Source organism: Microtus oregoni, unplaced genomic scaffold (genome assembly GCF_018167655.1).
Source record: "Microtus oregoni isolate MIOR12 unplaced genomic scaffold, Mior012 000002F_ref0000024, whole genome shotgun sequence".
NCBI lineage: Eukaryota > Metazoa > Chordata > Mammalia > Rodentia > Cricetidae > Microtus > Microtus oregoni.
Window position 1 is genome coordinate 981894 of NW_024543061.1, and position 144179 is coordinate 1126072.

A 144179-nucleotide genomic window follows, 5' to 3' on the forward strand; every position below is an offset into this window, starting at 1 on the left:
CCACTGCTCACATACTCATACACACGGGCATGCACATGCAGATACACATGAACACATCTTTGTACATACATGCTTGCACACAATTCTCACTTATCGCATTCGTGCTGACCAGTGCTTAAAGTGTTGGAGTCATATTTTGTTTCTGACATACACAAACATGCAATGAGAGGGTGATGGGCCTGGGATGGAGTATGGTCTTCAGAAATACAATGCCTGTTTTGGAAGACTTCAGAATGTGTTTCTGTGCAGCAAGAATACTCTTTATTTCTATGCTGACACAGCATCGAGCCTACAACAACCTATAAAGCAAGTAGTACTGCAATCATTTACACTTTTTCATATGAAGAAAGAGTCTCTGGGAGGATAAATGCTTGGCCCACATCATACCGTGGGCCCTTCAAGAGCCTGCATGGTGTTGACTCTGGGGGTTGGACCAGTGGGCCCTGGCTTGTAATGTAGGAGGCTGGATTAGCTGTGGACCTGCTCGTTTCTGTAGATGCACAGCAATGAAGTCTGCACGCTCCTTAAGGTTGAAGAAGTAGTGGCAGCAGCAGGCAGAAACGTGCTAATATACACAACTCCTCCAGAGAACCCGAATTCTGAGGCCCTTTCTGTGCTGCAGCCCTCACCCCAAAGCCCTCCCCAAGCTGGCATCCCCGTCATCCAGCTACATGTTTGTTCAGGTGTGAGAAGCATTCTCCTGCCTGCCACCGCTCTCCCTGCCCTCACCATGCCCAATAATATATAGTGATCGTCAGTGCCGTTAAAGAGAAATATCAGGGTCTCGAAATGTCTTGCCAAGTCATACTCAGAGTTGCAAGTCCAGAAGGATGGTCTAAGGATCGGTGCACATCTTTGAATGACTTTTGGGAAATTAAATCCAAGCATGGTAAAGAGCCTGCATTTCAGAATTCACAGCAACGTATGATTTAAACACACATGGGCTCCGCGGGGAGTCAGAGTGGTCCAAGGGATTTGCTTCTCACCATGTTTCATGCCATGCTGCCCTCGTGATAAACCTTGTTGCTGGAGAAGAAAGTGAGAACCAAGCTGTCAGCACCTCCAGGTCCTGCCAAATCCCTCCCCCCCCCCCCCCCCGCTCTCTTCCACATGCCAGCACTCTGAAACGCACTGGGGAATTGTGACTTGGCTTAGTGGGTATACGATTCTACTAAGCTCAGCCTCAGCAAGCTGACTTAGCTTAGATATTACACTGGTAAATTTTGTCTTACAAGATGCTGAATCCATTCCGGAGAGGCAGTGGTGAAGGCTCTGAGGTCTTTCATCCCTTCCGCAGTGTGCCCTCCCACCACGTGTAGGTCTCAATGCAGCATTCTGTTCAGGCTGCCAGCTCTCCACCCTCCTATAGGACTCAGAAAAAGCACTACATGGCTGGGGCAGAAGACAGGGGACACAGGAATGCATCCCAGCACTTGACCAAGTTGAAGACCTGTGAGAATTTGAGCTCACTTATCTGTCTATCCCCTCAAAAGAAGCAGCATCACCTCTACAGGCACAGTGCCTGCTCTGTAATTCTGAGGGTCTGAGTTTGGACCTTCATCTCCCACATAAACAGCTGGGAATGGCTAGGATCCCATCACTGAGAAGTGGAGACAGGCAGATCCCAAAAGGTCCCTGACCAATTGAGTTTGCAGTTCATCTAGAGAAGTGGTTCTCAACCTTCCTAATGTTGCAACCCTTTTATATAGCTCCTCCTGTTGTGGTGACCTCTCAAACATAAAATTATTTTTTGTTGCTACTTCATAACTGCTATCTTGTTACTGTTATGAGTTTTTGTGTAAATATCTATGTTTCTGATAGTCTTGGGTGATCCCTGTGAAAGGGTCAGGTTCTTTACTCCGCCCCCAAAAGGGGTCACGACGTATAGGCTGAGAACTACTGACCCTGTGTGAAGACAATAAGGCAGAGAATGCTAGGAAGCTTCCAATGTCCTCTCCTGCTCTGGCCTCTGTTCGTGTGAACACAACATCCTTCATCCTTACACTTACTTGTGTGTACCACATATGACACATGCATACACACACCAAAGCAACATCCAAATATTGAAGGAAGCAGGGTCACTAAATTCCACCTGCCAGTTCTTCCAAATTGATTACTTTGGACTCATTGTCAGAAAAATTAAAGTATTCCAGGTGGGCTTCAGTTTGGGAAAGATGAACGAAATCTCATCTCTGTGCCTGAAGTCACTCACATCTCAGCTGCAGGGCATGGTACTAAATAATTTCAGTCACTTGGAGTACATACAATATGAACAGTTTGAAGGTCACAGGTATGCCTTCTACCCCTCAGCCATAGGGGCATGGAGTCCTGTGCCAACACTTGAGGCTACCCTTCAGGGAGCAGGTGCTGTGGGGCACCTAACCTGACAGGTGACCCTGGAGGCGAGCTACTCACTTCACACAGCTGCAGAGTCTTTTCTCCAAACATTTCCTGTCCTTTTTTACTTTTGGAATAGTAAATGCCTAAAACACGTACCTATGGTGGCCTCGTAGACTTTGGAAATGTACTTGACTAAAGAGACTCCTCCTTGAGGTCTCTGCTTCTGCACCCCTTCTGCTCTGTTACGAATAACTTCGAGGCAGCTGGTAGAAAGTACAACGGGCTTTTCTAGTTTCTCCTCTGTCTAGCACATGCGTGCACAGTTTGTTTCACCTTGCAGTGCCCTCCATCTCTGGAGACAGAACAAACCCTAATCCTCATGAGGCTTTCCATGGGCTCAAGTGAGCCAAGAAGGGAAAGGTCACACCCCATCTGCAGCTCAGTCACATGACCCTGACAACACTTCAGAGCCTCTGCCGTTAAAAAGTTGATTTTTTTATTACAAGATGCACTCGTAAAAACTGTACATAATGGTTTGCTTTCAGGTTTTATTTTCTTCAAGGACATTGATAATAAAATATTTTCTGCTTATATTTCATATAACTATTGCTTCTAGGCCCAAAAAGTGGTAACATTTTACCCATTTCTGGTTATTTTTATGCTTTCAAATGGAGAATGAGATTTGTCAACAAACTGATTTTTCGGGCCATGCACTTAACCATGGCTGGCACCAGTCTGGGACAAAGGAGGTCTTTTAGAGGTATGAACCTTCAAAATAATACGAAATTGTAAATGTGTATAGACTCTGCCCCTTCACATATACATCCACATGCACCTGCAGTTCTGGCCTTGGTCTGTATCCATACGTGTGCTGTGGTTGTGGGGCCCTGGCCAGTGGCATGCAGTGCTGGGTATGTCCTTATTATTCTTGTTTGGAACATGCCACAGTGCACAGAGTGTAAAGATAGCAGTTTAGAAACATGTTGACTTGCTTTTGAGAAAATGGTCTTTTTAGTACATTTTAGGTTCAATCGGACAAAGTTATGTTATGAGGGAAACTAAAACATGTTCTAGATTCTGCTAAACATACATGCACTTTAGGGAGAATATGCCTCCGACCTTCGGGGTCCAGTTTTACTCCTCCCTGCTGCTTTACCAAGTGGACAGAGAAGTTCCCACTTGTGCACTGATCTCAGCAGAGTCCACTTTGCACTGGGGGAGGGGAATTGAGGATGCGATGGAGTGTTGGGAAAAAAAAACATCCATGGAGGCAAAACAAACCTTAGACTGCAATTAGCTTTCCACAGAGCGGTCTGTGGTACACATACGGTCAGCAGCAGAAAAACACCATCTTACTGAAGTTTAAATCTCTTTCGAAACTTGTGGTGGCTGCTGCACCCTGTTTTCTCGACTGAAAACCAGGAAGGCCCCCAGAGAGACTAAAGGGTATTGTGGCCATTTTGTATTCTTTCATTCTGAGCCTTTACCCCACAAAGAATTCCAAACTCAGTCCGGTTCAGTTTGGCCAGCCCTCAGGGCTCTGAGATTGATGACCCCAGAACCTTTTGGAAATAGGCACAAACTGGCTGGACTGGTCCTGGTCTAGACAGGCTAGGTGAGGAGAGCAGACCCAGCCTACAAGCGGCTTCTCTGTAAGTGTTGCGTCAGAAAGAGACAAGGTGAAAATTGCTCTCTGCTGCAGACCGCCGCAACCTGTCGATAGCAGCTCTGTAGCCAATAATAATCCTTCGACTTGAACCAAGGGTGAGAAGCCTAATATTCACAGTCAAGTCTGGTAATAAAAAAAAAAAACACCCTGGCTTTTAAATTGGAAATCTGACTTGGTCTTTCGTGGCGAGCACTAAGCTCATGCAAAAACCTGGACAAAATTTTTAGAATGTCAAAGCAGGCCTTTATCTGAAACACTGTAGCACCATGTTTTAAAAAGTGAAGACTAAATGATGGAAAGGTGAAAGGCTGGAATGACAGCATACTTCATTATAAGAGCTCATTTCAATGTTTACTCCAGACTGTACACAGTAAAAGCATGGATTTACCCACATTACATGCCTTTGACACCGTTAGTCCTCATAATCACACAGTCAAGCTTATTTTTACGTAACCTTTGATATTTCTGTTGCCATGTGCTCATATACATGCCAGTTCTCAGGAGAGAAAGAGAGAATCCCTAGCCGACAGCATTCTGTTTGTGTGAAGGCAATTAAGATGCTGCCTCTTGTGCTTGGAGCCACAGAGCCACAGAGACAGTTGCCATGGAAACCAATTTCCCCCGCACTTCCAGCAGAGCCAGAAACCGCTGAGTAATGTGCCTGCGGAGAAGGCCTGGCATAAACACAGCTTCCGCCTGCGTTTGGGCTCCATTTTATGAGAAAAACAGACAGAAATTATGAGGGAGACCATGACAGTATATACATGATTTATTTCCAATAACTTGGTATTTTATCTATCACATAAAACGGACTGAGGGTCCTGATAAGTCTTTTAGTTCATTTGACTTTGGTGCAAACAATGGATTCCAAAACATTGAGTAGCTTCTCATTTATATTCAGCTTAAGAAAAATCTCTAGTGTATTTTTTCAAAACAATGCTCCCAAGTCCATGTGCTTTATACGTTAACTGGTCCTGATTTGAGTTATTCCACAGTTTACTTAGGAGAATAAGTACTGAAAAATTACGGACTAGATATGGATTTCTTTTTAAAAATACCATTTTTGGTCATGTGAGTGATTGACGTTCAGGCTTCAAAGATAGAAAACAATCCTGCATTACGTAATTTTATTTATAACATAGCTTCTTGAAAAATCAGCAAATGGAAACGGCAGAGCAAAGAACATCAAACTACATTTTCACGTATATTGAAATGTGTAGGATTATGTACCGTCTTTAAGTGTGTCGATAAAAACAATATTTCCATGGCTCATGCTTCTACGTGATTATTTATAAAAGCAAAACTGAAGGAGTTCTCCATCCCCACCCCCATTACCGAAAGAGCCTCCCGATGACAGAGCTGTAGCAAAGAGAGCAGTGCTGAAAATTGTCTGACATCTTTGCAACTGGGGATACAATTTCCCATTCTCCTCCGTAACACGGTACCCTGTAGGAGGCGACTCTCAAAACAGAAGCGGTCTCCCTGCTGCCTGCCCAGCCTCTGCTGCTGTCTTCCAGAGGCAAGGCCGTCACACACCTCATGCCAAGCCAAGCCGGCATCCCTCAGAGAGACCATAGATGAAAAGCATCATCACATCATCGAGTGACAGCAAGAACACGGGAGAGATGAATGATTGGGTGGCTTAAATTCCCTGGTCCCTCTAAAATGTCTAATATAGACAGCTTTGTGACACAGACTTCTGGGGGGAAAAGAGCATCACGATGGGCCACATACCATTTTGTCTCTGTATCGTCTTGAAAACTGTGATCTAGATTCTGCCATGAAAATGAACTGAGCTCCGAAGGGCTACGTCTTCTTCTTACCCATCCGTGTGGGGATTTTAGTGCAGGTTGACTTTCGTAGAAAAATTAAACTCTGGTAAGTTCAGGAGCCTGATACAGACTCCTCTCTCCCATGATATTCTATACCTAGTCTAAAACTAAGCAAGACCCCTTCGTTTGGCTAGTGCAACAACGAAATTGAGCCCCAAACAGGTTATCACAGGAACACTGGCCTCTTCTGTGTTCGGCATCAATGTCTGAGACGGGAAAGTGCAGTCAGTGTCTTGAAGAGCATTTAGGCTCCTCAGCTGTCACCTGATTTTAAGATAGCATCTACATAGCTACATCTGTAGTCGCTCTGTCCTCAGCATATGCAAGTATGAGGCAGGGACTTAAAGACTGTCAGCTGAGAGAGCACATCAACGAAAGGACTGCCCTGCCAAGATGAGCAGGTACAGCCTCCATCTACCTGAGAGCTAACGGGAAATGCATCGATGGGAGTGAACAAGTACAGCTTGGGAAACAGCCAAGGCAGCAAATGGTATGCCAATGCACGGTCACCATGTGGTGGGGGCCAGGGAGAGCACAGACCTCCATGGCAAGCAGGCTCTGCGAGCGAAGTCCTGAGCTTGTGTTTGTCACAGTTTTACAATGGCCTCGTGTTTCTCAGATGTTGGGGAAGAACAGCAAGTTATCTGTAGATGGATGGATGTGTCTGACGGCGTGTCTGCTCACTGCTCATGGCAGTGAAGTTCCTACTGCAGTGTGCATTGATATGGGTAGGAGTCCTGACTCTCCCATTATAACATTTCTAAGTCAGGTCACTCTGTTGCCTTCCACGCAGGCAGTTTCTAAGGCGGGCAATGGAAGCAGGAACCAGTCTGAAGGCTCAGAGGCAGGAGACTGCCTGCTTCCTAGGTCCAGCTCCAAGGCTGCCTTCCGGAGCTGATCTTTCCTGGGAAAGCTGTCATCCGCACCAGCAGTCCTCACATGGACTTGGAATCAGCGTCTCTTTTGCTGATAAGCACCTCCAGCAGCCGTAGCTTGGCCTTTATGTGCTTGTATTCGCTGTATTCCTCAGCCATCGGAGTGCGGTCTTCCTTTTGGACATTTCTAGAGGAAGCAAAAGGAAGAGGAGCTGAGACTCACTTTCTTTCTGTTCTAGAGGACAGCATGCATCGGGAATTACTATCTGGACACTACGTGTTTTATCAACCTGCAGAATCAGTGTTGGTAATTGGGTCTTGGTATCTAGATGGGCTGGATTTAGACAAATGAAAAGTGGTTTTTCTCTGGAGATACCATGATTCTTCAGTGACTATAAAGTTAATCTAGGATCTAATAGATCATAAACAATTAAGGAAGCAGGAGGATTTTTTTTTTTACTGATTGGTAAGTATCATATCACAGTAAGAGTTTCTCCAAAATAAACAGATTTTTTTTGTTTGCTTTTTGTAATTTTTGTTTTTCAAGACAGGGTTTCTCTGTGTAACATCCCTAGCTGTCCTGGAACTTTCTCTGTAGAACAGGCTGGCCTCAAACTCACAGAGTTCCACCTGCCTCTGCCTTCCAGGTGCTGGGATTAAAGGCGTGTACTACCAAGCCAGGCAAACAAATATTTTATTCATTCTTGACTTTTTTGGGGTTTCTATTGCTGTGATAAAACATCATGACCCAAAGCAACTTGAAGAGGAAAGATTTTATTTCAGCCCATCATAAAGGGAAGTCAGGTAAGAACTAAAGGCAGGAGTCCAGAGGCAGGAACTAAAGAAGAGGCCACTATGGGGGATTGCTGCTTAGTGGCTTGCTCCTTTTGACTTGCTTCTTTTTGCTCATTTCTTATAACACCCAGGACAACCAGCCCAGGGGCAGCATGCCTATATTGGGTCAGTCCCTCCCACACCAATAATTAATTAATCAAAAAAAATGAACTATAGGCCCAGTGAAGGGAGGGCATTTCTCAACTGAGGTTCTCTCTTTTCAAATGACTCTAGCTTGTATCAAGTTGATATAATACTAAACCGCACAGTTGTTAATATTTTCTCATTTTATATTTTTTACCTAATCAACCACTAAATTTCTCTTTTTAAGGTTTATTTAATTTTATATGCATGAGTGTTTTTGCATGTGTATATATTCTTCCATCCAAACTCAGAACAGTAGGTGAGTTGTGTGTGTGTGTGTGTGTGTGTGTGTGAATCATAGGTTGAAAGCAAAACTTAAGGAAAACAAGTATCTACCATAAATGTTGGCCCCAATCTGCAGATATAGACTGATAACATTTGTTTGTGGATTAGAATGCTGTTCTGGGCCATTATGGTTCATAAAGTAAATTATTCCCTTGTAAACTCTGGCAAAAAATTAAGAGCAGTGATTCCTCATCCCCTTCCTAAGCCATATTTTCTGTGATGTCCAGTAAATGTAGAGGAAAGAGCTTTATTAGGGACAGAAGGAAGACACAAGGGAGAAAGTGGAGGATTTACAGTTGGGCTAACTCTTGGTTTAAGCTCCTCTAAGACAGTCTTTTTTTTCCCCTTCAATGTGGCACCAATGCAATTTATAGCTTTTTCAACCTTCTGTGGGCTCCACGATATATAGTTCATGTATAGAATTCTGTGCACAACATGTGAGAAGGAAAATATAAAAACAAAAGGCATACAGACTGATACATCAAATTAACACTTTAACAATGAATAGTAAATTGACTTATGTTGGCTATTATTATTATTTTAGGAATTACTTCTCTTGTCTGCATATCCATATTCTAAATAGTCTGCAATGTGTATGGGGAAAGATACAAGCATTTAGGTATGAAAATGTAGAAGTCTTGAGACAAATCATTATACAGTAGATCCAAATTAGAGATCCTAAGAACAAATTTACATAATGTTTAAACCACACTGTTATAGCACAGTCCCGATGTCAAAGTTAATTGCTAGAATTCTTTTATTTCTTCACACTCTAGGACATGAAAGTACCCTGAAAAAACTTCCTAAAGTTTACCCAATCTGGAGGAATGTAAAACCACTTTAGGAAGGTGAAACCTGATTCCACGGGAGGGACTTGTCCCTGAGCTCCCAATGGGATGTGAGGAGACTCTGTGACAAACACTTCCCTTGCAAGTTTAATAAACAGACAATTCAATTACACCTTACAACTCACTGGCTAGAACAGGCAGATCCATCCCTAACTGCTTCTCACACACCGCCTTCTCTCAGCCCTGGCAGCTATGGTCTTAGTTCTCCCAGTTCTGTAGTGCCCTGAGCAAACCCAGGATTTTGTACATACTGAGCCATATCCCCAGTCTATCTTTGGGTTTTAAACTGTGGTTAACTCCCCCGTTACCTTTCTTCCGCCTCTAGTCTCCTGAGGAAAAACTCAATGCTGACAATCTGAAATTCAGTTCCAAGCTACTCGTTTTCGCTGAGAAGCAAATGTGACAGACTAGTTGTGTATCAGCAGATCCTGTTCAGGTCCTGCGCTCTGTATGAGAAGCATTTCATCTCAAATACACATATAAATCTCATAGTCTCACTGAAAATCTCTGAGGGTTGCTGGGCATCATAAACCTGAGGACCTGGTTACAGGGAGAATGTAGCAAAGTTCCCGCTTTGGAAAGACTTCCCAGATGGGACAGAAACAGAGGGAGGGCCTGGAATGTGGAACAACAGGTGAAGGGAACAGGAGGAACAGAGAGACACACATACCTCCCATTCTGTCTGAAAAAATTGTCCTCAAAATCATGAAGTTTCTTTCGAATCATTTTCTTTTCTTCTCTCATTTCCTGAAGGTATTCCAAGAGCTCAGGTCTAAGAAGAAAAATAAATTACAAAAAACTTAAATATAAATTGTTATACCTGTAATGAGTATGTGACTGGGTGGGAGCTGAGAAGAAAAGGAAACAACTTAAAAGTCATGGTGGCTGCTTCTCTTGAATGCCGCGTTCTGAAAGGAGGCGAGGCTCCAGGGGTCCTAGGGGATCTTGCTACTCCTGAGTTATTAGATTTTATGAAACCCTACAGCACTTTGTCATATATATATTAAAGAACAAAATGACGTCTGTACTCAGGGCTAAATGAATTGTGGTGGACAGAGCCACAGTGTCATTCAGAGACCTTCTGCTCGTTCAAGCAAGATCTCAAAACTTCCTCAAATAATCTGCAATAAAATATTTGAGAAAACCGATAAATTGATAACAGTGAGCTTTTTCTTTCCCTCTCTCCCTCCTCTGCTCCCTCTCCATTTCTCCCATCCTGCCTTCTGTTATCTCTCCCCCTCTTTCTCTTTCTCTCTCCCCCCTCCCTTCCGCACTCCTCTCTCACCCTCTCCTCCCTCTTTCTAGATAAGGTTGTACTCTGCAGCTCAATTGACTCTGTAGCCCAGGCTGGCCTCAAACCCACATATTCTTCTGCTTTAGCCCCAGGCCCATCTCTCTGGTTTATTTTATTTATTTATTTATTTTGCATTGTCTTTTCTATTTAAACATACTGTAGGTAAGTCCTTTGTGATTTTTTTTTTTTTGGCCGAACTAACATTTATATTGTTATTTTCACTGAGTCACTTTAATGCCACTGCCCAAACAACATACATTGAAGCAGAGTGGAGATTTGAAAGGCCTGAGTCCTGGCTGCATTTTGATGGCATTTTGTCATCCATGGGTGAGATAAATCCATCAGCATCATCTTCAAGCTGCTCCAGAAAACAGTGTGCACCGCAGTCTGTTTTCAGCGTGACAGTGAAGTCTGGCTTGGCGGAGCTGTCATCTTCTGACGCATCCTCTTGTTCCTAGAGATAAATGGCAATCCAAAAAAACTCTGAACGTTTTGGAAGAGTATGCTTCCATTACAAGTGTCATTCAAAAATCACCTAATTAACAATATTCGCATGGTTTCTTCTCTATTTTATTAAAACGGTGACACCAAGACTAAGTATGGAAGGCAAAGCTGGATAAAGCCAGGAGGCATTTTCTACCTCAGCAGGGCTTTATGTCTTTAATCTCTGCTTGGCCCAATGAAACAACGCTTCCGCATTCTTTACAATATAAATTGCTTTAAAATGTCAGACAAAACTCGATTTTTAGGTAAACAATTTTAACATTTCTTTTTGTAAGTAGAAGTTAACAGTTCCCACCTATGCTAGTTTTACAAAACACAACTGAGGCAGCATTTGCCCAGAACCTAGGGAGATACAGCTGGCAGGCAACACCTACCAGCTTCCCTCTCCCCTTCTACCTCCCCTGGATGAAGAAGATGAAGGAGAACAGACCCAGAAGCCCAGGCAGAGCTGGGTCTGAATATACTGCTTCAGAGCTTGATCAAAACCTATGTAGAACAAATGTCTGGTGAATGGTCTAGCAGTTCAGATTTTCAAGGAAAGCTGTTAGCAAACATTTTACAGCTGGAAAGGGACACCAAGGAAAGCAACAATAAGAACTTAAGATTTCATTTCTCAAAAGTTCTACTAACAGGCTGGAGAGCTGGTCTCCAGAGACACTACACACACACACACACACACACACACACACACACACACACACACGCACACTGTGCACAGACATAGTAAATAAAATCTGAATAAAAAAATAAAGTCCTCCTAATTATATTCCAAGTCTGGAGAGAACTTGAAACACCCTGATGATTTTTTCAGATGAACCTAACAAAACTACTCTTGGTGGTCTTGGAAAACCATGGGGAAAATTACATACCAAAAAATAGACATTGAAACAAGCTCATAATGGTAGATATTTAGTATAGCCCCCAAATAATGCATATTTGGGAATGAGTCAGTTACCCTAGTACTGGCTCCTTTAAACCAGTGATCCTTTTTTTTTTTTTTTGATAGGACTGATGTATTATCTGGATTTTGATAAAGAACAAAGTGCCCAGAGACCCACCAAAAGCAAAGGTGACTATTAAAATTTCAGCCAAGATTGTGGCATGAACCTGAAGGGAACAGTCCAGAGCAGGCTCTTTGCCCAAAAGCACCAGTCAACAGCGATTAGTTACGTAGATGGTGATAGGAAGGGAGCAACCCCATGTGCATCAGTGACAGAGTGGACATGAGATCCAGGTTTCTGGAATGCAGAATCTCTATTTAGGTTACTATTATAGCTTGATAATGGTATAAAAAGAAGCTGGAAAGTTCAAGGTTCTCTAAGTAGGTTAGGAAAAGGAAAATCTGGATGCGTAGTCAATAAGAAATCCACAACAAGCATTATGGGATCACAGGATCCCTCAGCACAATGGGAATCACATAGAGATGAGTCACGGACAGTAAGTCTCAATGGTGTGATTTTATCCCCTATGTATTTGCAATATCTAGAGACATTGTTGGTTGTCAGATCTAGAGAGGGGGTGGTAGCAGCTTGTGGGAGTCCTAGAAAACATCCCACAGCAGTTACCCTGACCCAATGCTGAGAATTTGACCAGCGAATGTCCAAAATGAGCTGTTGACAGTGACAGTTATGCAAGAGACAGGGTTTTGAGACTGGACAGGGTCTCTGCCAGCAGGAAAAATAAGGCCTGGCTCTTGCTCTGCTGTCCTGGCTAAAACTAGATCTGGGGAGACACAAATAAACTGACTTGTGTGTGTGCCCCAGAGCCAGGGACTGCTCAAGGGCCACATTCCACGGAGAGCAGTAAGAGCTTAGAGAAAAGCTTCTAAGGCCAGGAGCAGGGTGGGAGGAAGTGGCATGTGACTATAAATGTGTAAAGAACTATAAAGAGAGGCAGCCATGTGTGTCTTCCCTGGCCTTCCAGAGTGGGACAAAGTGTGTGTGTAGAATGTAAGGGGCTATACCAGCTACAAAACATTAGTGTTCACTGTGGATTATTTTACACTTATCAAAATAACACATTCTAAAATTGTATGATATATAATTGTATTCTATTTTGTCATTAAAGCTGGTTAAAAAGCGAAAAAGGTGTTCTCTGCTTTTGTTACTCAGTTCATGTAACACGCAGCCTCATCCTCCCACTGTTCTGAAAGTGTCTGCCTTGAGAACAGAATCCTATTCCATCTTGTTTTAGAGGGTTCCTGGAGTGGACAGGAAAATTCTCCGGGCTTTTTGCGGGTTGAAGGCCTTCAGAACTTTCAGAACTGGAGCTGGCTCTATTTCACACAAGCTGGTTTCTTCCCAAAAGCAAGTATAACCAGGGACAAGTTTTAAAGAAACCACTTAGACTTGGTCTTTTCACCTCCAAACACAGTAAATTGTAAATTCTATTAGATCTCCGATGTGTTATCAAAAACACGCTAGTGGCTATGTCTGATTAGAAGAAATGAACCAAAGACAGCTGTATTTACAAAAGCAATGTAATCACTGCAAAATTATGTATAATTTTGAGCACGATGGGAGCCAGTGGGCAATAAGCCACAGCCAAAATATTCTCCTTTAAAAAGTTTTGCAAAGGAATAAGCAGGGGTAGATTGTCATTGTCCAGAGGAGCATCATCAGGGCACCTAGCAGTTACTTAATGAGCTGATCATTAGCTGTCACATCTCACACGTATTCACGAGCATGTTTTTACCTGGTAATAAGCCCATTATAAGCTGCTGAGAGAAGCACGCTAATTTTCGTATACAAACTGTCCAAATTTGCCCAATTACCAAGATTCAGATCATCTGCGAAACTACCAGATGGACAAAGCGTGTTGCCTTTCACTGATATCAAAGCATATTGTAAGAAAATAGCTGTAATTTTGGAGATCTGATACAGCACACCAGCCCTGATGTTCCAGGGCTGCACTCATAATTTTGGTTCTATTTAGTAATGCCATTAACAGGCTCTGTCTGTCTCATACCTTAAAATTGGGTATTGTCTTGAGGGTTACCTTATTTCAGGCAAGGAAATGAAGCTTCCTATTGATCATCCTCAATAGATTATTCTGAGATAATCATTCCTAACCACCGGTAATAAATCACGACTCTCGCCTTAGAATGTCACAAAAATATGACAGGCTCTAAAATCTCACTTCTGTCTTCTTTGGCCCTAACTAACTTCGAAATTGTAAACATTATTTTTAAAAAACAAGAACAACAAAACAAGGGGAGAAACAAAACATTCTCTGTGATCAAAGTAAAAGCAAAACAGAAGAAGTTAACAAAGAAGAGAACGGTAGGAAACTTCGGGAATTGGCAAGGTCATAATAATATAAGTAGGCCACGCATCTCCACAGCTGTCTCGGGAAGCTACTGCTTTGTAGGGAATGCCTACTAGAACCACTGCCCAGGGACTGTCACTCCAGGTGAGGTTAGCAGGGTAGTGCTAGCACCAAGCTCTTCACCTTTATCTCCTTGAAGAAGGAAGCAGTTTCGCCCTCGATAATCGGCTGCAGCAAAGGGCTTCTCCGTTTGCTGGAGGGGGACCCCTGTGACAAGCATTAACAAATAGGGTATATTATGAACTGCTTTTCCTTGCCGTATGGCTCTCAGACCATTCAACACACCAGTATTTACTACATCTTATAACCATTTCCCACCCCCAATAACACCCCCTCCCAAAAGCTAATACAAAGTTCTTCAGTGCCCACACATACTAAAGAGAGGACAGAGTAGGATGTAATAGGATGCAAATCTGCTTTACAAACCAAACTCTCAGGAATCCCCCCAAAAAAGCACTTCCCCACACCCTCTGCTCCCTAGCTCCAGCGACTACGCCTAACTGTAATTGGCAAAGGACAGGAGCTCAAGGTCACACAAGCCTGTGACATTCATTGAACCTCTCTGTTGTACATTCACCTTATTTAGGAGCCCTAAGTGTTCTTAACTGGCGAGAGGCAATGGCTCCTTACATTAGTCATCTTATCAATCAGTTTATTCTGCAGGAAGTTTGCAGAAGAGTAACACTTTTTAATTGCACCTGCCTACAGTCGCTGGATTCTCCCTCTCCCATAAAAATAGGTGCACTACTAAAATAAATGTGAGAGACGACTCTAGGCTTAGAAACGAAGAAACGAATAACACGATTTAATGAAGCTCTAGATAACAGTAGCAGCTAACGAGAACAAGCCTTTTAGTTGTGATATCAAGCCAAGGCTGTGACATCAGACAAGGGAACCTACTGAATCAGGCAATGCTGCTCTCCGAGATGGACAGGCATTACCAGCCCCGCAATATCTAGCTTGGGGAGGGGATTCTCAGGTAAAAGACTTCTCACAGCCAGAGAGGAGCTGTCATTCTCCCTTGATCGGATCAAATCCAGGTGCTAACAGCAGTTATATCTCAAGACGCCGACCATGGTAGGCAGCTTGCCAAACACTGGGGCTCCCACTCTCTCCTTCCACTCCCTTTCTACCCCCATCAGCTGCAAAACAAGGACCTTCTCACTGGAGCTCTCTAGAGGGTCCTCCTCCGGCCAAGTTCTTAGGGAGTCATCCCTCAGTGAATGGGGGATAGGCTGTAACAGAAATCAGAAGGCACTCTTGGGAATGAAGAGCCTGGAGAAGGTTCAGCCTTACCTCTTGTGCTGTGTCTCTAAGGAATGGGTTTAGGTGCTGGCCCCATGAGTGCCAGAGGAATGTATATATGATCAAGTCATTCCTCAGGCGGTAAGACATGATATACATGGCTGGTTCAATTACCACAGACTGACCTTTAATGAGAATGACAGGTAGGGTCCTACACGCATAAGTGGGGCTCCTCCAATAGAAAGGGGGGCTACACTCACAAAGATAGCATGGTCAGAGCCCTGTGTTGGTGAGTTTTTGTCAATTTGGCACCATCTACAGTCATCTGAGAGGAGGGAGCCTCAGTTGAGAAAACGCCCCCATTAGATTACTCTGAAGCATATCCGTGAGGCATTTTCTTGACTGATAGGGGAGAGTCAGCCCACTGTGGGAAGCACTACCCTGGGCAGTTGGTTCTGGATTCTATGAGAAGGCAGGCCGAGTAAGCCAGGGAAAACAAGCCAATAAGCGGTGTTCCACTGTAGCCTCTGTATCAATTCCTGCCCCTGGGTCCCTGCTTCTGGGTTCCTTCCCTGACTTTCTTTTATGATGGACTATATTACTATAAGCTGTACTAAACCCTTTCTTCCCCAAGTTGTTTTTCTAGGCATGTGCTCATCACAGCAGTAGTTGAAACCCAACAAAACCAGGTGTTCTTAGAGTAGCCAGGGGCTGCCAAAGGAAAGAGAAAGAATGCACTCACCATGATAGGGACAGCACTGGCCCGGGACAGGATCTGTTTGACCAGTCGGTACCTATCATACAGAGGTTTCATAATCTGACGCTCAGTCTTTGTTACCTGAAAAGTAAGACCAGGACAAGTGAGAAGCCAGCTCCCAGGTTATGCTGTCCCTTGTCCCAGCATGCTCTGGACTTTTGTGGTCCTAAGATGATACAATTTACAAAACTTAGTCAAACATATTAGTCAATAATATTTAGCCAATAATAAAAATACTACAGGTTTACCCTGCCAATCATTGGAAACCACCCCATTGGTATACTTTTTTCTATGTCTGAATAATGTGCTATGTTCTTAGCCTACTATGTTAAGTCTAAAACTGCTACTTAAAACTCAAGGTGGGTGGTTGTCGAGATGGCTCAGTGGTTAAAAAGCATTAACTGCTTTTCCAGAGGACCTAGGTACATACAGCAGTCTGCAATCATCTGTAACCAGTTCCAGGGGACCCAATGCCTTCTTTGGGCTTCCGTGGGCTCCAGGTATGCATTCACATGGTGCACAAACATATATGCAGGCAAATTACCCACACATGTAAAAGTAAGTAAATAAAATTTAAAACACCGGCACCCCCCAAAAAACTAAACCCAGAACTCCCTAAGTGGTGATGATATGAGAGGACTCAGCAGGTCAAGTTGCATATTTGCCAAGCCTGATGACCTGAGCTTGACATCCAGAACCCAAATGGTAGGAGAATTGACTCCCACGAGTTGTCTTCTAACCTGTGTATGCTGTGTTGTGCCTCCTCCCAATAAATAAGAAAATGTAAAAAAGAATCCAAGAAACTCAAGGTTCAAAATCTCAGAATGGTTCATTATCTCTCTCCTCTCTCTCTCTCTCTCTCTCTCTCTCTCTCTCTCTGTCTTTCTCTCTCTCTGTGTGTGTGTGTGCAAATGTTTCTATTATAATGCTTGTCATATGGTACTTTAATCAACTCATTCAGCTGCAATTCTTCCACATGAAACTGTTCCCTCTTAAAAGTATGGTTCTGGCAAACAGAGAGTATTCAAGGAACTTCTGTTGCTGGGATCCATTGGATGATTCATGCTCATTTCCTTCATCTGGCACGCAGCTCAAAATCTCTACGCAGCAAGAAAGAATCCAATCCAGTTTCCTTGTAGAGGATTTGAAACCCTTCATCATTTACGGCTTCTCTCCTCTCCACTGTGCTTCAAACTCCAGAAAAAGACTAGATTATCTCATGCCTAATTATGTGTGATTCCCTTTACAAGGAAGGGGCTTTCTCTCTTCTTTATTTGGAAGTTGCAGATCATAAACCAACTCGGTGCAGCCCTCTTTCCTTGTGCCCCATCCTGAAGAGTGATTCTGTCCTCCATGCCACCACTGGTGCTGGCTGCTTTTCTGTCAGCTTAACACAAACCACAGTCATTTTGGAAGGGAGACCCTCAATTGAGGAAATGCCCTGAACAGATTGGCCTGTGGTGCATTTTCTGGACTGATGATTGAGGTGCGAGAGTCAATTCATTGTGGGCAATACCACCCCTGGGTAAGTGGTCCCTCTCCCGTACCATAAAAAACAGGCTGAGCAAGCCAGTAAACAGCATCCTCCACGGCCTTTGCATCCACTCCTGCTCCAGGTTCCTGCCCTGCTTGAGTTCCTTCCCTAACTTCCCTTCACAGTAGATTATATGCTGTAAAATGAAATAAAACCTTTCCTCCCTAAGTTGCTTTTGGTCCTGGTGTTTATCACAACAATAGAAACCTTAATTAAGACAGCCCACCCTGTTCTTCTGATGCCTTGTAATTTCAAACCCTTTTCTATTTTCTTGTGGGATTTCCCACTGTATGCTGTGAATATGTTTTATTACCATTGGTTAATAAAGAAGCTGCTTTAGCCTATGGCAGGGCAGAATATAGGTAGGCAGGAAAACTAAACTAAATGCAGGGAGAAAGAAGGCGGAGTCAGATAGATGCCTTGAAGTTGCCCAAAAAACAAGATGTGAGGTAACAAACCATGAGCCTCCTATTTATAATAGAAATGGGTTAATTTAAGATGTAAGAGCTAGCTAGGAATATGCCTGAACCATTGACCAAACAGTGTTGTAATTAGATTATTCGGGTGATTACAGTGGCTGGGAAATGAAAGCACAGTCTCCATTTCACATAACGGTGCCCAATGTGGGGCATGAAAGAGTCTCACAGGGAGTGTTAGATAACCTTTCCCTGTGCCAGTATTTTATAAGTCAGCCATTGGAAATTACATACGAATCACATTTTTGTTTTGTTTTTATTTTGTAAAGACAGGGTTTTTCTGTGTAACAGCCTTGGCTGTGCTGGAACTCACTTTGTAGACCAGACTGGTCTCAAACTCAAAGAGATCCACCAGTGCAGGGCGGTGGTGGCGCACGCCTTTAATCCCAGCACTCGGGAGGCAGAGGCAGGCGGATCTCTGTGAGTTCGAGGCCAGCCTGGTCTACAAGAGCTAGTTCCAGGACAGGAACCAAAAGCTACGGAGAAACCCTGTCTCGAAAAATCAAAAAAAAAAAAAAAAAAAAAAAAAAAAAGAGATCCACCAGCCTCTGCTTCCCCAGTGCTGGGATTAAAGGTGTGCACCACCAAGTCCCACTCACTTTTACATTCTATCATAATTGTTCACACATTTATCTCCTGGCTCACAATCTAGCTTGTTGAATGTAGGAGCTTATGCTTTCATATCCTGAGTAGGTACTTTAGTACTTCATCTAATGGAAACATTCTATAAATACTTGCAATGTTAGTGAATGAACCTATCTAGGTATGCCAACACATAGATTATACATGTATTCCCTTTGGTTCCTCAATCTCAATGTACTATGAGGCAAAATCTATTTTTAGATTTGGTTGCTGGGTTTCTACATTCTATTATTATTATTATTATTATTATTATTATTTTGGTTTTTCAAGACAGGGTTTCTCTGTGGCTTTGGAGCCTGTCCTGGAACTAGCTCTGTAGACCAGGCTGGTCTCAAACTCACAGAGATCCACCTGCCTCTGCCTCCCGAGTGCTGGGATTAAAGGCGTGCGCCACCATCGCCTGTCTCTATTATTATTAAAAGCTTGAGAAAGTAAGAGTTTCTCAGGTAGGAAATCATATAAGACAAGTGGCTTTACCATTTTTCTCAGTCTTTAGAAGATTCAACTTCAAAGACAGTCTGGATTATGGCAATATGTTGTCTTGTATGGTTTTTGTATGTCTTTCTCAGCATGATCAATAGTAAATCACTTCGGATAAATTGCACCAGCTAGCAGGGTACTGCAAAACATTGTTGGTTTCCGGCTCTTAGTAATAGTAGTAGTAGTAGTAGTAGTAGTAGTAGTAGTAGTAGTAGTAATTTATCCAATAATTGTCCACACTTAACTAGAGACAAGCCCAGGGTAGAAATCACAAAGTTTGGACAGCCCAGTGTGCCTGCCTTTATGTTGTGAGGGTTTTCTCTTATCCTCAAACAAAACTTTTCTACAACATTTGGCTGGTGTTACCTGGATATACAGATGAATGACAAAAAAGTGACATATTTACTGTGATGAAAAAGACAAAATTAGAGCCATGGAATCTTAGAGCTAGGCAAGCCTTGTTCTTTGAGGCTAAAATTGATCACGGCAGAGGGGAATGTATCCCCAAGGCAAGAGAGCTTAGAAAACAACTGGGTGTACTGACTCCAGCCCAGGTTTCTCTCTACTCACAGATACATCATCCCTGAATGAAGCAGGATCTAGCAGGGGGATCATGGGCTCTTCTAAGTGCTGAAGTTTGAACCCATAAATTTAAAAAAAGCAAATCTTTTATAAGTTAAGAATAGTAGGGCATTTGTATAAAGACTGGAATATCCAAAACAACAGCTAATCAGAGGTTAGTGTTTATATATGGACTCATAATTTAAATGTTAACTTGACTATTCTTAATGTTGTATTAGTCAACATGGTTCTGAAACACAGAGTTAAAATATACCGGTGAGGGAAGGAATTAAGAAGAAGCCAGAAGCACTGGTCAAACAACCCATTCTCTCCCCAGCACATTTGTTATGAATGGTGATATGGGGGAAGGGACTTCAATTATTTCTTATATTTTTCTGTGACATCATTTTTGAAGACTTTCAACACTCTTTGTTGAAAAGGACACGCTTTAATAATAGCTCACAGGAAATGAGAAGCTCACTTGTTTTTGAATGTCACACACGCCCATCTGCAGCGCGCTCAGCTAAAGCAAACAGCTTTGCCAAGAGATGTGTAGCTCATGACTGTTTGACTATGATCCTGAGGGCCAATGGCCTGTTAAATTGGAATCTGCACACTCAGAAAAAGCCACGAGTTCTGAACGTCTACTTTATGAGATAAGGGGACTAGAAATGGCAGCTTAGCATTGGAAATACGTGCACCTTTTGTGTACTGGTGTTTGTTTAGGTTTAGGGTTAACTATAGCACATATCTAAGAAATAAAAGTCTACTTTGATTTTCAGATTGGCCATCTATCAAGGTAAGTTTGCTTTCTTTCTGAGGAAGTTAGAGCATTGTGACCCCAAGAGAGGCAGACAGACCCGAGATCAGAGATAAATGACATTAATATTTGTTCTACAATTTGTTCTCTACCTTGGGAGATGATTGAATCTTGATCTATCTGACAGGCAAGATAAAGAACTAATAATTTGTATTCTTAATAACAGGCAGGTAAACAGAGTACACTCTTCCCCCACTGCGATCATCTAATGTCAAGCAAGCAGGAGAGAGGAGAACACGTGGTTGTAGTGGCAATGAGAACCGTTGCATTTACTATGCAACCCCAAAGCTGCGATTTCACGTTATCTGTTTTGAGCTTACAGGTCAGTATATGTGTAAATGTCTCCGTGTGTCTATAATTTCTTTTTCCTGCCGTGACAACCTGTAATACGTAGCTATCAACCAAGAGTTCAAAGGCTTACTTAAGCAGCCCCAGGTTTCTGCCAAGCTAAGTTCCTACAATTCTGAGGCTCAATATCTGCACTGTGGAATGCGGTACAAACCGAAAAAAAATCTTCCCAACTGAAAGCCGTGTCCACAGCATAAACAACAGCAGCAGCCGCAAAAATCCCTCCGCCACACAAACCCGTGCACCAGCAATGAGGTTTGATCCACTTAGAATGCAGCTGTGTGCTCTCTCAGGTGGGGGGCACGGGCCAGGAAGCCCTTGAAGGACTCTGTCAATATTCCAGCTAGAATCATCCTTGCAAGGGAAAGAACTACGCCAAGGGAAAAACAGTGTCACAGAAGCCCCCTGGTGGCCACAAGCGCCACACTTGCGGTCCTGAGCTTCCATGGCAAAGAGGCTCTCTTCCTGCTCACAGCAGTTCAGTTCTGCTTCTCTGGTCCTGAATACTCCAGGACAGAAGGACACAATTTCACAATCTATGAACTCTGGAACACTCGCTATTTGGTTAAGTGCCTTAAAAAAATCTGAAACCAAACTTGGCTGAAACATGAACGTTATCCCAGAGTTCTAGTATCTTTCTACTTCAGGAACAGTCCTGAAATGAATCAGCACGAGTGCCAGCACTAACAAAACACAACATAAAACAAAACAACAACAACAAAACCCTGATATTCTGAGAACTAAAATGCCATGGAGCTTGCCTGGAGGCCTTCTGTGGATATTCCCACATTGTGTGACAAGTTTTGTACCAGTCACTGGGGATTAGTTAATTATTAGGTAAGCCCAGAGTCCTCACCCCTCCCCCAAAGCCTGTGATTGGAGGGATAGTTCTGTGGTAGAGGGTTTGCCCAGCCTCTGAAGAACATGGTTTAATAGTATGCCTTGTTTAAAATAGAGTTTAATATATTATTCTGGAAGCTTCTGTATTGAAAAGAGAAGATCATTTAGAAGAAATGATTAATTTCATTAATTCATTAAATTAGTAGTTACGACAGAGTGGAGGAAGAGTCCTGTATTTGTGGGCTTCATAAAAATCCATGAATCTAAACTTCATGCTTCCTCAGACCTGCCTGAAGGAATTGCTGTTGTTGCATTTTTTTCTTGTCAACTCTCTGAAAAGAAGACTATGAAAAGTAGTAGACAAGAAGCCCGAGTTCCCCAAGGAGGGGAGCAGAAGCCTGTCTAAGTTCCCCAAGGAGGAGAGCACAAGCCTGTCTAAGTTCCCCAAGGAGGAGAGCAGAAGCCTGCCTTACTAAAAGCTTCCCTAGAGTTAGCAAGAAACACCTAACACACACTTGCTAAATACCCAACAACCTCAGATGCTTCCTGATCTGATAAAAAAAGGTGAAGCTACAGTTGAACTTCCCACTTTGGGTTCTACACACTGACAGAAATCCTTTTTACATGGGGTCTGTGCCCTGCAGTGCGGAGAAACTGACACATCGTTCAGGTTTAACCCCTTTATAATATGGCTGTGGAAGCCTCGAGTCTCCTTCAGCTTACAGGGGCTGACTTCCCCTTACTTCAGAATTTCATGCACTCTGTACTCTCCCCTCCATCCTTTACCTCCCTTCCTTTTCAATAGAATATTAGCAATTTAAGTTTAGTTGTAGACTAACTTGTTGGAATTCAATTAAGTTTAAGATCTAATACTTAACAGAAAGAACTCTATTGGCCAAGCCTTCGGAACACTTAGAAAAAGAAAAGGCATCTATTAGGGGCACTATTTCCTGGATGGCACTAGAATATAGAGACTTTCCAAAACCAGACAAGCGACCCTCGTGAGGAGGTTTGGTCCATCACATACCGGCCTCCCGTGGATGCTCTCATAGTACAGAAGGGCTTTCTGCAGAGCCACTTTCTCATTAGCAATCTGGTCCTTGGTCATATCCTGTGTAAACACAGAGGGAAGAAATGAAACGTGAGGAAAACGTTTCGGCACATTCTCGTTTCTTTATTTTGTGAAGCTCATCTAACGGAAGGGTTAAAATGCTCTGTCCAAAGCTTACACGGGAATGAGAACCTCTTGACCTACCACTGGAACACACAGCACACAACACCATTGTCAACAGCTACCTGGATGTCATCAACACCTACGTGGTAGGAGAGACCCACTGAAGACATGGACTGAGCTGAATGCATTCAGCAATAACCTCTGTTCCAGACTATACACTCCGAAAGGTTTGCGTATAATCCCTCTACTCAGAGTCAAGCCACCTATTAACCTCAATAAATTCATTCTGTCATAGAGTCAACAGAGTGATCTGCTCTCAATCAGTAGTCAGAAACCAAAGCACTCACAGGTGAAACACAACAGCTTCCACCTGCTTCTGTACATGTGTGGGAAGTTTTAAAACGTATCTTTGTGCTCATAGGGATTTGTGTGACCTGCCCTGTCCCTTGTCCTCTTCCCTCCTTTCACTGAACTTGAAACTTTAACGCCAGGAGACAGCAGAGGAGAGGATCTCCTGGCTAGAAAGCGAGCTGACCAGGAGGTAAGTGTGCAAAGGTTTCAGCACCAGTCTGCATGACCTGTGTTCTCACTGCATTGGCTGCACTGGGTGAGGATGGGCCATTCCCCCAGGCTCTCTAAGAGCATCACACCTTAATGTCCTCAGGACGGCTGGACTCTGTTCGCTTCTCCTGGAGCTTTCTCTGAATACATTCCAGGGTAGCTTCAACGCTGGGCCTCATGGCTTTATCCACCAGTTCTTGCTTCTTTTCATCTTCTTTCTCTAGCTGGGAACCAAAGCTCTTGGGGAGCGTGTTGCTTCGTTGCCGTGTCCTGGGGGTGAGGTCCTCTTCCGAGATCTTTAATTTTGACTCTAGGCAGACAGATTTGGAAACAGAGATACATGACAGTGAGGTTTGCTTCACCCAGGTTGCCTCAACTGTCAAGTCAATAACAGCTTAGCTATGATTCCTTTTTCTAGAGAGTACTGGATTATAGTGTAAGAGAAAATAAACCAAACTAGTGGGCTCTCTCTTCCTGAATCTTCAGAAGTGTTTCCCAAACTCTAATTCCTGGAAAGTGTTAGCTTTTAGCACCTGAGTTTTGGCTACTGGGGCTTGGGCTCTGATTTTGGAACTGGACAGCTTCATTGCAGTTCCTTAGTGCACGTAGATGTGCTGATTTAAAACCACTGACTACTGTTTTCCATCCAACCTACACACCCCATTTTATTTATTCCAAGTAGTTGTTTCTGGGACTAGCTGCTAACTACAGCAAGCTGTCTGAGGAAACGGGCCCCCACCCTTTTGAGATTCGTCTCTGATGACGAGCCGCTTTCTAGCACTCCAGCAAGTACCCCTTTAGATTATACAAGTGCTTCCAAAGCACTGATGCGAAACCATCCTTCAAAGAGAAGTGTGTGCCGATGAAGACATGTTGGGGAATTCATATCTTATCCAATCTGGTTTTGGGAGACTATGAAAAGTCTTGGGATGGTGTCCCATAAAGATCTGGGAGAACAGGGAAGGGTTCAGGCCTGGGACACCCCAGAGCTGGCACTCAGCAGGGCCAAGGGGTTTGTCTCCTGGTTTATTGCACACCAGGCTTTGCCAGAAGGTCCACACTTCACTTACCTTTCAGCTGTTTCCGGAATTTGGCCAAGTCGTTTGTCCACTTCAGAACCTCTGGGTTGGCCGCTTTATCACTGTGGGAGGGCTGGGAAGGGAAATGTAGAGTAAACATTTTACTGCTTATTTCTGATATTTCCCCAGATTTCCTTAAGGGCAAACGAACGAATCTTTATGATCATGGATTCCTGTGACGTCCATATCCCCTTTTCTATTATTTGTGTGTTTCAGCTTATGAGGCCAATGGAACAGAAAGTGAAGGAGTTTGTGGGCTTACATATACTGGCACTGCCATGGAAAACGCTCTCTTGCCACTGGCTTGGGAAAATGAGACAGAGCCAATAGTGGAAGGAGCCCGCAAGGAGGAAACTGTAGAAGATAATCTTGAATCAAATTTTAGCTCAACAAATAAAATTCCCTTCTTTTATCAGCTTCTGGTATCCTCTGCATCAGTGGTTCGCAACCTTCCTAATGCTGTGACCCTTTAATACAGTTACTCACATGTGATGACTCCAACCATAAAATTATTTCATTGCTAGTTCATCACTGTAATTTTTCTACTGTTAGGACTCATAATGTAAATAAATACCGGCTATACACACTAACTGATATGTTACCCCCAAGGGGGTTGTGACCCACGGGTTTGGAGTCACCGCTTGACGTGCTGAAGGATGTGTTGGTGGGAGGAGACCCCATGGAGAACTCACTCTGTACTTCCTTTCCTCTTCAAACCTGTCCTCAAACTTGCGGATCTTCTTTTTAAGGGTCTGGATCCTTCGTGTGAGCTGCACAGGTGTCAGGTCCTCTTGCTCATCATCGTAGGACCCAAGGGAAGAGCTTCTCCGCCTGCAAAGAGCATGGCCTGGGTTAGCAGCCCCATGAACGACCAGTAGTTATGGGGAGTGGCTTGGGGTCTGAGAGTGTAAGGCACAGAGGAGTGACCCATCTTCTCCCCTTTGTAGAAACCAGGTGGATGGGTGCATTTCTGATTTGACGCCCCACATACGCCAACTATTAAACAGGCCTGTGTGTCTTTCATTTCCACTTTCATTATCAGGGCAATCTGAAATGGGTTATCAGCTTGCAGGTTACATTTGACAGAGCTTTGGAAAGGAGGTGCTAATTGGAATTCACAATGAGATCTGCAGTTGGGTCACAGCTCAAGTATGAATAAGCAGGAATTCCAGTTCAGCTTGTGTATTAGGACGGAGAGCTTCAGGTGTGTCTCTCCACAAGTTCCCAACTTAACTGTTACAAAAGGGCTGGCTGTCAGTGGGCTAGTCATTCCAACTGGTCCAGTGTGGTGTGACTGGGGAAGTTGCCCATCAACAGCATAGAACATACCTCATGAAAGGATGGGAATTGGGGGGAGAAGGAGGCACTTCTGTGTCATCCAGGTACTGCCTGCTCTGCCCATAGGCATAGAACCTGGGGGACAGCATGGGGTCACTATCCTCATCCAGAAGCTGGTGAATCAGGCGCCCAGCCTGTGGGGAGAGGCGGGCTTCATCAGAGTCCACATTCTCTTGCTGCCAGGAAGGGATGGGCTCTGGAAAATACATGTGGGTTAAGAGGTGAGCATTGCTCTTGAGAGCATTGTTACCCAGTTTCCCTGAATGCTTTGCGTGACTGCCCTCCGAGTGGTTTCTCATTCAGACCCGAGGTCCAGAGTAGGCACTATATCTAATTGACATCACCACTGTACCTCATGCCCACCTCTGTCTTTATCTTCATGCTTACTTCCTTTTAAAACAGAATTTCCTAGGGCTACCCCAAGGAACAACCTTCAAGGTGTATATCCAATTGTGTATAATTCCAATTTCCCCAACAGATGAGTGAAACCTTCCCAATCAGGAGCACCACCGAAAGAGGAATGAATGTCAGGGAGAGTGTACGTGCCCTCTGACTCTTCTGATGACTAAGGAGCCATGTCAGACTTGTGAGATCTTATTTATCAAGACTTTACAGTCTCTGTGTGGGTCATTTAGTAAGCCATCTCCCAGGGCCTCTCTGCCCAGGACATGGGATCTGCTGCTTCTTCCTGTACCTCTGCCTAGTATACAGGATTAACATGCTTTTCCCTGTGTCTCTCTTCATGGTACACAAGATTAGCATGCATCTCCTCATGCCTCTCTGCATAGTACGTAGGATTAGTATACTTCTCTTTGGGTCTCTCTACATGGTACATAGGATTAGCATGCATCTCCCTGCATCTCTCCACATAGTACATAGGATTAGCATGCTTCTCTTTGTGCCTCCTTGCACAAAACACAGGATTAGCATGCTTCTCCCTGTGTCTCTCTGCATAGCACACAGGATTAGCATGCTTCTCTTTGTGCCTCTCTTCATGGTACACAGGATTAGCATGCTTCTTCCTGTGTCTCTCTGCATAGCATACAGGATTAGCATGCTTCTCTTTGTGCTTCTCTGCATGGTACTCAGGATTAGCATGCTTCTCCCTGTGCTTTGCCCTTGTCGTTTTAGAATTTGATCCTGGAACCATGGTGGAAGGAGAGAATCAACTTCTCAAGTTGTTCTCTGAGTTCCACATGTTCACTGTGGCCAGGTGCAACACACCCCCTGCCCTGTACAAAACAGATAAATATTAAGAAATGCTTTAAAACTATATTCCAAAGATTTTAAAGCAGATCTTGTATGGCATGCCATTTTCCACTTGTAATACTCTGCATAAAAACTTCAAATGCACTTGCCACTTAGTGATCCCCGTAAAGCTAGTTAGTACTTGCTATGACCTTAGATTCTGGGAGTCCTAGAGTTTGAACCAGAGAACACTTAGTTGCTCCTTCAACTATGAAGCTTGAAAATGTATGCAGCTATGTGGAATAAATGTGCTTAAGCTTTGTATCTAGAAAGACAAGATTATGATCCCAGAATGTCAGAACCAGATTAGCCACATTCTTAAACCTCGCACCTTTGTTACATGCTTACCCAGGGAAGCAGGTAACAGGCATCAAGATACAGATCCTTAACTCAACCCAAATACAGTGTATATAAGTGAAGGTCTAGGCACGACTGACAAGCAGACTGACAAACACATACACACATGTACATCTATACACACACACACACGTAAGTGTGCGCATACTTAAAAACTGCCCCAACGAGTCAAGTGCCCCCATGGTTGTCAAGTCTGAGAAGTACTGATTCCAGGCTGTTGAGAGATAAGGCTACCGGATCTGAAGAAGTTAAGTACAAGTCCCCAGTGAGTGAGAAGAGTGGGCCTGCCCTCTTGACTTCTAACTTCTAAGTCAGGGTTTTGTTTTAGAATGTGTCAGAGCTACAAACATCAGTAATGACTGCTTGAAACTCAGGAAGACTTCACAGCAAAAAGAGGAAAGATTAGCAGGTCCATCTAAAATATTAAGTCATAAAGAACAAGGTTTGAAAAGTTTAAAGAAACTCAAGCTATCTGGGAACAGAGATAAATATTTTTTAAAAATAAAAATGTTCAAGTAAAAAAAGGCTTTTTTATTGAGGCTCAAAACATCAGGCAATGCATGTGGGTGGCTAAGCCAGGAGACAAACATCTCATTCTTTGGACTAATGGTATCAGCTAACTAGCAGGTTTAGGACTGAGTAGCTTTACCAGCATAAAAGCATGAAAACCTCCAGGAGAGGAGAGAGCCAGGGCAAAGGAATCTCTGCGGGAAACATAAACTTTAGTGTTAAGTTGCAGAAGATGAGACTGTTAAACTGTCCAGACCACATCTTCTATTTCCTAAGATAAAAATCAAGTCAGTCCAGATTGGAAGAGGCTTAAGTCAGCCAAAGAAGCCCTGCAGCTGACCACAGCCGCTCCACAAGGGATAAACAACCGAGGGAAGGGAGAGCTGCTTTGGGGGGGGGGGGGCATGGAGCTTTGATATCACAAAGTATGGTGTTGATATTGGCGTGAGAGCATGCTAGTTACTTTGACATTTCTATTCCTCAAGAAAAACGAAATACAGCTTGAAAAGAAGGATCTTACTCTTGATCCTGACACCCTCAATTTGAATTTTCATCCAGCAGAATACATTTTCTAAAATGAAAACATCTTTTGCGTTTTCAAGCATTTGTTCTCTATGGTCATGAGTTCATCATAAACCGACTGAATAAAGAGTGGTGCTTGGGAGCTAACCTGAAGCTGTCTGTCCGTTCTCTTGTTTAATGTAGCTTCATTTCGTGTCTCTGTCCTGACGTAGTCATTTCAATGACAAACAAAACAAACAAATAAAAACAAGCAAACAGAAAATCCAAATACATCCTTTCCTAGAATTACCAGTGTTGAATAGGAAATAAGACAGCTGAGGAATTTTTTGCACTTTCCTACTAAAGCACATAGGTAGGGCAGCTGAACCCATTGTTGAGAGATTAGAGATGTAAAGTCATTGTGAATTTCCACTTTAACAAAGAGGAATGTGACATCGTTGGTCTGCAGATGGAACAGAAGTGGAAAGTTCCCCACTTCTGCAACATGGAACACTTAGGTGAGTGTCCTCCATTTCTCCCTTCCATAGAGCCTCACATTTAAAGCACCTCATTTAAGAAAGTCACACAGTGACATGTAGTATGTATCTCCTATACTAAGGCATCGATACAGCCAGTTCCCCATGTTAGTCTGAAATATTCTAGCTTACATTTGCTAGTGTTCACTCAACCAGGAAGCCAGAAAACTGCCCTGAAGAAGAGTATGTGCTTTACATTGCCTTACAGAGAGCCAGTTACGAAGATGCGTCGGCAGCCATTTCTAATGGCTGCTGGACAAGGGTTTTATATTTAGTCAGTAGCTCCAGAACATTGAAACAAGGGTATTGCCAGAAAAGTATTCAAAGGGACAACAGAGAAGATGCAAGGCGTTACACTGGATTCTCCTCCCACAGCAGGATCTAAAATGAGCACATTTTCATTTTCAAATAAAACTCCCTTCAGCGCCCTCACAGTGAACTCTAGACAGAATCATGCCATTTTTTAATTAAAAATTAATTCATTCAGGTCATTGGCACCATAGCAGGTCATCAGAAATAACAAATAGAAAAGCTGTGGTCCTGCTATCTCAGGGATAGGAATAGGTTCTGAGGCGTCCTAATTCAGACACCACAATTCACAGGGGCATAACGGGAAATGAACTCATCACAGGAAGGCCTTCACCTCGGAGCAATGTTGGTGCAGGGTTTCGAGACAGCTGCCCTCTTATCTGGCTGGAGCCCTTGGCTATATAGAAGAAACTGGTTATTGGAATGACTTATTTATAAGACATCTGAACAAAATTAAAGGAGATGATATTTTCCATATTTCTTTTCCATGTTATTTAGAGTCATCACTGTTGTTACAACATCATAACTTTCTTCTCAGCTGTTCAAAGTGGTGCTCGTCCATCTCAGACTTGGAAAGATGGAGGCCACAATGGGGGGAAGGGATTGCTTTCATAAATTCCTTTTAGTGCTCCAAAATTCAACCTTAGAACAATGGCAGTCTTACTAAATTGTTCAAAAACTCTTGCAATTATCAGATTAATAGAAACCTTAGAAGTCAGCTGTATCAGGCCCAGGTTTAATTTTGAAGGCTCATGCATATGTTTTACCTCTATCTGCAAAGTTATGAAGCAGGGCCTCAATAGGTCTGCTTAAATTGTTGAACAGTACAGGGATGACAACTTGAAGCAATAAGAACAATGCTCTTTGGGGTGACTGACCCTGGGGTTTGCCCATTTATGCATACTTTCTTTTGTTTGCTTTTTCCAGACAGGGTTTGTCTGTGTAGCTTTGGCTGTCTTAGATCTTGCTCTGCAGACCAGAACTCACAGAAATCTCTGAAGGTTGGTCTCGAACTCAAAGAAATCTGCCTGCCTCTGCCTCCCAAGTGCTGGGATTAAAGGAGTGTGCCACCACTACCCGGCTACACATAGTTTCTTAATCAGTTACTAATGTACCGCCCTACCTGTCTTCTATTCCTCGTGTGCCTCAGGGAAAGCTGTCAGCACGACCCTGCCAGGGCCCAGCTGCTCCCTCTTCAAGGGCAGCACTTCCCAATCCAGGATCTAGCTTATTACAAAGAACCGAACTGAGCTTTGTGTGATGGGCAGCACTTAGCGATATGTGGAGGGCCTGCCTCGTTATTATTGATTTTGCTTCTTTAAAAAATTATTAAGTTTTTGAAAATTTCATACAAAGTATTTGTTGAATTTTCCCCAAAAGTAGAGATATTTGTGCAAGAGAAAAGCAGTAATATTTACACGGTGCCCATAGGATGTGGAGGACAGCAGATACTAGCTCATTTAATCCATGCAAAACAATGATTATTTTATAATTATAAATATTATTTATTATGCATTATGATTTGCTGTTGTTGTTACGTCCATTTAAGGACAATGGCATCAAGGTAAAATGGAGACAGAGGCCCACAGAGCTGATCAAGTAGCAGAGCCAGGATTTAAACACAAAGTTTGGTTTTCATCTACCTTATTTGATGGGATGCCTGATTAGTATCCCTTGGGCATGAGCTAGAAGTTAGGAGATGCTTAACTTTTCTTAATTGGATTCAAGGCCAGCCTGGGCTATAGGATCTCACTTTATAGCTCAGGCTGGCCCCGAAGTTGTGATTCTGCTGCCTCTGTCTTCCCACACTGGATTGACAAGTGTGAGCTACCATTCTCATGTCTAAGTGCTCTTTAATTTCAGGGCAAAAAAGGATAGCTGTGTGTTTACAAATCAGCATGCATGGGACTTAATAACATTTTTAATTACACAATTTTAATTACCTTTCAGTATCAGAGCAGTGCCTTTAATTTGTGTAGCCATTTAACTTTGGAGTGTTGAAACCCTACACCAAAAAGAATAACTCTTTGACTGATTTTAGTCTTAAAATGTGAAGGCATGGTTGATGATATGCCAACAAGCAAGCTGAGTTGGGACTTCTGTTCACTTTGCAAGGATTCCACTCCATAGACTATGGGATCTACTTACTGTTTCAATCTCCTTCATTGTTCCCTTGATCCTAAGCTTAAGAACTCAGAGAACATTATTTCCCAGGCACAGGGTGCAGGGCTCCGGCCACAGCCATGCATGCCACCCGAAATCAGCTGACTCTTCCTGGCTCCACCTCAGACTGTGACCAATGACACAGGCCAGGGAGCAGGCACGCAAACCCAGAGTGTCCCTCCACAGAGTGGGTGTGGGGGTGTTGAAGGCCGAGTGTGGATATTGGTCTGTACACTTTGGTGATTATTGCTTCCATCTTTATATTTTGTTGCTTTTCTTTTGTGTGCACAACTTAAACGAGTGTGAAGTTATTTGCTACTAGAAAAACACCTTTTTGTTTCCACTGAAGCTTTAAATAAGATGATTTTCTAGCCATCAAATTTGTTGTTGTCAATTACTCTAGCTTCACAAATTGGCTTCTTTATTTTGACTGTTCTTCTGGCTATGTTCCCGTCACAAAGCAATTTGGAAATCAGAATATGTAATTGCAAAACGGTTGCTGAGAGCAATAACCAAACAGTCAAAATGACCTTGAGAATGAATCCCTGTAGATTTTAAAGGTGCAGAAGTTCAACAACAATCGCATGTGCAAGGGAGAACAGAACGGCAGCGGCAGTTTGCCCACACAGGTCTCGGGCCTGAGGCAGCCTGTAAAGTGTATTTTCACAAGTGACCTTTTAGCAAACATCCTGCCCAGCCTTCTAAAGAAGATGCTGGTCTCTCCTCACTTTTATTCTCTGCAGAAAAATGCTTTAAAAGTAACGGGATAATTTCTAAGAAACTCCAAAGTGGCTTTCAACCACTCTGGAGAACATGTTCAGCTTTATTTTAGGTTATGTGTTTTTTTTTTTAAATTTTTTTTCTTTTCTTTTTTTTTTTTTTAGGTTATGTGTTTTGAGAGAAAATTTTAAATTTGTGATTAACCAAGAGAAATCATAAAAGAAAGTGTGATCCATTTCAGGGGAGGAGCAGAATGTGACTGCACCTCATTTGAATTCTAGCTCCGATTTCTCCTTTTTATTTAAAAGCTAGAAGGTCGACTATATCACGTAAGTGCAAATATATTATTTATTTTCCTTTTGTTCTTATTTAGACATCAGTGACCATCCTGAGACTCTTTGGGGGTAGGGAAGGCAGGTTGTTGTGAATTTATAGATTAAAAAGACATGCGATTATTTCAAAGTGGGCAAAAATGAACGACAAACTAGTTGATAGCCAGAAACAGATCAGTTAAGTTTAACATGAAGCAAGCCAACCATGGCCTCTTTTGTTCTCCGAATATCTTGAGCTGGGGTGATGTGACAAAATTTTGGATCTGCTGCCTAATTATATGAAAATAAGCAGAACGGGTTTCTCAGATTACAGGAGGCAAAATGGAAATAAAACAGTCTTTCTCACAAAGCCCTGCATGCCAAGACAGTAACTAGGTCAACCTTTCACCATGTGGGCTTTTCCGAGGGACTTTGGCCATTAGATAAAAGAGGAGTGGGTCTGGATAGGGGACAGGGAATGCACGCACCAGCAGGGCTGATTCTCATAGCTCTGACTCTCCATTAAGGCCTTATGTTAAGTTATGCGGCTGTTCTGAAGCCAGGAGCCCATTTCTCCCTGGCTGGGGCCTTTAGAAACACACTATGTAAGGTGCTGACCTGGCTTTGAGTGTAGGCAGAGGGATAAAGAAGGTGGTTTGATTTAACTGCTGGAGGGCCCCCTTTGACACAGTTTTGATAAAGCTAACTTCTTCCTCAAAGTAAATTTCTGATGTTTTCACTAGCCATCTCTGGACAAAAAAAAAAAAAAAAAAAAAATTCTAAAACCGTGTCTTTTCAGCAAAGATGTGCTTTCGTTCAGTGTTCTCGTTAGTGTGTCAACCTGGATTTTTTAAATGCATACTTTGAAAGAAGTAAAGCAGATGAAAACATCTTCCTTGAAAACTTGGAAGGTGTACTGCAGGAAGGGAGTGATGTGGGGTGACTGGTAGGGGGCAGCTGAAGATGAGGGACAGTGGATGAGGTCGTGCTATGGCCGGCTTCCCATAGCATACTACAAGCAGGGGCAGCACTCTTGGTGGGTTAAAAACATACTGCAAGGGGACACTAGGATAAAGCAATCCTATTTTCCTTGCTTGTACTGCAATTACTCTTAGCAACACTGAACACAGCATGTTCCTATGCTGCCTGGTAAAGGATGTTCGGTCTTTTTTAATTTTTTAATAGAAACCCAGATTCTTCTGCATGCGTAGCTCTTACTCTCACCCACACAGGCATGCAGCCACACACCTTGAATATACTTATGCATGGTGTTTTTTCAATGCAAGACCACCCCAGAGGCAGAGGATCACCTACCTTCCCAGTTCTTCTCATCGCATAAGGCTGTCAGGTCCAACCGGGGCATTTCAGGGACAAAGCTCTCCTGCTGATCTTCGGCATCTTGATTCCTCTGTTGTTTGGTGTCAGATATACTGGGATGCTCCTGAATCTTCATTGTGGGGCTCTGCAAGAACAGCCCAGTGTCCCCTAAGAGCTACTGTTCACCAAAATGCAAAACCATTTGCAGCGATTCCACGCCTTCTGAATGCAACCTCCCAAATCCCAGCTGCTAACACTTCCATTGCAGAAATAAAAACCAGGGCTTGATGCCCCCTGGGCACTATCTGGCTACTCTCATGCAAAAAGCCTCTGTCCATCTGCCAGCCTTTAACTTTTCTTCTTAGGATTTCCTTGGGCTGCTTCTCTGGACGACTTCAGGCAGCTGACAGGTCTTGCGTGATTACAGACTGAGGCCCGTGAGGAGGAGAAGGAGTTTATGTTTCTTAAAGGAGCATGGCCCACCAGATGGTAAACAACAACAAAAAGCTGGCTACGGTTGCTAAGGCTGCGGCAGCAACATGGTGTGTCTGGCAAGCAGTGTTTTTGCCGCTTAGGTAAACATTCCTGCAAGGGCAGGGGCAGAAGCAGGGGACACCACACTCCTCTGAGCCCTCAGGCTTAGATCAATTAAATGGGGCTGTTTTCTCCAGAGAGAAAATGGGGAGAACAGACTATTCATGGAGGCGCTCTGGGTATTAAAGCATTGTTGCGCAAATTCAAACGACATGGGTTTGGTGTTTCATCTGGGCTAGCAGTGAGAAATAGACCCTGAAAACAAGCCAAGATTACAGGGAGAACAGTCTTCCCCGCCTAGTAAAAAGTAAGAGCCAGCAAGTAGGCGATTTGGAATTTATACCTTACAAATATGCAATCGTCAGTTGTTTTGCTATTTATTGTTCATCTACCTTGAATACTAAAGCTGCATCTGGCTCTGCCATTGGCAGCACCTACACTTGGCTAGGACATCTGATGGGAAGGAAAACCTTCCCTGAAAGGCCGATATTTAAGCTAAATGCTTCTGTGTGTGCGTTAAAAGTAGCACTTAAATTAACTCTTTTGTATCAAACTGTCCTTTGCCTTGTTCTCCTGGCATGCTGGAAATGAAGCGGCTCTGGATCTTCCCACTTTCATGAAATCAGAAATGACTGCACTTGAACAGTTTTACTCAAAAGTGTACTTTTCAAGTAGCACAGATCTGCACAAAGTATTTTCTTTGGGATAAATTAACACTTATTTTTAGTTACCCCATTATCAAAATAAAAAGCCAAGAACATTTGGAAACCGTAAGCACATTCACTAATGTAGGAGATGTTTTTATACTTAAACTAAAGTGCTGTTTAAGGCCTTTGGCTCCTTTTAATAGCTGTCCGACCCACTTTGAGATCACCAGGGGAATATGCAATGATTTCTAATTTTTTTATTATTCTGTTTCTACTGAGTGAATCCTGAAGACTGGCATTTTCTTCACATTGGGAACAAAACCAAACTCCAATAAGGTCGTGCATCACGTGAGAACGTCATGGCAACCTTACACTCTAGAACATTCTAAGCATGTTGTCTTTCTCTTGGGACATGGTCGTATTACAGAAATCACTTGTTCCTTGAGATTAGCCTCAGTGAACCAGGTATTTTAGGGACAATCAGTCAAAAGTCATAGGTGAACATGTGTAGGACCAAGAAAAGGGACGTGTACATAGTAGAGAAGTATTTCTCAGGAATCTTGTAAAGCTCTGTGGAGATTTAAGAGATGATAATCAGAGCCTACAACAGAAAAAGGGACAGCCGGACAGAAGCTAGCATTCTTTTTGTTGCTATAAGACACCATGTAAAGACCAATGAGTAAAATGCCAGGCTCTCAAACTGCTAGTGAGGGACTAGGAGACACAGCATGTATGACTGAATATTAGGTAAAGCACGCTACATCAAAAGATGGGACACACTTCCACATCATGAAAAAAATTCAGCACACGAAGTTACCAATGTGTTTGCCATTAATCAGTAGCAGCAGGCGACTCGGGCAAGAGGTGTGGGTGGAAAGGCTGTAGAGGAGGGCCGGTCACAGAGGAGGAAGGAGTGGATAAGTATGAAGTCAAATAAAGCACAGAACACCACGGCCACAGTGAGAGAAGGGGTTCTGAGGTGGACAGCCCTGAGGCTGGAAAGTGTGATGGCAGAAGCCTAAAGGGCCAGAAGCAGGGCATGGCTGGCAGCCTCCATATGCTGAGCTAAGCACAGCATAATGAAGTACACCATGGTGCTGCCCGACTCAGTGGTTAAGGGCACTGCTGCGCTTGCCGAGGACCCAGGTTCCATTGTCAGCATCTACGTGGTAGCTCCCACTGTCTGTAACTCCAGATCAAGGGGGTCTGACTCTGGCTTCTACAGATGCTTCACACACAGTGCACAGACGTATGTGTGGGCCCAAACACCCTGGCACATAAAATAGAAACAAACAAGTCATAAACGTTTTAAAAATTAAAACAGCATTAGGTCTACGGTGATAAAACAAGGAAAGATGGGTGTTAGCGACAGTGGATGAGGTGTCTTACTTTATCTGTGTGGACAGGGATGGCCCCTTTCCCATAATAACACGCACATAGAGGTGTGAAGGAAGTGAGGGAATGGGCTGTCATTGGGAACAGCATTTCAGGAAGGTGGAAACAAGCATGTGACACTTTGTTTAATGAGGTCTTGCCATTTTTATGTGATTCAGGGATAACAAGTGGACACTTTGAAATAGGGCAAGGACAGGCTACCAGGGTGGGCACCATTCAGTGTGATGTGGGACATCTGCTTCGTGAAACCTAGGTTAACTGAAGTTGATTCTTGGAACAACAGTGGACAAACCCCTCTTCCCGACACCTGTCCCAGCTTGCAACATGATGGACAGATTTGCAGAGCAAGCATGCTCTGTCTCAGGGGAACTCATGCACAGCTTGGCTCTGACTTGCTGGGCTGTGCCCCATCCCTAAGGTTGCTGTTTTACCTGTCCTCTAGTCTGAGCAGCCTGAGTCCTAATTTCTGGCACAAGTGGTCTATGAAGCTCATGTGCTCTCCTGGCCTAAGGTTGCCCAATTGGCTGCTGCACAAGAGTGGGCAGTGATGGTGGTTGCTACTCAGTGGCTACTCAGGCTCTGTAGCCATGTGCAAGAAGACAAACTCCTCTTCCTTCCTGCAGATATCTTGGTGGAGGCACCTTGCCGGGGAAGCAATACTCTCTAGGAATGCTTATCATAGACACAGCAAATACTGCCTATTTCCTTATCTGTTTCTCTTATCCCTTTGGCCACTCAGGTTAACCATGTCAAGGGCACTCTCAAACACCAAAATATTTTTGGTTTAAACTTTTGTTATTTACACATCCAATATCTTAAACGAAATCAAAAATAAATTTAATTGCACAATATTCAATTCAGAAATCCTTCATGCTATGATACAGAGCACAGTGAACCTCCAAATGCTGCCTCACATACAAAACAATGAATCTTTGCTTGATGGAATAATGAGTGGTTTATAAAGGATCCAATACAGCAGGGAGATAAAGATGGGTTCTGGAGGCGGAGACCTGAGGTTAAACAGCAGCTTAGCTTTGTTAAGACCTGTGAGCCAGCCTCTCTGAGCCTTGGCTTCCCTTTGTCTAACCCTGGACTGAGCATCTTAAGTTTGTTGTGAGTGGCAAATGTTTATGGAATGGTAGCATGTTCTGGGCAACAGAATTCACAAGTGAGTAAGGTAGAGAATTGCACGTGGAAGAGAAACATTGAACGTCCGAGTGCCAGTGTCATAGAAGTTATAAAGGGAAAGGGAAGGCTGGCATAGAGCTCATACAGACTGCCTGTCTCACCTGGGTCTCAGGTGACATTCCACATGCAGATCCAGGCCATTAACCAAAGTCCCCCAGTCTCCTCATTGTCAGGACTGCAGCTGGCCTGTTTTCTCTGCTCTGCCCCCTTCCTCAGCTTCTGGTGATAGGAGAATTTATGTGACCTTCCTTCTCTGTTGGGTACATGGACAAGACCTGGTTATGTGGCTGAGGGCTTAGTAGAATGAAGAACAACACTAGAGGCTGCTGGACAAGGCAGCTTTCCCAGGAAAACCTGGTATTAACTGGACACAGGAAACCACCAGCACTTACTGTTTGGGCGATAATAAAGGACTATAGACATAACACATCCCCAAGGTTTGTGAGTGTCACAAGCTCCAGGGGCTTGTGGTGAGCACTGAGTGTCCTGTTTCTCAGGGTCAGTGAGAGCTTGGATTTGAGATGGTGAGACAATCAACTCTCAGTCTTGCATGGCAAGACTTAAATTCTTCCCTTCTCCTCTTTTTCTCTTCCTACTTTTATTTACTTACTTTTCTGAAGGAGGAATAAAAGGGAAATAGGCTTTTATGATGAATGTCCTGTTTGTTATCAAAGGTATGCTTCTAATCACTCTTAATCAGTGGGCTTAGAAGGCATAAAAATGTCTTGAAAGAATTCAACATTTCATTGACCTAGAATTCTGAAATAAAATTATATCTTTCAGATAATGCACTGCTCTTCATACAGTCAATAATCCTTGATTCTCATTCTTCCACAGCAAAAGATTCATTATGAGCTTATTGTTTGAATATTTCAGACTTTTATATGAAGTGTAGTGTTTTCACAATAGAAAATTGCTCAGCTGGGGGCTGGAGAGATGGCTCTGATTAAGAGTGTTTGCAATTCTTATAGAGACCCCCAAGTTCACTTCCCAACATCCCCATCGGGCAGTTAAAAACTGCCTATAACTCCAGCTTTTAGGGAGATCCAATGCCTCGGACCTCCATGGACATCCTCACTCATAGGCATATATATCCAAAGATAGACGTATACTTAAAACAAAACAAAGCAAAAAACCAACTAAACCTTTAAAGAGAAAATGCTTAGCTTACAGAAGACTCCAAACTGTAGGGCACCTCTATAGTAAGCACAAGTCAGAAAATGTATCTCAGTTATATGTTTTAGAAGGTGGACCTAAGAGTGGTAAGGATGCCTTCTTTTCCAGATACCTGTGGTTGTCAATGGGTTTCAGAAAGAAAGAGCAAGCACTATAGGCTCTGTGTCATAGAAATAGAACACTTGCCACCTCTTCCTTAAGTTACCCCCATTCAAACAGCCCAAGGAAGATAGTTTATTAAAGTGCCAATCTCTCCAAGGCCTGCCCAAAGAAACCCTACTTTCATTTGTAGCGTTTTGAAGTGATTCAATTTTTTAATGTCACTATGTAAATTTTAATTCAAACCTCAGGAGAAAGGAACGTGTAACTCTTGGTGACTGGTGCTGCATATGCATGGCACATGTAAGAAGAAGGGCTGGCACTCAGGAGAGTTTAAGATCTGTCCCAGTGATTGTGCTATGACCCAAAGAGATAAGGAAGCCACTGTAAGCCACATGTCATTTGGAGTTATGATTTATAATCATGAAGTTCATTGACAAGACTGTTCTGCTCCACTTTATCCCAGAACAGTTAAGAAGACATCTCCAGGAGACTGGCACGCTTTAGGTTCAATGTCAAAGGGCTTTCTGTGAGCCAAGGAAGATGGCAGGGAAAAGAAGAAATGTGTTCTTTGACACAATCCCTAGAGACAAGGAAAGCACACCACCCTCTTGCTTTTGTCCTGTGGATACTTGAGTTGAAAATAAGCTAGCTATGAAGGAATTATCTAAGAAGCTGAAACTTGAATTCGAAAAAGAAGATGACAGTCTCTACCTAGGTTAGTTTTAAGGAGACAGTCTTGCTATGTAGCCCAACTGCCATTCTTCCTGCCTTAGACTCTTGGGCGCTGGGATTACAAGCATGAAGAACTATGACCAGCTTTCTAGGTAGGTTGATGAAGAAGCATACATTGCAAGAATTGAGTAGAAGAAATATAAGAAGTCTATAGCATTAATGGGGAGATTTTCATTAATTTATAATGGCTTCATGTGAATGTGCAGTTTTCCAAGGAGAAAGATGCTAAATTTTTAGATTCCATTTTTAAATAATTTTTTTTACTGGTAGAGATCAAACCTAGGACATTGTACATGGTAGGTGAATGCTCTACCCTCCATTCTAACCACAGTCCTGTCAATTACTTCATTGGCTCTTACCAACAGGCTAGGGACATTCCCAAGCACACTCAAGAACAAGGGCCATGCCCTACCAGTTCCTCTTTCTTTAGCTACTCACCTCACAATGCTGAGGGTCTCCACTACCACTCCCATTTTCTTTGCTATGAACAACAACAAAAACACATAAATTGTCCATTTATTTTATAACCACTTTTATCTACTCATACTATAATTTTCTTTTAGAAGTGGCCAGAGTATCTCTAAACCAAATTCTTATAAAACTCAAAAATAAAATAGAAGAGAAAGTTAAGATTTAGGCAGCCTAGAGATGCACTAATCTATGAGTAGAACAACACATGGGGACTCATGGCAGCTTCATGACTGCATGCTCAAGATCTGTAGATGCTCAAGACAAAGTTTCGGCATTGGTGGGCTTGTGGGGAGTGGAGGGTAGGGGGTGGCCCTAGTCCCAACACTAGCATTTGATAGATGCTAGGAGAGGAAGGGTCAGTTTTATTTCAGGGTGTGACCCCACACATCAGTGCAGTTCTCACATCCAAGAATATTTAGACAACACACTTGGGTTTGTCTGTCTGTTTTTAAAAACATCAACATGATGTTGGATGGGTCAGGGAGAAGGATTGATTTGGGGAAGTTGGATGAGAGAGGTTGAATATGATCAAAATAGATTTTATGAAAATTTCAAATAATTAATAAAAATATTATATCTTGTTTCTTCAAGACGGTGTCTCTCTGTGTAGCCCTGGCTGTGCTGGAACTCACTCTACAGACCAGGCTGGCCTCGAACTCAGAGATTTGCCTGCCTCTGCCTTCTGAGTGCTGGAATTAAAGGTATATACCACCATTCCCTGGAAAAATATTATATCCTAAAAATAATGCACAAAGAGAAAGAAAACCTATATAAAAACTACACACAGATGTGATTATTAGCCATAATAATAGAGTCTGTATGCCAAGTACTTTGCAATAAATAGTGCTGGCCACACACAAACCTTTCTATCTACTCTTTTTTCCCCCCAGATCTTATAACTCACATTGTATTTAGTGAAAGAAATCTTTTCATGCCATTGTAAACAGGGTAAGAAGAAAATTCTAAAATTACCTTTCATTGGATCTCAGTTCAACAGCTTCCGGTCCTGGTCTTCCATGGGACGGCACAGAACTAAGACTGTCTACGTTCTGTAACAGAACAAACATGGTTTGCTATGAGGGAAGGAAAGAAAATTCACTTTCAGATAGAAAAGCCAGAAAAAATTAGATAGGAAACACTGTATTAAAATGATGATTATTGGCACAAAGGTTTATGGAGTCCTGTCATCCCTTTAGCATAGAAAACTGACACCATTGTGGAAATGGCTTACAGTAACATCCACATTAGGTAAAAAAGCCTTTACGGATAAAGTGTAAGAATCAGATTGCTAGAAAATCAGGATGGTTTGCAATGCAATGGAGGATCGATCTTGAATCTAGTCAGAACTTATATAACCATCACTGTTCATTTAATATCCTTTTCTTCTTAGTCTGTGTCATTGTCGTTTGAGACAAAGTCTCATGTGATGTAGGATGCTCTCGAGGTGATCCTCATGCCTCCATCTTGAAAGTCCCAGGGCACAGTTATGTACCCTCATGCCCAGTTTAATTTATTCCCGTTGTGGAATGTAATACTAATATATCCTTGTGTAAACAATAGGCAGTGATGAATAGAATGGTCTGGTTATAAATGAGTTTGGTCCAAAGGCCTCTCTTGGGCTTGGCATGTAGCTCAGCAGCAGAGCAAGGTCATGGTTTCGACTGTGCGCATAACAAAGAAGTGCATTTCTTATCTGCTAATGGGGAAGTGTAAACTAGTGCAACTACAATGGAAGTCAGTCTAGATGTTTCACAAAGGATTAAAAATAGAACGATCACATGACCCAGCACTACCACGACAGGGCACATACCCAAAGCACTCCGTATCTTACCACAGAGACACCTACGCATCCAGGTTTAGTGATGCATTATTCAGTGCTAAAAGGGCATGAAGCCCGCATAGATGTCCATCAACAGAAGAATACATAATGAGAATGTGGTATACACAATAAAATAAAACCATGAAATTTGCAGCAAAATGGATAGAACGGAAAACATGATGTTAAACAACGTGACCCAGTCTCAGAAATACACAGACACATCTTCCCTTTCATATGAGGACCCTAGCTTTTAATGTTTGTGAGTCGAACAAGTAAGAAGTTCAGGGAGCAGGTACAGAGTTTGAAACTAGATAGAAAGAGGAGGACAAGGAGTGTGAGGAAAGTGGGGGGAAGGGGTGAAACGTCTCATGTGACATTGAAGTGGAAAGGAGGCTATAGGGGTGGGAGGGCAAAAACGAAGGAAGGAGATGGAGAAAAAAATGCAATACAACCCAATTCTTTACAAGTCAATACTTTTTTTTTTTTTTTTTTTTTTTTTTTTTTTTTTTTTTAAAGAAAAGCACATCACAAGAAATCTGAGCAGTTTCTCCTTGGTGCCACCTTTGTGTTTGAGCTATAGCTTCCCTTCCATCTGAAAAGGCAGCTAATAAGTTCTTCCTTTTAAACAGATCTTGCCCTGTTTATATGCAAACCTAAGAGTCCTTTCCTTTGTGTACCATTGAATACAGAAAGAATGCTTTGGCTTCTGCACTCTGTGTTTTGGCAATTAATGTTTAACTTTCCTATGCAGGGTCTATGACAGAGAGAAAGAAAGGCATTAAAAAACACTGTGACAAAGTGTGTTTGGGGCAGCTAAACTATGAAAGTGATGAGGGTGAGATCAGTGGTCTGTCTGGGTCACGTTTGCCATTGAACTGCTGGGGCCCAGCATAGCTCAGCAGGAACGATCAATGTGAGAGCTGTCGCCTTGTGCAGGGTAACTCGTATAACACAAAGCCTAAACTCCAAAGTCTCGAAGAGCTGCAGAGAGAGAGAGAGAGAGAGAGAGAGAGAGAGAGAGAGAGAGATAGGTAGAGGGAGAGAGAGAGAGAGAGAGAGAGAGAGAGAGAGAGAGAAAGAAAGAGACCCAGAACAGCTGCCATCTTCAGCGCAATGCTCCAGGCATGCTCTGGGAGATTTCTTTCTCATTCCAGTTCACAGGAGGGAGCATTGGGAGATTCACCAGCTAGGCCTGGAAGTCACACACATCATGTCTTACATCTCAGCAGGAGAAGCAGAATACGTGCTGTTACTGGGCATATGGTTACTTCATGACTGGAAGAAAAGGGTGCAGATGGGAAGAGAGAGTGAGCTCGCTCTTCATGGTGCCTCTTCACAATATCAGTAGTTTTTTGTGTGTGTGCGCATGTGCACACGGACACATCTATGCCTGCATGAGTGTGGATTCAGAGGACAACTCTATGGGCCCACTTTTCTCCTGCCATCTTTTGGGATCCGGGGATCACACTCAGGTTACCAGGCCATGTACACCTGTTGATCACCCTGCTGGCCCTAGCCTATATATTTTCAGCACTAAAAGAATAAAAGGCACAAAAGTAAGCTGCCACTGATTCTTTACTAATGAGTTCATATCACAATCTCCTATCTTGAACTCAAGGTTAGAGTCATGGACTTGTTTTGACTGGCAACACTACCATGACCTTCAGGGTGACATGTTTATTCAAAGGAGGCCTCTGCCCTTGTCCTCCAAAAGCTCTGTCAGCTCGTACAGCTTTTGAAGACAATGTCTTTTAATTTGTCCTCCAGTGTTTAAGTGTTTCAGAATTCAAGAAGTCCTTGTTTTTTACTGCTGAGTAATATTCTAATATGTATATATTCCATACTTTCTTCATCCATTCTTCCATTGAAGGGCATCTAGGTTGTTTCCAGGTTCTGGCTATTACAAACAATGCTGCTATGAACATAGTTGAGCATATACTTTTGTTGTATGATAGGGTCTCTCTTGGGTATATTCCCAAGAGTGGCATTGCTGGGTCCAGGGGTAGGTTGATTCCGAATTTCCTGAGAAACCACCACACTGCTTTCCAGAGTGGTTGCACAAGTTTGCATTCCCACCAGCAATGGATGAGTGTGCCCCTTTCTCCACAACCTCTCCAGCAAAGGCCAGCTGGCCTGGGTCTGAAAAAGCATGGGATAAAACCAGACTTGCTGAACATAGCAGACAATGAGGACTACTGAGAACTCAAGAACAATGGCAATGGGTTTTTGATCCTACTGCACGTACTGGCTTTGTGGGAGCCTAGGCAGTTTGGATGCTCACCTTACTAAACCTGGATGGAGGTGGGTGGTCCTTGGACTTCCCACAGGGCAGGGAACCCTGATTGCTCTTCAAGCTGATGAGGGAGAGGGACTTGATCGGGGGAGGGGGAAGGAAATGGGAGGCGGTGGCAGGGAGGAGGCAGAAACCCTTAATAAATAAATAAATTAAAAAAAAATAAAAATAAAATTAAGCTCATGCAAAAAAATTTTCTATATCAAAGATGTACAGTTGCTTTTGTGGTTAGAATAAACAAAAGGCAACAAATTAAACAGCGTGTATTCATCTATGTATTTATAACCTACTGACAAAAAAAAACCTCTTTGTAAAGGAAGTCTGATTAAGGCTCACAATAACCCCATCAGCTCATCAAAAGATTGCTATAAAATAAACAAAGTAGAAAATAAGACAAATGAATGATTTATCATGGCTTGGCCTACTTTTCTAGAATTCTGAGTTGACATCCTTGACGCCATCAAGGGGTAGAAACAAAGGGAGACAGTATAATGTATGGTTAGGATGATGGTGTGGTTTGGGATCTTTGTGTGTGGTTAGGATGATGGTGTGGTTTGGGATCTTTGTGTATGGTTAGGATGATGGTGTGGTTTGGGATCTTTGTGTTTGGTTAGGATGATGGTGTGGTTTGGGATCTTTGTGTATGGTTAGGATCATGGTGTGGTTGGGATCTTTGTGTACAGTTAGGATGATGGTGTGGTTTAGGATCTTTGTGTGTGGTTAGGATGATGGTGTGGTTTAGGATCTTTGTGTGTGGTTAGGATGATGGTGTGGTTTAGGATCTTTGTGTGTGGTTAGGATGATGGTGTGGATTGGGATCTTTGTGTGTGGTTAGGATGATGGTGTGGTTTGGGATCTTTGTGTGTGGTTAGGATGATGGTGTGGTTTGGGATCTTTGTGTGTGGTTAGGATGATGGTGTGGTTTGGGATCTTTGTGTGTGGTTAGGATGATGGTGTGGTTTAGGATCTTTGTGTGTGGTTAGGATGATGGTGTGGATTGGGATCTTTGTGTGTGGTTAGGATGATGGTGTGGTTTAGGATCTTTGTGTGTGGTTAGGATGATGGTGTGGATTGGGATCTTTGTGTGTGGTTAGGATGATGGTGTGGTTTGGGATCTTTGTGTACGGTTAGGATGATGGTGTGGTTTGGGATCTTTGTGTACGGTTAGGATGATGGTGTGGTTTGGGATCTTTGTGTACGGTTAGGATGATGGTGTGGTTTGGGATCTTTGTGTACGGTTAGGATGATGGTGTGGTTTGGGATCTTTGTGTGTGGTTAGGATGATGGTGTGGTTGGGATCTTTGTGTATGGTTAGGATCATGGTGTGGATTGGGATCTTTGTGTGTGGTTAGGATGATGGTGTGGTTTAGAATCTTTGGCTTTCAATTTGGTTTCCATCAATTGCCAGCTGTGCCTCTTCTTGCATCTTATTTCCTTTTATGGCAAACCGCACTAGCAACACCACCGAAAACAATGTATCCAGGCATGTTAAGCTCCTCTTAAAAGACTGGTCCTTCCCTAAGGTATGATGAAAAAGGACTTGCTCTGGTGACCTCTCATCATATTCAAAGTCAAGTGCTGAACATGGCTGCAAAACGTCAAACAACAGGGGCTCCTCCTACAGAATCTGACATTACCAGCCATCACACTCCCCTCTTAACCCAGACCCAACCACAGCAGCTTCCTCACATCAATAAAAAGAGAAGGCTCCTGTCCCTTCTGCCTGGACATGGCGGACCTAGGGACTCCACGGGCTTATTCCGTCCTCTCTGACGTCCTGTATCAGTGCCATCTTCAATGAGGCTTATCCTGCTGACCCTCTTTTCTGCATCATTTTTTAGCACCTCCCCTCACTGTTTCTTCTCCTCACCTTGATTTATTGCTTTCCATAGTTGGTAAATTTTGCACCTGACTGTATTTATGTACTCGTCACCCCCCTTATCCTCTGAAAATTCACACTTCAGTAGGCGGAACGTGTGTGCCTGGTTTGGCCACCACTCATGTCCTCAGGCCCCACAGGAGTGCTTGCTGGAGACTGGCGTGACTAGGCCAGCATTTCACAGTGACCGACATTTTCCCATTTGGCACCGCGTAGACGATAACTGACATAGAGTTTGGACGGGATCTCTTGCTATATTGCACTGCACTGAAGATCGAGTTTAAAAGCACTGTCTGTATTGCATGGGTGATTTGTTTTGCAGCAGCGGATGGAATGGTCCAATGGGGGCAGAATGGAGGTGTGCAGACATGCTAGTTGACTGTTTGGACTCCAGACTAATTACAAAAGGGTATCAGCCATGCACTGGAAAGACAATGGGGAAAGGACTGAAAATAGTTTATTTTCAAATGACCTTTAATTTTTAATGTGCGTGAGTGTGTATGGGGTGAGGCCTAAGCTTGCCAAGAAGTGTATGTGGAGGTCAAAGGGCAACTTACCAGAGTCAGTTCTTTACTTCCATTATGTAGGTTCCCGTAATAGAACTAAGATAAGCAGGCTTGGCAGAAAGCACTTTTGCCTGAAAGCCAAATTACTGGTCCAGGAATCAAGATACTTTCAATATAATCACCTACATTTGACAACTAGAGAGTGGGAGGAGGGGCTGAAATAAGGGAAAGGAAAGAGCGTGGAACAACTAAGGAGGACATATTGAGGCTGCATAAGAACAAGGTCAAAAGAGACCACAGAGCAAAAGGAAAGCTGGTTTGAACACGTTGATGTTAGGTGTTAGCGAGGCAATCCTGATCTGGAACACATCTGTAGAGATCGTGGAAAGATTAGAATGGGAGAAGATCAGAAGCAAGGCCCTGACGTGGAGCTGACGTGGAGGTGTCAAGGTTTGGGGAACACTCACATCCAAGCAGGACTCAGGAAGGGGAGCCAGTGAGGCCCCAGCAGAGGTTTGGGGAACACTCACATCCAAGCAGGACTCAGGAAGGGGAGCCAGTGAGGCCCCAGCAGAGGAGTCAACAGTCACTCTGAGAAGGGGCAAAGAGAGATCAGTGTTGCAGAAAGGCCAAGAGACAAAGGGACACACACAGGCCACAACAGGCCACTGCAGAAGGGTCTTAAAGGGCTAATTCATAACCTAGAAAACTTGGTGTCTGCAGGAACGTGTTAAATTTGACTACAGGGCTGAGTAGGTAAAGGACTACAGCAAAAAGTGCAGACAGACGGCTGAAGTAGTGAGGGACTGGGCCCTGGAGAACAGGGACAATCTGAAGAGAAACCTTCACTGTGTTCCCTTTTACCTAAACTTTAGAATTTTAGTTGCATTTATTTCACAAAAAGTCAAAAGAGATAATGATATCCTTATTTTACATAAATAGCAACTAAAGTTTCATAGCATACCTACCTACTTGGGGCAATTTGTTTCAGCAGTGCTGGGGATTGAATCCTCAGTCTTACACATGACAGTCAAGTGCTTGAGCCCTGAGCTGTACTACTCTTCTCATTTGCCTAGTAATAGAGAGATAAAGCTAAAACTGAAATTGAGATATAACCACCAGCAAGACCCATTCTCCTCTTGTGAGTCTCCACTGAGATTTCAGATAGTGAGTGGCAGCTGTGGTCTACTGAAGATGAGATGAGATCTACTGAAGTCTGCTTTGAATACTTTCAATATAGTGCTTGCTATAGGATTATATAGTCTAATAGGATGTGTTGAGAAATAAAGAAAAGAGTGATAATTATTTCTAGTAATACCATAATATTATGCAACCATGTTCAGGTAAACATTTTCTCTCAGTCTTGTTCCTGGGAATGATGAGTTGTTCACTCTCTCTCTCTCTTTCTCTCTCTCTCTCTCTCTCTCTCTCTCTTTCTCTCTCTCTCTCTCTTCTCTCTCTCTGTCTCTCTCATACACACACACACACACACACATGCACGCACACACATGCATGCACATACACACACATACACAGACACACACACACGCTACTCCACAGCTTACTTTAAATGAGGGATCCCATACTGGAATTGCTGTTCCCTTACTTACGATCTAAGTATTCAGTCACCTATATTTCATGCCTTCGTGTTTGGAATGAAGACAGCTAACAACACTCTCCTATCTATTGGAAAGATTGAAATTAAAAAGCACTTCAAATACAATTGCCAACACTTTCTATTTTATTAGTCTTCTTAACCATAATTTCTAATGTCTTATAGCTAAAACAATAAAGTTGCTTCTAATTTTCCATGATTATGGATAGAGTAATGATGAGAGAATTAGCGTACAAGCGTGTCTCCCGTGTTTAGAAGGAAGATGCATGCGTCACTGGTGGCTCTCTAGTGACACCGTTAGACAGTTCTAGAGAGAGCGTTTGGGGGATAAAGAGATATAGGCCTATAGAGATGAGTTTGTGGAAACCATGCGTGTAAGAGATTGTGTGTGAGTATGAGTGTGCAAGGTGTGGAGGGTGTTTAGTAAACTGATATTCAAAGGAGTTTTTTTGTTGTTGTTGCTTTTTTTTTTTTTTTTTGCTTTAAGGCTAGCCTTAGAAGTAGAATACAAACAAACAAACAAAAAAAAATCATGTAATTGAGTCAAGTTAAAAAGAAAATAAAATGGCCAAAGACTTAGGATTCTTTTAGATTAAAGTAAGGGAAATAGTTAAAACACAGCCCACTATCTCAGTTCTGTCACTAGAGACGACATGAAGCCGAAACAGAGCAACCTAACGCTGACTGCCAGCTCACTGTCTCTGCTTTCTAGCTCCGAGTGGACTATTTCCTAGACCCCAATGATCTCAGTGTCACCACATCCCAGAGAAACCAAAGAAAAAGACCCGGACACCAAGCCAGTGAGTGCCGGTGAGTTCTGTACACGGTTCTCCTCCTTGGCTGGCCTGGGTCAGTTAGGCCTCTATAGTGCTTGTCCCCTGCAGTTATTCTCCTCCCATTTCCCTTGAATCTATACCAGGATTTCTCTTCTTAAAGTCAACAGTGAGCTTCACTTTGTGAATTCAAATGGTCAGACTTGGCCTCATCTCTGACCCCTTCTCCTTAAGAAACTCAGTTAACTGGTTTCTAAGACTCCAAACTGGCCTCATTTCTCCTCTATTTTCTGGCTGCTTGTTATTAAATCTCTTTCATATGCTTATTTTCCCATTCTCTAAGTGTTGCTGTGCTCAGTGTTTTTTATCTTTATCTGGACCACTTTCCCACCCACATTCCCTCCCTAGTTATCTCCTCCCGTGTACTGTCTTTAATGTCTCTAATTCTGATGTTCATCACACCTGCCTCCTTCCCAGACACTTTGCCTGAAACTCTAGGCCCAGAAATCCAATTGCCTCAAAGATAGTTCCTCTTCCATGTCTAACAGGGCACTCCATCTTAACATGCCCTGAAGGGAACCTAGGGTATCATTCCCTATACTCTGTCTTCGCCTCATAAATTGGCAGCACCAAGCTCCTGCAGGGCTGGCATGCTGCCTCTGGTATAATTTTAGTTCAAACTGTTTATCACAGACCAGGATTATGGCCAGAGCATCTCACTACTGTCCCAGCTTCTACCCTTGATCACGTGTGTCCATCTTCAATTTAGCAATAACAGCAAATTTAAGTAATCTACATCCCTGATCAAAGAACACGTGACTGGCTTCTTACTCATAGTGAAGTCACTCCTCCTAATGATGCTTGAGAACCCAGTTAATCTGCTCTCCCATCCCCATGGCCTTCCTCTCTGTGATCTTTTGACTTTCTTTAGAGTCTCAAGTAAAGAAGTTATTAAAATACCTACTTACCAAGAGTCCCTCATGATTTTCACTGAGCTCCGTGAGCCTGGAACTGGATTTCTGACGCTTGGGTTTACTTCTTTCCCCGGCACAGTCACAGGTGTCCTCCGGGAGTCTTTCTGCTTCCTGGCTGTTCACAACGCACTCATCATAGCTGTGGAAGCCATAGGGGATATTCTCTTTGTTGATAAGTTCCCTGAATGGAAAAAAAAGTTTAATCGTATTTTAAAATGTGAAGGGGACACTTCATAATACAGTGACCATATCACACCACATAGGAATATCGTAGTCACCATATCACGTCACACAGGAATATCATGATCATGGGCTTTGGCTTATTTGTTCTTTTGAAACATTAGTATTTTAAACACTCCTGTAAGAAGTTTTCACAAAATTAATGACTTAGAAAAGTTTTATTTTAATCTATACAGTAGATCAAATTAAACTACCAATACGACACTATAGTTTACTAAGGCAGAAATGATTGAGAGTCTCACAGCATGGCTGAGTTAGTGTAATTCCCTCACTCCAAACCTGTATCTGGAGATAAATTAATTTGGCAGCCCAAGAATAGACACCATATTTTACTGTCAGCTCTCCACATCTCCCAGTGAAAGAGAGCATTAAGTACTTATTCTGCAATAAAATTCATACCATTAGACTATAATAGAAAGAAAATTATAAATTAAAAGCTACTATCATATTTTCAAAGTTTTATCATCTATAGAGACATTTTGTGCTGTCTAATTTGGTCATTTTAGAATGTAGAATGTATATGTCTATATTTACATATATATGTGTGTGTATGTGTTAAAATTGTGTGAGAATTCATATACAATTATCCGAAACACATAAAAGACAAACTGTTGTGGAATATTCTTTTACAGCGTGCAAAGATGTGTCACTGTGATTGCTTTGGTAAAAAGCTAAATGACCAATAGCTAGACCGAATGTATAGGTGGGACTTCCAGAAAGCGAGAACGAACTCTGGGAAGAAGAAACGCAGGTCGCCAGCCATATGGAGAGGAAGCAGGATGGGCAGTACAGAATAAAGGTAGCTGAGCCACAGAAAAGAATGTAGATTTTAAAATGGGTTAATTTAAGTTATAAGAGCTGGTGGGACAACCCCATGCTATAGGCCGAGCTTTCATAATTAACAATAAGTCTCTGCGTCATTATTTGTGAGCTGGTGTTCTTGACGAGAAAGTTCATCTACAGACAAGCGAATTGAAGAGAGGATATAAAGTTGACAGTGTCTAGCATGCGGGGATCACACTCATGCATAATATCTTCTGCGGATGGCTGCAGAAGTATGATTGCAAATCCAAAATATGTCTCATCCTTAAAATTCTGTCTTCTTATCACCCCGCATACTTCCCAAAACTACTATGTGTACATTATAATTTTTAGTGGAGATTCTATCATGCTTGATACAGACTCATCTGCATCCCCTCACAATTCCTATGCCAATGTTTTGATGCCTAATAAACCCATGGTGAAGGAAAGGCCTCTCAAGTCATTCAGTCTAGTGGAAGTCATTATGGCAGGACATCCAGTGTGAGTACTGTCCATGCAAGAGACACCAGGAAACCATGTGGGGAAGGAAGGTCACATGAGGACAGTGCAAAGACAGTCCTGTCAGGCCCAGGACAGTGATCTGTCTATACCTTGATCATGGACCTGCCGGTCCCTAGGTCTGTGAACAAGTAAGTACTGTTGCTTAGGACAATCAGTTGGTGTGTTTGTTATAGCAGCCAAGCACGCTAGTGAAGAGCTGATGTTATAGTCATTTGGTACAATGAACCAATAAGCAGAAAAAGGTGCTGAAATTGTCATGCAGCAAGGTGGCAGGACAGCTGTGCTTACCTGTGTCAGCTCCCCAGTGGGAGATCTGTGCTCACATCAACACCCGTGTGTCTCAGTCCCAGTGCTAGTGAGGATTTGGAGCCCAGGAACCCACTCATTTCCCAAACACACCTCATATTGCTGTCATATTTGACATGAGTCAAATTTTACCTGGACATAGAATTCTAGACCTTTCCTTTTAATTACTGGATCCTTGCCCAGGGTTCCGTTTTTCCTGGATTTCTTTCTTCCTCTTTTATTGCATACTTAATTTCTTAATAATATTATTTATATATAATAATAACGACATTTATCATTCCTGCAATTGAGCATGATTTCCTTTTCGCTTTACAACAGGATTTTAATATAATATTTTTTTATAAAAAATACAGGCATTAAGTTTTCAGGTCATTATATTTTGGAAGATTTAAACTACTTTCATTTAAAGATGATGTCTTGCTTTTAAACAATAATAAAATAGAGACAAACATGCATATTCCTGGTAACAAGCAGATTCTTTAAGCAAGCAAATTAGATGGAAACTTTTATATACTAGATATATTTCTCAAACATTTATGCTTTTATTTTAGATACCAATTATTTGAGTTTGATTGTTTTTTTAACTTGTAAATTTGACAACAAATCATTTGCACCAGAGTGAATGATTCATAGTCTCTGTCTCTCTTCAGTGATACTTATCTAAAAAGTTACAAATGGCCTCAGTAAGACTTCACCTACAACCAGACCATCACTGACTGGGGACAGTATTTAACTGTCACGGCTATAAGTAGTGAGATGCAAAGTAACATAACAAAACAAACAGATTTCCTTAAAACATGTTGCAACTATTCCAGGAGGCTCACAGTTTTGGGTAAAATATTATAAAGTCTAGATTAATTGTGCTTTTATAAGAAAGTAAAACCTGATGAAAATCTTAGCTAAATTGATTTAAATAGTTATAATTAAACCATAGCAATAAGAAACTCCTTACAAGCTATAATGACTGGCCTTGATGTTTTCACAATTTATAAAATATTAATGTCTCTATTGGGGTTATCAGAGACGATCCAACATTCTGAAGTCATTAATGATGTGGTATGCTCCTCTGCATGCTGTGAATATGTCTGATTACCATTGGTTAATAAATAAACTTCTTTGACCTATTGCAGGACAGAATATAGTTAGGTGGGAAATCTAAACAGAGATAGAGGGAGGAAGAAGGTGGAGTCAGACAGACACCATATAGCTGCTGAAGGAGAAAGATGACAGAACCTTATCAGTAGTTACAGCCTTGTGGCAATATACAGATTAATAGAAATGGGTAAATTTAAGATGTAAGAGCTAGCTAGGAATATTCCTGAGCCGTTGGCCAAACAGTCTTGTAATTAATACAGTTTTTTTTTGTGGGATTATTGGGTCTGGGTGACTGGGAAATGAAAGCACAGTCTCCATTTACATATTATAAGAAGAAGGAAGGCAAAAGAAAGTTCTGAGACTGGAATAGAGTTGTTAGAAAAATCAGCAGCTAGAAAGTATGCAAAGCAAAAGGGTGAGAGATGGAAAACCAATGGAGCTGGAATGGATAGCACAGATGAGCAAAGGCATCAGGAGAGCCCGTCAGGGAAGAGAGGGTGGCCATCGCAGACTTCAGACTGTGGTAAACTTACAGCCATGGCTCTGGGACTGTGAGAGCTAAATGACCTCACAAAACCAAAGAAGCTGTACAGTGTGTGCTGGAAGCTGGGGAAGTTCTGTCTATCAAGTCTGTGGCCCAGCATGTCAGGAGAGATAGGACAATGCAAGCAAGGAGCAAAAGGACGGGACCAGGTGCCCAGGAAAGAGTATTGTGGTAACTTCTGTGTGGTCACCGTACACAGCACCCTAGGAGAACATAAATATTTACATCCCAAGACCCTTTATACAGCTGCAACAAGATCAAGATAGGGACTAGAATGAGCAGTGATGGGGAGGACAGAGATGAAAAATTAAGATTAGAGTTTCATGGGTAGACTGCAACAGACCAGACTCCTCCATTCCCCATTTCTCCTGCTTCTCCAGATGTTGCTAATTGAATAAAATTAATATAACACATGTAAGAAACATCCACAGCCTTGGGAAGCCCAGCTCTCCAAGCTCTCTCAGAGGGAGGGGCTAGCTTGTGGCTCACATTACTTGGCCCCTACTCATTGTTGACCGTATCACCTCTGCCTGCTCCCCGCAGCCACCACTGCTACCACTAATATCTTCTTGCTATGCTACCACTTCCCACCCCACAAATGCATCTGCTGTCCAAAGAGAGGGTGGAAAATAGGCTGTCATGACACTTTGAAAATAGCTTTAAAAATGCTAAAGTAGAACATAATAGTTATGTTAATGAATAAATTATATTTGTAACATAATGAGACAGACAGAATGCAAATGAATTATGCTGCTAAATGTTTTCTATAAATATGTCAGGGACTGATTTCAAATGTGAACATTTTTGGGTACTGCAGTTTTTCTTTTTTCTAAGGAAATATTATAACTACTCTTTTCTACCAGTTCTAACAAAAATATTTAGAAAATACTGTTTTATTATTTAGTTATTTTGAGATAGGGTTTCCATGCAGTCCACACTAGCCTTAAGAAATCTCTTTGTAGCCAAGACTGGTTTTGAAAATTCCTGATTCTGATTCTCCAGTCTCTACTTCCCAAGTGCTGAGGTTAAAGGTGTGCACTGTCATTTCCCACTTAAAATTGTGTTTTAAAATAAAGTTTGTTTTAAATATTAAATTTTCTATGGATGCATAGCTTTTTAATACAAAATTAGTCCATGAGGATATTGATTAAATCTATACTTAATAATCCTCCAAATAATCTCAGAACTAAAACTCCTTATCCAACAATTCAAATTCTGAGATCTCATAGTTAAAAATCCAATTTGGGCTGAAATTTTAACACAATTCTTAAACTAATAAACTTTTTTTCCTTGTAAAATCAGTGGGTTAGATGACTGATTCTGCTGTTTGCATGAATTTTATTTGTTAACATAGCTGTTGAACACTGAAATATTATATATCAGGGGATTTACTTACATGGCTTATCTTCTATGACTTTTCTACAAAAAGAGAGTTGATTGATAAAGATTTGCTATAGTTTATGAATTCAGGGGGTGGTAGTAGAGGGGGATGTGTGAAACTAGGGTTAACTTCAGTCTTCAATGGTTAGTAATTAAAAATATTAACCACAAAGTAAATGGAAACAAACTTGGAACATTCCAGAAAAACATGAATATAATCAGTTAATGATACATTATAATTTTCCTTGGGAACCTGCCTTATGGCTATTACTATGAATGGTGATTTGCATTCTTTACTAAAGCCACTAATGGGGAATAAACTCTTTGTAACACCATTCTTAAAATTTATGCTGCAAATTTTAAAGTTTTAAAGTTAAGTAATATTATAACATAGAAATTAAGCTTTTTTTCTGTTGATTAAAATGTTCAGCTTTTAAAAAAAACACTAAAACTTCAAGAGGATGATTGAAGAGGCTCCTTATAGAGTTGGTTACTTGTAGGATCCACAGGAAAATGATTGCTGAAGTTGCCTACAGAAGGTGAGACAGACCTTTGGAGTTCCTGTTTCATGAAAGAGCCTGTCAGACATTCTTCAGGACACAGAAGAAAGTGACTGACAAACTGCCAATATAGGCAGAACAGTCTTTGAAATTTCCTGTTTCATGGAAAAGTCTGCTGAATTCTATGGGCCTGTAGGCTGAAGATGGATACCCCAATGATACAGAAGAACTTTGGGTGACTGTCCGGGCAGCGAGATGTCTCTGTCAATTCTAGAGTTTTAGAAGTTGTCTACAATGCATTTCCTGTTTACTTAGGTAATATTATATCCTTCTGGAGTCTTTGATGGAGTTGAAGAATAGATAGTTATAGTTTTCCTTAGGTATGATAAAAGATAAAGTAGATATAAATACTGTAACTATAATTCTTGCTTGGTAACTGTTCTGTTATATGTAATCTTGCTATATTAAAGTTAAAACCTTCCTTTTTGTTTAAACAGAAAAGGGGAAATGGTGTGGGAAGTCCTTTTGTATATATGTTGCTTTTATTGGGTTATGAATAAAGAAGCTGCTTTTGGACAATGGCTTAACAGAATGTAGCCAGGCTGGAAATGATAGAGAATAGGAGGAATCAAGGAGAGGCCATGTAGCTGCTTCCAGAGACAGATGCCTCCGTTGGAGCCTGCCGAAACTTTGCTGGTAGGCCATGACATTGTGCTGATGCACAGATTAATGGAGATGGCTTAGTTTAGGATGTAAGAGCTAGCCAATAAGAAGCTAGAGCTAATAGGCCGAGCAGTAATTTAATTAATACAGTTTCTGTGTGGTTATGTTGTGGTCAGGGTAGCCGGAAATGAACAAGTGACCACCTACTACACATAACCATGTGTTAGAATTATTACAGGGGTGCTCCAGTATTTATCAAAGGGAACTCTGTTGATTAATAGCTAACTTCATGTTTATTAATAAATCCACTTCATGTTGACTTATACGGAAGAAAGAACCTCTGGACAGAATTTCTCTAAACAAGCTATTCAACAGAATGTTATGAAATAAATAAATTAAGATAGATATCTAGATGAGACTGAGATACTAAGTCACATAGAAATTCTGGCTAAATTGAGAATGGCCATAGCGAAAACTTGTACAATTTTAACCTGGGTACTAAAATGAGAGGAGCAGGTGGCATGTGACATAGTGACTGACTTAAAAATAGAAAGAGAAAACTCAAGAAGTGAGAGCTGATGGCAGCTTACTTGTCTCGGCCATGCCAAACATCATCCTGCTTCTTAAATTGATGCCCTCGATGCCTGGTGGGTGTTGAAGATGGTGATGGTGGTCCAGTTTCTGAGTCTTCTGAACTTTGATCTCCAGAGCTGTTGACATCGAAAAGATGTTCTTCTACTGCTGACCTGATGGTTCTTTCTAAGAGTCTAGTTAAAAACAAACCACCAAGTTAATGAAGCAATCAAGGTTACCAATGAGTTCCTTTAAAATAGACCCATAGTTCAGAAGTATCTCTTTTTCCCACTGAAGGCATTTAGTACTTCATGAGCAAAGACAGAACAGTATGCTCATGTAAAACAATTGCTTATTGCATTAAGTTAAATCATATTGAGTTAAATCACACCAGGTAGTTTGTCTCATTTTGTGAGCCTGTAGTGACTGAAATGCTCAAAGCAGATGTAGCAACGATTGGGAGGATGTCAGGAAATAAGAGCCACTTAAGGAAAGGTAGAAGTAGAAAATTTTCACTATAGAGCAACAGTTGAATATCTTTACAAAGCACGGTTCCTCCCGATGCCATACCAGATCTGCAGAAGGTGTCGGTCTGATTTACAAAGTCTATATATATATATACACACCTAGTATATATTTAGAATCTCATTAAGATAAAGTTAAATAGGGATTAGTAGTGCTTGGGGTGGGGGACCCCCAGCTCACCAGAACAATTACAACTCAAAGGCACGGCAAATTGCTTTACATTTATAATCAAATCGTGATTGACAAAATTAAAACTGAGTTCACGCGAACACATCCCAAAATATGCTATTCAAATAGGAAGGATAGATTTACTTTATTAAACCTAAGGAAAAAAAGGTCAAGCACAAAAGGCCAAAACAGTGCACAGTGAGATACAAAGAGGATAGTTTTGCCCATTGTCACTGCTCTGCCTACTCTCACAAAAACTGTGGGAGTTTTCCTGTGGCAGAATCATTCAGTGTATCTAAGCAGTTAGTCACCATTTAGTTTAATTCTGAATACGCTGGTATGGAAATTCTTAATTTACACTACACTCCTCAATGGTTGCTTTTTACTACCTAAAATATTCACAGGTTTTGTGTTTATTTGTTTGTTTGTTTTTTAATAGCTAGACTGAAGGGTACCTTCCTTTAAATAAAATGGTTGTTGCTTGCTTTGTTTTGAGACAGGGTCTTGCTACATAGACCATGCAAGTCTTAAACTCGCAATCTTATGAAACCACTAGCCCAATTTTATCAAATGGTCTTTAAGAACTTCAATTTAAATTTTGCCAAATAGACAGTTTTATTAATTCTTAATTAATTTTTATTAAAATTACTTTAAGACAAGGGGCACATAAAGCCTAACTGAGGTAGTCACTGCAACTTTTTGTATTCAGTGCTCAAAGGGACTCACCCGTGTAGGGAATGTAAATAAGTTAGCATCACATAGAGAGTAACTCACAGTGGCACCAAAAGCATGAGGAGAGAGTATCAGGCACAAGATGGGCAAGAATGTGTCCATCTTGGTTCAGTTCTGGAATCTTAAAGGTTTACAGAGCCAAAGACAGTTAGTTCTGCCCTTGTTTGCTTCCTGAAATAATGGGGGAAATCATCTGAGATTCCAATTCTCTCCAGTCAGTGCTTCTTCCTTTTTCTTTCTTTCCTCCGTATCCAACCTTCTCCACATTTAACACTAGATTATCACCTGAGGAAGATGTTATGAGTAAGTTTCATGTGTCCCAGAAAAACAAAACGAAACAAAGAGGTAGGGGTGACCGAAAGGCCTTTGGACCACAGACTATTTATCTAGTGAAGTGGAGACATTCCAGGTAGTGTATTAACATTCCTAACATGTCTCTTGGCATTGGGGAGTGTAGGAAGTTAAGGTCTACCAGGCTGAGGGATGCCAACCTGGAGTCTGCCTGGCACTGTACGAGAGGTCCTGATTGTGCCTAGTCAAAGAGGGGTGACTACTATGTGATGCTGCCTGAGAGACTAGCAACAGGTGCTGTCAGAGGTCCTGATTGTGCTTGGCCAGTGCGGGGCGACCACACATATCTACAGATTGGAAAGCCTGGGTACTGGGAGGGTATATAAAGTTCTCCCAGTTGCTAAATAAACGAGTCTGTGGCTTCCCTTTCACCCGACTCCCAGCGTCTATGTTGTTGATGCCATGCCTTCTCATCCCCTCTCCCAAGGAAGCCCTTTCCTGAGGAAGCCCTTAGGGCAGAGCAATAGGGGAGATGAGCATGAACATGGCAGAAAAGATCCTGTGTTAACACAGCTTGCACTTCTACAGGGCAGGACAGAGGGAACAGTGTGGCAGTGTGCCATCTGTTAGTGGGTCAGGAAGAGATTCCTGGAAGGGATGAATCAAAACATGAAAGTTCTGGCTGGGCAGTGCACAGCCAAGATGAATGTATGTCACAGAAATCAAATCAGTCTGTCTCAGCAATAGAAAGTCAAGTGACCAAGGAACCACATACAATGAGGTCAGAGAGGCAAGCAAGTGCAGATAGCCCAGCCAGGGGCAGTGCAAAAAGCAGAGACATCCTTAGCCTACATGCCCCTAGCCTCTGAGGGAAAAACTGTGCCAAGCATAATTACCCCAGCATTGCCACTGCTGTGCAGAGAAAGGGTGTGGTGCCACCACAACTTTGCTTTCCTTCCTACATCCCAATAACAACACAAATAAAAGGACTGCAAAAATCCTCAAAGGCAGGGCCAAGGCTCACTCTATCCCACAGTAACCCTGGGGATGGCACATGGCAGGCACTCAATGAATGTCACCTCAGTAAAATGAATGAAGTGGGGGAGAAAAGCCATGGCTAATGCTTGAGCTTTACTTCCATTCTCCACAAGCTGCCTCCAGGGAACAGAGATGGCTTTGTAAACATTAACTGAACCTGACATTATTTCTACTGAAATAAACCAAGAGCTAATAGTGCCAGGCATAGTGACCCACTCATCTACAATCCTAGCACTGGCGGACAGGCAGGATTGTGAGACAAGGGCCAGCCTGGCCTACATTGCAAACTGAAGGCTCACCTAGTATACATAGTGAAAATAAGAAAGAACCTAGTTGGTAGTTTCACATGGGGTAGGGGGATTGTGTGTAGTTACACACAGAGCTACTTTCTGGAGATGAACGGCTTAAAATCTACTGCTTGTTTCCTATCTTGATCTTCTTGCTGTGGAATCTTTTTGTACACTGTGAAGGTGTGTCACTCTGATTGGTTAAATAAAAAGCTGAACAGTCAATCGATAGGCAGGATTTTCAGGCACAGAGGATGCTGGGAAGAAGAAAGGGGAGACAAGAGGAGATGCAGAGAAAGCAGCATGGGCAGTGCAGGGTGAAAGTAACTGAGCCACAGAAAAGAACAAAGAGTAGAAGATATGGGTTAATTTAAGTTGTAAGAGCTAGTTAGAAATAAGCCTAAGCTATTGGCCGAGACATGCTCCAATCTTCCAGTTCTTCACAACATTAAAATTGTTGTTTTTCTTCATTAATAAATGAGAAAAGGCATAAAGAGCTTCAAAATATGAAAACAAATAACTTACTCTCCAGTTGTTGAAACATTGCTGACTTGAGATACATGAGCACTGTGAAAAGAAGCAGAGAGAAAGAAAATCAGGTTGACTGGGATCAGAGATAACAAACAACATCTGAAGGGATGCCGGGATGGCAGAGCCAGTCAGGTCCCACAGAATCCTTGAATATCACCAGCCAGGGTAAGAGCTCCTTTGCCTGTGTCACATGCAGAGGCAGCTTGTTGGCTTCTTCCAACACAGACCCTAGAAACCACCTCATAGCTCTAAGCCTGATGCTGCATTTGAGCCTTGTGGCCTTCTCCTTCATGGTGCAGGGTGATTGCTGATGACTACCTATCCACTGTCACAGGCCTGCAAACATAGGTGTGTTTCTAAAACTGCTCAGAATTCATGGGGGTCAGCAGGGTCCAGAGGGGACAGAGAACAAGGAACTGGCATTGCTTTCTACAAAACCATTTCCAACCTGTCTTTTCCACAGGTGAGTGTTCCTCCCTGTACTCCTCAAGATGGAGACTGTCAAGTTCTGTGAGAGCACACTGTAACAAACGATCTAGCATATTTAGCTGAACTTTTATAAACTTCTATTTTCTGAAAAGCCTGGTTGCTTTGGACTAATTAAAGCAACTATTCCACATCACCTATCCGAGCCCCTCCTGCTGGGGGAGCTCCATGTTTACCAAGCCAGGGGAGGGTCCAGTTTCAGCTATCTGAAGTATCTATCATACTTCTCCCAGCCCTCCATCCCAACCCTATGCTTGATCAAGATCCAAATTTCTATGCCCAAAAAGGAAGTCAAACATTGAGTAAGTTGTTAAGTCTACCAAGCCAGTTTTGATAAAGTGGCCTCTCCCTTTCTCTTCCTACCTTGCAGAATACACAGGAAGAAGATGAAAGTGAGTAGCGATCACTACCAGGTGGCTGCAGTTCAGCCACCAGAAATGCTAATTCATCTGGGGTCATATGCTAATTCATCTAGGGTCATATGCTAATTCATCTGGGGTCATATGCTAACTCATCTGAGGTCACTTCCACACATTCATGTATTGCTTCAGAATCACCTAGGTTCTGCTCCTGTGTAATAATACATTGCAGAGCCTTCATGTTGGGACCTGCCACTTGGAGGCACCTCACCACCACCACTGCCTCCACCACCACCACAACCACCATTACCAGTACCAGCACTTCCACTCCACCGCTAACACCCCTACCACCCCCCTACTACCACCTTCCACTCCATCACTATCATCTCCCACCACTACCACCCCCCCACCACTACCACCTTCCACCACTACCACCCCCCACCACTACCACCCCCCCACCACTACCAACCCCCACCACTACCAACCCCCACCACTACCACCCCCCACCACTACCACCCCCCACCACTACCACCCCTCCACCACTACCTCCCCCTCACCCCACCACTACCACCACCAAAACCACCACCACCACCATGCTACGTGTAGAAATACTTATCCTAGGAGTCAATAATCATATACCAGTCCCAGGCCATTTTCAACAGATGAGGTGCAGTTATAACTTATGCCCAAAGATAAGAAAGTCCTAAAACCATTTTACTGAGCAAAAGAAGAATAATAAATACATGTATACATAGGTAAAAGTCCTGAATCTTACAGTTATCAGATACTGTGCTAGGTGCTTTTGCCTGAATTTCTCTCACTTAGCTTAGAGTGGACTTTAGAGGTATGTGTTGTCGTTCCTATCTTCAGTGAAGAGGTTAGAGAGCCGAGCAGCTGCTCTGGAGGAGAGATGCAGATGAGCACGGGGCTCGGAAGCTTTCCGCTCTGAACCTGAGCTCATTACCACATACACTGGGGAATGTTTGCACGTAAAGGTGAAGGCTTACCATTTGACTTTGCCTTTTGGCCACAATGCCTGTTAGTCACAGTGATTCCCAGGTTCCATGGCCAACAAGAAACTCTTGTTGTATCCGTCCTGAACTGGAATAGGCAGTTCCCCTAGGGATGTTTTGTGGGTAGCTCTCCATAAATTCAACACTGTATAATTAACTCCTATGCTCCTCAATACAGTTACACAATCTCTGTTTGGGGAGCCAGAATGGACTAAATAATGACTAGGGAAGACCTAGAAAAGCAGAGTCAGATATGCTAAATGCTAAAGAGCCTTCCAAAGGCAGCCACCAGCCAGTCTGGCCGCTGGCTCCCGAAGAAGATGTATTTTCTCTCCTCTTTTCTCTCCTTGGTTCTTTGTGTTGTCCTTGTCACCTGTTAAAGAAGAAGATGCATTTGCTTGTTTGCTTTGTGCTGCCAGGGATAAACAAATGGCCTGCCACATGCTAGGTGGTTCCCTTCCACTGAGCTACGGTGCCAACTCCAGACTGGTATTTTTGTGTTCCTTTGTTTTGTTTTATTTATTTATTTATTTTTTCCTCCAGGGTAAGGAGAAGCAAAGAGTGAGGAGGAAAAAGCCACCGAAACAAAAGGACGAGGTTTCGACATTCCTAACTCTAAATAGGTGCATTAGATAGAGCCTCAGCACGCACAGGAATGACCCATGCCCAGGCGATTCACCGGGACTAAGAGAAGGGGGAGCAAAGATCAAATGTTTTGCAGAACTGGGCAAATGCTCTACTACTGAGCTACAGTCTTTGCCAGACTCTGCAGTTTTCATTAATTTCCCAGTCACTCCCTAGCTTCCAGTTCACAAAAGTCTGCCTGCCTCTGCCTCTGGAGTCCCTGGATCAAAGGTGTGTGTCACCATGCGCACCTACCTTATGTTAGTCTCCATGAGTGAAAATCAGCTCAGATCTTCTTCATAACTTACAAAAAAAAGTGACTTGAGCCATCAGAGTCAGTCATAGAGATTTCTCTTAGGGATATAAAAATGAACAAATAGTACTAATAGTTACATCACCTTCATTTTTGCTATATTTATTTTCAGTCAGATTTATGCTAACTTTATGTTTTTACTTTTAAATGGGATATAGAATTTCTTGTTTATGTAGCTTGGGCATGATTTTAAGGAATGTAAAGAAGAGCATATTTTCCATTGAGAAGCAGAAAAGGCAAGGTTCAGGTCGTCACTCCGGAACTTAGATGAAGTCTTAGGCAGGCCGCTGATTAGCTAGGCTGTCTTGGGCTGGTGTCTTCATACAGAAATGAAAGGCTTGGCTAGTAATATCTGTTTAGCTCAAAATTTAGTAACACTGCCTCAGATTCAAGTGCACCACCCCCAAATTTAAGTCATTATAAAAGATTAGAACTACAGTTAGTTTTATGGCACCGTTAACAGTCAAACAATTTTATTAAATACCAAATGGCCGTGGCCAAGTATCCAGCCATCTTTACAATTCCACAGGCTGTGCTTAGCATTCAGCAATAAGAAACTTTAATGACAGTAACAAGGGCTGCTTTTAAAGCTATGGTTCATCGAAGGAGAAAATTTAAGGCATTGCTATAAACTAAAATGCCTTTGAGCAATAAAGTTAACGTATAACATAATATTTTCTTTATTTCATGAAGCTTTTAAATTCTCTCTATAAAATAGGAGTTGATATATTCAGCTTCATTACCATGCCTGGTGTTAGTGATGATGCGTCTGCATGTTCTTTTGGAACAATATTTTATTAAACTAGACTCTAAACCTAGAAGCTCTATGTGTGCTTTACAAGCTCTACAAGTGTGCTTTCTGGCACACTTCTGTTCCTTTAGTCCTTGTTTCTATCAGCAGAATCTAACCTGCAGTTTCTTATGATAATTAGGCTTAGCAGCATTGGTCTCTAGAATTTGCATGTGCTGAGATGTGCAGCTGCCTATTGACAGGTGAGGCTTCTATTAGAACTCTTGGTTTGAAGAAAAGGAAAACACACACACAGACACACAGACACACACATGCACAATGCATGCATGCACACACACACGGCATAAAATCTTCAAATCTGCAAAATTAGATAAAGATACCCTGGTAAGTCATGAGCTGTGCATCCCCTCTTGGTTCATTGTGTTCTATTAGGTGGCACACTAAGTCCTAAGGACAGTACCACCACCGTAACAAAACCCACAAGGGCTAACAGAATTGCATTTCTCTATGGTATGTAACATACACACTTATTCGATTAAAAATAAATCAACAAAGTGGTAACTGAATAGTGGCTTTCTCAATTTTACGATCTTCGTGCATTCAGCAGAGTGTCACTCTTGAAAACACATTCCATCCTCATACTTATTCCCTTTATTTTAGCCTTTGGCCATGATTGCCACAGGCAGAGGGGTCAGGTGGCATTTTTATAGCTATTATCTTAATATTAGTTGTATCATCTACATATGGTGGATATTATTAACATCTTGAAGACAGTTTGGTTTTAAATATAGTGTACATAATACTGTACATACCACATAGAGTATAAACTAATGAACAGGAAGAAAAATATTTATCTTCATACTCTCTTATGCCACACTTTCTATTGTTTTAAATATTAAGCATATTTGAAAGGGCATAATGTAAAGAAAGGAGTTTTAGCTTATGCTCTCCTCAATACTTCCCAGTCTGCAGACATCTTTTGTTCGGCTCTTTTTGATATTTGTTTGTTTTGAGACAGGATTTCTCCGTGTAGCCATGGCTGTTCTGCTGTTCACTCAGTAGAGCAGGCTGGCCACGAACTCACAGAGCTCTGCCTATCTCTACCTTCTGAGTGCTGGGATTAAAGGTGTGCGTCATCACCTCCCAGGTCCTTTTGGGATTTCTAAAGAGTTCTCAGTTTTAGGTACTTAGTATATTTGTGCCTAAAAAGAAATACAGAATTTTTTAGTTTTTATTGTAGGTCATTATTAGCCAAAATTATTAGATGTAACAGAAAGGTCATATAGATACTGGGCCCATTTTACAGATTGGTAACTGATACTCAGGGAAGCTGATCTCACTCTGTGTGGTCTGGCATATTAGTGCCCTCACAAAAGATGCACATTATTCTCAAATAATCTGCTACTTCCAGAAAATTCTGGAAAAACACCTGTTAATATTTACCCTATTAGAAAGTGCTTCAAAGGCTTGAGATCTTTGGCAAAGAGCAAGCAAAGCATAAATCCTGGGGATACTGCAGCCATTGGCAGGAGAAGGTTTAGGATCTATGTCTTTGTTTTCTTGCTGTGTCTCTTTGTAAATTTTGTTACGGATGTATTGCTGCATGTGCAGCCCCCATGTCCATATGGATTTACAAGTTTATCTTTGTTAACGGAAGAGTTTAGATTCACACGCTTTGATGCCATGTTATTCGACACATACTAGTTTGCATCTTCCATTTTTTTCGATTTTTTTCAAGACAGGTTTCTCTGTAGCTTTGGAGCCTCTCATGGAACTAGCTCTTGTAGATCAGGTTTGCCTTGAACTCACAAAGGTCCGCCTGCCTCTGTCTCCTGAGTGCTGGGATTAAAGGCGTGCGCCATCACTGCGTGGCTCTAGTTTGTATCTTTCACAGCTGAATAGTACTTGGTACATTTGCTTTGCCCTCTAATCTACCTCTCAATGAGCAGGCTAAATACTATGATTCCTACTTCAATTTCCAATCATACGGTTTACTCTTAGACTTCTAGAGTCTAGTTTTCAGCCACAACCATCTCTTCTGATATTACTTCTTCCATAGTTTTAACTTTTCTCCTAGTCTTTATCAATCTGGAAGAAATTCTCAGATTTCCTCTTCATTATATATGTGACTTTTAATTTTAGCTTATGGTTTTGAAAATTTAAAAGAAAGTACCTATTTTATATGTGCGTGCGCGTGTGTGCCTGAGTGTATGCATATGTATTACAAGAATGCAGGAGCTCAGAGGTCAGGGGAAGTGTTGATTCCCCTGGAACTGGAGAAACAACTACTAGCCCCCATGTGGGTGCTTGAAACTGAACCCAAGTCCTCTACGAGAGTAGCAACTATTCTTATCCACTGAGCCATCTCTCCCACTTTTTTTTTTGTTGAGAATCTCATACATGAGTACTGTGTTTACGCCATTTTCAACATCTCTCTCCCCTGCCAACTCCTCCTGTGACTCAACTCCCTCTCAAATTCACGACTTCTTCTTTGCAAGCTTTTAAAGATTTATATATTTTATTCTAGGTGTATGATTGTTTGGCTTGCATGTATGCATAGATACCACATGTGTGCCCAGTACCCAGGGAAGGTAGTGAATTTCCCGGAATTGGAGTCCTGCTGACTCCATTTAGCACTGCTTCTCTGTACTCTTGTGGCTGGGACTGGATAGCTCATGAAGCTCAATCTTACAGAAAACTGATTCTTCTTTTCTCATCAGCCATTAGTTATTTGTAGCTATTCATCTAGGGGCTGGATTTCATGAAGTTTCCCATCCACATTGGCATGTCAACTGATGTTGTCATTATACAGGTCTTTTTAGGCAACCATGATGTTGAGATTTCATGGGTGCAGTTTGGCCATTCCAGCAAGATATCCCCAGTGGAGGAATAGTGGCGCTTTTATTTTCAGGGTAATCAACAGCTATCTAATAGGTCTTAAAACCTGGTTAAGAGTAGAGAATTAATGCCTGGTACCGTCAACCTAGTCAGTTCCCCAGGGCTCGAAAGGTATTAGAGGAGAAGTTAATACTACCATTTCCTAAACTATATTCTAAACACATATACCCACAGGCCAGTATAGCTTTCACCCCCAAAACAAAACAAAACAACTTTGCAAGAAATGGAAATTATTACAGAGATCTATGTACTATACTGATGAAAATGCCGAGAAAGAGTGACCATGAGATGCTCAGCTCCAGCTGATGTATCCATGACGCAGCTAACATACCTAAAACTCAAGGAAAATCACAGAAGAGGGTTAAGAGCCAGAGAACCGGGATACCTGCTGGATAGTGTCTTATCCTTGATTTTAAAAAGTATCTGATCTCTACTGCTTCTCACAGTTTTTTTAATGCACTTGTCATGCCAATTTAACCAACTAAAGTGTTAATGTCAACGCACTTCCAGACCTCTTTGTCTTTCATTCCAGATCTAACCACGTGTTCTCAACAGATTCTCACTAACATTCAAAGAGGTTAATCAGATCCTTGAGAATCTTTTGAGAAGATTAACAGTATTGCTTTTCAAGCAAAACATTGTTTTCATATTAAATTTTCAGGGAGGATCATCTTTTCCTTTAATGTGTAGTTTTGTTTTGTAAATCTTAAATCATTTCTTTGTGTTAAAGAGTTCTTAAGGGGCAACAGTGGATCAAGACACCATTTCCAAATAACCTGGGTGAGCTGATTTGTTCTTAGTTTATGTCATTGTCCAAGTAACTGTGGGCAAATGTCCCTGCTGATTAGAGCCAGTACCCGAGTCTGCCCTAGGACAATGTGGTAAGTTTTCTCGGGCAGATTTGCTTGATTGTTCCACGGTTAGGAGTAAACTGGAGAAATACACACACACACACACACACACACACACACACACACACACACACAGAATTAGTTTGCTTTTGTGCAGTATATACTTTGAAGCACACTAAATCCAATAATCCCCTTGCTTTGAGACCTTTTCCAAATGCTTTGGTTAAGTAGCCAATGTCCCAGGGGTATCCTCTCTCCTTTCCATTGTTTTGTATGTAAGTATTCTAGTCTTTGAATAGATAGTGAAATTAAGAAGCTGGTGGTGATAGAGCGGTGAAAATGAACACACAATTATGTTCTGATGACTCAAGCCTCTGCTCCACTGGGAAAGCTCCACTTGTTTTTCTGTTCAGGGAAGCAGACTGTAAAAGCACTCCAATTCTGCCCTCTCCCAAAAGTTTTCTTTCTGTTTCTGGCTATCTACCTTGACCAGAAAATGGAACATGAAGACCTCAAGGTGCTCATTCATGAGCAGTCTTAGACGCCTTGGCTTTCTCTGTAGCATCGGCTCTACGTTTACAGCATTTTTAAGATCCTTAGAATTTAAGTAGGAATTCGGGGGTAGTCATATCAGTGAAGGTAGTCAGTCACCTGCTTAACTACAAGCTTTTATGTTACTCCAATTCAAGTTCCTACAGAGAGAAGCTCATATGAAGTCATGGAAGGGAAGAACCAAATGGCAAGAGATTTAGGCAGAATGGATAATTTTTAATAAGGAAAATTTGACTTTGCTTTATCCTGCCAAGGGAGCCAAGAAAGCCAAGGGAGAGAAGCATTAAATTTTTATATGGCCTATCTTTCTCAGTAGAGTCCAAATACAAGCCTATAAGCCGGGCGGTGGTGGTGCACGCCTTTAATCCCAGCACTTGGGAGGCAGAGGCAGGCGGATCTCTGTGAGTTCGAGACCAGCCTGGTCTACAAGAGCTAGTTCCAGGACAGGCTCCAAAGCCACAGAGAAACCCTGTCTCAAAAAAGCAAAATAAAATAAAATAAAATAAAATAAACAAATACAAGCCTATAGTTTTCATTAACATTGAGAAAACTGAGTGCAGAATCTCTATTTACCTCTTACTATGCAAAAAGTCTGAGCAAGGATGCTAATATATCAAGAACTCAGGGCCAATTTTTTTCAAAACTGCCAAAAAGTATTATAGTTTCTTATCTTTGGTCATACTGGTAGGCTGGTCTTCAACTAGGTCTGCACATGAAAATCTCCTATGACGAACCTTCATCCGGCAGTGGATGGAGATAGAGACAGAAACCCACATTGCAGCACTGGACTGAGCTCCCAAGGTCCAAATGAAGAGCAGAAGGAGGGAGAACATGAGCAAGGAAGTCAGGACTGCGAGGGGTGTGTCCACCCACTGAGATGGTGGGACTGATCTAATGGGAGCTCACCAAGGCCAGCTGGACTGGGACTGATGGAGCATGTGATCAAATCGGACTCTCTGAATGTGGCTGTCAATGAGGGCTGACTGAGAAGCCAAGGACAATGGCACTGGGTTTTGATTCTACTTCATGGTCTGGCTTTGTGGGAGCCTAGATTGTTTGGATGCTCACTTTCCTAGACCTGGATGGAGGGGGAAAGACCTTGGACTTCTCACAGGGCAGGGAATCCTGACTGCTCTTTGAACTGGAGAGGGAGGGGGAGGGGAAGGGGGGGAGTAGGAGGGAAATGGGAGGTGGGGAGGAGGTGGAAATTTTTTAATAAATAAATTAATTAATTAAAAAAATCTCCTATGACACATCTCAGAAATAGATATCCAATCAGTCCTATGTAAGATTTAGATTCTTAGCCAGGGAGAAGGAATGTTTGAAGAGTTCTTCATTCTTCAAATCTGTAGGGATTAATATTATCATAAAGCGAAGTTAAAAATTGTTGGTGAGGATAGGAAAAACTGAAACTTGAATTAGTAATGATTAGAAATGTAAATTGTTGCTGCTTGTATGCCAAATAGTATACACCTAAAAAATAAGCCCACCAATTCTACTCTTAGGTATATATTTAATAGAACTGAAAGCAGGGAGGGACTTGAGCTGTCAGTTTGAACAACCATGCTCACAAGCTGCATCATTTACAGTAGTCAAAGATGGAAGGAACTTAGGTCAGTGAGATAGCTCAAGTGTAAAGGCACCTACCAACAAACCTGGCAACCTGGGTTCAACCCTTGCGAGCCTCCTCTAAAAACACTGGCTTTCTGACACACGCTACATGAGCTTTGGGGGTACTAGGTTAAGAGAAACAACAGTCACAAAAGGATAAATTTTGTATGCCTCTACTTAGGTGAGATGCCTAGAGCATCAAAGACATGAGACAAAAGAGGAATGATGACTGCCAATGGCTAGGGTTGAGGGGGAAGTGATGAGGAATTAATGGTCCAAGCACACAGAATTCAGTCTTACATGTTCTGGAGTTTCTAGTGATGGGTGGTAGTGATGGGTGTCAACAGTAGAATGCTTGAAGCATTACTCAACTGTATATTTAAAACAATGAAAATTGCACATTTTAACTTTCATGTATTTTACAAAATATCAACAATACAAATAGATGCGATTTGTAAATGTTATGTTATTTGTATCAAACACACACACATACACAGCAGCTGAGTTCCACAATTGCCCTTTCAGCTTAGAAACATTATTCTGGTCAAAATGGATAGGTAAAAAAATAATGATTTATGCTCCAAACTGTCCAAACAGACTTGATTTCTCATCTGGTTAAAAATTAAGTACATCCTAAACAAATAGCTTATTTGTTCTCCTCAACAGCCTGAAACAAACTTAGCCACAAATAAAATATCTGTAGGATATACTTTAAATAATTCCATGATAATCAATTTGTTTGAAGACAGGGTCTCACTATGCATCTCTGGCTGTCCTGGAACTCACTGTATAGACCAGGCTGGTCTTGAACTCACAGAGATCCACCTTCCTTTGTCTCCTGAGTGATGGGATTAAAGGCAAACACCACCACCACCATGTCTGGCTGATAATAAAGAGCTTTGGAAAACACTATCTTTCAAAGACAAAAATTCAAACTAATAACAACCCAAATTTAAAATTAAAGAAATATAATGAAAAAAATCACAAACATACGAATTGTAGCATAAATTAAGATGGTATCCCCTATTTTTAAAAAAATCTGTCTAGAGATGTTCTTAAAGTTTCTACATACAAAAACAGGAGTTGTATGATCTAATTTCTAGATGTCTCCCCTGTTTACGGTAAACCCAGGACTTTGCACATTTTCCCACCGAAAAACATATCCAGCCTCAGGTAAACTTTTAACTTCAATGTATTCAATGCTTAAGGTTTTCAATATTAACGCAGCAGTTCAGAATCTTACATAAAATGATAGGTCTAAGGCATCAAACAATTAAAAATGGACAAAATCCCAAAGAAGGATCTTGCACCCCAAACAACTAACAAGGAAACAAATCTATCAGATATTCTCTCAGGACAATTAGAGAATGGATGAAACCCTGAGCCTGACTTAAGCAACTCTAACTCGCTTAATAGCGGTTTAGCTTTGGCTTGTACCATGTTAAAACTTGGGCTGAAATCTAAAAACTGTCAACTCCAGAGTTCTCATGGAGCATCGAAAAGCAAACTTGCAAGAACTGGGTCCTTACCAGAAGATGGGTTCAGCTTGCATATCAGGGACAAGCCTGAGAAGTGTCCGGCTGGTGACAACTCAGTAAGACTGGCTACAACTTGGCAGGCCCCTGAAGGACAGAGCTCAGACTTAGATGAAGCACAGGCCACACAGGCCGTCCAGGAATCTGTATGGAGCTCAAAGGTAAAATCCGGTTGGATGGGCACCAGGAGCTTGCAGGTAGGAGGGTGGGAGCAGGGGGAGACAAGAAGAAAGTGGAGGGGAAGAGCCCTGGTTCCGGTGGAAACCAGCTCTAGTTTGTAGACACTGAGAACTCAGACAAATGGAAACATAACTAGCAGCAGATCCCAGCCAGATGTGATCAGATGCCAGGAGGAAGAATGCAGACAGCCACAGGCAGAGCGGGGCATGGGAGAACACCAAGGGTAAGCTGCTTTTGATGTCAATCTGATCGACTGAGTCGGGGACTCCTGTGTTTGGATCCCAGCCTAGAATCTGAAAGAGAACAGTGTGCACACACCTGCCAGGAATGTTCCCTGTGTGGCGTGCACAGGCATGTGTTTGTTTAGCTGAGGTCTTACGAAGTTTGCTTCGCTTTCGTTTCCCTAATTGTTTCACCAGAGCTGGTTAATCCCAAGGGAGCAATCTGGGGAAAAATGACACCCACGATCAGCGCAATAACTTGACACAAGGTGGTAGCAGGTGTTGCTCTCTAGTTATGAGTTCCTTTCCCTTCAAACAAAGACACCGGCTCCGTGTAGAGTTAGGCAGGCAAACGAGGGACCGCAGTGGACACTGAACTGTTACCACAGGAGGTATTTACTTAGACTCAGGGTGTAGGCACTGGTGTCTAACAGTCTTGCTTTAGTGCAGAAAGGTCTGACGCAAATGAAACGACCAGGAGAGAAACACAGGGCACAGCGTGACCATGAAGAGACCAGGGCGTCACAGAGGAAGAAATTCTGTCTCATGGCAATGTAGCAAGGTGAGGAACGTGGGCCCCTTTTGGTTCCTGCTCCTGGGCCCTACTCTCTCCTCTAGACAAACCTAGACCCCGAGGCCTCCATTCATGTAGGGCCACCTCCTTCCAGGCCCTTCATCTAGTGCCTCACATGCTCGCTGGTGCCTCACACCAACTGAGAACCAGTGGCTAGGTCTACCTGTGTGATCTGCCTTGATGGACCATCCACTCCCCTTCCTCTGAAACCAGAGGACTCCTTTGCTCTATCATCCATCTGTCCTGGTCTATTTCTTTCTCTATGAAGGCTGCCCACTTCCTGACTGCAGCCTCCCGAGTTTTCTGTTCCACTTTATGCTCATCTTCCAGAATTAATCCTGCTACTGGCCGGCTGTTCATCCCCAACCACTCTGCCTGACTCCTCATTGATGGGTCTGCTTCTGCTGAGTACCTATCTCAGCAGATATGCCTCATCTATTGGTCCTTCCTCCCCTTAAGAAAAATCTAGCAAATGAACACTATCAAAATATAATATATAGCATTCAGTAGTCAATATTACTATTTGGGAAAGAGGCAGGTTACAACTTTCAATTCATCTTTACTTTCTACAGACAAAACATTACTTTGAATGTAAAAAAATGAGTATTTTTATTTTTTTTATCACGTTAAAAATCACTGAGGAATTTGTGAGTATTGTAATAACTCTGTTATGGGCATTGAGTCAGAGGTCTCTAAAGTAACAAAATGATAAAAATGGAAGCTGTAGAAACATGAAAATATATTGAAAGCAGCTAAGCGTCATTCACTTATTAGACATGACACGAAAATGTGCACATTCATCAGTAGACACGTCACATTTCTAGTTAAAAGTACCCAGTAGAGGCTAATGATAATTAACAATCAGCTTTCTTTCTCCCACTTAAATACTTTGCAACAGAACAGCAAGAAAGTCTGCCTCAAACTAGCCAGGCAAATAATTATGGGGCTGGGTTCCTGCTTTCTCAGCAGTTTCTTTTGGTTTTATATCAAGAAAGAAATTAAAATGAAAGTTAAGATAAACTTGCACCAAACAAACTCTTAGGTTATTTTTGAGACTACCATACAATGTTACTCAGAAAAGAAAAAAAATGAAAACCCAAACTCCTTTTGGAATTTTAATTACAGGTTAAATAATTACTATTTTTGCTTTTGTGAAACAACTGCGCCACTTACTTTGAACTTCCATTGTCTGAAAATAGCGCCTGCTAACTCTTCTTTGTCTGCTGTGAATGTAGGCTTGTAGGAATACTCATTCTTGATGATTTGTTTTTATTGTTTTTGTTTATTTATGTGTATGTATGTGTAATGTCGTGTGTGTGTGTGAGTGGCGTGTGTGTGTGTGTGTGTGTGTGTGTGTGTGTGTGTGCCCAAGATCAGAGCCCCTGGTGAGGGAGGTACAGGAGGTTGTGAGTCACTTGATGTGGGGGATGGGAACTGAACTCAGGTCCTCTGAAAGAGCAGCAAAGGTTCTTAGCTGCTGAGCCATCCCTCTATGAATTTATTCTTTATTCCTAATGTCCTCATATTTTAGTGTTTATGACCCTAATATTGAATACAGCAAGAAGCCCAGAGCCCAGTAAATACACTATGAATTTTCTTTTATCCGAAATTACTTTTTTTCTAAAAATTTTATTTTAGATTTTTTTATTTTATGTGTGTGGATGTTTTCCCTTCATGTATGTATGTTTGTGTCCAATGCCTGGGACCCTAAGAGGTCAGAAGTGGGTATCCAATCCCCTGGAACTGGAGTACAGGCTTTTGTGAACTACCACACGGATTCTGAAATAGGACTCAAAAGAGCAGCAGACTTCAGGACAGCTTGACCTGCTGCTATTAATGGTTGTTATTCTGGACCTGCAAATGCTAGAAACAACTCGGAGTTCCACAAACTTGCTGAGTTTTTAGTTTATTGTTTCACTACTCCCCCCAAAATGAGCTAGCAGAATCTAAGGCTTTTTCAGAATGCTGGGGACTGTATGCACACACACACATGTGCACACGCTCACACACACACACACACACACATATGCACATATGCATGCACATACGTGCACACACACAGGTCTCTGTGTGCCAGGACTGAGCCTAGGACCTTATGTATGCTAACAATATGGTGTGTGCCTGGTTTTTGTTCTGTTTTGTTTTGTTTTTACTTTGGTTACATACTGCCTAAGCAGCAAGCAGTTTTGAGTCTAAATTCTGAGTCTAAAATAAAAACATCTCATCCTAGTCTTTTCAATTATATGAAACAGTAAAAGCAAAATCCCCAGCACCACAAAAAAAGTGTGGTAGTACATGATCTTGGAACTCCAGAGGTACAGGTAGGAAGATGAAAATTCAAAGTTATCTTTAGCTGTGTAGTAAACTCCTAGCTAATCTGAAATATAAAAGACTGTCTCAAAGAAAAGAAAAAGAAAGAAAAGAAAAATGGGCAAATAAACCCAACAGTATCTTAACTCACCTTTATGTCCTATAGTAAACCAAAATAAGACAAAATATAAATAAATACCTCAGATAGAAAGGTGACAAAGGTCGTTCATCTTCCTGTGAGCTAAAAGAAAAACAAATGGTGAATTAATATGATATCTATTAAAAGCACATGTAAATTTTATGAAAATTCTATTCTACTTGTCACAAATTGTGGCATATTACCGCTGACCTTGCAATGGATTCAAATGAACAAAACCTTATCCCTGGGATCTAGCCAGCCTAAATTAGTTCTTTAAAGAAGCCAGCCCATCGATGTATTCTCAGATAAGCCTAAAGCAGAAGTAATTTATATCACACTTCAAGAAGCAGCTTTTTACTATACTGTCCAACAAGTTTATTCAAACACTCATATATTACACACAACCTCTACAAATTATTGCAGACACAATTATTTTAACAAAGCTAATTGCAAAAATAAAATTAACGATGAACTATCTCTGTGAAGCCGAGTTCTGTAGGCAAATCTCATTTCTTCTTCCGGGGCTGCTCTGCTAAGTAGAACCTGATATGGATACCAGGGGCAGATGTAAATTCTCAGCACAGTTCAAGCTCCTTAAACAAATGGAAATAAGAGGAAGCTTAATATAAAGGTATTTAATTTTTTGAATGCAAAACATGCAAGAGTTTTCCTTAACATGTTTTTTTCTAATAAACTGCCTTTTATTATAAAAGCATAAAATGAGTCTCTCCTGCTTGTTTTCTTCAGCATCATTCACGAAAATGCAAATGCCAGATTCAACTGGCAATATTGATCTGGAAGTCAACAAGATTTTACTACAGGGATGTAATCTCTCTCTCTCGCACACACACACCACCTCACCTCCCACACATTTGTCCGAAGAGTTGAAAAAAAACTTACATTCCAACTAGAATAGGGTGTGTACAATTTGACACACTATTTTCAATTTCCTATGATTTTTGACCATTTTAATCTTGTTCAGCTGTTCTATTGCCAATGTTATCAACAATACTGCTGTTCACACAGCATCTTCTTGCTTTATGTACACATGCATACACACACAGGCATAATTTAGCTGTACACCTTCTTCCCATGTGAGGGGTAATGGATTGCTTCATTGCAGAATAATGTGGATGGGCTAAGGGCAAAGCTGGTACCACTCAGCTGGAACGTATAAGAGTTAGAGGTGATCACTTCTGGGAATAGTCAGGTTGGCTGCACTGAAGCTATCTTGGAGCAGTGTTTTTACAGGGAGCTAATCTCACACAAGAAACTTACATGTTTGACTTCAAACTCTTTTTAGAAAACATTTGACAAAACAGTTGCCTTCGTTCTCTAATCAAGGACTCTGTATTAAAGAGATATTATGGTCAAAACTGTGCCAGCAAAGCTACCAGTATACACTTGTAATGACTTCAAGTTACAGGAGAGGAATATTGCCTCGTGTTGTGACGTGAGGGTATAAGTCTTCCTTAGATCAGAACTCCTTAATGCTCACACGAAACAAGGCACAGTGAATTAACATGCTTAGTGTAATGTATCTTGTGGGCATTAAATTAGCCAGATAGTTTTTAAATGTTAAGAGTTTGCAGGCATATCCAACCTCCTGACAAGTTCTTCAGACACTGTCACCTCTAAGGCAATGGATTTAAAGTATCAATCTCAACTCAAGAACAATCGCAGTGGGTTTTTGATCCTACTGCACGTACTGGCTTTGGGGGAGCCTAGGCAGTTTGGATGCTCACCTTAGAGACCTGGATAGAGGTGGGGGTTCCTTGGGCTTCCCACAGGTCAGGGAACCCTGATTGCTCTTCGAGCAGATGAGGGAGGGGGACTTGATCGGGGGAGGGGGAGGGAAATGGGAAGCGGTTGCGGGGAGGAGGCAGAAATCCTTAATAAATAAATAAATTTAAAAACAAAATAAAGTATCAATCTCAGAAAAGCTCCATATTAAGTAAGTTTATGACTTTGGTTCGACCCATCTCCAGAGCTGAGCTGGGCCACATTTCTAGATGGTACGGAGCTCAGCACAAGGTTGGCCCCGTGCCTTCCACCAATGTTCTTGTCGGTGAGTGCTACACTTCTTTGTAGGAAACAGAAGCAGTCTCCCACATAAATGGAATAAACTACTTATTGCCTTTGGATCCTCCTAAAGACTATTCCTGAACTTGGACTTTGCTCTTATTTATCCAGAAAAGCAGGCTCAAATTGGGAACAGAACCCATCCAGGCAATGATGAGAACAGGTGGTAGAAACTAGACAGGTAGGGCAGAGACCCCAAAGCTGCAGGGCAGAGAATGCTTTGGTGGGGGATGTGGATGCTAGTTCCTGGCTCCTTGTTTTTTTTTTTCCTTGGCGGAAATTGCATGAGAATGCAGTGAATCAGGACTCATGGCTAGGCCACCTGGACCAACTAGCTCATCTGCTCCTTATACCTTAGCCCACTCTGTGTTGTAAGTTCTTTAAAAAGATCCCCAGAACCGGCAGCTTGATGGCATCCCACCCACAAGGACCCTGCTGCTACATAGGAGCTGTCTTCCCTCTCTTAAGAAAATGTAGACCAAACTTCTCTCTAAAACTTACCCTCTGTGGTTCTCAAAGTTCATTCTTTGAATTCTCTAGACAAGAACATGAAAGTCACTGGCTTGAGGTCAGTTTGGTGGCCATTCTACTTTCTGAAACCCTGACCTTTGAGAAAGGCCCTGGTGTCCTCAAAGACACCCCAATATTCCCACATCACTAACGTTGGCCAGTGGTGAGTACAATGTATTTTTACACCTGACACTGTCTTGGTTGTTTATTGACTTCTAACAGATTTTTTATAGTTTGTCATGGGTCAGGGATGTGGCTCAGTTGTTTGAATGTCTGCCTAGCACTGGGGTTAAAGGTGTGGGCCACCATGACAGTCTTGATGGAAACACAAGTTTTGATCATAAGCAAACATCTCTTCAGGTAGTGTTGGCACAAAGTAAATTTATCAATGAGGCACTAAGTCAGAAACTATAAGTTTAGACTGTCATTTTGATCAAGTTTAAGTGTTACAAAAGAGAAAAAGAAAGCACAGAGATTTAAATAAAATGAAACAAACTTTATATATTACATTTTATGGATAAATAGTTTTCAGCATAATGCAATAAATTTATGGAACAAAATATATGAAAAGAAAATGAGGGTAAATAAATCAAATTGGATAAATACTGGACATATTTCTCCTTCTGTTCTTGCAAGTTGTGTGATTTGTGACAAAGGTGCACAGTACAAACAACTAAAGCCCTGATTTTAAATGAGTTAAAGCAGCTAACTTTAAGGAACAGTTAGCTACTGCTGTGGGATATTTGCTTGCACTGACACTTTGAGACTGCTAATAAAGTTAACCTTGAATCAGGGGGCGGAGTCAAGGACTAACTGACTGGAATTAACCATAGAGGTACGGAGGACCCAGCGGGCCAGGAGAGATGCATAAGAAGTAGTAGGGAGGGACTTGGAGACATTGAGGACTTTTTCAATCTGGGAAACATAGAGAGGCAGGTCAGCTGATTACTCCTCTGTTCTTTGGACCTATCAGGTTTTCACCCGGATAGCTGACTCCCAAGTTTCTATTAATAGTAGAAAAATTTAGATAAACATTTCAAGCTACCCTGATTTTTGAAGTCACTTTAAGTTAAAAAAAAAAAAAAAAGACCATCCAGGATTGTTCTTTTTAACAGCACTGTGAAAAATGAACTCTTTCACAAAACTGACAGTTCAGAATGGGAAACATTAGAAAAGACAAACATTTCTATACAGTTGTCAAAACAAATAAACTTTTGTTCCTGGCCCCAAACTATTTAAATTCCTGACGAATGTGTATCTTGACAATCTTGGTCATGTCTAATGATACTGAATGACTTCACTTACATTCTAAATTAAGTATAATCCTTTGCCTGAATTCTAAACTTGGAATTCTGATTCACTTTCAAGTATAAAGACCAAACGCAGTCACCAATGTGGCTGAAGGAGAGAGCTGGGCTGTGAGGCAGTGCTAGTGGCAGACAGACAGTTTGGGACTCAATCGCTTTTCTTTTGCTGTTCATATAATGCAAGGGGATGCTCACTGCCCTCCCTTAGGTATAAGGTGTTGGAGTCTCCGAAACAACTGCTTGTGGAAAGAATGTTTAGCATAGACCCCAGACAACTCAAGTGTCAGGAACTGAGGAATCAGGTGTTAGCAGGCCCTTCTGAACTCTCCAAAAACACTCAGCATCGACGAATCATAGGCATAAACAACGCCCATCCTGGGGATCGCTTCATGAGCTTTGGAACCACAGAACGTGATGCCTATCCAGATCACTGGACAGCAAGCTAACTAGGAACAGAAAAACCAGAAACCAAAACAAACAAACAAACAAAAAAACCAAATACTGATGGGAGAATTCCCAGAATAAGGTATTCAATGCATCTCCACATCGCCATTCCATACAGTGTCTTTTCCAATGTTCTCACAAACAATCCCATTAATTCTACTTTCTAATCCCCTAAGGGGGCTGATTACTAAAAAAAAAAAATAATTTTCATATTTATCTTCATTCTTTAAATGTAATTTCAATGAAGTTAAAATAGGAGATATTTAAAGTGTTTCTTGGATACTGAAAAATAGGCAATGCTAAAAATTGTGTTCCACTCTTTCTAGAAATGAGGAAAACCATCTGTGAGGTCTTAAAAAAGAAAAAAGCAAAAAGCGAAAAGAGGAAGTGAGCAGGCGAAAGCAGAGAGCTAAGCAAATCTCTGAGGACTCAGATTTCCCCTCCACTTGGCACTGTACAAAGTGCCCGCCTACATTCTCTGTGAGGATGGGAAGGAAGCGATGCTAGTTCCTTGCGGCCTGTCCTGAAGTGCTGTACTTTACCTGAGTGGCCTCAGTCGGTCCTCGCTCGGGCACTGACCACAGGCCATGACAGGTGGACAGTGGCACCCTGTGTTGTTCTGATGTTTAGGTTTTGGTCCCATTCAATAAGAGAAAACAACACAAAAGGTACACAAATATCTATGCTTTCTGGAAAAAGAGTGTACAAGTTTTCAATCAGTTCATAGCTAAATGCTTGTGGTTGTAATTTGAGGAGTTATTTACAATTCTTTCTTATAAGCCCAAGCAGCAGTTTTACAGTTTTTCTCCCGTGTTCGTTACTAAGAATGCTACACACAGCCCATAGAAACACAAATTACCTTCTTTTAAGAGGATTGGCTTTCTCCAACCAAAGAAGAAATGAAAACACAGGAGAGCTTAACCAGCCTGAAAGGTGTTACTTGTCCAACAAAACTGAGAGACAAATGACTTTCCAAGGATTATGGAAACCCTATCTACTTTCTTCTCCTTCTCCTTCTTCTTTTTCTTCCCCTTCCTCCTCCTCCTTCCCCTTCCCCTTCCTCCTCCTTCCTCTTCCTCCCCCTCATCCTTCTTTCTCCCTCCCTCCCTCCCTTCCTCCCTCTTTTTCTCTCTCTCTGGTGGTGCACCCTCTGAACCTAGAGCCTGAGTGCCTGATGTTAGCAAGCACTCTGCCACTTAGCTAAGCCCAAGGCATAGATACCAGTTTCTTTATTGTGGGTGGAAATCTTTAACCAACTTTTAGGTGTGCATATAAATCATTGCCTGGCAAATACACAGAGAAGTTCAATGCCCCTGAACGTCAGGATGTGACCATGTTTAGAAACTAGGCCTTTAGGAGGCAATCAAGTTGAAACGTAGCCCTTAAGGCTTGAGTCAGTGTGACTGTGTCATGATGAAAAAGGGAAACTTGAATGGAGATACTTGAGCGCTTGGGGGCAGAGTGTGTTGTTTCAGGACCTATTGCACACCACTGCCTCACTTCTGCAGAGAGGCTGGGCAGCATCCCCAGGTCTGCAGAGATGATGGAACCTGAGATAACACATCTCTGCCCTTCTAAGTTCCTGGGTGGCGGCACTTGGCACTTTAAATTTTTTTTTTTTTACATCTGTCCTCACAAACCTATATACTGACTGAAATGCTCACTATTTTTGTTTGCTTGTTTGTTTTCAAATTCTTTTGAATCTGAACATGCCCAACCTTGCAAAAGGATATGCTCTGGAGACAAGGTCAGCTGTCCCCGGGGATCACCAGATGCTGGATTTCATTTCCAGGCAAGACTTTCACTCTGTTGAACTACGCTTCCTGCGACTACATCCTCACATACAAACACTAGCACCGATGTCATGAGATTGTTCTTATGTTGCTTGGATACTTTCCATTCTGATGTGCTGTATAATTGTTGTAGAAATATAAAATAGATATGTGCAAAATGAGGGTCCTAACTTGTGAACACCAGCAGGCTATGGCTGAGAGTACAGAAACAGAGTTCTAAAATGCTGTGGTCCTGTGTATACTGTGTGATGTCTTCAGGGAAGGCTCCTGAGTTGAGGTCTGCTCATGAAGAAAGTTGCCTTCTTTGCCAAAAGAAAAAAAAAAAGACAAACAAAAAACAAAACTTCCCAAACAGCCATTTGTTGACTGACTTTATGGAGGGAGAGGAAAACCACAAAAAACTGGTCCAGCTGTGCCTGGTGGTGGACATAATGGCATAGTTCTGGGAGGCCAAGGGAAGTGACAGAATGCCTCCAAGTCTCTTGCATAGCCTCCCCTGACTACATGGGAAACCATTAGGAGCGTTTCTCGGGAACCTAAAAGGAGACCCTCTGCATACTTCTTAGGAACTTCTTACCCAACGACTGCAACATTCTTAATAATCTGTACTATCTTCTATATTCAGGCTGGAAAGTGGTTTAGTTGGTAGGAGAGCTTGTTAACATGTACAAAAAAACTCTGGGTTCAGCCCCCAAACTTGCATAAAGCCAGGTGTGCCGGCACATGCCTACAATCCCATCACTGGGGAACGTGAAGATGGGAGGACCAGCAGCTTGAGTTTGAGGCCAGCTTGGGCAACATAAGACTTTGTGTTTAAAAAAAAAATCAAAGAACTATTTATTACTTTTTATAAGAAATGAAGAATCATCTCATTCTATTCCAAGTGCACCCACACACTCTGTTCAGCTCTGGCTGTGTGATAAACAGCTTGCAATGTCTAAGAAACTGGGTGGTTGGACGCTAGCTGCAGGTGATGGAAGGGAGAGTGCAAGTCTTCTCCAGGAGTGGGGAAGTAAAAGTTGCTCTTCTATTTCCTTTGCATCACTCCTTCCGGTTAGAAGGTGTGCAAGCCTCTACCACCTGCTAACTGGCTGGACGCTGTGTTTTCTCCTGGACTTGTTTAGAAGCCACAGCATACGAGGAGCGCTCACACTCGCTATTGCATTTAGATCGCATTAACAAGCCAAGTGTTCTCTTCAAAGTTGATCTTTGTCCCCCATCTTTGCTCAGGCACCAAACTCCATGCTAAGCCCCTCCATGTCTCTTGCTTCCAGCCCTTCCAGGTTCATGGCGACACTCTTCCATAGTGCAATCCTCAGTCCCTTCTGGGCACGACGGTTCGCCTATTCTACTTCCCACTGTCTTTGTCGTCAGTTCAAAAGCTGAAACCTGCCACATCCAGTCCCTCCTGCCTCAGCCCTCTATGCTTCTCCAGTAAACTTCTCTCGCTGGACTCTGCAATCCTCTGCTTTTGCACACAGTGCTCCTCCTTCCCACTCCACACCTCTCTCTGCTTGGGAAATGCTTTGAGCCTTTACTCAGGGGCCATTTAACCTGGGAAGGCTTTACCAGATTCAGGGAACTGTTCCTTCAGCTCCAGGTTCCCACACCCTGGTCACAGCTGTATAAGAGCACAGAGCACACAGTGGAGCACGTCGGGCACCCAAGCTTGTCTCACTACTCGGATGAGTCTTTGTCTAGGTGTCCGGGCACCTAGCTAGGTACCTAATTCAGTGGATGGGCCCAGTGAACGCCTGTTGAATAGAAACAGCATCAAAACGTTGCCGAGTGTTCACACGATGCTTTAGTTACCTATTTTTAAGATGTACACTACCATTTGTGAGACCAGTGTAGACAACCAGAACATGTGTAAAAATCTGTATGCCGATTATTTTCGATGACCTTGTTCTTTTCTACTCAAAAGTTAATGGGATTGCCACTAGAGTCTGGGTTTTCTACCATACTTGCTGAAGGAAAAGAAAATAATGTCTTTTCTCTGATCGCACGATTAGAGGCAGCAGTTCTCTCAGTACACCTGCAGTGTAAACAGTACTCTGTGGTGTGTGCAGAACCCAGAAGAGGATACGTTCAGGCAAAGCGCTGTTTGAGTATGGCCTCACCAATGTTTGTTCTGGCTTGAGAACAGGAAAAGAAAGCGATTTGACCTCACTGGAAATCCAAAGGTTGTTTGAAACTTAAAAAAAAAATAAAAATCTTTGTTTATTTTAAACTTATTTCAAGGCAGCTAGAAGATCTCCAGTGCCATCGAGGTCTTGTACAGGAAAGTGATGGCCACTGTTATTCTGCAATACCAATAGAAAACGCCTCATTAGAATTCAAAACCCAGGAGCAGCTTGAGCATTAGTTATTAAGTAAAATAGAGTCTAGTCACTAAAACAGAATAACAGGTAGATATCCTCATGGGGGAGAAGGAAAGAAGAGGAATTAACTCCTTCCAACATTTACTATAGTTCCAGAATTTCAGTGACCTACTAAGGGAGTTTTCCTTTATAGGTATATAATCTCCCACATGGTAATAATCTCCCACATGGTAAACTCTGCATGTAGTTTTGGGGACAATGATAGAGGTGCAGCGGCACTGCCAAACATCCTCTCCCCATCATCTCCCACTGTGGCTCCCTCCTGGGGAGGACTGTCCAGGTAGCGGTAGCAGTCTATGCTGTGATTCTGTAGTAGGGGAGTTTAGGGTGGTGAGTAGCTCGGGGAGTGTGGGTTCCGCACTCACCTGCACGGGTGCCCACGATGCACAGGTGGTATCATGGCTACCCTCCCAGAACTCACAGGCAGGAATAGGCAACTACTGCCAACTGAAAGTTTCCTGCAGGCCAAGCTTTTTGGGCTAAGAGTTTATACACATTGTCCTCTTCACTCCCCAGACATCCTCAGAGGAAAGTATGAGCGATCGGATCTTTTAGGCGAGATAAACATGTCCAAGGAGGGCTAATTAGCTGTGAAGGCGAGATGCTGCCAGCACAGTCTGTCTCTAACCTTTGGTCTCTGCAGCACTGTGTACTCTGCTAGGTTTGGTGAGATTTGTGAGATAAGCCACGCTGAATCCCAAGGGCCACATAGCCATTATAGGGGAAAAGAGGATGGATAGATGAAGAATTACTCACAGGATGACAAGATAATGGGCTTTGGAGGCCCGGGGAAGCAACCTGGTGATATGATGGGGAACACTGAGTACAGTAAGCAGCTGTGACCTGGGACAGTGGTACCCCTGAGAGAGGGGCACTTGTGATTTTTTTTTAAAAACTGATTTTATTAAGCTCTACATTTTTCTCTGCTCCCCACCTTGCCTCTCCTTTCCCCTTCAACCCTTTCCCATGGTCCCCATGCTCCCAATTACCTGTGCTTTTTTTTTAAGTGAAGAAAATGAAAGTAAATAAAAGTCATTTACAAAACACCACAGTGTGTGGTCTGTGCAGTATGTGAGTGTGTGTGAGTGTATGAGTGGTCTGTGTAGTATGTGGGTATATGAGTGTGTGAGTAGTTTGTGCAGTGAGTGAGTGTGTTAGCTGTCTGTGCAGTGTGCGAGCGGTCTATGCAGCGTATGAATGTGTTAGTTAGTTGTTTGCGCAGTGTGTGAGTATAAGAGTGGTCTGTTCTGGCCAGAGTCGGGCTTCTAATTTTGTTTCAGGGTTATTTTCACCTTGACAGAGCATCAATACTCGGTTGCATCTTCGCTTTGTTGACCGCCTTTGCCATTTGTGCTGTGCTTTTAGGTCTGTTCATGTGATGGGATTTGAGCAAATCTACCGGGTCTTCAAGTTAGTTCTTGGAGTCAAGTTTCCTGACTTTTGTTCTTATAGCTGATCCTTTCTAAACCGAGCCCTTAGGAGTCTTAGTTCCAGTTAACACTCAACCCCTCACACTCTCTATTTTTGTTTAACTACATAGGAACTTTAATATGAAAACAATCTTCTGAGGCTTCCATCTATCTTGTTTTTAAACTACAGTCATAGTTCACCATGCCCATTGTCCCCACCCCCACATCTTTCTCAAGCTGAGACTAAACAACTTGGCTTTGGGAAGATTTGCTGAGAAGTGGTTGTTTTTGTCCCTGGGATCCAGGATTCGACGGTTTGGCAATAATAGCTATAAATCTGTAGTTGACGAAGCCGACTGGTTTTAGGGTGCAATTGCAAGGTGACAGTACGGAATTTGGAAGGAATATTAAATTTGAAGACAGACAGGCAAATCCGTACCAGAAAAACACATAGCTCAAGAGCGTGACTTAAAACTTTTAAAGCGTACGGACATACATTTGTTCCCAGTAATGTCCATCTGCCAGTTTTCCCTCATTAAATGAGTGCAGTAATCTCCTCCAGGGCATTCTCCTTCAGGCTGTGCACTCTGAAAACACCTCATACAATTTGGAATTAGGAATCCTGTTTTGGGGTATTTATTGAGGAGAATGAATGAAGCCCGAATGTAACACAGCTCCCGTGAGTCTCCTGGATTGCCCGTGTTGATAGCACAGCTTCTCTCTGAACACACAGCAGGTGCTGGTGTCCTAGGAATGAGAGTCTAAGTGCCCCACATTAAACACAATGAAGCAGAAACAATCCCAAATGGCAGGCCATCATCAGCTTTAACACAAAAGGAACTAGAGGACAACTTCAAATTTTGATAAGCATATAGAATAATACTTTTGTTTTCCCTAAATCAACAGTTGCAACAGTTGTAGGAAATGAGCTAAAAGCAACTTCCTTATTTGTCAGGTAAAAAACCTTCCAAATTGCTATATGTGTATAGAGCAATTAACTGAATACGTTATTTGCAATATTTTGGCATAAGAATATTTTTATCATTTGTAATGGAAACCCTTCGAAATTATGTGAAGACCAGAGTTCCGATGTTTCCACCAATATTGCCTATGGTCGCCAATGTATGTGTTTAATGAGCACTTACTTCATGCCTACCGAGGGAATCATCTCTGGCCACAGACATACTTTCGATCTCTGGAATAAATGAGTGTCTGTCCCACAGACTTCCATGTTTTGGGGAACAAAAGGAGCAGAACACTTCCCTTTATTCTGGCTAGTGTGTTTCTCTTTTGGATAATGACACCCCCCCCCCAACTGTGCCGTTAATCTCCCCTCACGCCGTGATTATCGACTTTGTATATAAATGGCATTTATTTAGATATCTGGGTAGGGATTTTGCATGTGTTTTTATGTACTTGACTAGGCAACTATTTTGTTTCCAGGAGTTTGGGTTTAGTCACATGAGAAATGAAAGAGATTTAGACAATCCCTAAGCATCCCTTTGGCTCTAAAGTAGAGACCATATTTTCAGAATTCCCCAAAGCTATTTCTGCACATATGACTAAAATTAACTATAACTATACAAGTGTAGCAAAATAGATAAATAAATGAAGTTAAAAGTAAGTATTTAAACGTTAGGATGACAAGGAGGAAAGTATGATCCAGCTATCCACCAGCCATGCCCTACTTTAACGTGCGTGCTGAGGGATCTAACTTAGGTCCTCCTGCGGGCACAAGTGGCAGCAGGAGATGCCAAACACCTCCACCTTCTCAGTCTCAGGGACACAAAGTATCCTTGCTTTATTCACATCACCTTCTTTCTTTGTAGTTTTGAGAACAGGTCATAAGTTCTCACTACTACCTTTGGTTTCCCTGGAGCTCACTATGTAGACCACCTGGCCTCTAACCCACAGAGATCCTTTTGCCTCTGCCTCCTAAATTCCAGGATAAAAGGTGTGTACCACTATGCTGGACCAAATTATCTTCTTTGCATGAGCAACTGCAAACATCTCTGCTCTACAGGTAAGGAAAGAACTACACAGAGAAAGCAGAGTCCACAGAGGCCTCATTTCCTTTTAAGTTTGTCACTTTCAAATAAAGTCCATATTGTCAATAAGAAATAAGTTCAGAAACACAACCCACGGAGGCCTGAAGGGAGATAGCTTTTAACTCCTTATATTGTGCTGGCAGGCAGGGTGGTGAGGCATCACGTCCACGAGCAGCAGAGGGCCCTCTAACACCACAGAGCAGCTCAGGAGTATCGGTGTCCATATGGCCGAGGCTTTCACCAGTGACCACAGATGTCATCCCATTGTCAATGGTGAGGTGTTTGCTGAAGGATATTCTCAAGGCCAACATTTCCAGGTCGGCTGAATTCCTCTGATAGGAAGTGTCAGCGGAATTTTAGATATTGAACCATCAGTACATGCTAACTAATCATGTGGCTTTAAGTCTTCTTTGAAGTCCACTGAATTTGAAATTATTACATGCGTCACCATCACATAATTAATATTCAAGAATATATATTAGCTACTATCACCTTCTGAATGAATATATATATATATATATATATATATATATATATATATATATATTAGCCATTATCATTTTCTGGACGAAGCGCTGAAAAGGAAGTTTATATAGACACTATATTCCTCTGATTCTCACCTAATAAATAAACACAGACACGAGCTGGGGGTTTTCTGGAGCATGGAGACGCCAGTACATTTAAGAGAGGAAGCTAAATTAATCACTAGCCCCCATAGCTTTGTCTTTGACATCGTCTGTTGTGGAGCTGAGCTGAGCTAGGGTTGCTGGAAAGGGAGTCTAGGAACTCAAAGCAGTGCTCTCACAACAAAGCCTGTGCATCCTGGTCTGCTCCCGTAGGTCTAGCTGCAGAAATATCTCTGCAGAGATCCTCACTTGCAGGGTCACACGCCACAGGGAAAGCAATATCAATACACCGTGAATCACAGAAAGCTGAGTCGTCAGCTGACCTGGGTCCCTATAAAACGCAGCCTCCTTAGTCACCAAAGCTGAAAATCTTACTTTCTTTTTAATGCTTAACACAGTTCTTCACTTTATTCCCTCCTTTTAAATTATTTATTCCAGGGACTCTTTTCAGAGACAGAAAGGCTATAAAGTGAGCTCTTTTATAGCGAACTGTAAAAATTATGTAAATATTTTAGAAGTTTTACACATAACTGGGGGAGAGGTTACAGAGGAGAGGGGTTCAGTTACCAGCTCACAATCACCTGTAACTCCAGCTCCAGGGATGCTGATGCCCTTTTCTGACCTCTAAAGACACAGGCAGACCTCCTCCCTGACACGATTCAAATAGAAATGAAATCTTTAAAACATAAAAACTGTGAGGCAACTTGATCACTTGGGAGTATCTAAGAAGACTCCACCTCTAATTTAAGTCATTTGGAAGGAACTGTGAGGGATGCACAGCTCACAAAGAGACAGAACTTGAACAGGAAGCCACTGTTAAGCCTTCGCTGATGCCCGTGTGGAAAGTTCAGACATCAGAAGACTGGAAAGAGGACCAAGGTGTTTTAACTCATTCTTTCTTTTTGCGTGCATTCTCATCCTAGCTGTAGACTAGCAGTAACAAAACACCTTCCACACCTCGGCACAGCATGTGAAGGAAGGCTAAAAAGTCATCTGTGCAAATTATAAGTTAGGCAGGCATCGCTGAACATGTGTGCGCTTTAATAACAACAGCCACGTAGATGAGGCTGGATAAAACACAGGGTAAAGCGCATCCATCTGGGTGCATCTGTTATTACCCTAATCGCGCTGTGTATTACAGAATTCACCACATGGCACTGCGATTGTCTGGGATGCTTCCGCATCCTTCCTGCTGTGGGACAGCAGAACTTGTGTCTTAATTACCTCACGATCACTGGCAGGGCAGTAGTGTTTAAACAGAGAGAAAACATTAAACAATGTTGTAAGTTTTCTTTGAACAGGCAAAACTGAAAAGAATACCTCTCATGAGGCCACGATATTAAATATGCTATGTGGCAATGTTGGGCAGTATAGTGTTAGATTACTGCATGGACCAGCTGTCAATGGCTTTTTACAAGCTATAATCATTAACTAGAATTTACACCAGTATTTTCAATGCAAATATTCAGCATGAATTTCTTTACTTGTTATTTAAAGCTAATCCTTTACCTATTCATCTCGTCAGTTCCTAGCACTCTGGTAGGATGAAACATTGCACAATTCTACAAACTGTCTCCTTTGGGCAGACTGAGGATGGGATCCTCAGCCATGCTTAGCATTTCTGCAACAAGCAGGGAGTATAACATCCAAAGATGTTGGGCTGAGAGCGGAAGGAACACTGCAGGAGCACAAGGGTGTCTGTGTAAACGCTTAGGCTCATCAGGGACCTTTGTAGAAAGCTTCGTCTTATACCTGCTCATCATCTCCAGGAAGCTTATAATCAAAAGCAGAAATAAACTAGAAGTGAAGACTGCCCAGGAATCAGTCAAACCAAACTTCTGAGCTTGGAAGTGGGGGGACCCTGACTGCACAGGGAGCTGCAGTGCAGAGACTGGAGGACAAAAGTCATGACTCAGCATTCTTCAATGCAAATTTAGATAGCGCCCAGTTCACGTAGTGACCACCAATGTAAAATCATTTTCAGGAAATCACATTGCTCTTCTTGGTCTTCATAGCAGGCATTCTATTAGCAAGCAGCTGCAACAGGGTTTAGTAATAACCAATGATTTTTAAAAAAATCTAAACCACAACCTGGGTAGAACTCTTGAGGGCTGACATTACCATAAAGACAAAAGTTCCCAACTCTGAAACTGGACATCATTAAAATTCCAAAAAGTGGACATTAGTTTTGTTCACTTAGAAACTTCAAGCATGTGGACTTTGCCACCAAATTAATATAGAATCATAGAATCCTCTATCCAGTACTTCCTTCTACATTAAAGTATTACTTCTCTGGAGAGGAACTCTGAGCACCACACCAAGTTTCTAATGCAGTGGACATATCAGGAGAGCAAAAGAAAAACTGCCGTACCAGCTCTCCCCACAGTCAGTCTGTAGGAACCTTCCTACCACAAAAAGAAAAAGTTTTCATTATATTCATATTGTTAAAGCACAATCAAAGTATGTGTAGCATGGTTTTCAGAGAAAAATTCAGTTGTTTAGATTTTCTTTTCAACAAAGTCTCCTTATTATCTGATTTCTGAAACTATCATTTCACATAGGAAATTGTACATGAGGCATTTATAGGAAGTTGAATGTTCCTGTACATAAAGTAATTGCGATTAAAATTTGATTACTAAAAGCGAGTTTGTAAACCATGAACTGTGCCCTTGAAGAACTCAGACTTTCTGTGGGGTCAGGGCTCAGGCATCACTGTGGGACCTTCCACTAACACTCCAGGACAAAGTGCTCCGGTCTACTTCACCAGCAGTGTTCTTGCTAACAAGCAGGGCTGTTTACTCCATGGGACCCAGAACCCTGTACTCAACCACTCTTACACAGCACTTCCCCCTCCTCCCCCTCAGCGTCATTTGGGTTATGAGTCTACCTAGAATTATTCAAGGAGAGACATTGTCCTCAACGATTATTCCCATGATTATAATATACGCGAAGAGAGAAAGTCCTTACCTAGAGAACTGATCATCAGATCCATCTAGTGAGCCCACTGAAGTGTTCTAACAGTCTAGAGACCTGAGAAGCCTGCTCAGTTCTGATGCAAACCTGCTTTGCTTCGAGTTTCAGAGGTATTAGCTTAAATACACTTCCATTAAAAGAAGGATATAACTGAACTCAGCAACCACACGCAACTGGACAGAAGTGTCAGCGAAAGAGCAGTGCGTTCTTTAAATGTTTCTGTCTGGTCTAAGGAAAAAGCACTGTGAAGAACAGACCGCAAGGTTTGCAGCCTGTTAATAAAGATGCCGAGCACTGGCCAAGTACTGTGGTACACTGCCCAGAAAATAGCAAACAGCATAAGCAGCGAACACTACCTTCGCAGCGGCATGATTTCACACGCCATCCTCGTGTGCGAATCTGCACGGGATCCCCCAGTGTCTTCCAGCCAAGCCCGGTGTGCAGGACCCGCGGAGCACTCAACCTGCTGCAGCTGACGCTGCCTCTCCACCTCCAGCTGCAGGCAAGGATATTTATCGGCTGCCTCCACATTTACACTGCAGTCCACTTTGACCTTTTGTTCCAGCGAAGCAGCTGAAACCCGGAGCCAATCAGAGGAGGAGCAGCGGAGTGTGAAAGGCTGCTCCTCCTCTGGCTGCTCCTCCCGCTCAGCTCCTCCTGCTCCTCCTCCTGTCCCCACCCCGCTCGGCTCAGCTCGATCCTCAGTGGGCTTGGCAAGCCCTTGTAACCTGAAACTTTTTCCTCTGAGCAGATTCAGACAAGCTTGTCAGTCTGTGAAGAACAACCAATAACCGCAGCGGAGCCCAATCCTGTGTGGCTCAACTGCAAGAAGGACAGCAAGGAAATGCATTGTCAAGGGCAGACAGCGTCTCTAGATGAAGCATTTTCGTGGCCCAAGGGGAGATTTGAAATAGACCTTAAAAAAAATTAAAATTAAAAATTTTACCCAAATGCTCGCCAAGAAGGCAAGGCATAAGAGTTTTCCGGAAGGAAGGCTTACCTGGACCCTTGCCCTACCCACATTTTCTTCCCCAGGTGCTTGTTTACACTCTGAGCAGTCCCTGGTGACATCACTTAAGGAGAGGAGGACACAGTGCCCTCACAGGGCTCAGGTTCTCAAGAGATCAAAATGTCTACTTGCATGGCCCTTCAGTTTGTTGTTTGTACATTTCACTCATATGAACTGAAAGGAGCTATTTGAAAATGATTTTCTATCCAAAATGTCAGTTGTATTGTGGAAAGACTTGCTTCTTGCTGTATTATTCTTTTATTTTTTACAGCTAAGTTAAAACCAGTTTTTCCATAAGGTCTTGTAAATGTTTTTTTTTTTTTTTTTGGTTTTTCGAGACAGTAAATGTTTGTTAATTATTGCCTTTTTATAATTTTTCAAAATTTGTATTTTACATGTTTGTATGTTTGCCTGAAAATACACATGAGCACCTCATGTGTGCCTGTTGTCTGAGGAGGCCAGAATGGGGCATAGGATCCTCTGGAACTGAAGTTACAGATGCCTGTGAGTGGCCATGTGGGTGCTGGGAGCCAAATCTGGGTCCCTTATGATAACAGCAAGTGCTGTTAACTACTGAGCCATCTCTACAGCCCCTCTTATTTCTTCATGAGCACTAGGATGTTATTTCTAGGAAAATAATTGCAATTCATAGGTAGGTGTGGTGGTTTGAATAGGAATGCCCCCATAGACTAATGTGTTTAAATGCTTGGTCTTTAGGGTGTGGCAGTACTAGGTGTGGCATTGTTAGAGTAGCTGTGGCCTTGTTGGAGGAAGTGTGTCATTGTGGGGGCAGGCTTTGTAGTCACCTACGCTCAGGCGATGCCCCTTGTGGGACACAGTTCACTACCTGTGATATAGAATCAGTTCACTTCCTGTGGTACAGAACTCTCAACTACTTCTCCAGTAGCATGTGTGCCTGTGTCCTGTCATGCTTCCTGCTATGATGATCATGGACTAAACCAGTAACTAAAACTATAAGCTAGCCCTTTATAGAGTTTCCATGGCCATGAGGTCTCCTCACAGAGAAAGAAACCCTAAGACAATAGGCTTCATACAAGGTAAGAAAATACCATAAACACACTATGTGTAATTTATTTCTTATTATGGACGTTTAAAGAATTGTAACATGACAACATTGCTTTTAGTAGTAGAAGCGACAGAGACCCAGTTAATGCCATCTGAAAAGTGTGCCAGCTTAGAGGCACTCCTATATCTGTTCCCAATTATTATTTTTAAAGAATACTCACAAATCTGAAATTGTCACTTTATTCTCCTTTTGCAATTTTTTTTTGCTTTTAAAGAATCAGTTCTATACTCAGAGCCAACTTCACTGTCAATACCATCAAGTTTTTGAACTGTCTTGATGTCTTAGTTATTTTTCTGTTGCTGCGAAGAGATATAGTGACCAGAGCAACTTATAAAAGAGAGCATTTTATTGGGGACTTGCTTACAGTTAACAGAAAATTAGTCTATGACCTTTATGGGGTGGTGCATAACAACAGACATGGAACTGTAGCTGAGAGCTTACATCTTATTTGTGAGTTATAGGGAACGGAAGGAGAGATAAGGAGGGAGGGAGGGAGAGAAGGAGGGGGGAGAGGGAGGGAGAGAGAGAGATTAGTACTAGTGTGGGCTTTTTAAACATTGAAAACCACTCCCAGAACCACTCCATCAAGGCCACACCTCACAATCCTTCCCAAACAGGCCCATCAACTGGGCATCAAGCATTTAACAGATGAGCCCATGGAAGGCTATTTTCATCCAAGTTACCATGCCTCTTTTAATCATGGAACTTGGATGGTTAGAATGCAGAAGGTCACATCACAGTTGTGAGAATATTCTTCTAGAAAGAGAGTGTTTTATGGCCGGTAAGAATGTTATTTTCATATTTGGTCTTGGCACTTAAGAAAATAGCCCCATTTTCTCAGTGTCAGGTAGGCACTGTAAGGCCAAGGTCGTGTCCTATATCTAGGTGATCTTTTCTTACTTTATCAAGAAGAAAGTTGTTGGTGAGAAACAGTTGTCCAAATGATATCTCATATGACTAAGTATGATGTATGAGGACTGAAGTCCCATGGACTCTTAAAGAAACATGCTTCTCACTGTATTATCCTGCTTGCTGTTGAAGACCAGGTCTGTGGCCCAAATGAATCCTTTTCTTTTTAACATCAAGGCCAGTTGAATATCTGGTCCTTAAGGTTGACATATGCTTGGGAGGAACTGATGGTTCTTCTCATCATCCTTTTGCCAGCGAGCCCATGGAGTGGTCCTAAGTCAAGGGCCTCGCCTGACTGCTGTTTCACTGAAAGGTGTGCTGGGAATATTTCCTCTGTGCTCACCCTCCTCTTCGTCAACTGGACACTGTAGGAGTACACTCAGGGGTGTCTCCATGGCCTCCCTGAACAAGAGAAAAGGTGACTTGCTTCAGTCTTTGGAGAGATGCCCCACAGTCCACTGGGGCTAAGCTCACCTTGGAGGGCGAAGAGGAAAATACTAATTTTGGACTCCAAGTATGGGTATTGAACATCGAGCTTAATTATACTAGTCTGCTCTTTGACAGTATTGTGCAATGTTTAGATAGAGCACAATTGGAAATCAAGCATGTTAAATAAACTTTGATGAGACATATGTTAAATCAGTACCCTACCTGTCTCAACTTTACACACTCTCAATAACTTGTTCAGACCCTCATTTCTTACATAAAATTTCTAGAATTTTTTCCATTTCGATTTTTAAAAAAATCTAGCCATTTTAATCTTTAGACACAAAGAATATTTTTTATTTTTAAATCCTAGTATCTTACTTGAAAAAAATACCATGAGTCATAGTAATACCAACAAATAAATTTACCCTCTGTGAGAATTTGTGGGGGGAATAAGCAGTGTCTATCTTCTCCTTAAAGGGCTCCAATGACAAACCAAAGTTCTGGTTTTTACCAAGGCTTATCCTGGGGGACCAGTGAATGTGTAAGGTTTCCTTACAGGGAATATGTATGGAATTACTCACAGTGACATCCCAAGAGCAGCCACACTGCGGTCTTTACCCACTCCTGAGGTAGCTCTCCAACAGCTGCTCAGACAGAGCTTCTTTCCCTTAGCCTCTTTAGCCAAAATAGTCTGATTCCTCCCCAGCCCGCCAAGGCATGAGCAAAGAAGGCACAATTGCATGCTAGCTGGAAGGAGTGGTTGGGTACTCAGGTGAGGGTACAATGACCCTGTCCTACTGTGAGGGAACACTACAATCAGCAAATTCTGAAGCATTGGAATTTTGCAAGAAGGCACGACTGAACTCACAAAGATGGCAATTGCTCGGCTTGGAAGATAGTGTTGTGCAAAATCTCCCTAATGAAAGTTAAATTCAAGCTATATATTACATAGGTAATGAAATGTGATGGCTAGTTTATATCAATTTGACACAAGCTGAGGTTATCTGTAAAGGGGAAGGGACCTTCAGTGGAGAAGATGCCTCTATAAAATTTAATTGTAAGGCATTTTCTTAAACAGTAGTTGGATGGGAGAGAGCCCATCCCATTGTGGGTGGAGCTATTCGTGGGCTGGTGGTCCTGGGTTCTATAAGAAAATAGGCTAAGCAAGTCATGATGAGCAAGCCAATCAGCAATACCCTCTATGGCTTCTGCATCAGCGCCTAACCCCAGGTTCCTGCCCTGATTGAGCTCTTGTCCTGACTTCCCTCAATGAGGGGCAAACTGTGGAAGTGTAAACCAAAAATCCCTTTGTTCCCCAACTGGCCTTTTCATCAGCAATAGAAACTCTAACGCATATAGTGAATTGGGATTACCTGTGCATATAGAAAATATTTATATTTTAGCAAGAGTTTTGGTACATTATCAAAATAATCTTGACATGAAGGAATACCCTCTGCAAGTAACAAAAGGCAGAAAAGAAGTCCCATACATAGAGACAAAAATCCTCACATATTCATCTTATAACTATAGAGCTGTATTGTAGAAGACATCCATTTGCCCCATTTTAACTAGGATAGATTACTGAACAGCCCATGGCTAGAAAAGTCGTTTTCTTTCCTTCTAGTCCCGCCTTGAAATCTAATAAGTGTTTCTGGTGGGACCCAGTAAAAAGCGTTCCCAACTCCCTTAATTCTCAAGGGCTAAGGGGACTAAGCTTTTCTTATGTTGCAGTTTTACAGCCCAGAGAATGACCTACTCTCGCTGTTCGTTTGGTTTTGAATGCATGTAAGCAGTGGATAAAGAGAGCAGCAGATGCACAGCAGATATCCTCAAACCTGTATCTGCAACCTGCCCTGGAAATCAGCGGGGAAAGCCCTGTCAAAGCTACAATCATGGAGCTGCTGGGTGAAAACTTCCAGGCAGAGAAATGTCCTCTGTCGTCTCCATGGAGAAGCATCTCATTAACTGTTTCTCCTAGAGGCATGTCTATGTCATGGCGTAAATAACAGTAACTTGTGCTGGACACAGTTACTCCTGAGCTGTCCTTAAGGACACAATGCTCTTGTAATCTGTTGTTGTTCTCCTTTTCCTTGTCACAGAGTCAGGGGGACAGCCTGACCCAGACCAGGGGTTTTGGAGGATATTGAGACAAACAGGCTTGACTATGAAATTGGGAGGGCCAAATCCCTTCTCCAGAGCCAAGTTCTCGGTGAGCTTAACCAGCACAGAACAGTGTGCCAATATGCCATACAGGTAAAAGGCATTTTCTGCCCTGTAGAACTGAACTTAGAGGCTTCCATAGGACAGGAAACTTGCTCTTGAGTCTCAGAGCAATGGGCTGGACCAGACGTATCTGTGCTCCTTATCAGCCTGCATAGAGTGTCCACATGAGTCATGTCTGCTGCATCACTCTTTGGAAGCAGGAACTGACAAGTTCCCATTAAACTTTCTCTGCTACTGTAACTGAAAGGTAGAAGCAAAGGTAAGGGTACCACGGTGCCATGGTACCGAAATAAAAGCAGATAAGTTTAAAGCAAACAGCCTTGGGGGGCCGGAAGTGAGAATAGTCTATCTCAGAGGAAAATGGAGATTCCAGGCAGAGCGAGCAGGCATTAAGAACAAGTAGAGCCCAAGTCTCCATTCTCTTGCCCAAGCAGGCTGATCCCGTCTCGGCTACAGCCACTGCCCAGGGACAGCTGTTTGTCTAGCGCCTGGCAGTTTATCCTCCGTGTCTCTGTTGGGATCACTGTGTTGGCAATATTGAGCCTTGCACCAGCATGAGTTTCAGTGATAGCCCTCTTTGGAGGAGGCCAATGTTGGAGGTGTGGGCCTGGGAAATCTGTTAGAGCTCCTCTAGAAACCAGCAAATATATCATGTAAAACATTGTGTTAAAGCAAAAACAAGCCAGGTGGTGGTAGCACATGCTTTTAATCCATGTTCTTGGGAGGCAGAGGTAGGCAGATTTCTGAGTCTGAGGCCAACTTGGTCTATAAGGCACCTTCCAGGACAGCCAGGACTACACAGATAAACCCTGTCTCAAAAAATCAAAATAAAAAAATAAAGCAAGCAAACAAAAAGCAAAACCCAAACCAAACCAACCAAACAAAAAACTAAAACAAAACAGAACACTAAACCATACAATAAATCACCTTGGATGTCTAATGTTATGTCCTGAGTCTAATGGAAAAGGAGTGAGTGAGCTCCAGAGGGCTCAGTGGGATCAGAAAATGTTATGGGTTATGCCATATGGTCACATTAACCAAGTTGGCAATGAAGTCACCTGGCATTCGCCCTCCTTATGATGATATCATTAGCAGGATGGTGACCAAATCACATAGTTGTTTCCACGAGAATGAGGTCACCAGCCAAGGTGGTAAACCATATGAATTGCTTTCTGCTCATGGGGAGCCCAGCCCCCACCATGGCACAAGACTTATAATCTAAGATTGACCTCTAGACCCCATGGATGGAACCAACTCCTGATCACTGTCACTTGCTCTCCACATGTACGTGTGTATACACACACACACACACACACACACACTTAATCATTTTTAAAAACTCAAACATAATGGTCGATAATAAGGAATCCAGCATTAGACAATTCTTAAAATTAAACTTCAATTTACATTCAATAACTTCAAAATACACCCCGTAGAACTGCAATGTTCTTCAGTGATTGCTTTCATGCATATTTCCTGGTGAGCTGTCTTCCTAACACCATGCGTCCCGCACTGGGATCACTTAGTGGTTAGTAGCTGTTTTCGTAAAATGTACTCACATCTGCACGTACTGATTATATGCCTTTCCAAGTTTTACTATTTATGTATGATCGCTTCTTTTTTGGATTACTTTGAAGGGATTGCTTGTGATGATCAGTACTTATCCATAGCCTTTCCTTCCTTTTCTACCAAATATTGCTTACCTTCTTTCTTTGTTTGTATTTCTAAAATCTAACTTCCTCTGCTCAGGGCTCCACAGGGAGGTGGCAGGGGCACCAGTCAGTCTGTTGTCCCTTCTAAATTCTCAAAGGTTGCATCTCCTCCTCAAGGTCCCTCTATGTGTGCCGCTCTGCCTCGTTTCCTCTGCCTTTTTACCTAGCTCTCTGATCAGCTTCCACTGTTCTGGAGTGTCTGTAGAGGGCAATGCAGCTTCTAAAAGTACTTCCTGGTTTTTCAAGTGAGTTCACTAGACTCTTCTACCCTTTGACCCTTACAAGTCCATCTGGTGAGCAGACTTCTGCCAGACTGCTAAATAATGCAAAGGAAACCTGCAGACTACTAGAGATGCATGCTGTGCTGTGGCTCTTCTCCAGGGACACAGTCTTCATGTTTTGTCACACTCTAACCTCTGCCTAATTGAGAAACTCAAGATCATGAGCAGGAACAAGCGCCTTTGGGCTTGGCTTCCCTTATGCAGCTCCTGTCTCAGCACAGCTTGCCCCGGGAAAGGACACTCATCATAGTTTCCCTGGAAGCAATGGTAAAAGATCAGAGACAACTTAAGCAACAAGAGAATGGCAATGGGGACAGGTAGGAGAGGCACCTAGCATCTCTTCCATCTGCGTATTGGGTCTTTGGTCGTAGCACTTTCTCCTGGAAGAAGCCTGGCCCTACACTCTGTTTGTCATTTCCAATTAGAATAAACAAGGGTCCCTTAGCTTGAAAACAACCTCCTATGCCCCAAGCCTCTGGCATTGCATCTTGGGTTCTATCTTGCCATGGATACACGCTCTTCTAGTTTTCTGAAAGTCCTTGTGTTTCTGGAGAGTCCTTCCTGGGATTTCTCACAATCCCATGGGAGTCACTGTCCACTCGTTTCATTTCTCTCTCCCTCTCTAACCTTTGCCTCTAAGCCCAAGACTGTTCAGTATGTTCAACAAACTGGGCCTTGGAATTCCGCCCCTAGAGACTGGATTCAGGCCACATTGCTGTCCCTGTAGGTCCTATAAGCTCTGGAGGGTTGTCTTGAAGCGGTGAGGTTGCTTGAGGAAGCAGTGGACTCCCACATGTCAAACACACAGACTGCTGTGGGCCAGAGGATAAGGTCACACTAATTTTATTAACATCCCAGTCAAAACATCCAAGATCTCCTGTTGTCGGGTCTCCGGTTTCTCCTCCTTTTGCTCCTTTTTATCAATGTCATTATTCCCAGAGCGTGTTAAAATCACACTCATTTTAACTCCTCCATGTAAACAAAGCCACTGAGAGCTCTGCTTGAGTAGTCTGCCTGTGTCACTGGTCCCAGTACAGCCACCTTCCTTCCCCTCTGTTCACTGGGTCTCCAGTGCCTCCATTCCTCCCACAGACCGAACAGCTGACTTGTTCGTTCTACTGCTGAAAACAGCTCGCAGCAACCTCTTACTCAGAGCCCGATGCTTTTAATACGGCATTTAGAACTCTCAGCTGACCAGTTTTCCTTCAGCTCAGCTTTCTGTACCTCCTCCTCTGAGAAACCCTGGCTCACTCTTCTCAAATCTGCTCTGAACTTTTCTACCTAAACACTTGTCCGTGATGTGCCTTTAGTTGGGACCACCCTTCCACTCCCCTTTCTCGTTTCAGACCACCCTTCAGTTCCGTTCTCAGAAAATTTCTACTCATACTTCACACACAGTTGGAAGAAATGTCTTAAGCCTGCAAACTCGTTTAAACATTGCGATGATATTTGCACTTTTCACAGTGTTGTGGTTTTTTTTTTTATATATCATCATTTGACTCTATATACCATCTTCCTTTTGGAAGGAATGACAACTCTATCTTTTCTGGAGTATTTACTTAGTATGTGCCCAGTGGATGGTGGGTAATCAAGTCTTCAGGATATTCTAAAGCATAACTCCTTTGGTTAGATTTAAATTATCAGGCAGGGTTAATATCTGCATTTTAGCATTTTCTTTGTGACAATCACCTAACATAAGCTAAAAAAAATAAAAAATCTCAGGACAATTAGTAATCGAAAAGAAATAAAGTAACTGCGCTCCATGTTGTAGCTCAGGGGCAGAGATGAATAGGAAGATGTTGTGTGAAACTTTTGGACCCTCTCAGGCACCCTCACCACCAAGTTTCCTCTAAACTGTCTGCTTGCTTCTCCACACTTTGCATGGCTGGTAAATTTCCTTTCCTTTTTTTTTTTTTCAGGATTTTCAGCAGATTCCAAGTATTTGGTAATATCCGTGTTTGCCCTTGTGCTATCAAGATCAACAATTGTTCCAGCAACGATGTGGCTACATTGCTTTAATTTCAACATCAATTAAAAACAACCACGGAGCCAGGAACATTTCTTGGCTACATTAGTTTGTTTTCAAATGTCATTTCAGAATCAGACTGATAATGTAGTGATATAGTAAAATAAGTTATTTTATTGGAAATTTGGTAAAGAAAGTTTTTTTTTGGGGGGGGCAGGGTGAGTTGTCCCTCACATACATCTTAAAATTAGTCTTTGAACAATGCATTATGAAGCAAAGCCCTCCACAAGATACTGACATAGAGTTTATAAATGAACAAATTTGACATGAGATTAAAACAGAGGCCAAAGCTGAGTTTTTAAGGTACGTATAATCTGGATAATTTAGAGGCTGTGGTCTTGCTGCACAAGGCCTTCAGGATTCTAGTTCTTTAACAGTTTGTATTGAGGCACTAGTTGGTTTGGGAACTGATCACAGCGCAGAATCATCACCATCATCACCATTATTAACAAAATGTCAATAAAAGATGGAAGGAAAGAGGAAATGGTGGTATTAGGAAGGAAACTAGAATGGATTGAGAACTTATGCTGTGCTCATCTCATTGCAATACCTGTAGAAAGGAAGGATTCATGTTAGCACTCAGCTGGCAAGTGACGGTCGTGGACCCAGTATTTGAATGAAAACTTTTACAGCTTTCCACCATTATGTAGCCTTTCAAAACAGTAAACTACTAAATTTCCTACACATATCTATCCATCCACTCACCCAGCTATCGACATACATATTATCAAATAATAGGAAATAATAGATCCGTACTTCTCATTTGAAATTTATGTTTAGATGACTATATAGATAATATATCAAATAAAAGTCATGTAGTCTTATAATGACTGACCCAATAGAAATACATCCACAGGACCACAAATGACCTCTTCTGCTTCTATGAGTTAACACTGCTTTGTGTGTGTGTGCGCGCGCACACATTTGTATGCACAAATAAGTGCTCAAGTGTGGGTATGTGCATTTAAGTACAGGTGCTCTTGGGAGACAAGGTCGGATTCTAATGAAGCTAGAGCTATAGACCATTGCGAGCTTCTTAATATGGGTGTTAGGAATAAAACTTGGATTATCTGGAAAATTCATAACTGATGCCAATCTCTACATCCCCAGTTGTGTTTATTTTCATTAAAAAAATGTTATTCCCCCTTTAAAAATTACTATATAGAAGTGGCAGGTGGCCTGTGACTTATTTTATGTAAACAAACTAGTGCATTTCTTAAAGTACTAAAATACATCCAAAGAGGACTGCTGGGCTTTAAAGTAGATGAAAGGGTTTATTTGTTTAGATTCTAAAGTCCCAAAAAACTAACAAGAACAGAAGGAGAAAGCTGCTGCAGAGGACCTGGGCACCCAGAGCACAGGAGGAAGCTACTGCAGAGGCCAGCTCTGGAGACCCAGTGGTCTGTCTTCGTCCCATGCCTAATATTCTCTATACGCCATTACCCTGCCCAACTGTGAGCTGCAGACTCTGGTTGCCAAACCGAACTGCTCTCTACCAGACGTGGAGATAACCCTTTCTCCAGACTCCATTACCAACATGTGGTAACATCCCTGAGAGCTACTGTGTACAGCGATCTTCTGAAAACCATTTACCTAGATTTCTGAAGCCAATACATGAGACTCAACACATTTAGGCCTTCATAAGACATTTTGTAGTATATCCTTCAAACATCAGTGGGCCGTTTAAAGCTGGCCTTGACTCTGACTGGAATTTCAAGTTTTTATGTCAGCACGACGTTCCTCTACTTTGCCATAGCCCCTCCTGCCTTGTATTTATATATTTTAAGCAGAAAATGAAGGTACTTAAATCCTGGAAAAGCAAGCAAACAAACAAAAAACCACAAGGGATGCATTAAGAGTGTTTAAAAATAAATTCCTTGAGGCAACTTACATAATTGTTCCCCAGCTTTCTGGGAAGAATCCACAGTTTCGCCAGACAGAACCCAGTCAGTGAGCGTTGCCAATAAGTAAGTGCTGCAAGCATGTTCTTCCTCGGAAGGGCACTCCTTGGGCATGGTTCTCCAAATCTCCCCCAGTGCAGATGATGGTGATTCTGTCCTCACAGAGGAAGGAATGGCCCGCACGGCAGGGCAGCTGCTACCACACCTGAGATCGCTGCTTCAAGTTCCCCGGGACCTTTCACACTGTTAAATGATATTTCTGCCAAGGGAAGAAGCCTGGGCATGGCTTCAGTACTGCTAAGTGCAGTATGGTAACTGGAGGGCTGGCTCTGTGCCCACAGAGATAGATATATTGTGTATGCTTCCGAGTCTTGAGATGCTGAGCACAAGTGGACAGCTCAAGGCCAAAGTGCTGCCTATGTAATAAATGATTTATTTCGACACAAAACACGGTGTTCTGTTCAGAAACAGGCCAAGAAATGAAACAGCAAAAATGTATTTTAAAAGGACGTAATAGTTGTTTGTGTTACTATGGACACTTCACATGGAAGGAGTCAGCATCAGTCTCTAAAGTGTCAAATTTCTAGTTCATCTTCAATGATCAGGTTTTTTGAGCATCCCCTTTGAGGCATCAGAAAAGCAGACACCCTGTATTAAATGGTTGCGTGTGTGTCCCTTCAGTGCTATTTATGCACAGAGCATTTATGTTGTAATAGGAGTGGCGGGCTGCATCCCCAGCACCCCGGCCGCCTGGCTAGCTTATACCGCGAAATAATTACACAGTAACTGTATTCTTTTAAACACTGCTTGTCCCATTTCTATCTAGCCTTTTCTAGGCTAATTCTCGCTTACCAGGAAGATTCTAGCCTATGTCCATCCTGGGTCTGAGCCTCATCGCGTGTCCGGGAGAGGGGAGCATTGCGTCTCTGCTCCAGAGCAGAGCTGTCAAGTCTGAGCTCACTTCCTCTTCCTCCCAGCATTCTTTTCTGTTTTCTCCACCCACCTGTGTTCTAACCTATGAGGGCCAGCCAAGCAGTTTCTTTATTTTTTTTAACCAATGACCTTCCTCCATCACATTTATAATTCACAAGGAAACAATTCCTTTTTATTGATTTTACTGAGTAAATATTTAAAGCAGAAAAAATTCAGATGATTAGAAAGGAAACGGGTCTTATAAATAAATAGAGCTAAAGAAACTCCTGGCAATTCATTTAGGCATTAATATTAATTCATTATTAAAATAAAGAGAATGCAGTAGGCATTTTATTATATATTACAACATCAGGTTTTATGCCTTAAACATAAAAAAAAAAACAGAAGAAACTACATTGGAAACTAACGCTCCAAATGTCCAGTTCAGGAAGATAAAGTCATAATTAATCCAGTGAAAACATCCTAGTTCCTCCTAGACCCTTCGACTGCAAAGCTCTTTACTCTAAAACAGACACACAGTATGGAATGAGGTCAAATTGGGTCTGAGTGAACGAATGCCTCCTCCGGGAGAAAGCTTGAATGAGACCGCATTCTCTTGACCTCTGCCGTGGAGCATCCATTCTCTTCCTCTCAATGTCTCCCTCCTATCCCTTCCCATTTACCTTCTTATTGCTTAACCCTTGCATCCAAGCATTTATTTTCTGAATTTGCTTTAATGATATTCGGTCTATGTCACCCTACATCCAGACTGTAGAGAATTGACCTTAACATTAACACTCACCAAAAGGCTCTGATTTCTCTTCACTACCTCTGAATAGAATCCAAATTCTGTATCATCTCAGCAGGATGCCCGTTGCACCCTGGCCTTTCACCATGTTTTGCTCAGGCATCTCTTCTGCTTGGCACAACTCCCCAACCCACATTGCTCATGTAACATCAACAATAAAATTCAGCATTCTGAACTCATCTCACAAGGCGCATGCAGGTTCCCCACTCAGGCGGTAAACCTCATTGAGGCTTGATTAAGTCATAGTTGAAGCCCAAATGGAATTCGTCGGAAGCAGTCCATCTGATCAGTAGCATGATCGCTCTCCGTTTCCTCCTTGCAATGGTTGCTTTACTCATTTTAAAATAAAATTTTTCCTTTCATCTTATACAGTTTACAGTATATGTTCATTGAAGAAACACTTAAAAACAGACAAGATGATGAGGGTTGAAGGCATCCCCACCAGTATTTAAACTCTATGTCTGTTAGCTTAAAAACAAAGTCAGGTGTAGTTACAAAAGATGGGGTAGTGTGAACATATTTAACACCACCGAACTACATACTTGGAAGTGGTTATGGTGATTGGTCAATTTAGGTAATTTTGCATCCATTTCAGAAAAGATGAGACCATGCCATTTGTACTACATTGTAACATATCTCATGATGCATCTCTTTGAGATTTTTGGTCTCCGGCAGGTTTTTTTCCCACTATGCTAGAGAACAGTTGTTTGTTCATAAACTCTGGTCTAAGTGCTCAGGGTAAAAGCCTGCAGGGTAAAAGCTGTTTGTCACAGTTGGGCTAGGATGCTACCTGCTCAATTCACTCTGACTTGCCTAGGAATGTGCAGTGGGACTTTCCAAAGGTCAAAAGGTGAGGGATGTTACATCGGGTTTAATGGCTTCTGTCCAGTTAGTTACTAAAGAGTCCTGCACAAATATAAGATGTGCCTGCTTCCTTTTGGAAATCAGTTTACAAAACTATTCTTTAAAGTAGTCACTTTCATTTAAACATAGTACCAACATATATTTAAAATAATTCGATTTTAAGTTCTAATACAGTAAATATCAATATAAAAAAACAGAACAAAATTATTTGCATTTTCAATCATGTCATCAAACATACCAATTGAACATCAAACAAAACGACCATTATTTAGTAAAATATAAATTGTCATAGTTGATTTGATAATTCCATATTGCTCAATGTGAAAGGTGGAGAAAGATATGTTTTTAGCAATTTCCGTATTTAAGATTTGTGTCTTTTATAAATTTGGAGTTAGTTTTGTCTACCAGGTATCATAGATACAGGTATTAGTTCATTCTTATGCATATAGGCATTCAGTTTTACCATTTGTTGAAGATTTTTCTTTTCTCTAGTGTATATTTTTTGGCATCTCTGTCAAAAATTAAATGACTGAAGTTATGTGTACGCACATTTTTGTCTTCAATTTTTGTTTAATTGCTTTACATATCTGTTTTGTGCAGTTATACATTGTTCTTATTACTATGGTTCTATAACATATTTTATGATTTGGAATCGTAATTTCTCTAACACTATTCTTTTTGTTCAGTATTATTTTGGTTATCTGGGGTATTTTCTTGTTCCTTATAAATTTTAGGGTAGTTTGCTGTAATTCTGCAATGAATGAGATGGGGGTTTTAGTTGATGTTGCACTGAATCTATAAATAACTTTTGGTAGAACCGTAATTTTTACAATGTTAATTTTACTGATTTTACCAATGCTCATGAACATGGGATGTCTTTTCATTTTTCAGTGACTTTTTCTCTTTAGTGCTTTAAAGTTTTTATTATAGAGGTTGTTCACTTCCTTAGTTAAGTTTATCCCTAGATAATTATTGTCTTTGTGGCTATTGTGAATAGGAGCATGTCCACAATCTCCCCTTTTTGTTGGTGGTGTAATGAAACGTTATTGATTTGTGCAAGTTGATTCTGTATCCTGCCACATTTCTGAATTTGCTTATAATTTCTCGAAATTTTCTGGAAGATTTTTTTTGGCTCTCTTATCCTACTGTGCCATATCATTGGAAGATAGGAATAGTCTGATTCCTCTTCCCCTCGGTTTGTATCCATTTGCTAACCGTCTCTTGCCTTATTGCTCTAGCTAGTACTTCGCACAGTGTTGAAAAACGACTGGAAAGAGTAGACATCCCTATTTTGTTTTTGACTTTCATGTTATTGCTTTAAGCTTTTATACATTTAGAATGATGTTGGTTATGGTTTTCTCATATATTGGTCTTATTAAGTTGTGACAAGTTCCATTTAGCCTTTTATTCTCTCCATTTAGCCTTTTATTCTCTAAGACATTTGTCTTGGAAGGCATGTTGTATTTTGTGACAGGCTTTTCCATCATGTATTGATATGATCATGTGATTTTTGTTTTTAAGTCTATCGATGTGGTTTATTACATTTATTGACCTGAGTATGTTGAGAACTTCTTGCATTTCAGGAATAAAGCCAAGTTGGTTATGTTGTATTCTTTGTTTGTTTGTTTGTTTGTTTTTCTTTGCATGTATTTTATTGAGTATTTTTGAGTCTATGTTCATTAGGGATATTGGCCTAATTTTTTGAGGGTTTTGCTTCTTTATCTATTTAGGCAGACAGTCTGTGTCTTTTGATTGGAAAATTGAGGCCTGTAGTTTTCTTCCTTTTTTCTTTTCCGCTCCCCCCCACCCCGTGTGTGTTTAACTTGGTTTGGGTATTAGAACGGTATTGGCTTCATAGAAGGAATTTGGGAGCACTCCCTCTGTTTCTATTTTTTTTAATAGGTTAGAAAGACTGGCTGTAGATCTTCTTTAAATGTGTGGCAGAATGCTGCTATGAATATATCTGGTCCTGGACTTTCTTAGCTGGAAGGATTTTTCTTACTATTTCAATCTTCTCATTTTTTATGTGTATGTTTAGATTGTTGACATATTGGTTTAATTTTAGATGTTTGGCTGAATCTAGAAAATCATTCATTTCTTTTAGATTATCTAGCTTTATGGAATACAGGTTTTTAAAATATTCCCTTAAAATAATGTTACTATCTTCAGTATCTCTTATAATATTTTCCAATTTACTTGTGACTCTGCTAATTTGTGTCCTTGTTTGTTTTAGTCTGAAGTCTATTTTGTTAGATGTAAAAATAGTGATTCCTGCTTGCTTTCTGGTTGCATTGGATTGGAGTGTTTTTGTCTATCATTTTACTCCAAGGCATTGCCTACCCTTAAAACAAGAATGTGTTTCTTTTCTTAATAATGCTTTTTATTTTCTGAGAATTTAATACATTTTCACAATGACATATTATGACATCCATTCCATTTCCCTTCCTCAGATTTCCATATACTCCAACAACACACCTCTACCACTTTGATTTATTCATTATTATTATTATTTTATATCTTTATTTTTTAATTTTTAGTCTTCTCTCACATATTACAGCCCAACTCCAGTTTCCTATTCCCTTCCTCCCCAAGTCTCTCCCGTGATCTCCCCTCTTCCCAAGATTCACCCTCTCCTTTTTACCTCAGAAAAGAGCAGGCTTCCCAGGGATATCAGCCAGACACGACATAACGTGCTATGATAATACTGGGCACATATTATCACATCAAAGCTGGATGAGGCAACCTAGTAGGAGGACAAAAGGTCTCACAAGTAGGCAAAAGAGTCAGAGACTGCCCCAGCTCTCACTATTAGGAATCCCACAAGAACACCAAGCTATTCAGCTATAATATAAATGCAGGCGACCTAGGTTAGACCCCTGCAGGCTCTCTGCTCTCTGCGAGCCCCCATGAGTCCTGTCAATTGATTCTGTGACTATGTTCTTAGGGTGTCCCTGACCCTCTGATCTCTCCAATCCTTCCTCCCCATCCTCAGCAGGTCTCACTGAGCTCCACCTCATAATTTGAGCATGAGTCTCTGCATTTGCCCCCATCAGTTGCTGGATGAAGTCTCTCTGGTCTTTTTTGATAAGGATTCTGCTAGACTCCAGTCTTAGAACGCTCTTCAGGCAGGACAAACCATAGGTTGAAGGTTTTGTGGCTGAATTAGTAGCCCTATCCCTCCACTTAAGGACTTTGCCTGGTTATAGAACGTGGCTAGTTCAGATTCCCTGTCCCCCATTGCTAGGAGGCACTGCTAGTGATACCCTTGTAGATTCTATGGAGTTTCCATTACACTAGGTTTCCACCTTGCCTTCAAAATTCCCCCCAATTCCAGTCATTTCTCCCAGTGTTTTCTCTGGCTCCCCACTTGATCTTTCCTATTTCCTACCCGACTCACCCTCAGTCCACCAGCGAAATCTATTTTATTTCCCCGGTTCAGGAAGATCCTTGCATTCCCTCCTTAAGCACTCCTTGTTACTTAGCCTCTCTGGTTCTGTGGACCACAGCCTGCTATTGAGATGGATACTTTGCATTGGTGTGGATCTTGGTTTACTGATACAAATTTAAGGTCCATCTTGTTATATGTATATTTTTGCTCTTATTTAAAGTATTGTAATTGTGTTGTTCATTTTAAAAATGTTATGTATAATTAAGAAGTATAGGTTAATTGTAAATGTAATTCTTGGGTTTCGCTTTTTGATCCATTCAGTCAGACAGGGTCTGTTGATTGGGGAACCAAGATTATTGATATTTAAAGTTGTTATTGAAATGTGAGTGTGTTAGTTGTGGTGTTTATGTTTTTAATTTTTGTTATGTTTGTTTGTGTTCTCAATGGTATTTTGTGTTTTAATAATTATGACTTAATATTTCTCTCCATATTTTCTCTGCTATATCATTCCTTTCATCAGTCCAACATAATGTTTCTTATATTTTTCTTAAGTTTTGTTTATTTGATTTTTTTTAGACTATTTATATAGTGGAATCCCTTTGAATAACAGCAAATAGTTTTCCTGAATATATCAATTTAGGTTGGCTATCAAAGTCTTTTAGAACTTAGAAGGCATGTTTCTGGCTCTTCTTGTTTTCAATATTTAATTGAGAAATAAGCTATTATTCTGATGGGTTTTCCTTTATATGTAATTTGTGCATTTTTTCTTTCTATTAAAGTTTTCAATACATTTTACTTGTTATGTGTATTTAGTGTTTTAAGTATTATAAATCATGGTCATTTTTTTCTGGTCTTTTCTGTTTGGTGTTTTGTATGCTTCTTGTATTTATATGTGTGTGCTTTGCTGCAGTTTCCTTTAGAGTTCTACATCCAGAGCAGCTTCAAGGTGACTGCTTGAGGTAATCCAGCCTCACAGAATACTCCAGGCAGGATTTCATCACACTCCCAAACTTTGTCAGGGTACTTGAAAGAGTATCAGTGCCCTGAATCATCAGAAAGCAGCCTAGAAAACTACACCCACATTCCCCAAAATGGACTATGGATGTTTGTTTTTTTTTAGAAGGTTGGTAACAAGTTGTTATAAATAATGGTCAGGAAAAAAACTAAACAAAGAAGATTAGATTCAGAAATTCTTGTTATGAAAAGAACAAAAGATGAAATACTGTGGAAGAATTCTCTTCTACTCTGTAAAGATTTGTGAATCACTTTGGTTTAATAAAACATTGATTGGCCAGTAGCCGGGCAGTACTATAGGTGGGTGATCAGACTAGGAGCATTCTGAGAAGGCTGAGTTGCAGTTGTCACCTAGATGAAGAGGAAGCAAGATAAGAATGCCTTACTGAGAGAAGTTACCAAGCCATGTAGTTAAACATAGACAAGAATTAAGGGTTAATTTAAGGTGTTAGAGCTAGTTAATAATAATCATGAGTTAATAGGTCAAACAGTTTATAATTAATATAAACCTCTGTGTGTTTTTTGGGAACTAAACAGCTGTGGGACCTGGTGGGACAGAAACTTCTGTCTACAGTTTCTTTCCTTTAGTGAGGGAAAGTTTTCTTCTATGATCATGTTGAAAATCTGATTTGCACCATTGACTTAGGATTCTTCTTCCTCATTGTTTAAATTAATGTTCTGTTCTTGCAAAGAGACACATTTATTAAAGCAACTATTATGAAAGAAAGCATATAATTGGGAGTTTGTTTACTGTTTCAGAGGTTTAGTTCATTATCATCATGGAAGTTTTGCAGGCACACACTGTGTTGGAGAAGCAGGTGAGAGTTCTACATCTAGATTCATGGGTAGCAAGAAGAGAAAGGCACTGGGCTTGGCTTGGGCTTTTGAAACCTCAAAGTCCACTCCCAATGCCATACTTCCTCTAAGAATGCCAGACCTACTCTAATAATTCCACACCTCATAATTCTTCTCAAGTAGTGCCATTCCCTGATAATGAGGCATTCAAATATATTAACCTGAGGAGGCATTCATATTCAAACCACTCTACTCATCTTTGCCTATAATTTGAGGATTTGGTCTTTTCATGGTGTCTCACATTTCCTGTGTTGATTCCCTATGTGTATGTGTTGCCTTTTCTTTCATTTTTGTGTTCCTTGCTTATTTGGTTTAGATGCTCTATTTTCATTTTCCAGATCTGATATTTTGTCTTCTGCTTGACTCATTACACTTCCAAGGCTTCCTTTGGGTTTTCTAGTTGGGCAACTGGGTCTTTCAATTACATCTCTTTCATTTTTGTGTTCCTTGCTTATTTGGTTTAGATGCTCTATTTTCATTTTCCAGATCTGATATTTTGTCTTCTGCTTGACTCATTACACTTCCAAGGCTTCCTTTGGGTTTTCTAGTTGGGCAACTGGGTCTTTCAATTACATCTTCATTTCAGCCTGAGCCCTCTTCAATGTTTCTATCTCTTTATTGAATTCCATTTTCAAGGCCTGAGTTGTCTGTGTCATTTTCATCAGTCTCATGTTTGTGTTTTCTCAGGCATCACTAAGGCATTATTTCTCCTAATCCTCTCCTTGATCTCACTGAGCTAATTGTGTCTTTTTTAAAACCCTTGAATACTTTGAGAAGATTTAGGATTTTCCTTTATACTAGGGTTAGTCTAGGTTAGATGTGACATGAGAGAGTCATGTGATATTGTTAGGGAAAATACTGGCCCAAACTGAGAACCTCTCTTTAAAGAAGGTAGAGAAGTCCACAGTAGGCTTGGGTATGGGTTGTGAGGCCCAGGCTAAATCTGACAGATTATCAAAATGACATGGATGAAGAGATCAGGAGTACTCAACAAGCTAGACCCTTGAAGAGGTTGTTAGAAGTCTGGGTAAGGAGTGGGGCAGTGTAGGTGATGCAGAGTCCTCTGGGTAGACGCAGGTAGGGCAAGTCCTAGAGGGAACCCAGCCCAAAATCTTAAAACTTGGCTCTAGATAATCGAGGAGGGAAGTCGACTTTGCAGGGAACAAATGCATATTTAGGAAGCAATCAGAATGCCCTTCCTGAAGTACAAACACAGAATAGTTATGACTACCTTTTTCTTTGCTGGACTTCAGAAATAAAGAATACCATATTTAATAGCAGGAATTGCTAGATTAGATCATTTGAAGGGAAATGAGTAGAGTTAATGTTGAATATTAGTTCATCATTAATCTTGTCATAAGTTAGATTCTTACTAGTTTAATTGATATTAACTGCTATTCTTTGGCAAATATCATGGGGGAAAAACTTTCTGCTAGTGTGGGTAGTTGTATATTTTTTATTCACCTAGGTTAATAAAGAACAGATTACTGGTATGAATGCATTATGATGGTTTGGGATTAATTGGGCAGTGAAAGGCACAACCATAACCACAGCCACTTCTGAGTATCACCAGGTGCCCAGAACAGGATTGCTCCGGGTCAGGACTTTCCAAGGACTGTAAGTTGCAAACAACTACCTACACTTCTCACATTTTAAAGCCAGAGTCCACTCTCTGAGAAGCCAATGAGATAGAGGAATGAAGGCAGCAGTGATTTTCTCTGGCAGGAGAGTGCAAATCCAAATGGGACTTGTGTAATGTTACCACAGCAATCATGACTAAGCTGGCAGCAATAGTGAACATGCCAAGGGCTCCTGCCATGGAGCTGAAGCAACTCACAGGAGTGCTTCAGTGACTCACAGACAAACACACAAAAGGCTAAAGCACCAGGAGGTAGAAGAGTGGCAAGAGATAATTGTGAAGTAATCGGAAGACCTATACTCAATCCAGGCCTGTCAGCTAAACAGGTCATCTTGGATAAGTTGCCTAACTTCATAAACATATGTCAACACAATGACCTCTGAATCATAGTTTTCTCACCCAATGTCTCTTTTCACACCAGAAGTTCTTTAGTTTTGACTGAGCTATCTGGCAAAAACCCAGAGCTCAAAGCAGACAAAACAGGACAGCTCAGAGACATTATTGCAGTGTTTAGAGAGAATATCAAGGTAAAATCTGATAGATAATTGGATCTTGGGGGAGGGTGACTGCAACAAACACAGCCCTGGAAAGCTTGGGGTATGCCTCATCTATAGTATGGAGGAAGAGCAGGGATAAATGCTACCCAGCAGCCAATGTGTCATTCTGGATTGGCTATGTCTGCAGGGCATCCGAGGTGGGAGAACTCTCAATAGAGGCCACAGGAGAAGGAAGTAGGATGGCGGTGTGTCTCATGGAAGGAGGGACTAGCACTCTTGCTCTGTGCTTCCTGGTTTCCTGTAATGCCTGTACATTTCCTACTGTGCTGTGCAAACAACAGCTCAAAACAAAGCCTTGAAAGCAGGGGAGGAAGCCTTTGAAATGAACCTTCCTTCCTTTACAGTTGGTTATCTTAAGTAATTGGTCACAGCAGGGAAAGAGGCCTGGAAGAAGTCTTGTGTAGGCAATAGACGTAGATCTAATGAGGAGTGAGCTGCTTAGCTTCGGGGTCTGCAGAGGTAGGAGTGGGAAGTGCGTTCTGGAATTCCCTGGTTATGGAAGGATTGCAGGGCTAAAGGGCAGAGAAAGGTTCACTCTCTGAGAGATTGGGAATATTCATTCGCTAGACAGAGTCACTGATAAAGTCAGAGTGATGACAGTGTTCTGAAAAGATCTGTACAGGAACCTGGAAGACACCACATCTACAGTCAGGAGCAAAAGACAGACACATGGAAAGTTGGTGTGGAGTAAGAGAACCCAGCAGGACAATGAAAAGGGGGAAATACAGTAACTATCTAGCTGCAAGCTGATGGAGGCCGGAAGTAGGCCTAAGGTCATGAGGAAGAAATGGGAAAGGATGTTGGAGACACATCAAAGGAGACACAAGCGGGCTTTGGGGGCAGGTGAAATGAACGTTGTGGGGGCTGACAGATGGGAGAATCCTGGGCATGGTGGATATGTAGCTAAGGCGGAGGTGGCCCCAGCTCTGAAGATCTGTAGCCGAGCTGAGATCAAAGACACTGATCTGAAAGTATTCTGTGACCCAGAATTCATCACGGGAGGGGCATTGTGCTTGAGGGTCAGCAAGTGGCTAAGAAGGGAGGCTTGGAGAGGGGGGTAAGAGAAGGGAAGGAATACAGCACAAGCGGAAGCAAGGAGACAAACTGTAGAGTATTCAGTCCCACAAAGCACTGGGGCAATAGTACAATGAAAGGGTTTTAAGAAAATAACAAAACAAAACAAGATACAGTACATACATTTTTACATATCTGAAACACGTGAGGATGCTTCAGGCCTGTTATTGACTGTGTTACCAAAGATTTTCTTTAAAAAATAATTTGCTCTGTACAATGTAATATCTTTATGTAAGAGCCAAGAACAAAACTTTTCTTAATTGTTCAATGTGTTCAGATGTCTGACCTTGAAAGAAAAACCCAATTGTCTCCTGAAACTAAGAACACTTTCCTAAGACACACAGCTCATTTTAATCCTGTAGTCTCAGTCTCAGGAGTGTGTGTGTGTGTGTGTGTGTGTGTGTGTGAGAGAGAGAGAGAGAGAGAGAGAGAGAGAGAGAGAGAGAGAGAGAGACAGAGAGAGACAGAGAGAGAGACAGAGAGAGACAGAGAGAGACAGAGGGGAGAGCTCCCACTGCCCCACAGCTTCTCTTCCTCTTTCTGAGTCTCTCTGGAATACTGATCACTTCAGTAACTTTGATTATAGCCCAAGAAGTTCCATGCTGGAAGCCCTCCAGGGTGAGAAGACAAAGAGCCCTTTTCTCTCTCCCGCAGAAGTCACCTTTCAAGAGCACCTGCCCTTCCTCTCTGCTCCTGGACTCTGTTACCCTCCCTGTAGGGACACACTCGCCACCACTATCACAAAGACACCACAGCCAGCCTCTACAGCTAGCAACGCTTCCAGCATCTCAGCTGTCCTCCAGAGAGTGCCTCTAGTTAAAGTCTGAAATGGTCTTTTTCTTAACACAGCAGTTAACACCTTCAGTCTAGTTTCTGTGATAACAGCCTCCCTAATGCCATGTCTTTAAAAAGAGTAAGAATGCCTTGCTTAGCGAGGATGGGGATGAACCTGTTTTGCTTTAAAAGAGGCAACTGTCCAAAACCCTACTCTTGTCCGTCAGTGCTCCTGAAAGAGGTGAGCTCATGCGTAGTGGGACGAGGAGAGATCCTGGTGTGCTATCCTTTAAATCAGAGGCATGGCTTAGAACTGGGCTATTCTGGGGCAGCAGGAAAGCACACCGCTGCCCTTCCAGAGGACCTAAGTTTTATCCCCAGCACCCAGTTTCTGTATCTCCAGTCTCAGGAGATCCAACAGCCCCTTCTGGCCTCTGCTGGCTACAGGCATATGTGTGGTACACAGACATACAGGCAGGCAAAACACCCACAGACATAAAATAAATAAAAATTAAAAATAAAACTATGCTACTCATTCTCCTGTGAATTTTAGTAACATCTTTATCACAAAACAATTTCTTATGTTAATGTATCTTTACTACCTGGCCATTTTAAAATAAAAAGTCACTTTATTGTAATGACCCTACAAGTAAAATCACACAAGATTAAGGTAGTCTACCAACCAAACACTTGCCAAGCCCAAAACTCTCTATATCTCAGTGAAATATTTGTACAGTTAAAATGGTCATTGTAAAGCAATGAAGTCTTGCTTAAGGTTTTATACTTTCATTATATATTACATTTTATGCACCAATCCACAAAGAGCAAAAGCAAACAAAAGCCTTTGAGAGAATTGAAGCTAGAAGGTCAATTTACTTTCAACCCTTTGTATACTTTATATGCATTCTGTTCTTTCTCATTGCCAAATATTCTCATTTCTTGGCTCCTTTTGCAAATGTTATACTTTACCTACACTTATACCTGTTTACAAATATAAATGTATATAGCATAGGCTAGGATCCATAGATAAGGGAGAATGTGGGCTTTTTTCTTTCTGAATATTATATATCTTTCTCACTTAATAGTAGACTTTCTAAGTCTGCCCATTTCCTGCAAATTTCAATTTTTACGGTTGATTAGTATTCATATATATATATGTATATATACACATATGTATATATACACTGCATTTTCATTATCTATTCATTTGTTAATGACTGTTTAGATTGTTTCTGTTTCCTTGCTATCATAAATAGAGCAGCAATGAATTGCAGGTGCAAATATCTCCCTGGCAGGATATGAAGTTATCTGTATATACAATCATAAGTAGAATTTTGAGGTCATTGGGTAGCTCAATTTTAATTTTTTGAGGAATTTCCAAACTTATTTCAAGAATGGCTGTATTAATTTGCATCCCTATGAACACTGAATAAGGATTCTCTTTTCCCGTGTCCTCTCTAAGATTTGTTATCAAATTTCTTTTTTTTAAATACTCAGAGTTTTGTTTATAATTTTTAAGTTTAATTTTATGTGTGTAGGTGTTTGTCTGCACGTGTATCCCTCGACCTGTGCGTGGCTGGTGCTTGCAGATTACAGACGAAGGTGTCCACTGGAACTGGAGCTGCAGACAGTTGTAGGCCACTGTGTAGTGTTAGGACCCAAACTTGGGTCCTCTGGAAGAGCAGCTAGTCTTCTTCCTTCCAGAGCCAATTCTCTAGGCCCTGCCGTCAGCTTTCATGATGACAGTCAGCTGACTGGGGTTAGTGCTATCTCAAAGTAGTTTTAATTTGCATTTTTCTCATGACTAAGGTTGTCAAACACTTTTCAAAATAGCTGTTGCCCCTTTGTGTTTCTTTTTGAAAATGCCCATCCAATTCATCCATCCTGTTGTAGATTGGCAGTTTTAGTTCCTCTGTATTTAATTTCTATAGTTCTTTGTAAATTCTGGGCACAAGTCCCCCGTCTGAAGTATTGAACGTAAAGATTTTCTGTCACTGTGTGTGTCTTTTGCTCTGCTGATCATCTCTATTGCTGTGTAAAGACTTAAATTTCATGGAGTCTCCCTTGTGGATACTTGGTGCCAGTGTTTATGTTATTGAGGGTCTGTTCAGAAAGTTCTTGCCTATCTCAATTGAAATATTTTCAATGTCTTGAAAATATACTCCACATTTTCCTTTAGTAGTTTCTGGTTTTATATTAAGTCCTCTTATTCCTTTTAATGTATTTTTGTGCAAATGATTTCAAATTAATTTAATTTCTCTGCAGTACATAGCCAGGTTTGTTAGCCTCTTTTGTTAGGTCAGCTATCTTTATTCTAGTGTATGCTGTTGTCACCTGTGTCAACAATCAGATGGTCACACCTTTGACAGTTCATTTGTGGGTGTAACCTAGTGCACTGGCCTAACTATCTGGTTTTATTTCAGTACCATGCTGACATTATCACTACAGCCCTGCAGTATAAGTTGAGGCAAAGTAATACTTTATATCCAGTTATGATCGTAGTTCTTAGAAATGCGTTGGCTATTCATGGTCTTTTGTGGAACAAAGAGTCTTTAGCAGTATTTTAGGAATCGTTCCGTCCTTTGAGGCGATGTTCTAGAGAGGTTAGCTAATTCTTTTCCTGAATGAAATGAATGTATCACTAAGCATTGCTTTTAGATTTATTTAATGTGTGTGTGTGTGTGTGTGTGTGTGTGTGTGTGTGTGGCTGAGTGTGTGCAAGGGCACCAAATGTGCATAGGGATTAACAGAGGCCAAAGGAGGGCATTGGATATGCTGCAATTACAGTTACAGGTAATTGTGAAATGTTCTTTGGGTGCTGGGAAGCAGACTTGGGTCCTCTGAAAAAGGAGTAAGCATTCTTCATCTCCCAGTCAGCTCTTCAGCCTTCATTTTTTGTTTTGTTTTGTTTAGTGAGGCAAGGTCTCAATAAATAGCTATCCCTGGCTTGTCTGGAACTCTACGCAGACTAACCTGGCTCAGAGCTCACAGAGACACGCCTACCTTTAATTCCCTAGTGTTAGGATTCAACTAAAATATGTAAAATTTTCTCACTGAAAGTTGATTTCTCTCAGGTCTATTGTACAAATATAGAAAGTTGCCGAACCTTACACATTCGAACTCCAGATAGCAGGAATCCTTTCGAAGTTGTCCCCGTGCACCGCATGACCTTACATCTCCAGGGACACACTTAGTATCTATTTATCTAGCCAATAAACTGCTTATCCTGCTAATTTAGTTGAAAGTCTTTTCTGGGAGCTGGAGATATGGCTTAGATGATAAGAACTCTTATTGTTTTTGTAGAGGACTAGGGTTCAGTTCCCAGCACCTACGTGGTGGTTCACAACCATCCTGACTACAGGTCCAAGGGATCTGATGACCTTGTCTGACCTCCACGGGCCCTCCAGGCAAATTCCACACATAAAGTAAAATAAATAATCTAAAAGAAAAGCAAACAGTAAGTGTCCTCTAGTCTTGTCCTCCTGCATGATCTGTGCCCTCCTCTGCCTCACTCACTATTATACAACTGTGAGTTGTTCTTTAAGTTTCTCTTGAGGAGTGCTTGAATCTTTTTGCTTTATTTCATTTTTGAGACATTTTGTCACTGTGTAGATCCAGCTGGCTTAGATTTGCTCTGTATAACTGGTTGGCCTTGAACTCACTGAGATCTGCTTGCCTCTGCTTCCTAAATGCTGGAATTACTGGTGAGCACCATCACATGGTTTTTACCAGCAGCCTAGTTCACAGTGCCTGGTATATGATAGGTACCCAGCAAATACATCTTGAATAACAATCATTGAGTATTTCTTCACCCACCTGCCTTCTGTCTCCTCAAGTATTAGGTTTATGCTTTTCTCCAAATGGCACATAATTAGATCTCATCAAAGATCAGTATTTATCAGAAGAAACAACATTGTGATTGCCTCCAAACTCTGTCCCCTCCACTATAATCTGCACACTGATGGAAGACTATGTTTCTCAACACATCAGCTTTCCATAGCACCTCTCACAGCCCCATCCTGCTCACACTCTGCTGTGTCCTGCTACCTGTGGGGGAGAAGACTAGCTTCTCACGCCTATCTTCTCTTCACCTGGTAGATCACTCTCATACAGTCTGGTTTCTTGATCCTTACAGGTTCATTTCCCTTCCCATGTTTCAGCCTAGGCCTCCTGGCTAGACTAAAGCTCCCCTCACACTAAAATGATCATTGAGTCAATCTTTTATTTACCTGCTGTATTTTCTTCATACTCTGAAAGTGGAAATCTCCTCTTTCTGAGGGACTATTTTCTTCTGTTTTTTTTTTTTCATTGCTTTTGCCATTGCAAGCCAGATTCTTAAACACAGGGACCTGATGAGCATTGTCCACTGTGGTAGCATCTGCTGTAAAGCAGTTCCTGGAACCAGAGAGAGACTGTCAAGAGTATCAACTTAGTAAATGGATGACTAAATGCAGAAGTCACGGTCCTTACTGACACAACCCCTCTCTCTCCTCATCCCCTTCTTTCTTTCTTTCTTTCTTTCTTTCTTTCTTTCTTTCCTTCATCTTTATCTGATCTTCTATTCCACTTCATTGTCCCCCATAATTAGACCTATTTAAAGTATTCTGGTCTTTTTCGTTCTATTTAAATTGTCACCCTCTTTCAAGATTTAGCTCAAATTTTAGTTTAATGTGACCTAAGGCAGAAGTTCTTTGTCTTAGTTAAGGTTTCTATTGCTATGAAAAGACACCATGACCACAACAACTCTTACAAAGGAAAAACATTTAATTGGGATGGTGCTTTAGAATAATGCTTTGGTACACTGTAAAGATGTTTTGTTCTCATTGGATTAATAAAGAGCCAACTGACCAATAGCAAGGCAGAAAGAAGTTAGGCAGGAAAGCCAGACTGAGAGAATGCTGGGAAGGTGGAGGGTGGAATCCCTGGCCAAATGCAGAGAAAGCAGGAGATGAACATGCCATGTTGGGAAAAAAAAGTACCTACTTTCATGGTAGAGTGTAGATGAGAAATAGTGATTAATATAAATTGTAAGAACAAAATATAACCCTCAATCTCTTATATGTTAAAAATATTTTAAATTTCAATATATATATATATACGCACATATATTTTCATTCTTTTTACATCTATGCTGCTGACTCTACTCATTACATTATCTAGACACATGGGTGGGTACATCAGAGCACTTGATTACTTTCATACCATGAAGATAAAGGAAACTTGACAACCTGGGTATCAACTTGGTACTGTCAGCATCTTCTACTGAAGTCATATCATCCAAGCAGGATTCTTTTTCTATCTTAGCTGGAAGCTTACCTGAAGGATGCTCTTAACATAGCTCTAGATACAGAATCCTGAGTGTCTGAATAGATACTTTACTCCTGAACTTTGGAATCTAAAAAATCAAATTAGAGAAATTGTTAGTAATTTAATGTATTGATAACATTCTAAAAATATATCAAGTTAGGCTCAGAACTTAAAATACATACAAAATTATGGTATGGTTAAAAGGCACAGACAACAAGAGGTACTGACATCTCCTAAAGGAACTTTCAGACTGTATGTAGGCAACACCTACCCTGGTATTCTGACACAATCCTGCCAATGGTTGTCCTGCCTTAGAATATTCACTGAGCAGTGATGGCCGTGTAACTTGGGGTTTCCAGATACAAATGGAAAGACCTGGGAAGAAAAGGTTATGTTAGAGTTGGAATCTGGAATGTTCTCCAAAGGCCTGTCCACCAAAGGTGTGGCTTTGTGCTTTTGTGGAAAGTGGTGGAACCTCTACCAGGTGGCATCTACTAGGGGTTTGTTATCAGTGGAGGGGTGGCCTCTAAGGGGACTGTGGGACATTGATCTCTTGCTCTGTTATGCTCTCCTTTCATCACATGCTGAGAAGTAATTGCCCAGGAGTCATGAACTGAAGTCTCCAAACTGTGCTCCAAGATCAGCCTCTTTACTCTTTAAAGGATCTCAGAAATCTTGCAGGATGCTGGAAAAAGGTCCAGAAATACAATATCACACATAAGAAAGGTACCAGACATTTGTGGACGGTGTCAGTCACTGTGTTCATCTTTTCCACAAAGGGCTCACTGTTGCCCAGGGTGCCAGTTGCAGGCTGTAGTCAGAGGCAGCTTGTTTGTTCCTGGCGGCCCAGACTCAAAATAATCACACAGGAACTATAATTAATTGTGATATTGTTTGACCAATAGCTTAAGCATATTTCTAGCTAGCTCTTATATCTTAAATTAACCCATTTCTATTAATCTGTGTATTGCCACGTGGTTGTGGCCTACCTCCAGCATCCATCATCTGTTTCCTATGGCGACTGCATGGCTTCTTCCTGACCCCACCTACTTTTCCCAGAATTCAGTATAGTTTTGCTGCCTAGCTCTATTTTGCCCTATCACAAGGCAAAAGCAGCTTCTTTATACATTAACCAATAAAAGTAACACATAGACAGAAGGATTTCTTACATCAGTAGGCAAAATCAAGACGTTTGGATCAACTCTGCTTATAGCCCTGGGAGCTCCTTCCTGTGTCCGAGACTGTCTTTGTGCCTTACTTTGCATGCACAGTCATGCAGCCAGCTCTGGCTGTTCAGTCCCCACATAAAGCTAAAGGCCAATGAGGCTTTTTTTTTTCCAGTCAGGTTCTAGCTGACATTCATTACCGCATGCTACATTTTTTCTTTATTTTAGTCATATTTTATATCATTCACCAACTTTTGAACTTGAAGGCAAAAGCTATAAGCTGCAAAGCATCTGTGAGACACATCTGTAAGAATTTTGATATTGGCTGTTTGAGATAAAGATCAGGTATGTATACAGAGAAAACACAAACAATCCCAGGAACTTAAAAAGGAGAACATTCCATGCATGTCTTTGCAGGCATACAGTAAATCTAATTATAGACACTTGAACTCCTTCAGTGTCTAAAGTGTTATAGCCACAGAAACAAAAACAGTTGTCCTTTGAGAATGTAAATAGAAAGCATTCTCCCATGCTCTGATGTTGCTGTTTAATCTGGTGTTACCGAACACTTGATCTGTGCCCAGGATGTCAGGTGTGCTGCCACGAATTTTACACAAAATCACCTGTTTCATTTGATGGTGAAGGAGGAAGCAACGACTACTATTTCAAAGACAGAAAACCTGGGCAGAGAAAATTGAAATTTTTGTTCTCCTGAATTTGAGACAGAACTACTTCAGCCCCGGCCTCCATCTTGGGGCTTCATGATACTCTACATGCGTGGTTACATGTTAAATGAAATGACATTTCTGTTTGTGTATGTGTGTGCATGCTTATGCGAATGTATGCACAGGTGTGTGTGTGTGTGTGTGTGTGTGTGTGTGTGTGGCCAAAGGTGATGGTTCTCAGAAGCCATCCTTATTTATTTATTTGTTTGTTTATTTACCTATTTATTTATTGTTTGGTGAGTCGGGGCCTCTCATTGGCCTGAACATCACCAACCAGGTAAAGCTGTCTGTCTGTCTGTCCACAGAGGTGCAGCGATGCACAGTACTGAGATTACAGACACATACCACCACACCCAACATTTTTACTCCCGTAAATCTGAACTCTTGTGATCATCCCCGGTCTTCAGGAAGTAAGTGTTTTCAAACTGAGTTCTCTCTCCAGGCCTGAAATGGTGTTTTTGTGCATAATATGTTGCCCCCCTCCCAGTGAGAGTTTTCTTTTTCCTCCATTTTTTCTTCCATGGTCTCCTCCTATTATCTCTATTTGTCATCTGTACTTAGACCTTTCCTTTCTTTATCTCTCTGACAGCCTTCAATTCCCTCTAGGAATATAACCTTACTTTATTTCTGTTTATTTGTAGAATAAAAACTTTAATAATGTTTTATTATTAGTGATGGAGGAGGGTCATCTGTCTATTGGTTAATTAATAAAGAAAACTGCTTGGCCTGATAGGGCAGAACTTAGATAGGCAGAGTAGACCGAACAGAATGCTGTGAGGTAGAAGGCAGTGGGACAGACGTTATAGCTCTCCTCTCCAAGATGGACGCAGGTTAAGATTCTTTCTGGTAAGCCACCACCTCATGATGGTATACAGATTAATAGAAATGGGTTAATCAAGGTATGAGAGTTAGCCAATAAGAGGCTAGAGCTAATGGGCCAAGCAGTGTTTAAAAGAATACAATTTGTGTTGTTATTTCGGGGCATAAGCTAGCCAGGCGGCCAGGAGCCGGGGTGGTGGAATGCAGCCCGCCGATCCTACAACATATTGGGATAAAAAATTAAAATCTATGAAAATAAAATAGAGCCATGCTACAGGGCACTGATTTATTCTGATCATTTAATGTGATTAAAACCAAAAGAGCTAAGAATGCACCTCACATTTAATATATACCACCCTTCCAAAAATCTGTCAGTGATGAACAATGAGCCCCTGTCCCATTGGACAATGGAATAAATCACATGTGGGTGCCCCAAGCGATGGAAGCATTAGAAGAACAGGTGGAAAAACATCAGCAAATCAGCTGGCAGGATGTCTGCAACAACAACTCAGCAAGTGCAGTGTGGTAGTGTTAACAAACCAGCTGGCAGGATGTCTGTAACAACAACCCAGTGAGTGCTGTGTGGTAGTGTTAACAAATCACTTTTGTATTTACTTACTTACTGTTCTGTTTTTTTTTTTTTTCCTCTGTGTAGCTCTGGCTGTTCTGGAACTCACTCTGTAGACCTGGTTGGCTTCAAACTCACAGAGAAACACGTGCCTCTGCCTCCCAAGGGCTGTGATTAAAGGCTGCGTCACGACACCCGGCAACAAATCATTTTTAAAGGTTGTGCTCATGCTTATATCTAAGAACCCCAAGGAAAAGGGCAGCAGAGTGCTGTATTCTGAAATGGTAGCTTTCCGAGTTCTCTTTTTTGGACTTTAAAGCCATCAACAGGTACTGCAGAGATTATTAAAAGTGAAGAAAATTAGACTACACTCACTCAAGTGGTATAAGAAGGACGGGACAGACTTGAGTTCTAACTCTGAGACTTGCTGAGTAGAACTCCTGTACTTTTTTTCTGGTGCCCTCAGGCTTTTCTCTTCTGCATCCACGACTCATACGAAAGACAGCATCTCTTGCCGCTTTCCCGGAAGAAATGTGAAATAACAAGAGAACCAGAAAAGCTGTCAGCCTGGGTTAAAATAATGGACATTTCTCACTGAGGAAACTAAAAATGAAATCCAAAGAGCTATCCAAAATAAGTAAACAAGGCTTTCATTTCTGCTCCAAAATGTTTCCCTTACCTCTTTAGAGTCGAGGCTGCTCCCAGAGCAGATGCCACTGTCTCTAGAGGTCACGTGCCATTTTTGAAACTAGTTAATGATCTGTATTTTTTTTTCCTGTGAAAACTTCTAACACATATTAGGGATTTTGGGAAGTTATGGATTTCTTGACATTTGTTTCTATTGTAAAAATGTGTCACTTTAAAACAAAGTTATAACTAAAATCTTATTCTGATACGAGGTTGAGGGTCAACTATGAAATTCAACATAAAATCAATTCAGTCTTGTTGGAAAAATTATTCATGGAAAGTTTATATATTTTTTAAATGAAAATATCTTGAAAAAAAGCACCAGTGAGCTACAGTTTTACAATGTGCCCAGTAAGAAGGCTCGCCATACTGGGGCTTCTCTAACCCTCCCACTTCTGTCCAGCACTACAACACAAGCATTGCTCTATCTTTTCAACTTGTACAGCCCTGCTTTCTAGAACAGCACCCAGCCAACAGCAGGCAGCATTAGATATTTGTATAGGGAATGAATGAACGAGTGGATCACCAAGCTAAGCAAACTGACTTCCTCCTTTCCTCTGAGACATGCTGAATTTTTTATGAGCAATTCTTGTCATAAAGCACATTAATTTAGAGTGTAAATTTGCTTGTCTTAAAAGTTTTGTTTATATTTGATCTAAACTCTGTTAGCTTACACCAAAAACAAATGCATGAGAATCCCATGTGTAAAACCACTTCTTTGTTTACCAATCTAAAATCAAAATAACAAAAACAATTCTGTTTAACCAATAGTTATAGCAGAAAAATGAGGAGAATCTGAATTTGTAGTTTATTAAGGAAGGACCGCAAGGCAGGAGAGCACATTTGCCCTCTGCCTGGCCTACAGGCATGTTCTGTTCTGGACGTGTGTTCCTGGAAGTCCCAGCTCTCAGAGCTGCTCACAGGTAAGTGGTCAATGGAGCAGGGTGAGGCTGCCCATCAATATTGACGGAAGTCTATTTTCAACTTTAGAGAGTTATTTGTTCAATTTCTTAACTTCAAGGTTTCCCTCTAGAAGAGTTTGAAGCAAAAAACAATGATTTGACTCAAGTGTATAAGATTCTAGACATAATACTTTAACAGATTTTGATTCTATTAGTAATACAGAAATTTTTCTTACACTTTATTTATCATATATTCCAATTTGTATTGGAGATCACATAACCTCCAATTCTCACTAGTTTAGAGAATGAGAAGGTGCAGGGAGATGGTACCTTAGTAATTGCTGATGAAGAAGCCACTGGACCCAGGCAGATGCTCAGGAGCAGCTGAACCAGGCTGAACCAGGGGTACTTGTTAGAATAGCTGTTGGGGTTTAAGAAGGTACCCAAGTTTATTCTCTTCCCAGTCTCATGTAATAAATCTGAGAATAAAAAAATAAAAATTATTATATGTATGCACTTGACTCAAAGTTGTAAAATGTCAGGAAGTAAACACTTTTCTCTTTGATGTTTGTGAAGACAAACATTAAATTTCAAAATTAAATAAAAAACTGAGTTACTGAACCCAGTTGGTCATACAAGCTTTATATATATGAACGAAAACATAGGTAAAGACCTAATAAACAGCTGTTTATCAAAACCCTTCAGTTTTACAGTTGGAGGAAAGAGGGGACATTTACATGAACAATACAGGAAGTTAGGGGATATGATCGTAAGCAGTCTTTCCTCAGAAATAAAGTCCATGGACCCAGAAAACTGAAATAATTGTCTAAGTTAAGCAGTGAGATGGTACAAAGTAGGTCACGAAATCCCCCTTTCCTCGCTGAAGTGAGGGTCAAAGGCAGCAAACTCTAGAATGCTCTGCAAAAGGAAGGCTGCATGCTGCACCGTGGGGTTGTCCGGCCTGCCTGAGAGAGCAAATGGCTGAGCACATGACAGCCTCAGCTGATACCAGGAATTCATGGTGGAAAAGTTCCGAAGGGAAATGAGGGGTCCTGGGACTCTAGCAAACCAATGAAGCCTCATATGGCAGCCCAGGCCTGACAAGAAAGATCTACTTGAAAGGAAGAGTTTTCTATATCCTAAAAAGGGCCAGTGCTGTTTGGGATGGGTTATGATGCATACAAGGAAAACTAATCCCAACCAATGTAAGGTTTTGCTGAAGTAACAACTTGTCATGAATGTCATCTCTGACACCACATGATAGGTAGCAAAACACTATGTCACCCTCTTGCTTGACTTGGCTTTGTTGAGGACCACTGAAGCCATGCCACACGAGACACTGTGGGTTTATTTGGACTTATTTGTCAGCTGTCTTTTCTTACTAACCAGATAAAAGCTCCAAGAGTTCCAGAACTTTGGCTGGCTATTGTAAAGGTTGTATGAGATTTCTGGAAATATATTAAAAGTGAGGATTTGATACTTGATTGATTTGTAATACGGGGCAGGGGAGAGCAAAGGATTGCTGTACTGTGCCCAGAACCTTGAAAGAATGCACCTGGCACGATGCAGGAAGTGCAGGTATTGGTATGGGAAGGAGGAGCGTTGGTTTGGACGTAGTGATGGTTAATCTTCATTGTCAACCTGACTGGATATAAAGCCACCTAAGAGATAAATAACTGTGAGCATCCTTGAAGGAATTTCCAGAGGAATTTAACTGGGAATAGAAGACCTACTCTGAATGTGGATGCCACCATTCCAGGAGCTAGGGTTCTAGAATGAACACAGCAGGGGAGAAGAGACACCTTGGTGAGTTCCAACTTTCATTTCTGTGTTTCAAGATCCACTGAGATGAAAAAATCACCTGAATGCTCCTGCCAGGCCTTTCGGAGCACAATGGACTCTGTGTTCTCAAACTACACATCAAAATAAATTTTCCTTCCCTTAAGTTGCTCTCTGTCAAACATCTTGTCATAGAACCAAGATAAGTAACTAATCCTGACATGTTAAACATGTGAGATTGTGTTAGGTTCAGTGTCTGCCTAGCATGTACTAGGCTCTGGGCTTGATGTTCAGTGCTAAAAGGGAAAAAAATCAAATAAGAAGAGCAGAGACACTTGAACTATGAAATTATGAATGGAGGAGCAAACCATACGTAGATGGCATTTAAAGACCAAGTTAGTGAAGGACAGGAAGGAAGGGAATTTGACTGGGAAAGCAGGGAGAGCCTTTCATCAGAGTCCGCTCAAGTTTTCTGACCAGCTGACCATGGAGAGAATTCCAGTACAATCACCAAGACTGACTATAAGACAGCCTACACAGAGACAATATAGCTCCCACATGCAGATATTTAAAATAAAAATGTTTAAAACAGCAAAGAACTGTGCTCAGGACCTAGATAAACATGGTGTTCGAGTAGAGTCTTAACTTTTCTTACTGTTTCCCCAGTCTTGAAAAATTTGTGGCTGTCTTACACAAATTTTCATTGCAAGAAGAAAACAGTGTGTAAGCTCCTTTATGTGATCCTTGTGCCCGATGGTTTTGCCTTATCAGCCAGTGAGACTTTGTGGTGCACCTTGGGACCCCTATCATCTTATTTACCAATGACAAAAGAAAATAGAAAAAGTTCTTCAACGACCGTCTGCAGTGTAGCTCGAGAAGCCACCAATATTACTACTGCTAAGTAAGCATGGTTCTCTGTTTTTTTGTTTTGTTCTGTTTTGTTTTGTGGACAGCTTCTCCTGTAGACCGGGATGGCCTCGAACTTTTAACACCCTGGACTTTATTTCTTGAGGACTAAGATCACAAGCATGAGCCACTTGATACCTGTGGTGCTGAGGATGGAACCCAGGGTTTCATGTGTGCTGGGCAGGCACTCTACTGAGTGACTTCCACAGCCCAAGCACAACTGATGATCTATCTCTTGAGAAACTCACTTATGCTTGCTATGTACTATCTTTTCCCTGAGTACTTCTCTTTCTTTTAACGCCTGTTTAAATTCCCCCTTCTCTGTTCATCCCCCTTATCTCTAACTACACAGTTCTGGCTGCCCCAGAACTCTCTGTGTAGTTCAGGCTTCCCTCAAATTCTAGAGCCCTAACTGCCTCTGCCTCCAAGGCTGAGATCAAAGGCATGTACATTACTCCTTGATCTTAAAACTGTTAACACTGTTAAAACTGTTCCTTAATAAATTATAACAGTACTTCAGACTGACTCATTCTGAAATTCTTTTCTGTGGGGACCCCAGGAATTCTGACTTTTCGTGAATGGGGATTTCTGAAGAAGGGAACTCCACAGTCAGCAGGTGAAGCTGTGTCTTGCTTCCCACTCCAGCTCTCAGGGAGGGAATGTTCATTGAGGAAATGAATAAGAACAGAGCCCTTATCTTGAGTTAGAGATGTTTGGAGACATGAGACCTAGCTAGGGAAATGGAAGAACAGATGGGAGGTAGAGAGAAAAGCAGGAAAGAATCCTGAAAAATAAATGGAAGTCATTTCAACAATAAGCAATACCAGTTTGCACATGATCCCAAACACATGTCAACATAAAGATTTGTATGTGAACATTGTATAAGTTTATAAAGTGGACCAACCTAGAAACAATCTGTATACACAGGTTGAACATGTTCCAGAAAGATATGACACAGAACATACACATATTTTCGGCCCTAAAAGGCAATAAAGTACCAGTTCATCACAGATAAATCTTTAAAATGGTGTGCTAAGTGAAAGAACTGATGGACACATGCCATGATTACATTTTCAGAAACTGTCTGGAACATGAAAATTAACAGAGACAAATTAGATTTCAGGCTACTTGGGAGTAGGTGCTAGTACGGCGACTAATCTCATGGTCTGTTGGTGAGAGTGGGAATCACACCTCTGTGTGTCTAGGAGGATGGTTCCTTACTGAGAGTGGGAATCACACCTCTGTGTGTCTAGGAGGATGGTTCCTGACTGTGAGAGTGGGAATCACACCTCTGTGTGTCTAGGAGGATGGTTCCTGACTGTGAGAGTGGGAATCACACCTCTGTGTGTCTAGGAGGATGGTTCCTAACTGAGAGTGGGAATCACACCTCTGTGTGTCTAGGAGGATGGTTCCTAACTGAGAGTGGGAATCACACCTCTAGGTATGTCTACGAGGATGGTTCCTGACTGTGAGAGTGGGAATCACACCTCTAGGTGTATCTAGGAGGATGGTTCCTGACTGTGAGAGTGGGAATCACACCTCTGGGTGTTTAGGAGGATGGTTCCTAACTGAGAGTGGGAATCACACCTCTAGGTATGTCTAGGAGGATGGTTCCTGACTGAGAGTGGGAATCACACCTCTAGGTATGTCTAGGATGGTTCCTGACTGAGAGTGGGAATCACACCTCTGAGTATATCTAGGAGGATGGTTCCTGACTGAGAGTGGGAATCACACCTCTAGGTATGTCTAGGAGGATGGTTCCTAACTGAGAGTGGGAATCACACCTCTGAGTATATCTAGGAGGATGGTTCCTGACTGAGAGTGGGAATCACACCTCTGAGTATATCTAGGAGGATGGTTCCTAATTGAGAGTGGGAATCACACCTCTGGGTGTGTCTAGGAGTCTGGTTCCTGTCAGTTTAGGTGGGAAGATCCACCTGAACTGCAAACTGCACCATCCCACAGGATGGAGTACTGAACTAAAGGAAAAAAAGACTGAGAGTCGGGCATCAGCACCCATCTTTCTCTGCACCCTTACACGGGAAGCCACATGACCAGCTGCATCAAGCACGCATGGCCATGGATTGCTGTCATTACAGAGTATTCATGCAAACTGCCATCCAAAGCCAACCCTTCCTTCCTTAAACTGGTTTGTCAGATATTTTGCAACACTAAAAAAAAAAAAAAAAATGTAACCTACGTGGGAAGTAACTGCAAATCCAGGTGGTTTGTTTTCTTTATCTTTTTTTTTTAGGGTGATAAAATGTTCTACAGATCTGAAGACAAAAACTGCACAACGTTGAATACATGAAGAACTGTCGAATTTAAACTTTAGAAGGATCAAGTTTCTGCTTTATAAATCATAGCTCAGTAAAGTTGCTATCAGTAAAGTGATCCCAAGTTTAACGCTACAGACAGAGAAGACACAAAGAGCTGAGCCCCAAGTCGTCCATGCTGCTCCCTTGCATGGCAGGACTGTGAAAGGGGCTCCAGAAAGACCAGAGAAGAAATGTAAAAGCAATAAACTTACCCAGTGCTATGTGAGCAGTTCCTTAGAGAAAGGACAGATTTTCTGACTTTGAGGATTTTTTTGCTTTGCTTTTTTTTTTAAAAAAAAAATAATATATAATTCGCGATCCTAGAGAAGCTAAATAAGAAGGTAAACCCAAAGAAAAACATATAGGCATCCTCCTGAATATTAACCTTCATCAGGCGATGAAAGGAGACAGAGACAGAGACCCACATTGGAGCACAGGACTGAAATCTCAAGGTCCCAATCAGGAGCAGAAGGAGAGGGAGCACGAGCAAGGACCTCAGGATCGCGAGGGGTGCTCCCGCACACTGAGACAATGGGGATGTTCTATCGGGAACTCACCAAGGCCAGCTGGCCTGGGTCTGAAAAAACATGGGATAAAACCGGACTTGCTGAACATAGTGGACAATGAGGACTACTGGGAACTCAAGAACAATGGCAATGGGTTTTTGATCCTACTGCACGTACTGGCTTTGTGGGAGCCTAGGCAGTTTGGATGCTCACCTTACTAGACCTGGATGGAGGTGGGTGGTCCTTGGACTTCCCACAGGTCAGGGAACCCTGATTGCTCTTGGGGCTGATGAGGGAGGGGGACTTGATCGGGGGAGGGGGACTTGATCGGGGGAAGGGGAGGGAAATGGGAGGCGGTGGCGGGGAGGAGGCAGAAATCTTTAATAAATAAATAAATTAAAAAATATATAAATTGAGAAACAAGACAGCATATTTTATGCCAACAGGGATGAGTCAGTAGAAGGAAGAGGAAGGGATAGGAAAGTTAAAGGACACAGAGGCCTCAGCCGATTAGAGGGGCGGGGAGCCACCCCTGCAAAGTAGGCAGGGACAAGCACAGTCCATGCCTATGCCAGGTACTTGGCAGAAAAGAAAACTGTGGCTGTCAGGAAGTGGCAGTGGGGTGTGACTCTTGACATTCTCAGTGAAGCAGGAATCAAGATCATCATCCCAGCATTGAGAAGCACAGGAAGAGATGGTTTAGAGCTAAAGGGAAGAGTGACAGTTGTTCATAAGGGCAGAGGTGTGGAGGACTGTGCGGAGAGCAGGGGAACTGCCAGTGCATGAGACAGCCATGCCGTGACCTGAGCTCCTCTGTGAGGGCACCGCAGGCTCAGGGTGGCTGGAGATGGTGGTTTCCTTATTCTGCCTGTCCCAAGGCTTATTTATATGTTCTTGTGAATCAGAGCTATTTGGAAATGTGAGGTTTTCATTTTTTGTCTCCCCTGCATGAAAGAGGTCATGAATGGTCATGAATGGTCAATACAATGAGTTTAGTATAAACATGAATTTATTAATTAGGTATTCATTTTCTCTGCTTCTTTAAATATATAGCTGTTAAAGAATTATGTCATAATTATGCCATAAAACTATAATCAGTTTTGCTTAAAAGAAATGGAATAATATGTCCAAAAAGTAACAGCATTCTGTTGTACTAGGGAGCGGCGGGCTGCGTCCCCGGCACCCGGCCGCCCGCATGGCTAGCTTTATCCAAAATAATTACACGGAAACTGTATTCTTTTAAACACTGCTTGGCCCATTAGTCCCAGCCTCTTTTTGGCTAGCTCTTACATATTGAGCTAACCCATTTCTAATAATCTGTGTAGCCCACGAGGTGGCTTACCAGAAAAGATCTTAACCTGCGTCTGTCTGGAGTGGGAGAATCATGGCAACCGTCTGACTCAGCTTCTTTCTCCCAGCATTCTGTTCTGTCTACTCAGCCTACCCAATTTTCTGTCCTATTAGAGGCCAAGAAGTTTCTTTATTACTTAACCAATGAAACAACAGATAGAAAGATGACCCTCCTCCATCAGCATTCCTTTTTCTGAGCACTAATTTAAAAAGTTCATTAAAACATCAACCAATCATTAAAACTTCTTTTGAGAATAGAATGCATGTAGTTTAAAATTTCTTACTTTTCTCAGTAGAACGAGAGAGGGCAAGGTTGTCTACGTTTTTCCTAAAAGTAAGAGTTTTCCCAGGGCAAGATGAAGAAACTCAGGATCCGTGCAGCTGCTTCTCTGGGAACCTTCTGAACCCACCCTTTTATCTATGGACTATCTAGTTTATCTGGGTGCCATGAATAGTGACTCTACAGTATAGTTATTAGGGAAGGAACACTGTGGTTAATGCCATCCCACTTCTCAAGGATGCCGTCCTGTCCTTGAAATGCTTTCTGAGGGCACAGGTCCTACCCCACTGCTGTCTTAGCACATGTGGAGAATGTGCTGTTAGCATGACTGTGATAAATAATTAAATGGACAAAACCAAATGCTGCTTATTTGTAACCCAAGCTTCCTTTGCAATGTAGGTTTTACTAGACTCAAGAAAAGTTGACAGAATGCTTTTGCAAAACTGAAACTAATCAGCCCGGGTCCTCAAAGCCGAATATAAAATGCAGAACCTGGAGTCTCAAGGTCTCCATCAAGGAGACCTCCTCCATCACAGAGCTGCACTGCCAGCAAAGGCACAAGCATTATGTAACTTTGGGGTATGAACATTCTCAGTAGACTGGAAGGCATTTTATTGACAAAATAAAGGTATACTTCATAATATACTCATCTTGGGGAAGACACCAGCTTTGAACTCCCACTGATTTGACGGAGTTCCTCAATTGAAGCCTCATGTGTTGCTGGGGAAATTAATGGAATAATTCATGTACCACTGTTGCCTGGAATAGACTGGGCGTATGATAAATGATAAAGTGGGAACTGTTTGTTTTAATAATTCATGAAAATAATGACTGTAAAACTTGGGAAGACATGTTAATACTACTATCTTCTCCTGATGACTTAAATTTAAATATTGTTCTCTGAACAATTGATTTAATATACTTACGCTAAATGACAATTATAGATTAGTTTTGTACTAATCTGTAATGAATGAAGCTACAGTCTTGAGGAACTGGCTGATCGAGCAAAAATTCACATTCCTGAACTCTTGTCTCCAACACAAGTCAAGTTGCAACAATAGCTGCTTGCTCAGTGCTTACTGCATGGTGGACAATGTTTAAACATTAGTCTTTTCTCATAGTCAATAAAAAACAGTAACCATGAAAAGGCATTGATAATTCTATTTTATATGGAAAAACAGACATAAAGAGAGCCTAAGGAGATTGCTCATGGTGAGCCAGATAATACGTAGTCAGTTTAGAACGTGGGCTGTGTCAATTATTTCAAAGGTGCTAACGCCTACGTCACATTGCCACTAGTGTTTTGAAAAACATTCAATAGTAGTAGGTGTTTATTGGGTGTTTGCCACCTGTGAGTCACTAAAGATACATGAAAAAACAATAAATCAACCTGATTTTTATACTCTGAGGCCTATAGCCTAGTGGGGAAGAAGACAAATGCTAACTACATCACCGGAGAAACAAAACGTATGAAAAATGTTATTTGTTTTTAAAATCACAGGTATTAAAATGCATATGAATATAGTTGTTTGGAAATATTCATGAGTTCTGCCATAGAAGCCATTAAAGAAATTGTGACTAGCTTAAAAAGAGGAAATCTGAAATAACTATGTATCGAGGTTTATGTTGGGGTTAAGTCCTACTAAACCTTTCAGAGTTCAGAAGGATTGCTATAGCAGGCAAAAACTGGCTAAGATATCTGAGGGTAAATAAAATAAATTAGTTCACATAAGGCTTTCTAAAATCATGTCTCATTTACTCTTCCTATGCTCTCTCCAATACTCTCTTAATGTTCCCCTTTTAAGGCTCCTCGGTGTTCTACCCATCCACAAGGTTTCCAGTTTATATATACATGCAGATATAGTGAATAAGCATGTATGTTTTGGGGCTAACAGGATGGACAAAAGACTATGTCTCATAGCTGCGAAACTCCCAGGCAGATATCAGGAGGATTAGGATGGAACTTGCCCCCGCTCCCACCCCAGGGCCAAACATTTTGCTGCTGTACCCACTGGCACTCAGGTGAGAAGGAATTTTTCTCTGGGGCTGGTTTAGCAACCCAAGTTTCTTTCCTGTATATTTTAGGGTAAAGTTGCAAACAGTTAGTTTCCTAGAGTAAGACCTTGTGTCAAATGGGAGGTGAAGGTAAGCACAAAATATTAATAGCTTTTAGGGTAGAGCAAAGGCCAGCAGATTACACCTTGCTGAGTCTGCTGATAGAGAATTCTATCACCCAGACCTGTTTATCAGCAAGAGCAGATACATTCTCTCTCTGCTCAGTGCCTCCTGCTCAGAACTCCTTTCTTGCCAATAAGTCCTGTCAATAAGAATAACTGTGTGTGTATGTGTGTGTGTGTGTGGGGTCTAGCTTCATGTCTATTTGACTATAAGAACAAAGGTGTGGCTGAGTGAATGCTTTCACACCAGGGCCCCATGATATAGAAAGAGGTATCCAGTTGCCAGTACAGGAGAAGTCAGGTTTAAAGAATGATTTATATACTTCTGGGATATTTTGAGATGGATCCCATTATAGAAGGGAAAGAATGTCATGATTTCACTAGATTTCTATGGAATCAACAGTGACTATCCAAAGGACAAATGTTCCCGAAGCTTTGCAAATCAGATTTTCCAGAAGATCATACTCCCGTGGATCTGTCCACGGATCGGCTAGCTGTACATTCATTGTATAATACTTGTGGCTCACATTAACTCTGTGCAGAAGGGACTGGGAGGTGGTAGAAAGAGTTGAGGCTGGAGAACTAGGTGGTAGTCAACCAATTAAATGTAAGGTAGACGGCGCTAAATGATTATCTGGGCCACAGAGGATTTTGTAGCAATTACTTCATCCATGATGTGAAGGAAAGAGTAGGGTGACGTCAGTGAGTTTCTTGGGTGGGAAGCACTCTAAACACTAATCTTAGGTTCACATTAGACCAGTAGAAATTACACACTTACTTCATCTTCTAACCGGAATGCCCACTAAATACAAATGCTTCCTACTAATGATTGGCAATTGTTGGTTGCCTCTGTAATCCCCACATCCCTTCTTGTGTCTCAGTGCCCCAAACTCAGACCTACATGGAGTTCCCAGGGTGACTCCTCCTGTGGTCCTAGAGGTGAATCAAGTGACCTATTTGTTCTAGTTTGGTTTCTGGTGCTGTCATAAAGAATGTAACCGAAAAGGGTTATTTGGTTTAAACGTCCTCATCATAGTCCATCACTGAAGGAGTAAGGGCAGGAACTCAAGTGGGAGGTGCGGCAGAAGCCTGGGAGGTGCGGCAGAAGCCACGAAGGAGAACTGCTTACTGACTGTTTTTTTTATGGCTTGCTCAGCTTGCTGTGTTGTATAACATAGGGCTACCCGCCCAGACGTAGCAACACACACAGTGGACTAGGCCCTCCCACATCAATCATCGATCAACAAAATGCTATACAGATTCAGTCAACTCTTGCTTGTGTCAAGCTGACAAGAACTAATGAACAATGAAGTGACTTTGCACACTCTCTGCTGTCCATAGCAGTTGCTCATCTAGTGTGTCCTCCTGGGAAAATGGGACTCAGAATTCCTTCTGTCCTGTTTCTCATGGCAGTGCTGGGAGAGAGCTCTTTGCAGGTGGCTTGTGACTCTGCAGGCCTTGAGTAGGGTAGTGGATGTCTTGTCCTCTCCTAATTTTTCGAAGATATCTGCATAACGACCAGCTGTAGAATCAAAGATAATCTTTTTTTTCTGTTTTATTTTATTTTTAATTTTTTATCACACAATTTTCATACAATTTATTGTGAGCATATTCTTCCTTTTATCCAACGTCCCCCCTACCTCCTCAGCCACTCAACTTCACAGACTACCACATCCAGTTTTAGGTGGCACTTGAGCATCAAACCCAAGGTTTTGTGGAAGCTGGGTAAGCACTCAAAGCGATGAGCTACAGCCTCAGTTCCAAACGAGAGCATTTTAACATGAACCAGGAAAAGGCTAGACTATATAATTTTCTCTTTATTTTGAGTGTACATCTGAAAATGAGAACCAAATAAAGTTGTATTTAAGGAGAAGTTTATAAGAGTAAAAACTGAAATTCAACATGATAATAGAGCTAGATAAAATACATTTTTCATTCATTCAACAAACTATCTCACTAGCAGTATGCCAGACCCACAGAACAGCATGATCTGATCTAGGAACTGAATAAGGAAATATTTATTGACTCTCCACCAACATACACTTCCAACAGTGATCTCCCAAGGCCTTAATTGAAGTCTCTTGGCATGCTTCTACCTTATTGGAAACCATCACTTCTATTGTGTTTATGCCAGTTTGATATTCCTTTGGCCATTTCTTGGTCTACCTTTCAGCTGAGTTTAAACAATCAGGAGCAAAGACTTCTTTATCTAACAGTGCTCACAGACAGACATAGTATCTCCCTCTGGAGTCATGGACAGTCCACGCTCAAGACGTGTTGTGAAAGATTCAGGTTCTGCAAGAGTGGGGTTTGCCCCCTGCAGCACAGTTTGTCCCAGCTGGAGTCATCCAGGCTTCTCTGAAACACTAGTTGGTATAAGGAAACGGCACACAGAGTGCCAGATTTTGCTGTTGTTGTGGCTAGAGAACTATCCAGAACTAACCCAGCAGTTGTATGCCTTCAGCCAACACCCATGAGCAGAGGCAGGTGAACTGGCCAGCCGTAAGTGCATAGTAAGACCCCAGAGTCTTTCTGTTCTCAATTCCTGGTATACTGTCATGGTAGCCCCTGACAGTCACCTGGGGTTTGAGGAGTAGTTGGCCTAACATGAAGCTGACACAGACTTCAAAGCAAAACATTGGGAATTTGTGATATTTCCAGGATTTCAGACATATGATCCAGTATATCTCCTTTTCTGTTAAATAGTTTGGAATAATAAAATCAAAGATATTCTGGATGATTCCATGTAGAATTATATTTTTGTTTAAAAATATATCTCAAACTAACTTTGGGATAATCACATGCTTCTCTGGCTGAATAACAAAGCAACAGGACTGTGGATTTAAAGGTCATTGGCTAAGCTAAGCATTTGGCAAACGTAGTGTATAAACAAGGTCATGTTCTGTAAAGCCACATACAAAAGAAAGTTAGCAAAACCTTCTGTGTTTCTGGTGTATGAAAAGACAGCTGTGGATGCATCCGCGAAACAGACCTCACTGTCTTAAGTTGTCTCCCAGGCCCAATGGAAAAATCAAATCAAATGAAATCTTCCAGAATCCAGGAATTCTTAAGCTCACCACAGGAACTAACTGTGCAATCAGAGAATGAGGACTTAAGGCTCCAGGGAGGGGAGAGCAGGGTGGAGATTGTGTTTAATCACCGGAAGGACGATGGTTGAATGAATCACAATTACTTAATAAGACCTCAATAAAAAATAAAAAAGTGCAGTTCTGAGAGTTTTTGGTTCATAAATTCAAAGGAGAAATGACCGAGCGGCACACTGAGGGCCAAAGAAATGCTTCAGCCCTCCTAACCACCTCGGTCTTTGCATTTCTTCCATCCAGACCCTGCAGGGTTACATCCTGGAGATCCTCAGCTTGTGATTGGTGTCTGAAGTCTTGTGGGATTTCTATCTTTAGTCTACGGGTTTCTGCTACCTTTGGGCAGTAACGTTCAGAACTCAGTTAAATGCAGGACGTGCTAGCTGGTATATCTGGAAGGCTTGCTCATTGCGCCGGCTGCCTGGGGGCATACGCATCCCTGGCTTTGAATGAACACTCATTTGAAGGACTTTGGACTTGGTCTTGCAGTTCCTGAGTGAACTCCTCCCAGCTTTATTTCTTCAAATTCTGCACACTGCACAAGCCTCCAAAATAAGTTTGTCCCCTTCCCACCTTTCTCAATAAGTCCTGTTTCCTTTTATTTTTGCCTAGAGGAAGTGAGATCAACCTATTCAGGTAAGGAGGCTCACTCTCCATGCTTTCTCGACATTTACAGAGTTTCACAATGTTTGCTTATCTCCTCTCCCAGTAAGCATTATAGACTTTCCCTTTTAAATCTACTCTCTTAGTTGCTAGAGGTTGTCTGATTTTAGTGTCTGGTCAAAATTATTCACTAGGATTCCATTTCCTATAGCCAATAGTTTACAGTCTTTCACTGAAAAACAGAATTGTCAATCAATCTCACTCATGAATATTGATGCAAAAATTCTAAATAAAATACTGCAAATTGAATACAGGAACACATCAGAACCATCATCCACCATGATCAAGTCGGCTTCATCCCAGAGATGCAGGGATGGTACAACATATAAAAATCTGTCAACATAATCCACAATACAAACAAACTGAAAAATTAAAAAAAAACACATGATCATCTCATTAGATGCCAAAAAAGCTTTCAACAAAATACAACATCTCTTCATGATAAAGGTCTTGGAGAGAGCAGGAATACAAGGAACATACTTAAACACAATAAAGACAATATACAGCAAGCCAACAGCAAACATCAAACTAAATGGAGAGAAACTCCCGGTGATCCCACTGAAATCAAGAACAAGACAAGGTTGTCCACTCTTTCTATATTTACTCAATATAGTTCTTGAGGTCCTAGCTAGAGCAATAAGACACCAAACAAAGACCAAGGGGATACAAATTGGAATAGAAGAAGTCAAGTTCTCACTGTTTGCTGATGATATGATAGTTTACATAAGCAATCCCAAAAATTCTATCAAAGAACTTCTACAACTCATAAACACTTTCAGTAATGTAGCAGGATACAATATTAACTCAAAAAAAATTAGTAGCCCTCCTTTACACAGATGATAAATGGGCTGAGAAAGAAATCAGAGAAACATCACCCTGCACAACAGTCACAAATAACATAAAATATCTTGTAGTAACTCTAACCAGACAAGTGGAAGACTTGTATGACCAGAACTGTAAATCTTTGAAGAAAGAAGTTGAAGAAGACACCAGAAAGTGAAAAGATCTCTCACACTCTTGGGTAGGTAGAATTAACATAGTAAAAATGGCAATCTTACCAAAAGCATCTACAGATTCAATACAATGCCCATCAAAATCCCAGCAAAATTCTTCACAAACCTTGAAGGAATGGTACTCAACTTCATATGGAAAAGCAAAAAACCCAGGATAGCCAAAACAATCCTGTACAATAAAAGAACTTCTGGAGGCATCACTGTCCCTGACTTCAAATTTTACTGCAGAGCTATAGTACTGAAAACATCCTGGTATTGGCATAAGAACAGATAGGAGGACCAATGGAACAGAATTGAAGACCCAGATATCAATTCACATACCTAAGAACACCTGATTTTTGACAAAGGAGCAAAAAATATAAAATGGAAAAAAGAAAGCATATTTAACTAATGGTACTGGCATAACTGGATATCAACATGTAGAAGAAGGAAAATAGACTCATATCTATCACCATGCACAAAACTCAAGTCCAAATGCATCAAAGACCTCAACATAAAGCCAGCCACACTGAACCTGATAGAAGAGAAAGTGGGAAGTACACTTGAACACATTGGCACAGGGAACTACTTCCTAAATATAACCTCAGCAGCACAGACACTGAGAGAAACAATTAATAAATGGGACCTCCTGAAACTAAAAAGCTTCTGTAAAGCAAAGGACATGGTCAACAAGACAAAATGACAGCCTACAGAATGGGAAAAGATCTTCACTAACCCCAATTCAGACAGAGGTCTGATCTCCAAAATATACAAAGAACTCAAGAAATTGGTCACTAAAAGAACAAATAATTCAATAAAAAAAAAATTGAGTACAGACCTAAACAGAAAACTTTCAACAGAGGAATCTAAAATGGCTGAAAGATACTTAAGGAAATATTCAACATCCTTAGTCATCAGAAAAATGCAAATCAAAACAACTCTGAGATTCCATCTTCAACCTGAAGGTTGGCCAAGATCAAAAACACTGATGACAGAAACTGGAGAGGTTGTAGGGAAAAGGGAATACTTCTGCATTGCTGGTGGGAATGCAAGCTGGTACAGCCCCTTTGGATGTCAGTGTGGTGATGTCTCAGAAAATTAAGAAACAACCTTCCTCTAGACCCAGTAATACCACTTTTGGGTATATATTCAAAGGATGCTCAATTGTGCCACAAAGACAAGTGCTCAACTATGTTTATAGCAGCATTGTTTTTCATAGCCAGAACCTGAAAACAACCTAAATGCTCCTCGACCCAAGAATGAATAAGGAAAAAGTGGTACATTTACACAATGGAGTACTACACAGCAGAAAAAATAATGACATCTTGAATTTTTCAGGAAAATGGATGGAGCTAGAAAACATTATTTTGAGTGAGGTAACCCAGACACAGCAATACAATTATTACATGTACTCACTCATAGATGGTTTTTAAACATAAATCAAAGAAATCCAGCCTAGAAATCACAACCCCAAAGAATTTAGACAACGATGAGGACACTAAGAGAGACTTACATAGGTATAATCTACATGGGAAGTAGAAAAAGACAAGATCTCCTGAGTAAATTGGGAGCATGGGGACCTTGGGGGAGGATTGAAGGGGGAAGGGGAGAGGCAGGGAGGGGAGCAGAGAAAAATGTAGAGCTCAATAAAAATCAATAAAAAAGAGAAACAAAATTGTCATTTTTCTGCAGACTCTCTACTTTCCATTTTCCCCGACTCATGATGACACTACAAACAAGTAACATGATATTCTCTGTCCATTATGTCCTTTTACAGCATGTAAAAAAAAAAGAACCCATCTTGTGTATATAATATACATATGCAATTCCTTCAGGGCTTAGTGTAGGCTGAACAGTAATTGACTGTCTTTCTCATATTGTATTCTTCATATAGTAATTTACTATCTTCTTCATATTGTATTTAGCATGATGTAGAGGTGAATAAAACTCATGATTTACACTCTAAATTCTACCTGCAGGCAGATTGCAGTTAATAAAAAATATTTTTGACCAGAGTGCTTAGCATTTGGATTATTTTTTGACTTTAGAATATTTCAGACATGTAATGAATATCATGCAGGTGGGAACCAAGACTAAGCATAACATTCACTTACGTTCCAAATCCTCCTCCTGTATTATGAAGGTAAGTTTGCACAAAACAATTAGTGTACCCACACTTGACGGCCCTTGTCCCTGAGGTCAGCTGTGGAATTTTCCACTTGTGGTGTCATGACAGTGCTCAAAAGGGTATAAAATTTAGGAGATTTCGGATGTTCATATCAGAGATGTTTGACCGGTATATGACAGTGCTTCTTAAATATGTGTCTTTCTTTGCCTCCTTTCCTGAACTCCAAACCAATATAACTGAACCATGAGTTTGAATAAACAACTTTGTCTGCAAAATGTTGACCTAAAATTACAGCACATGTAGGCTAGCCAGGATCCAGTCACTGGGTTCCATGGCCTCTAGCCAGAGCTTCCCATACAAGGAGCCCAAGCAGTGTGCATCTCAAAAACACCTTTGTCCTCATCTCCATCATTTTCTAAGCTTAAAAATTACTATCTGGGCAGCACAACTACTTTCTAATGACTCCCATGCTCTCATCACTGGGGGTACAGATTTTCCTAATCATCCAATTTGTGCTTTCTCAGCAAACATTTATTCATAGCTATTCTTATTTAAGGTTTATCAATGACAGCCCATTGCATTTTGGACAAGCTCCACATTCTGAATAGCTTATATGGCCCCTCCTCCACCTTCTGTGTACATGTCTCTGCTTTTGTCCCTGGACTTCAGCATCCAAGTTGTATTATTCAGCCCCAGAGCCCAGTGACAGGTGCTGTCATAGTTTCTAAGATGATCTTCCCACTATCACTTACCTAACCACACACACACATGCACAGGCACACGCACATACACACAAGCACACACATATTGACACGTCTACACACACATACATGTTTTTCTTTTTAGGGTAGGGTCTCACAATGTAGCTCTGGATATCCCTGGCTGTCTTTGAACTCCCTGTGCTGGCCAGGCTGTCCCTGAACTCACAGAGTCTGCTCAACTTTGCCTCACATGCTGGGGTAAAAGGCATGCACCATCATTTCCAATGAGAATAAAAGAATAAATTAATGTGGATTAATGAAAAATAAAAGAAATAAAATAGACATGACTCAGCATGAAATGTCCAGAATGGCCAAGATCAGATAGAAACTGTGACTCAGAATACAAAAACAAAATCATGATACACCCAGAGAATAGAGAACTGGAAATCACTATAAACTCTAATTTAGAAAGTTTATTTTCTGTTGAATTGTGCCAACTTACAAAGTGTAAGATTAACTTTAAACCAAGACTATGGTTTAAATTACAATTTAACATATATTTTAGGCTCTAAGCAAAAGCTACTCTGTGCACCTCTCTTTACCTTATAGAACACAACATTTACAGAGTGCAAGGAATAGCAGGAGTGAAAGGTAAGTTTAAGAGGAAAGGAGTTTATTGAAAGTACTATATCAGCACTGGGTAGAATGTGAAGGCTCCGCAGTGAAAAACTGCCCTAATGTCAGCACACAATTGCACAGAAGGCCGCTAACACGGGACACTCATGTTGGCCACACTCAGATGAATCTGAGTCACATAGGAGCTCTATGCCCTTTCTTTATTCACACACTTTCACTGTGAATGTTTATAGTTCACAATTCATTCACACTTCTGTGTAAGCAAGACCACAGATCGCTACTGAGATCTGTATGGGAAAAATACATGGAATTAAACTACTTCATTTTTGAACCTTTCTTCTTCTTAATGTAGTATGAAACAAATTCCATAGAGATGATTTTTATAGAACTATTTTCTTGGAAGCTGCAGGTGACAAAAGTGTATATATTTTCAAGGAACATTATATTATTTTGATTCTGCATTCTTTTCTCTGAAAGTTTTATGCATAATAAATGATATTGTCAAATGGAGGAACTGTATTAATATATATACATACATACATTTGTATATATACTTATATATATATTTCTATCCAAAAATTGATGAATAAGTTGACAAAACCCTGAAACAAACAAAACAAAGACCTCACATAATAGGAAATGTAAACAGTAAGCCAATATACATAAGTCTGTGAAGGTTCATCACATGTAATCATGTAAAATTTAAAACTCAGGGTGTTGTTTTTCTTCTTTTCAGAGAAAAAGACTATATCATAATATTTTATGTTTGGAAGGATTGTACAACTGACTTCTTGTGTTTTCTAGCAGCTCTATAATTTTTTATAATTTGTCAGTAAAAAACTTAATTTAGCATGGTTTGAAGGCCATGAAATGTTTATACTCTTTAAATCAGGCAATCACTTTTAGGATTTAACCACACAGCATGGATAAGAGTAAAGAATGTAGCACTGAAAACATCTGAGAAACAATGAGAATGGTCATTGCTGTTGTTAGGGAGCTTGATCTGACAGAAAATGTCAGTTGTTATATATTATGAGTGAAAACATCAGAAAAAAAATGCTGTCAAGTATCAGTTTATCTTTTCCAAGCATACTCATAGAGGTAGGAATTAAGGCAATACATTAAGAAGGGGAAGCTTGTTTGTTTTTTTTATTGTCCATTTTTGTTTGTGTTATTTGAATATTATAACAAGTCTTCATTTTTAAAGACAGTGTCTACCTACGTAGCCCAGTTTACCTCTAACTCACAATTCTCCTGTCTCAACCTTTTCTATTCTAGAATCACAAGTATGTTCTGTCATATATAGTTCCTATCATATTTAATAAGACAGAAATATGTAAGTATCAATCTCACTTTCAAAGTCCTCCTCAGTCTGCCTCTACTATCTCCCCTACTCTTATCTCAGGCTTACCACCCTGTGTGTTGAACTCAACACATAACAAGAACCTTTTCGGGGGACCACTCGTTTAGGTGTTCATCCTGAATTCATTTGGTTTAATGAACAAACTTGGTCTTCTTTGAAACTTTTCTAGATTGATGCATCTAGAAAGCAGTATATTTTTATTAATGAAATTTGGTGATTCTTGAGATTCTCTTTCCATAAAAATATTTAGGTCAGATGTTGGAATTAGATAAGATCAATGGGGCACTATTCCAGTAAGTTTTCTTTTCTTAAAAATATAGACTAACTTTTTATTTCCTGAGAGGAAGAATATTTATTTCAAAAAACAATGTAAGCTAGTTGTTATATTCTATAAGAAGAACTTTGCTTTCTTACTTAAAATTGATTTCCCAGGTGGCAAAAGGGTTCGTTGGGTAATGGTATTTTCTTTCTTCTTTTTCTTTTTTTGGTAATGGTATTTTCTATCCAAGTCTGAAGACATGTGTTTTACATCCAGAGACCACATAAAAGTAGAAGGAGATAACATAGTCATAAAATTAAAAATGGTTTTCAAAGTAAAATTGATTTCACTAGCATTTGGCATACAAAATGAACCAAAATACTCTCAATATTGGTTTCTAGTATAAATGCTAAGTATAGGTGATGATTTGGGTCCACAATAATTAAGTCAGTTAAAAGCTGTATCTACTAGCTACTAATGTCTCATATGTTTTTAGAGGACCCATTAGGTTGTGAATCTGCAGCTGACAGTAAATGGCACTAAATACATTTATAACAATGAGCGAAAAGATCAAACTGCTAAAATATGTGTCTTAGTTAGGGTTTCTATTGCTGTGAAGAGACACTAAGATCACAGCAATTCTTTGAATGGAAAACATTTAATGGAGTGGATCACAGTTTCAGAGGTTCAGTTCATTCTCATCATGGTGGGACATGGAAGCATGCAGGCAGACATGGTGCTGGAGAGGTAGCTGAGAGTTTTACATTTTAATATTCAGGCAACAGGAAGTGAACGGATACACTGGGTGTGGCTTGAACATATATGAGACCTCAAAGCCTATCCCACAGTGCACACTTCCTCCAACAATGTCACACCAAATCCAACAGGGCCACACCTCTTCACTGGGGAACAATATACTTTCAAATCAAAAGCTTATACCCATATCATAATGCAAAAATATATTCAAATCCAACTTTAAAACTCCCCATAGCTTATAACTTTCTCAAATGTATTTAAAAGTCTAAACTTCAAAGTCTCTTCTGAGATTCATGCAATCTCTTAATTGTAATCCCCTGTGAAATAAAAATAAAAAATAAGATCACATATATACTTCAAACATATAATGTTATAGGATATGCATTATTATTCCAAAACATAGGAAAAGGAGCATAGTAAGGAAATCCTGGACTAAAACAGACTGAAGCCCAGCTGGGCAAACTCCAAACTCTGCATTTCCATATCTGTTGTCAAAGTGCTCTTCAGATCTCCAACTCTTTTCAGCTTTGTTGACTGCAACACACTTCTTTCTCTTAGA

At 41.5% G+C, this 144179-nt stretch overlaps 1 protein-coding gene across 2 annotated transcripts; it reads right to left on the reverse strand.

The window, feature by feature from the left end:
• Positions 1 to 4760: 4760 nt before the first annotated feature.
• On the reverse strand, positions 4761 to 90608 carry Fam13a (family with sequence similarity 13 member A). Of its 2 annotated transcripts, XM_041640383.1 has the most exons (18): positions 90426 to 90608; positions 74557 to 74598; positions 60074 to 60115; positions 56525 to 56701; positions 49878 to 50064; positions 40997 to 41073; positions 39992 to 40034; positions 33777 to 33924; positions 25799 to 26003; positions 25162 to 25300; positions 24461 to 24542; positions 23480 to 23700; positions 22683 to 22766; positions 15940 to 16035; positions 14076 to 14159; positions 10379 to 10575; positions 9498 to 9599; positions 4761 to 6903 (listed from the first exon to the last, which is right to left on the reverse strand). In XM_041640383.1, exons 1-18 carry the CDS (start codon positions 90452 to 90454, stop codon positions 6777 to 6779), a joined length of 2082 nt encoding a protein of 693 aa, XP_041496317.1. In that variant the 5' UTR covers positions 90455 to 90608; the 3' UTR covers positions 4761 to 6776. The 2 variants fall into 2 exon arrangements, with proteins under 2 accessions (XP_041496317.1, XP_041496326.1); XM_041640392.1 differs by lacking the exon at positions 14076 to 14159.
• Positions 90609 to 144179: the final 53571 nt, after the last annotated feature.

Coding starts and splice junctions, on each gene's coding strand:
- Fam13a (XM_041640383.1), bottom strand. CDS start 90,454: ATGGCGTGTGAAATCATGCCGCTGCGAAG. Junction 50,065..56,524: donor GTTTGGCATGGCCGAGACAA/GTAAGCTGCCAT, acceptor TTTTCCATTCAG/GGAACTTATCAACAAAGAGA. Junction 10,576..14,075: donor CCTTCTTCAAGGAGATAAAG/GTGAAGAGCTTG, acceptor ATTTATCTCTAG/GAACAAGAGGATGCGTCAGA.